The sequence below is a fragment of the Mus caroli genome, unplaced genomic scaffold (genome assembly GCF_978045245.1).
Source record: "Mus caroli unplaced genomic scaffold, Mus_caroli_1 scaffold_6, whole genome shotgun sequence".
Classification (NCBI taxonomy): domain Eukaryota; kingdom Metazoa; phylum Chordata; class Mammalia; order Rodentia; family Muridae; genus Mus; species Mus caroli.
In genome coordinates, this window is record NW_028227261.1 from 70,020,447 (window position 1) to 70,164,625 (window position 144,179).

The window sequence follows — 144,179 nt, forward strand, 5'->3', positions numbered from 1 at the left end:
ACAGCCACTTGCCCTCCTAGTCTTATAATCTGCAGTTAGCTTCCTTGCTCTAAATTGTTTAGCATATTCGTAATTCCTTAAAGATGAATACTAAGAGAAATGATACTACTGATTTCTGCTAAGCTAGTATCATACAACAGGCACACTGTTACACAATTCTTCACCCAGTCCTTAGAGTGAAACACACAATGAGGCTGCATAGTTTACCAGGCATAGGTGAGCAGGCCAAGAGTGGGTTGCACACCCTGACTGTTGGCAGATTTGATAGACTTTTCAATGCCCCAGTGTGAATAAACAGGGGAGACAAACCTTAGGCAAAAATAAAAGAAAAAAAATGCCTAGCATTTTTTATTAAAAAATATCAAAAGTACATACATTTATAAATGAGTTACCTTAACAACCAAAACAGTGCTTCAGAAAATTAGATGGCACCCTGGGTAAGTTACCAAAAAAATTTCTATGACTTATGAACAGAAATTATTTTAAATGCTGAAATTAAAAATCAAAATCAAACGGGAAGGCAAGGAAAGGAGAAACAGGCCATAGATGATAAACTGTTCTCGAAGTACTCAGCCTCCAAGCCTCCTTCTGCAATCCAAAGCACGACTGTTGTGGGGGCTGTGGGTGAAGGGCTGTGTAGCATGCCTGCATTCTGGCACTGACTCAATAGAAGTTAGTGTTACCCTCTCCACAGTTGCTCACCTTTAAGAAACTACACCTATGCTAAGCAATCTAGATCGGAATCTAAATCAAAATATAAGAACAGGAAAAGTAGGGTAAATTTGACTAGGAAAAAGATTAAAATAAGTAATTTGAATTTGGGGGCTTCTATAACTCAATAAGTAAACAAAACAAATCCTGAGAGCACTGTGGAAAATACCCATCACTGCTACTAACTCTTCTTTTGTCCATCTTATAGCTTTGCTAAAGTGCTGATGGTGCCCTGTGCTGCTCACTTGTTAAGATTCTGAAGGTTTGCAGGACCAAATTGCTCTGGATCTATCCTAGGTGTTGATAGATTTCAGCATTACTACAATTTAATCTAGATTTTCAACAGTGTAACAAATGGCTTTTATTGTTATATATTGATTGTTAGTAGTAAGGAAATTTTTTTCACTAGTCCAAAGTTTGGCTACAGAGCAAATCAAGGAGGGCAATGACTGGTAGGCAGTAAACTCTGCTTGGGAGGTAGAGTCATCAGAGAAGGCGGGCATGGCTTAATTTCTGTTCATAGATTCTGATCACTAGTGAATCAAGACATCTGTGGATTCTGAGCAGACCAAACTTATCTAGCATACCTTAGGCTGACCACACAGTCAACCACATGTCTGTAAGTAGGAACTTGCATACTCATGGGGACTATAACTCCTACAGAATAAATTATTCAAGCGTTTTTAGATCGCAATTCTGAAAATAGCTTCCTGTTGGTTGTAGAAATTTTTAAACCACTGAATACCACAGTTTATCATAAAATGGGGTTTTAAGGACACCACAGCAGTATTTAGTAGGATTCAGTTGGTTTGGAATGTCTCTGATGATGAGATGAACTTAAGATAAAAAGCGATGTGATTGTTTTTATTTCTTCCTAATTCATGATTTGTACATGACATCAGTTTGTAATCAACATTGGTGGCATACTTTTTATTTCAAAATTCCAAATTGGTGAGCAATCAATGAGAAATCAATACGCATGCCTTTTGTCCATGGTACCTCATCAGTATTTCATGTAAATATGTTCTCAGGATTTCATGTAAATATATTCTCTGGAGATTTAAAGGACAGCATATGCTAAGCTTAGATTATATCATATTTCCTTTTTTTAAAATAAAAGTAAATGGTTTGCTTTAATTGTAGAACAAAAAATGTTTCCTTCGGAAAAATGTCCACAGGGAAGATTGAGATCATTCTACTAAAATATATGTCAGGAAATAGGTAGGAAAGACATAAAATTTACAAGTTTGAAAGAAGTTGTTTTATTCAACATTTTGGTACCATTTGCTTTTAAGTTGTGCCATACATTACATTAACATTAACATTACAAAAGTGCTCAACTAAAAATATGCCACAAAGTAACTATTTTGAAATGAAAATTATTTTTCCCAAGAAAAGTCAAAAAGGAAATAAGTATACATTGATCATTACGGGTTCACTTGGAGTTATAGGGAGAAATGCAGAAGCATCCCTTGTACTCTATCAGTTTGCACTGATGACGGTACTTCCTTCTGAGATTGTTATTTTATTTATATGAATGTTTTGCTTGTATGTTTTGTAAGTTCTGTGTATGTCTGACACCCATGGGGTCAGAAGAAGGTACTAGATCCCTTGGAACTGGAAGTTACAAATGTCTTTGACCTATCCTGTGGGTGCTGGGAAGTGAATCCAGGTCCTTTTTAAGAATAGCAGGTGCTCTTAACTGCTAAGTAATCTCTCCAGTCCTTGATGGCAATTCTTTATTATAGGATGATATTCTTGATAAAAACCTATCTATTACTTTTCTCCTCCAGCTTTTCATATGATGATTTGGGTATATGTGTTCTGGTTTAGATCCCAGTTTGCATCAATTTCCCATGTGCTTCTCAAATGATATTACTGGGAGGTGGCAGAGCCTTTCAGAGGTGTATCCTTCGGGTTATTGATACCATGTCCTACCCCTCCTTTTTCTGTTCCTTCTGTTGCTCTACAGCTATGAGGTAAGCAGTTTAGTTCTGCCACAGGCTAGGAGCAATTGGGACCAACTAAACAAAGATGAGAACCTCCAAAAGCTTAAGCCAAAATCGATTATTTCCTTTGTAAGTAGATTTGTCCCAGGTATTTGTTATAGTGGTTTGTTACAGTGTATCCCCTTATGTGGTATGTAGTTCAGTAAAGTTTGGTCACTGCCATACTCAAGACTTAGAAGCATTTTATAACTAAGCAGAGCATACTTGGCTTGCCCTATTCTAGCCATGCCCACTCCTCTCTGCCTGCTCCTCTCTGGACACTAGCAACCACTACCTGTTCTCCATCACCTTAATAGTATCATCTTTAAAATATCATATAAAACTAGGAAACAGTGATGATGCAGAATCATAGCTAATAGATCATATAGTAACCAGTTTTAAATGCAACATTTTTATAATTTATTTTATTTGTGTGTGAGACAGAGAGAGACAGAGACAGAAACAGAGAGACAAACAGAGAGAGAGAGAGAGAGAGAGAGAGAGAGAGAGAGAGAGAGAGAGAGAGAGAGAGAGAATGCATGCATGTCACATGGATACACGCATCTGGAGTGCTTATCCTTTTGTATGCAGAAGCCAGAAGAGGAAGTCTGCCTTCTAAATTAATGCCTATGCTTCAGTCAGCAGCACGGTGCCACTGTGCCTTCCTGACAATGCATTATTTGCTCATATCCTGCTGTTTATCACATGAGTTACTCTTCCACCTTCACTTATAATTGAACCAACCACTGCTGTCAAAGGGTACTTGAATGATCAGTTGTCTATCGCTGTTTCTCTAAGAAAGTCCCTTATTAAATGATCACTCATCATGGTCTCATTTTCTTTTCAAAGCTTCTAAACACTCCTGACATAACAGCTAATCTTCTTTACTTTCCAATTATTTTAAAAAAGACATTTACTTTAGAGGATAGACAAATAGGTGATAAGCAAACACAGAAAAAATGTTATTCATAGAATGCATGCAGGCTTTTTCAGGGAGTCACAGTACAGTTCCTTTGATTCTTCTCTTTGTTCAAGGTAAAAATAAAAAGGGGGAAAACTTCACCCTCTGAAAGGAAACCAGAGACAATTGAGACAATCAACATAAATTAAAAATAGAAGAGAGCTTTATTAAAATTGCTCAAATAGGCCGCGAAATCTAACTGGCTTATCTCAAAGGCATTCTGCCAAATGGTAGTGACTTGTACTTTCAGTGCCTTGATGGTCAGAGGGAATTCTACCTCCTTCAGGCCAGCCCTGACACAGGGTGACTTCATGAGAAATACTTTCAAACGATGTGGCTCCGTGAATACCCACCGACAATGACTTCACCAGGAAACTTGGCAAAAAGAGTGTGTACTTTGAGTATGATGTCACTGCTCAGCCCAGGAAATAACTGCATGCTCTGCAAAGTTGTCTTCAAAGGAAAAGAAGCTGACCGTGTTAAGGAAAAATAGATGAAAACACACTTTAAGCTCACTATAGCCGGGAACCATCATTTAAAACTGTACCCTTTGGGGCAGCGGTGTAATGAGACTGACCCAAGTAGTATCTATAGAGATTGTAAGCAGGTTAAGAGCTCAGAATCTCCAAATCTGGAGCAAGCTTGTACCAGAAATGGAGGTGAGTGACAGCCTTTAACCAGAACTTGTTTTCATAGACAAAGATCGTAAGTAAAAATTGAAAAACCCTATAGGTGATGGGGAAGCTTATTTCTGGAGGTCTTAAATTAACGGGACTTTAAATTGTTTTTTTTTCCCTTTCTTTAAAAAAAATGAGCACTTTTTATACAATAAAATACAGTGCAAAGACAAAAAAAATTTATATTGAAAAACCAATATCCCCAAACATGAAAACTGAAAAAGATGTACGTAGGTGATGCAAAAGCTACCCTGATTTGCAGAATGAGGCTAAGCTTCCGCCCTCGTGTGTGACCTCAGCTCTACAGGTGTTCAGTCCCTGCAAGCTAGGGGAAAAATCCCAACACTGGAAATGGAAATGAGAGCTTGGAAATCTGGGACTAATCTCTGACTCTACTGTTAGTTGTGGGATGTTGAACACTAGGCCTTACAAAACTTCCTTTTCGGTTATTTGGTTTTTATCTGTACAGTAAAGTTAACCAAGCTTGAAAGCTGTGAGGGAATGCTCTCTTATGTCATAAAGCTGTGTATGAGAGTGAGCTTCTAAGACAAGTGTGAATAACTTGTGATCTATTTTTCCCCATGGAGGAAACTGTCTCAGAAGGGTCCACAACTGAGGCTGCCTGCTCCACCTTCAACTAAAAGTGAAAACCTCTAGAGGAAAGAACTGTAGAGGAACAGTGTGTGTGTGTGTGTGTGTGTGTGTGCCTGGAAAGTGTTCTTCATCTTAGAGTGCCACATCACTTCCAGGGGTGCTCCAAGCCAAATCCTGCTGAATCTGAGAGCAATCTATCCATCCCCAATTGGAGAGGCCATAAAACAACAGCAACATGGCACGTATCTGCCTTCATGATCTCCTTACAAATATTCACAACTCTACCAAAGTTACTGTTCCCATTAGAAATGAGCAAGCAGAGCGCTGAAGAACACAAAATCACATCCAAGATCCCATTGTGAAGCCCTGCTGAAGCCTGGGTCCACACCCAGGACCAAATGATACCAAATTCTCTTGAATGCATTTTACTGTACCGCCTCATAAACCTCCAAACCACGGGCAGAAAAGACGCACGTGGGAAACGGAACCAGTTTCGTGTCCACGTTGAAACTGTCTTTGAGTCTGAACGATTGTTTCCAGAAAGATATAAACTTAGCAAATATTTCTTAAAACAAAAGCAGGATCACACTAATTTAGGATGAGGGGAGAAACGGGTGATGATGATACAGAAGCTTCACACAGCCCCTGTTCACTGAGCGCTTCCTCCAGGCCTGTTCTAAGTGAGCCGGGCTGCTGTGGAGTGAGCAACACTAAGAGAATGAAAATGAAAGAATGAAATCGATTAAAAGTGAAGGTAGCGCTGAGATAAAATATTGAAAAGGCACAGGGGCTGAAGGAAGAGAACATCTTTCTCGTGCATGAGATTATTAGATCACACTGGAGAGAGCAATATTGCGTATTTCCGATCCGTGTTCTACCGAGGACAGTGCTGCACGGGAAGTTGGGATGAATTGGTGTATAGATGGTAACAGAGGAACACATCCCGAGTCTCAGAGCAGGTGTCTTACAGAAGGCCACCCGCACTCTCAACAAGGACTTGGTATTCTCTGTAGTCCTCTGACTTTGCTTTCTACAACAGTGACTAAGACATTCACTTCTGTCTCCTTCCACAGGGACCGGAAATCAAATCCTGCCTAGGCAACAGTTATATGGAACAGACCTGCATCCCTTAGTCTCCCTCGGGAACCGATGGATCAATCCTACCAAATTACGATCATTTAGAAGAAGTAAGCCAAGCAGGTATAGGCTTCCCACAATTGTTCTTCAGTGCAGGGCCAGGTTCTACTTTATTCCTTTATCCTGTTGTCTTTTTCCTTCTTCTTTATTTTTTTTAAATTACTTCTCATCCAGATTGCAGCTTCCCCTTCCTCCTTTCCTCCTAGTCCTTCCCTCTTGCCTCACCCCCCACCTCGTCTCCTCAGAAAAGGGGAGGCCTCCCGTGGAAATCAGCCATGAAGTGGTGGGGCTAGGGTGAGAAAGGAGAAAAAAATACAGAAAATAAAATTGGCTTCCAGTTAAAAAAAATTTAACCATGGTTATCATACACTACAAACACCCTGTAAGAAATTGTTCTAAATTGGAATATCAAGTTCCAATAACAGTAGGCACATCTTCCCCTATTGAGGCTAGACAAGACAGGCCAGCTAGGGGGAAGGGATCCAAGGCAGGCAGTGTAGTCATGTCCTGTTAGGAGTCACTCCATGTTAGGAGTACTCAAATGTTAAGTAAGTGCAGAGGGCCTAGGCCCATCCCATGCAGTTCTCTCATTGGCAGTTCAGTGTCTATGATTGCCTATGGGATCAGGTTAGTGGATTCTGTAGGTTTTCCTGTGGTGTACTTGACCCCTCTGCCTCCTTCAATCCTTCCTCCCCCTCCTCCATAGGGTGCTCCAAGCTCCCCTTAACATTTGGCTGCTGCGGTGCTCTGTATCTGTTTCATCAGTTGCTGGCTGAAGCCTGATGTAAGTTATGGTATTAGGCTCCTGTCTGCAAGTATAGGAGAATAGAGTGTCGGAATGGAGTTTCTCGCTGTATGAAATGTATTACGATATAAACCTGAAAATTGTTAAGGATAGCATCATAGAGGGACAACAAAGGAGGTAGCCAGAAAGCTGCTTGAGTTACCAAGGTTTAGAAATATATTTTTGTATCTTTTAATTAAAACTTTATTATAAAAAGAATGTGCAAATGCAAAGCATCATACTCTGGAATCGGCCAGACCTAAGGTTTGTCCATGTCCATGAACACAGTTAGAACAGCCATGCCGAAGCTATGGAGAGTCATATTGAACTTTCCAATTTACTTCCAAATACACTTTTGTGCACTTATCCACCACAAAAAAACAAAAATCCATGACAGATTTAGAACTATAAAAACATCTTTCCTTATAGAAGACAGACTAAATGCAGATGTGGACAGAACTCTCAACAGAAGATTTGAAGTTCTTTGTTCACTCTATCGCCTGGTTCAGTTTTGGATTTTCTGCCAATCTGAAAGAATTCATAACTGATACACTACTGCTTCCTATAGTAACTCACAGACTTAAAAGGTATGTAACCCACAGAAGAGCATATAAAATTCTCTCATGGAGAAGGCACACTGAGAATGGTATGGTGTGAGATGAAGTGGTGGGGCTAGGGTGAGAAAGGAGAAAAAAATACAGAAAATAAAATTGGCTTCCAGTTAAAAAAATTTAACCATGGTTATCATACACTACAAACACCCTGTAAGAAATTGTTCTAAATAATTACCTCTTTATATAACACCAGCAAAGCTTTCGTCCTTACATAAAAGCACAATGTTACAGTTCTCTAAGGTGAGGAGCATGTGTGACCTTAAGTCATATCCTACATGAAAAATGACATTAATCAAGTCACCACAAGTCTAAACACTTTTGCAGACCTTCAGGTATGAGCTTAACTTTTAGTTTATCTTATGTGTGAATGTAAGTCAAACATTCAATATATTTATAAATTCTTTCACATTTCCTCTTGCCACATTTTAAACGATGCACAGAATCTGCTGGAAAGCAAAAGCACTGGAGCACATGACAGCCGTGGCCATCCGACGTGGCTCTTCCTTAGGCAGGAAATTCAGAGATAGAAAGGAACATTGGTTCAACAAGGACTGAATTCTGGAAGTGATTGGTCTCAATAGTTTTATGGTCCTAATTTAATGAATTGGAGCTAAGTCAAGACTAGATAGAAATGTCAAGTATGACAATGTTAATACCTAACTGATATGATTGTCTCTTCTTAACTGTGACCAAAATGCATGAGCTGAGATTTCTTATGGAATTTCTTCCGGCTATCCTTATGTAATGGCACCTACTATCTATTCCAGGCACATCTCACGTGGTCTCAAACAGCTTTCCAGGCTTCTGTCCCTTCACATGGGAAGAAATATGGGTTTTACTTTGATGTAAATCCACATTTTTAAGCCACCTTACTTGAACTTCCCTGGAATGTTTTATACATAAAGCATACAATGACACAGAAATTGCAGCTAATTAATGTAATTAGAGACAAATAAAGGAAAGAACATTTTGTCCGATGCCCAATTAATGAGCTATTTTTCATCTTGGGAAAGGCAAGTTATTTTGGCTTGGGATCTAGCCTAAAACATTGCTAACACCATGTGAATTTTTCTTGGAAGGGAAAAAGTCAACGAAAACAATCTTCCTGTAATAAAAATTAATGTAATAATGTTGCTCAGAAAACTTGTGCCTTCAATAAACAAGACTGCTAAGTATTTCCCAAGATGGAGGAGATGTTTCTACATGTTGCATCTTCCTCACATTATCTCATCTGAGCATCTAGTGGAAAAACAGATCATAAAATCATTTACTGGGCTTGTCTGTCCTGCATTGTGAAATGCTGAACTGCTGTTAGTAGTAACCCAGGAGGTGAATTTGTATGAAAGGAGGATTATGCGCTCCTGCCAAACACATCCAACTAGGGGTGGGGGGTTGAATGGAAAGAGGAGAAACGACAGAAGATACCAAAAGGAATAATGAGGCACATTGGCAAGCAAGACAAGCAAGCAAGTGGCTGGCAAAGAGCATAACAAATGAGGAGATGTGCTTTGGTGGGTGGGCACATTCATTTCCTAACATAGTCCTGTGTACTACAAACTGGGTAGTTCAAAATGAAAGAGACTAGAAGTCTTAAATCAAGGTGGGCATGGTTATCCTTCTTCTGACAAGTCTAGGAAATAGCCCTTCCTTGCCTCTTTCTGATTTCTAGAGACTCCAAAGAACGATGAGACTTGATTTGTAGCTGCCTCACATTGCTCCTTGCCTCCTGAAAGTGGCCATGGTGTCTTGCCTCTGTTGCTCTGTGCCTATTGCAGCAGAATCCATCTGGCTGAAGTACACAGAAAGCATGCTCTCCTCAAGGCAGCTGGGCAGCACAAAGCTAGACAGGGAGGGGCGAGGCTTCAAATAGTTCCTACAAGGACCGACAGACCTTCCCCTAATGAACTAATTCCATTCCACTAAGTCCCATCTCCTAACAGTTTCCTCTCAGTGTAACCACAAGCTAGAGGTCAAGTCTTTAACACAAAAGACTGAGACACATTCAATGTCTAAACAAAAGTAATACAGGTCTTAGACAAAAAAATGCTGAACATTTTTTCAGGTCGTTCTCAGCCCTTTGGTATTCCTCAGTTGAGAATTCTTTGTTTAGCTCTGTACCCCATTTTTAATGGGGTTATTTGAATTTCTGGAATCCAGCTTCTTGAGCTCTTTGTATATATTGGATTTTAGTTCCCTATAAGATTTAGGATTTGGAAAAATCGTTTCCCAATCTGTTGGTGGCCTTTTTGTCTTATTGACAGTATCTTTTGCCTTACAGAAGCTTTGCAATTTTATGAGGTCCCATTTGTCAATTCTTGATCTTACAGCACAAGCCATTGCTGTTCTCTTTAGGAATTTTCCTCCTATGCCCATATCTTCGAGGCTTTTCCCCACTTTCTCCTCTATAATATTCAGTGTCTCTGGTTTTATGTGGAGTTCTTTGATCCACTTAGACTTGAGCTTTGTATGAGGAGATAAGAATGGATCAGTTTGCATTCTTCTACATGATAACCATCAGTTGTGCCAGCACCATTTGTTGGAAATGCTGTCTTTTTTTCCACGGGATAATTTTAGCTCCCTTGTCAAAGATCAAGTGACCATAGGTGTGTGGATTCATTTCTGGGTCATCAATTCTATTCCATTGATCTACCTCTCTGTTGCTGTACCAGTACCATGCAGTTTTTATCACAATTGCTCTGTAGTACAGCTTGAGGTCAGGCATGGTGATTCCACGAGAGGTTCTTTTATTGTTGAGAATAGTTTTTGCTATCCTATGTTTTTTTTATTTTTCCAGATGAATTTGCAAATTGCCCTTTCTAACTCAGTGAAGAATTGAGTTGGAATTTTGATGGAGATTGCATTGAATCTGTAGATTGCTTTTGGCAGGATAGACATTTTGACTATATTAATCCTGCCAATCCATGAGCATGGGAGATCTTTCCATCTTCTGAGATCTTCTTCAATTTCTTTCTTCAGAGACTTGAAGTTCTTATCATGTAGATCTTTCACTTCCTTAGTTAGAGTCACACCAAGATATTTTATATTATTTGTGACTATTGTGAAGGGTGTTCTTTCCCTAATTTCTTTCTCAGCTCATTTGTCCTTTGTGTAGAGAAAGGCCATTGATTTGTTTGAGTTAATTTTATATCCAGATACTGCACTGAAGCTGTTTATCAAGTTTAGGAGTTCTCTGGTGGAATTTTTAGGATCACTTATATATACTACCATATCATCTGCAAATAGTGATATTTTGACTTCTTCTTTTCCAATTTGTATCCCCTTGATCTCCTTTTGTTGTCAATTGCTCTGGCTAGGACTTCAAGTACTATATGAATAGGTAGGGAGAAAGTGGGCAGCCTTGTCTAGTCTCTGATTTTAGTGAGATTGCTTCCAGTTTTTCTCCATTTAGTTTGACGTTGACTACTGGTTTGCTGTATATTGCTTTTATTATGTTTAGGTATGGGCCTTGAATTCCTCATCTTTCCATGACTTTTATCATGAAGGGGTGTTGGATTTTGTCAAATGCTTTCTCAGCATCTAACAAGATGATCATGTGTTTTGTCAACAGGACCTCCCATGGGGAAGGAAATTCACTACAGACTTGGCTTTGCTCTTCTTTTTAGGTCTTTTACTTGATTCAGAGAAATGCAATAAAATCTCAGGAATTTCTATGGTTTTAAGAAGAACAGTGCCAACTCTATCAGTACCATGAACATGTTCAATATCATAGGCATTGCTATTTGTGGCAAGCAGCATAACTAAACAAACAAAACCTAGTTCACATTATTCTATAAATGTGGGGAATTGAGTGAGAAGTCTGTATCATGTTCCTGCAAAGCACTGAAGTCATGTTTCCTGATGGTTCTTTGAATCACACCAAGAAGCAGGACAGGGTAAAATTTATTCAGGAAAAATTTAACTTCCTGTGGAAGGAAGCATTTGATTGTAACATAGTGGTCACATAGATGGCTGTGAATACTTGAACTTCAAATGAGTGATTTAGGTTTTTCCATGGAGCTTAGTTGTCATTTCTGAAAAACGTCAGTAAACATTTTTTAATTTTTTTCATTAAAGACTTTCAGATATAAAAGTTCCAAAATGAGAAAATAATGACGTTAGAGAGAGATTCCAACAAGCACTGTGTCTACAATCCTAAATTTGTAAATTTTCAAGATTTGGGCTTTAGCCCAAAGTAGAAAATTAGTAAGAAACAAAAATTCCCCTTTCATACTGTTAGCAGTTTTGCCCAAAGGGTCTTCTATTCTGGCTCCTATGAAGGAGCCTTCCAGAGCTTTTTAAGTCCCCTCCAACTGTGTTACTTTCTCTCTATCTGTGTTAGTATGGGCTTTGCATCTTATGAGCCTTAAGGATTGTATTTTTCTTTTCTTCTTCTTCTTCTTCTTCTTATTATTATTATTATTTATTAATTATTATTATATTAGATATTTTCATTATTTACATTTCAAATGTTATCCCCTTTCCTCATTTCCCCTCTGAAAATCCCCCTATCCCATCACCCCTCTGCCTGCTCCCTAATCCACCTACTCCCATGTCCTGGCATTCCCCTACATTGGGGTATAGAAACTTCACAAGACCAAGGGCCTCTCCTCTTCTTGATGTCCCATAAGTCCATCCTTTGCAGATGGAGCCTTGAGTCCCTCCATGTGTACTCATTGATTGATAGTTTAATCCCAGGGAGCTCAGAGGGTACTGGCTAGTTCATATTGTTGTTCCTCCTATGGAACAACCCCCTTCATCTCCTTGGGTCCTTTCTCTAGCTCCTCCATTGGGGAGCCTATGCTCAGTCCAATGGTTGGCTGTAAGCACTCACTTTTGTAATTGTCAGGCACTGGCAGAGCCTCTCAAGAGACAGCTATATCAGGTTCCTGTCAGCAAGCACTTGTTGGCATCCACAATAGTGTCTGGATTTGGAAACTGTATATGGGATGGATCCCCAGGTAGGACAGTCACTGGATGGCTTTTCCTTCAGTCTCTGCTCCAAACTTTGTCTCTGTATCTCCTCCCATGGGTATTTTGTTCCCCCTTCTAAGAAGGATTGAAGCATCCACACTTTGGTCTTCCTTCTTCTTGAGTATTCCAAACTTCTGGGCTGATATCCACTTATCAGTGAGTGCATAGCATGTGTGTTCTTTTGTGATTGGGTTACCTCACTCAGGATGATGTTTTCTAGTTCCATCCATTTGCCAAAGAACTTCATTAATTCATTTGTTTTTAATAGCTCAATAGCCCTCCATTGTGTAAATGTAACACATTTTCTGTATCCATTCCTCTGTTGAAGAACATCTGGGTTCTTTCCAGCTTCTGGAGTTTATAAATAATGCTGCTATGAACATAGTGGAGCGTGTGTCCTTATTATATGTTGGAGCATATTCTGGGTATATTCCCAGGACCTCATAAGATTGCAAAGCTTCTGTAAGGCAAAGGACAATGTCAAAAGGACAAAATGGCAACCAACAGATTGGGAAAAGATCTTTACCAACTCTACATCCAATAGAGGGCTAGTATCCAATATATACAAAGAAGTCAAGAAGTTAGACTCCAGAGAAACAAATAACCCTATTAAAAATGGGGTACAGAGCTAAACAAAGAATTCTCAACTGAGGAAACTCAAATGGTCAAGAAGCACCTAAATAAATGCTCAACATCTTTAGTAATCAGAGAAATTCAAATCAAAACAACCCTGAGATTCCACCTCACACCAGTCAGAATGGCTAAGACTCAGGTGACAGCAGATGCTGGTGAGAATATGGAGAAAGAGGAACACTCCTTCATTGCTGGTGGGATTGCAAGTTGGTACAAGCACTCTGGAAATCAGTTTGGGGGTTCCTCAGAAAATTGGATATAGTACTACCTGAGGTTGTATTTTTCTTAATCAGGGCTCACAGCTGTGTGTACTTGTTGGTGTTTGCAACAGGAGCAGTGGATAATGAACACTGCTTTCATTATTCTTGTACAAGCAATGCTTACTGATCAGCTGCATACCTATGATTCAGATATGTGTACAGCTATGTGATTATTTGTCAGAAATGGATTTGTTTGTTAGAGATGCTAAAGCTAGTTTTTTAATCTCCCATAGTACATTGTCTTTTAACAACTAAGGCCAGGCTCCATTTGTTTGTTTTTTTTTTTTCAGTAGAATTTGTGAGTGCTATTGCAAACAGGGTATAAAATCCACACAGGTAAAATCTGGCCTCAAGCATTTCTTTATTTCCCGAAAAGGGGGTATAGAATGAACAATTAGACAACTGCACTTGAGGGTTAACAGCAGTGGGTAGAGCACATGGAATTTACAGCGACAGTGTGGCTTGTGATGTAGCTTTCTGCACAGGGCAGCTGTTGGTTTGCAATATTATAAAAGTGCAATTCTATCCCCCCCCCCCCAGGTAATGGAGACAGGCATTACAATGCCAATCAAAAGTTCTTTGGAGGGGCTTGGAATGTAGCTCAGCTGGTAGAGTGCTAACCTAGCAAATAGAAACCCCTGGGTTTGATTTCCAGGGTCTCATAGGCCAGGAGTGGTGGCACACACCCCAAATCTCAGCATTTTAGAATGGCAGCAGGATGATCAGAATCAAGGTTATCCCCATCTATATAAGGAGATCCAGTCCAGTGTGGACTAGAGAAGCTCTGTAGAAGCTGACAAATGTATCATCATTTCACTTCATGTGAAAGAGTCAAGGTCTGAACAGAAGTAGACAGAGGTAGATGAGAATGATTATAAGGAAGGGAGAAAAAGGATGTACCTGTCTTTGAAGATGGTGTTTATTGTATCAGATTTGTGCTGTATAAAGATGTAGCTGTCTATTCAGGAAGATTCTAGAAGACCAGTTTGGCAGAAAGGAGAGGCAGACAATCATATACTTGTGTGAGAATTGAGATGTGAGAACTGAGATTATAACTCAGGAGGCGCATAATCGATTAGCCAGTACTTTTTGTTGGAGCAACAGTCATCCATAACCAATTAGCAGTCTACCTCACAGAAAGAAAAACAAAAATCCAAATAGATTAACTGCTTACAGATACAGAGTAAAACTTCCAAAAGATATTTTGTAGGAATAGTTTATCACTTCAGATTTAGGAAATTATTCAGAAACAAGACCTAAAATGTTTGCCAGAGGAAACACATAACTATGATGACACAAGATGTAAAATATCACAACAATATTATAATGACAGTTAAAAGGCAATAGTCATACTAGAAGGGAGTCCAGCAGGCCCAAGTGCCCGAGTTGAGTCCCTAGCACTGTAAATTTTAAGAAAAGAAACAGGAAAGGATTAGAATCCACACAACATGAAGATTGCCTATACATCACCAAGAAAGTAGGAGAGTGAACAAAGACAGTGAATATAAAGCATGGGAGAGTATCTATAACCACACAGAAAGGGTGTCTTCCCAATCAAGAAGAGTTGGGGAGTGATCCTGTTGTGATAAAACAACAAAGTCATCATTTTGGCAGCAACAACACATCATTCACTGGTGAGGATGTGAGAAAAAGGAGCTACTATGTGGAACTGGCAGGACTAGAAGGACTGGGAAGGACAACTACACACACACACACACACACACACACACACACACACACATACAAAGAAACCTGCCTCCCAAGATGACGCAACTCCACAGCTCTGTGTACACTGTGGAAAACTCACACAGGTGGGCATGAAGGATGTCAAAGATGCCTCTTAGCATGACATAAGGCAGCAAATACAGGGAACAATGGTGTACTGCAAATGTCTTCTTATTCTTCTCTCTTTGGAGAAATGTCACCTTGAGCCAGGGCTGGTACAGCAATGGACACACAACTGCTTACATGAGGTGTTGCACCCTCTTCAGTTTTACCCTAAAATATATCATATAGTTGTAAAGAGTCCTTTCATTAAAATCTTTCCAGTTACCCAATACCATCTGCTTTCAATTGTGACCACCAGTGGATATAAACTTACATGTTTATTGGTGGATAAATGCCTAACCTGTGATGTACTCATGTAATGGAAATATATCATTAAAACTCAGAAATTATATCTCTTTTGTATCAATATAAATAGATCACAAAATGATAGCATACAATAAATATAGAAGTTAATGAAAATATAGGTTGTTTCATGCTGTTATAAACTGTATGTAAATGTATAGAACATAGATATATGAGAGATACATGTTTAAAGGACAAATGGAAAGAAACCCAAGGGTCCCACTTTGAAAAGTAATTTGAAAAGGTAGCTTTTCAATTAAAAATAGATTTATTTCATTTAAAATTTTAAAATTAATTATTTTATAAATGTATAAAAAGCATTAGATATTCTCCTCATTCATCTTCTTGACTTCTCTGAGATCTACTTTTACCTTGCCCCACCCTGCCCAGTTTCATGTTCTTTCTCTTTTCTTCTTCTCTTTTTAATTTTATTTTTACCTTGTGGGGGCAACCACAGATGTTGTGGGTTCACATGCACAGCAATCCTTTTTTTTTTTTTTTGGCATTCTTTTTTTTTTTTGTTTTTTTTTTTTGTTTTGTTTTTTTTCGAGACAGGGTTTCTCTGTATAGCTCTGGCTGTCCTGGAACTCACTTTGTAGACCAGGCTGGCCTCGAACTCAGAAATCCGCCTGCCTCTGCCTCCCAAGTGCTGGGATTAAAGGCGTGCGCCACCACGCCCGGCTCACAGCAATCCTTTATGCCAGAAGACACTATATCACTCTGGTTCCTTCAGAGTCTTTGGCTCTGAAAATCTTTCTTCCTTCTCTTCTGTGGCAACCCCTAAGCCATGCAAGGTGGATAAGATAGATGGATAATCTGCAGGTAACCACTCTAATGTTCCCATAATCACTTCACTTTGATCAGCTACCACCATCCAGTGCACAAAGAAACTTCTCTAAGGAGGACTGAGCACTACAGTAATTTATACAGATGTGGATTCAGAAGAGAGTCCGATACTATGTTTATTTAGGAAAATAATAGTAGTATGTTCATCCTTGGAATCTTGTGGCTGTCACCACAACTCTTGGTTGTGCACAAGAACTAGATGGCAAGACCCTATTGATGAAGTCACCACACACTTTAGTTTCAGGACATAAAGAAATCAAGTTCATACTGATAGGGAAACTTCCTATCCACTGGATGGTTTTCCCAGTACTAGAAAGTGCCATGTGAGCTTCTGACAGAGAATAGTCAACAGCAGCAGGCAGATCCTGTGAACTGCAATAATGCCTGCATGGTATCGTGTGTACATGGGTATAATAGTGACACAGATACTATGGGGTAGCCACTTTCTGATTGAATTTAAGGCCTGCTCCCTAGGAGGAAACACATGGCTGGTACTATAAATCTAGTTAAATTCTCTCTTAATTTTTTAAAGCCACAATTACTATAGTAACTGGATTTAATAAAGTTTTGGAGGAGTGTGGAAGTTAATATTGTCAACTTGATAGGCTCTAGAATCACCCATGAGCCAAGTCTCTAGGCACACCTATGAGGGATTTTCTTAATTAGGTTAACTGAAATGGAAACACCCTAAATATAGTATTGTATGTACACCCAAAATATAGTGTTGTCTGTATAGCCTGGCTCTAAGGAAGTTACAGGGGGAAGCTTTTCATCTTCCTACTTGCTTCCGTGTCCGCTGATGACCTGTTTTAGTCACAGTTGCCATTGCTGTTATCATCCTTTGCTAATATCAAATCCAGATCTTCAGTTTTATAGTAAAGGCTGGAGAACTGAGGCTCTTTGGGAATCTTCCAAGCCTTTGAGCCCACAGTAGGATTAATTCATCCAGTGTCATGAACTGAGCAATGATCATGTTCACAGACTCTCCAGAATGAAGATAACTTCTGTTGGACTTCCAAACTGAACTGTATAAGCCAATTGGATATATTCCCTTTTAATATATACCCATTCTATCAGTTCTATTCCTATGGAGAACTGACTAGTAGAAGACTGTGATACCAGGAATGGTACTAGGGAAACAGAAATGTAAGGACAAATTTGTGAACTTGGACTTGCTCTCCAGCTCAACAAAACCTGAAGTTGCTAAAGCTTTCCCTGATCACATGGAAAGAACTGAAAATCCATGAAGTGAACTATTTAACAAACTATGCAGGATAATTACATCTGGTGTGCTTCATTCACCTATTATGGAGAGCAAGAAATTTGGTGGCTCTATATATAAGATACAATTTGCTAAACGCATGAAACTCAAGAAGAATGAAGACCAAAATGTGGACACTGTGCCCCTTCTTAGAATTGGGAACAAAACACCCAGGGAAGGAGTTACAGAGACAAAGTTCGGAGCTGTGATGAAAGGATGGACCATCTAGAGACTGCCGTATCCAGGGATCCATCCCATAATCAGCTTCTAAACGCTGACACCATTGCATACACTAGCAAGATTTTGCTGAAAGGACCCAAAGATAGCTGTCTCTTCTGAGACTATGCAGGGGCCTAGCAAACACAGGAGTGGATGCTCACAGTCAGCTATTGGATGTATCACAGGGCTCCCAATGGAGAAGCTAGAGAAAGTACCCAAGGAGCTAAAGGGATCTGCAACCTTATAGTTGGAACAACATGATGAACTAACCAGTACCCCGGAGCTCTTGTCTCTAGCTGCATATGTATCGAAAGATGGCCTAGTCGGCCATCACTGGAAAGAGAGGCCCATTGGACTTGCAAACTTTATATGCCCCAATATAGGGGAATGCCAGGGCCAAAAGAATGGGAATGGGAGGGTAGGGAAGTGGGGGGCGGTATGGGGGACTTTTGGGATAGCATTGGAAATGTAATTGAGGAAAATATGTAATAAAAAAAAAACAGTGAAAACAAAAAAAAAAAGACTTCTGAGAATTTGTGGGCAAGTAAGGAGTAAAATGCTGGCTGGTAATTTCTAGCATTTCTGGATAATGTAACCCCACACAAAAAAGAATGCACACAGAGATAAAATTCCCCAGCTTGATATACACAAAAAACAATGTAAAGATTTCTAAGAAGATTTCTAAAAGAATCTTCTCTCCAGCAGCCACAGGACACAAGTTTCTGAAACCTCTATTGTGTCACTGGCTGGTATAAATGATGTATGAAAAAGACCCAGCCTTGAAGCATCCTAGAAGTTAAAAGCAAGAACTGATACACAGTCAGGTCCTATAACTCGGAATAAAGATGCAAAGAGGTAGGGAGCATAAACTCTTACTTGCTTCATTGGGTTCACTTTGCCAAGGAGGTAGTCTCCTCGTTCTCATTAAAAAAAAAAATGCATCCCTATCTATCAGGAATATGGGAAGTCCTGAGTGAATTGTGCTGTTGATATACGCTGGCCATGTCAGGGAACCCAATGCCTCAGAGGAAAGTGAGTGTCAAAGCCTTCACTGTGGAAACATTTCCATGGGTCTGAATAAAAATGTTGACAACATATACAGAAAATGTCCATCATAGCTTTCCCCATCACATGTTTACAGCCTGAAGACTGCTCCTCTATAGGGACTGCTGCTACTGAGACTGGCTAAGCCTGCCCCCTTGTTCAGTAGTATACCACAAAGCCCATCTCCTTGTTCTCAAGTGTGCAATAATGCTGCCTTCCTGTTCAACTGTATATGATAAGCATACTGCGCTCCAGGGAGCTATGGCTTCTCTACCAGAGAGCCCAGTCCACCCAATTTGTTTTTCTGTGTCCATTTGATTGCCCTTTCTTCACTTTTCACTGGAGTTAGTGGCAGAACAACCACTAAAGTGTTGCCAGGAGAAATTAGCCTTACATTGCCTGCAGAACTGGCAGTTATCTCCCCTGAAAGAAATGTCCAGCAAGATGATGACAATGCCTCTCATGACCTACCCATTTTTGCCTCTAGAAATAGAACTAGACTCAAGGCTAATCAGAGTTCTCAAGGTGAGGTAGAAAATGTGATCTATGAGGAAGTGCACTATATCCTCAAAGATCTTAATGGGTTTTCTAACTAATTTAGGCAGAAATATGGGGAATATGTGTGCAAATAAATTAAAAGGATACTGGTTAATTATGAAAGAACACAAAATTAGATCACTTGAGTTAATCAACATGAACCTATTAGGTAGTGATACTGGGTTCAATTTTTCAGTTCTCACAGTATAAAAGAGAAGTCTGCCAAAAGTTTATTTGATAGGACAGCTGAAGTATAGGTAAAAACATAATATATAGTAAATATCACGTGGCTTAGTATTAGGAAAGACTTAGGAATTTGCAATGTTTAAGTGGATTTGCCATTTACAATATGATCTTCCTGATTCTCTGGGTCTTACAATCTTTCTGTCCTCTTTCTACAATGTTCCCTGAGCCTTAGGTTCAGTAGCGTTTTTGAAGATGTATCCACTGGGCAGAGCTTAAGCATAGGAACTCAAAGCCCACCCCCACAGTGACACATTTCCTCCAACAAAGCCACAGCTGTTCTAACAAGGACACACCTCCTAATAGTGTCATTCCGCGGGCAAAGCATTCAAACATGAGTTTATGGGGGCCAAATATATTAAAACCACTACAACTTCTAAGCATTTACTAATAACTTAGTAGTAATTTGATAAGTAACTTAAGAAGTAGGCAATTGATTGATATATATAAGCACGTATTTACTGCATACTTCCACTTTATATACCACCAGGAACTACATTAATTGTACAATTCATTGGTGTGAAGTGTACTGAAAAATTATAAAATTACCGTGTCACTCTTTCCCAAATTTTTCATTATTACAGATATTCTGCACCCATAGAATAATAATTCTCCTTGAATCTGTCTATTGTAAGCCTCATATAGTGGTGACGACTCATACAATATTTGCAAAGACAAAGGACAGTTCTATATGTGGAATAAATTTCAACTCCTGAAACTCAGATGTTGAAATGCTAACCTCCAGTGTGAGGGCTTAAGATGATGAAACCTAGGAAGGAGATCAGTGCCCTCTCCAAAGAGATCGGAGGAGACTCCCTCACCCTACCCCTGCCATCCTGTGAAGACAGAGCCACTCACCTAAGCATTAGGTGGCAGGCCCTCACCTGGGGTCAAGTCAGCCAGTGTCTGATTTGCAAACTTCTAGAATCACTCGAAATACATTTCGGCTGTTCATAAGGCACTCTATGGCAGCTCATCTGGGTTTCCTGAACACATTAAGACAGCAACATATTTTGAATTAATACATAATTTCCTGTACATATTACTAGGCAAGTATTTAGTCTTAACTCTGATACTATATGTGGTGCCGTTTGCAAAAATGGACCTGAGATACATTTGAGAGTAAACTAAAAGATTACTCTCCCCATTTATAGGATAAATGTTGAGGATTGTCTTGGACATTTTATGGACTCTTTAAGGAAACATTATAAGATAGAGTATCTTCAAGTAGGGAATAAGCCACAGGTTTTCTAAAGCAGATCAAAGCTTCCAGGCTTTTTAAGCAACACTGGCTAGCTGCAGCAGTCTGGCAACAGAACTATGAGTTTTATAGCCACAGGTTGAAAACAGTAGAATGTAGAAGTGTCACTTTTGCCCAGTTAAATTAACATGAAGCAGATGAGAATAAGATAGTGTCCAAGAGCCCACAGCTTGGTGATCACCTGCCCAAATAGCTTAAACCAAACCATGAGTGGCTTCTCACTCTTATGACATGTAGCAAGAAAACGACAATTTCAAAATGGTGCAGAGAAATGAAGTCATGTGTGTAAACAGATGGCTCAGTGGCTAAGAGCATTAGTTGTTCTTGTAATAGACCCAAGTTTGGTTCTCAGAATATCAGCTGGCTCACAACCACCTGTAACACCCTCTTTTGCTTTGACAGCCACACACAAGTAACATACATTAGGTAGCATATACACATGTAAATAAAAATTTAAGATAAATCTTTTAAAAATGAAAATATTTTTTACCTTCAAATAGATTACCAAAAAATTAAAACAATAATCAGCAACAAAATACATAGTCCTGGCAGAAGTATTTATAATATTATGTGTCAACAAATGTTAGAAATAATTGAAAGAAGAGTGATTTGGCCTGAAAACACCCCTGTCATTTCAACTTTAGGTATATGTCTCAGCCATGACCATCAAGGGATGAAACAGCTTACTGAAGCAAATACACAGCCAATTCTAACTCAGCATATGAAGAGTTAAACTCCGTTCTCCAGATTGATTTTTTTCTCCCATATTACTTCTGTTTCAGTAAACTATATGATAATTCAGGCACGCTCTATCTCTTAGAATCACTTGTCTGCTTCCAAATTCCGATGCAAAGAGACATCTGCTCATCTTCCCGACTCCGCTGTCAGCCTTGTTTTCTTCTCAGATCTTTAGAATGCCTTCCTGTCTCACCTGTCCAGCTGTGGTCTTTTCTAATATCCATCACCCCCAGAATGACAGAAACAAAATACTTTAGTTCTCTCCATTTCTACACTCAGTCAAGAAGCATCAAGGGTGAGGTCACTCCTCAATGACACCTTTCTGGCTTAGGCTGACTATATCAGTGCCACAACACAACTCCAGAACAGGGGTAAAGCATTCACTATGGCAGATGAACATTACTAATATGTATGCATCTCTGGCTTCCTCGGATCATGCATTTTCAAAAGACAAAAATAATACATGATTTTTACTTTTAATAATGTGTATTCAAAATATATCCTCCAACATAAAGGAATGAATAATGAAGACCTTCAAAAACTACCGGAGGGCTGTCGAGATGGCTCAGTGGTTAAGAGCACCGACTGCTCTTCCGAAGGTCCAGAGTTCAAATCCCAGCAACCACATGGTGGCTCACAACCATCTGTAACGAAATCTGATGCCCTCTTCTGGAGTGTCTGAAGACAGCTACAGTGTACTTACATATAATAAATAAATAAATCTTTAAAAACAAACAAACAAACAAAAACTACCGGAATGCTAGCAGAGGCAGAAGCAGATTGATCCCTGAGTTTGAAGCCACCCTGACCTACAAAGCTACACAGTGAGATCCTGTCTCCAAAGAGAAAAAAAAACTATCTGAAAAATATAATAGTAACCTTCATTATAATCTATTTTTTATTAAATACAATAAAGCTTTCTTTGAGATGAAATTTTATATAGTCTTATCCCATCATTTTTTAACACTCTTTTCTGTGTTAACATTCTGATAATCTTCCTGTCTCAGCCTCCAGTGTAGCTGAGATTACAAGTGTACACTACTACACTGGGTTATACTTTTTTTTTTTAAAGAATCTCCAAGATGCTTGAATTCAATGAGAGGACACTGGTAAAAAAAAAAAAATTGAACACACATGATATGCACTCACTGATAAGTGGATATTAGCCCAGAAACTTAGAATACCCAAGATACAATTTGCAAAATACGTGAAACTCAAGAGAAGGAAGACCAAAGTGTGGATACTTCTTCCTTCTTAGAATGGGAAGAAAATACCCATGAAAGGAGTTACAGAGACAAAGTTTGGAGCTGAAATGGAAGGAAGGACCATCCAGCGACTGCTCCACCCAGGGATCCATCCCCTATACAACTACCAAACCCAGACACTATTGTATATGCCAGAAAGATTTTGCTGACAGGGCCCTGATATAGCTGTCTCTTGTGAGGCTATGCCAGTGCCTGGAAAATACAGAAGTGGATGCTTACAGTCATCTATTGGATGGAACACAGAGCCCCTAATGAAGGAGCTAGAGAAAGTACCCAAGGAGCTGAAGGGGTCTGCAACCCTATAGCAGGAACAACAATATGAACTAACCAGTACCCACCAGAGCTGTGTCTCTAGTTGCATATGTAGCAGAAGATGGCCTAGATGGCCATCAATGGGAGGAGAGGCCCTTGGTCTTGCAAAGATCATATGCCCCAGTACAGGGGAATGCCAGGGCCAGGAAGCAGGAGTGGGTGGGTAGGGGAGCAGGGCAGGGGGGTATAGGGGACTTTGGGGATAGCATTTGAAATACAAATGAAGAAAATATCTAATAAAATAATAAAAAAAGAAATTTTCAGGTTTTTATAAGAATTTTAGATATTATAGTTGCATAGAATGTAATTCCTAACTAAGAAACAGCAAATGAAGACAAATTTGATTAGAACAGAAGAAATCAGTTGGAAATTAGACACTGGCTATTGGTTTCTTTCTTTTTAATGAGACAACTGAGGGAGTGGTGCTTAGAAAGGTTAAGTAACACCTCCTTTATACTAAAAGAAACAATTGTTCCCCAGAGGAAAGAAAACCATCAGTGTGTAGATGAAAAATAATTTCCAGAAGTAATTTTCTCAAGGCTGAAAGAAGGAGAGCTGGTAACGCTGTCTTGTACTGTGTGTAGTCCTCTAATAAATCAATGTATAGAATTTACAAAAATATACCACACTTAACAATGAAAAAATCAGACCGTGTGTGTGTGTGTGTACATATATATTAAAGAGAAGAAATGGGGGTATTTGATAGGAAATCAGTGTAAAGAGATAATTAAGGGGAGAGATATTTTTCTCCCAATTTGGGAAAGAACAATAGACAGAAAAGCATTGTAATGATTTGTAAGGAAGAAAGGAAAGAAAGAAAGATAGAGGGGGGAGGGGAAGGAAGGAAGAAAGGAAGGAAGGAAAGAAAGGAGAAGGAAAGAGAGAAAGAAAGAAAGAAGGAAAGAGAGAGAAAGAAAGAAGAAAGAAAGAAAGAAAGAAAGAAAGAAAGAAAGAAAGAAAGAAAGAAAGAAAGAAAGAAAAGAAAGAAATCTTTTTCCATGTGTACTTAGGTGGTAGTCTGTCACGAGAAAGCAATTCAAAGTTAGGGAACATACTATGGTATTTACTTATAATAATTTCATTCATAAAACGAATAGAAACTGTGCCTCAAAATATCACTGTGCCCATAGTTTTTTGAAGAGCCAAGGATAAGATACACCAAACAAAACACAAATGATGTTGTCAGAGAGGATTCCTGGGATGGTCCTATATTAGCTGTGGATTGGTTAGGTTTTTCTGCAGCTCTTACAGCTTCTAGGAACACCTGGTCAGCGATTGGGGATATGGACTGTGATCAAACCTGGAACATTGAAGGACAGCAAGTAGAGCATCCAGTCGTAGAGATGACATCCTGCCCTTAGCAGAAGGACAGAGTAAGGATGTCCCACAAGCACCTGGAGGCATCGCTTTAAAACTGTTTCCACTTTCACACACAGAGACTGAGGCAAAGACCTTACAAATTTTCCGAGAGTCGAATTACACAAAACTCATGTTACTCAATACTCAAGAACCCATGTGAAACGAGTTTGCACATAAGGCCCAAGTGCCTTATGTCATTTTACAGGACTGTTCCGCCTCCCTGACTGCAGCACCACAGCATAGTTTAAATGCTCAGCTCCGGCACACACCCTATCTAAATTAGAGAGGAGTGCACAAAACTACTTACTGGAACCTCTGAAATTCTTGAATTATAAATTCAAACATTCGACGTTAACAAAGAACACTTTTCCCAGGCCTAGTTTCCCTTGGTTTTTAAGGCCATGAGTATTTTGAGTGTGTGTGTGGGGGGGTGGGGGGGAGATGAGAGGAACCCATCTGTTTCCGATCATTTTTGCTTAACTCATCAGGATATCACTAGAGAAGTCACCAGTGTCTGCATCACTTTCTCCTCTCCTTAGATTTCTATGACTTCTAGTCTTCAAAGCAAGCAGGTGTATCAAGTCACAATGAAATGCCCGTGAATGTCACAGCACTATCGTTTGAATCCAAGCCTCAAGATTCTCACAGATTTAACAAAGGTCTTAGAACCTTTTTCACCCTAAGGTCTAGTTGTGTTATTATATTAGTGGGATACTATGTTTGACTATATTATAAGTGAAAGAAAAAATAATGTATATGATACATATTTTAATATATACTGTAGAATAATTCTCAACTTATGTCAGCTTTCTTCAACATTTATTATATAATTGGTGCCTAAGAGAGGATAAGAGATGGGTTTTAAATCAAGTCCTCCAAACCCCATTCCTCATGCACAGGGTTAATATTAACCAAGTTTATAAGAGTCTTTAAAAGCAAAAATCTACTTTTTTTCTCCCTAGAAACAATGAAACAGAATTGAGAAGTGAGGTCTTCCCTAAACAATATTAACTCAAGGGACCTCTGCATGAGCGCAGCAGCAACAAAATATGTCCAGTGATACTAAAGGCATGAGTTCAAATTCAGCCTAGCTCCTGGCTGTTTGCAGATTAACCATTGGTGAGAAAAAGAGGCCATGAAGGTGAAAGAGAACAGGGTGAGGTATTTGGAAGAATATGGAGGGAGAAAGGGGTAGAAATATGATATCAAAAGTTTTGAAAATAAATAAATGTGAGAGGATCAAGCCAGCTCTTGCCACATCCAAATGCCCTCCTAGGTTTGTTCCTGCTTCCTACCTTCAACATCATTCCAGGAATATGCTTTCAAGACTTGACTCAGGATGTGTGACCAGAGGGCTCTGAGGACCTCAGCTGTAGCCTTAGATAAAACCGATAGGCTGCTGATAGTTAAACCCGTAGAAAGCACAGCAGCCAGTATATACTGTAGGTAGACATCTCCCTTGAGGGCAAATCATTCACTTCAAATGCCAGCAAGTTAGAAGGGAAACCCATGGGAATTGTCTCACACAACCTACTCTAACCTGCTGCCCTTGTACCAAAAGTCACATGGAACACATCAAAAGCAGTAAAACTCACTGCCAATACCACTAGCAGCTTCTCACTCTTCAAGAGTGTACCTTAAGTTTTATTTGAGGAAGGGGAATGAAGTTCGCCAAATTTTGACAAAAAAAAACCGCATCTTTGCAGGCTCTGGCTAGGGTGAAGAGATATCTGGCAGAGGGCAAAGGTGGTAATGCTTTTGTTGGATGGAAACAAAGGATTATGAAAGCTGGCTAAGAGGAATTAAGAAAAGAGATGTCACAACATACCAAACAGGCATTTGCCACCTGAGATGTGGCCCTGTTCACCTTGATAGCTTGTCTGGGCTAACAGGGCCAAAGAAATCAACTTTCAGTACTCTTCTCTTTAACGATGTCAAGCACAAACCTCCCAAAGTTCAAAGCTTGCTTGAAGCTGCCCTGCCCATCATAGGTTGCTCTGCTAGGCCTCTGTTCCCGTTCCTAACTGAGAGAAGGCTTGGTCAATGCCATGTCGCAACATCTAGGTATTCTAATGGTGTTATGTCTAAATTCAATCTGCTTTGAGCTCAAGAGTCACTGAATACAGAGTATACCTCAATAGGTAGAGCCAGAAGAACCATAATCAACAAATAGGATACCATGGCTTTTTAACAAAGCTAAGAAAATGTGGATTCCATGTATTGTGTATAATTGCAAAGAGAAGTGATAACAAATCCATAGAGGGAGATAAAGCATACTGGTTTATATGTAGACTCATTTCAAACAGGAATATAATTACATAGCAAAGAGCAAGAAATTATTCTTTGAAAAGATGTCTTATGCTTATTTATCACCAAATAGAAAGAGTGGATTGAGTAAATAGATTTGGTTTGGTTTTGTTTCAAGGCATAAATACCAAATGCAGAGCTTTGAGGTGTTTGGGAAATAGCAGAAAGACCAATGAATGGGGAACAATTAGTAAAAGAGGGCACAGAAGTGTAGATCACAGAGGTGGCCAGACTGATAGGGTGTCACAAACCACTGGGGAGCTTGGAAATCCTAGAATGGTATATAACATGGAGACATGACCTGGCTCATGTTAACTGAATCACCCAGATTGCAAAATGAGAAGAGTATGTGAGAAGGACGAAGAGGGTTCAGTGTCCCTGGGACAAGGCCCCCATGTGAGCCTTCACGAGTGTCAATGACTGCTGTGGGTATAAGGTTTGTTTGGATAATAATGTACATATTTTCACATTCCTCAGAGCAATGTTCTCTCTGAGAGAACAGGAGACATGTCACTGTGTCCCTACCTGGGCCACACACCAGGCTCAGCACACTTTGATTCCAAGAATTAATTGGATTTGGTCCTGTCCTCAGAAAGTACGAATCCTTTGTGATTAAACTGACAGAAATGATGTCTAAATTCCAGAAAATAAGAACTAAAACCACTTGCCATGTAATGGTGGGAAAATATCAATTTCAGCTTCCAGTATAGGAAGTTTCCTGGATTCTAAGCCTTAAGGAATTCCACCAAGCTCATAGACTCCTTACATATGTCTTAATACAAAGAAAACCCACAATTTGGATAACAATTATCTGACTACTTAGATCACTATAGTCAAAATAAAAACCATTCCCATATTTAAGGGAAATGTATTTCTCCTCACTGAACCCTCAGAATAGACTTGAGAATGGAGGGTTAAGTTTAGTGTCTTGCAGTCCCTTAGCAGTGGATTTTATGTGGCTTTTTGGGGTGGGGGGTCTGAAAATGAGGCACTGGAATTCTGAGGTAAGTAAATTGTGTCAGGTGGCCTTGCTGGAGGAAGTGTGTCACTGAGGATGGTCATTGGGGTTTTAAAAGCTCATGCCAGGCCATTTCTCTAACTCTGCCTCTCTGCTTGCTGACCAACACGAAGCTCTCATCTATTTCTCCAGTAGCACACTTGCCTGCTATAAGAATTCTTTGGCCATGGCATTTCTTCACAGCAATAGAGCAGGGACTAAGGCAGCTCCTGTTCCAGCAGCTGATGGAAGAGTGGCCAATGGCCCTGGAAGTATCAGCTTAGCTCTCAGAGGCTACAGAAACCACCATGTAGTAGGAAAACTTCAAGGAAGAGACATGGAACTCTGAGTGACCAACAGACTCCCCAAATCTCACCCAGCTAGCATTTGGCCATGCGAAGTAATCTGCTTAGGGGAAAAACTTTAAAAAAAAAATGTCCAGCAGGAAGGGTATGCTGCCAGAGATGGACAAAGAGGCTCACAAGTGGACCAGAGTCAAATGTCATTCAAATACTCCAGTCTGCAGGGATGCTGATAAGCCCTCTCCACGAATCGTTTCTTATAATGCACAGGAAAAGATGATGATCTACCAACTTGTTTCATATCATCAAAGCTTCAGGATTCTTCCAACCTATCGATCCTTGGGTTTGGGAATTTGTCTTTGTCTAGCTCTGATCCTCAGTGGAGCTTGACACAAATATCCTGACTTGTCATAAGACAACACATTCAAGAAAGTGTGATAACTTTCTGATAAATGTCAATCACGATGCCTAAGACTTCATCAGAAGCAGAAAAACAGGATAGTGGTGGCCTGAAGTACCATCTTCTGCCAGAGGTTAAAGAAAAAAAAAACAGCTCAAATAAGTACAGTAGTTATGCCTCTGGAAAAATATCCAATTTGCAAATTATCTATTTTGAAAATTTTGATTTGAAAATGCACAAAGTTTGGGTTCTGTGGTTTGTCTCAAAATGGGCTTCTCTAAGATCATTCAGAAAAGACAGCAAGGTAAGAGTAAAAAAGATGATACAAGGGCATTTCTCAAGAACTCCTCAGTACAGCTGACAATGCCTCCTTAAACACACAAGCTCAGAATAGGTTTCTTTTTTTTCCTGCTAAAGAAAAGTTTTATAAAAGAGTTCAGGGGGAAGCTCAAAAGCTACAGAAGAAACACTGGGCTCAAATTTCTGCTCCTATTTCCTGGCATAGAAAAGGATGGCCAGGTTACCCTTGGCTCACACAGAACTACAGCAATGTCATTTCACAGATCAGTTACAACTATATTACAAAGCAGACATGCAACGGGCCTCTTTTTTTTTTCTTCTTTAAACAAACAGACACTATTTTATGAACAGTCCCATGAGATGGAGCACTGGCCCTTATGTGTAGTTCATCAAAAGACTAAGACTTATCAGGTGATTTGAGATCTGAAAATAGCCCATTGGTAAAAATGCTCTCTTTATTAAGGACAATGGTGCCAGAAGCCCAGCCAGAACCCTCTCCAGGCTTGCATTCAGCTAGCAAGATGCTAATCTGTGCCTATTGTAAACACAGTTATACAAGAAGAGACTGGCAAGGAGTTCTTTTGCTCAGGCTCATACATGGTGTATTTTTAACGAAGTTCCCTCTACCCCATACTGTTATGTTTTACTTTGCAACTTTAAATGATGATGTAGGTGAAAAAAAAAAAGTCTAAACTAGAACTCTCCTGTTAAGATTTTCAAAAGTCTCCATTTCTCCGAGTCTTGGATTACTCAACTACTCTTATAGTCTTGAGAGTGATTTGTCAAACCATTTGTATCCAGGCATCAACTGCATTCTTGTACATGTATGTATGTAATGTATGTATGTAGTAAGAATGTATGCATGTATGTATGTATTATGACTTTACAAGTATACTGTGGTTCGAGTTACCTTCTGAACTTGTGGATGTCCTCATGAGCTCTGTGGCTCAGAACTACGCTGATGGAATAGAGCTCTTGTGGGGGTATTAGGACCGAGGACCTGTTGGAATTTGTCGGAGAATAAAAATACCAAATGTAGGCAGAAGTTACACATTCCACTCCCTGATTACCATAACACCCCTTCAACATTCTCTTCCTCCACCAGGCACCAGGGTAACACTGGGAACTAACAACCCGATCCCTGAATGACCTCTCCTCCAGCTTTGTACATGGAATTTCATATGTTCCCAAGAAAACTATGGAAAAATATCGATTTAGGTTTTGCCATTGCTGGGTAAGACTATGACTTCTTGCACTAACACATTAACTTAGACACGGCTGTGATTAATGGGCTTTGCATTTGTTTAATAAACAAAACTAATAGTTTTGGCACCACAAAGTTTTGACACTTCTTTATCCACCAGTCTATTCGTGAAGCTAGATATGGTGCACGTCTTAGTCACTTTTCTATTGCTGTGAGGAAACCTGATGACCAAGGCAACTCTTATAAAAGAAAGTCTGTAAATAGGGAATTGATTCGAGTTTTGGATGTTTAGTCCATTCTTATTATAGCTGGGAGTATGTAGCATGTGTGGACCACTTTTATTTAAATTAACACAGCATATATGGGGTAGACAGCAAGCCAGTCCTCCAGCTCAGTTTCAAAATATTGGAGATAGCAGATATGCACCAAAATCCTCAAACAAGGATCGTTATAAATTACAAATATCACAGTTGGATATGATGAAGCAATAGAAGAGAGTCAACGCCAACTGAGATAAAACTCCGAAGGTTAAGATTTGGAAGGGAAGTGATATTTAATCTCTGGGCCATAGAGATGAACACACAGTAATAAGCAATAAGTAAAACAGCCTCTAAATAGAGAAAAGGTGGTGTTAAAGCCATGGATTAAGAACAAAAACTTGACTCTCTTAAGGCCATGATGGAGCATCCATGAGAAGCGGCAGGAAATGCCACAGAGTATCGATTCAAAAAATCATTCCAGAAAATTTGCCATATGTTGAGAAAGATGTGCACATATAGGTCCAGGAATTTCAAAAGTTCAAAAGATGCTTAATAGGTCTATGCAGGTAAAAACCTCTCCAAATTGCAGTACACTTAAACAACCAGAAGGACAGTGAGCTGAGCATGATGGTACAGATCTGAAACGTCAGCGTGCAGAGGCTGTGGCTGGACAAATTTAAATGTCAGACTAGCTTGGGCTACATTGCAGGACATTTTCTCAAACAATACACAAAAACAAAGAAACAAAATGGTACCGCTAAAATGAAAAAGACGACTACAAAAGCTACTGCCCAACTTATCAGTAAGGCAAACACATAAATGTGCTGGAGAGTTTTATGTTAACTGGCACAACCTAAAGTCATCTGAGGGAAGGGAGCCTCGATTAAGAAAATGCCTCCATAAAACTAGCCTGTAGGCTAGCCTGACAGCATCTTCTTAATTACTGATTGATACAGAAGGGTCCATAAAACTAGCCTGTAGGCTAGCCTGTCAGCATCTTCTTAATTACTGATTGATACAGAAGGGCTCGGCCCACTGTAGGTGGTACCATCCCTGGAATGGTAGTCTTGGGTTCTATAAGAAATATAGCAGATATGAGCAAGCCATTAAACAGCACTCCACCACAGCCTCTGAATCAGCTCCTGCATCTCGGTTCCTGCCCTTCTTGAGTTCCTGCCCTCATTACTTTTAAAGATGAACTGCTATCTGAAAATTATGAATGGAATAAATCCTCTCTTTCCCAAGTTGTTTTGGTCACGGTGCTTTATCACACCCTAATAACAGCAACCCTAACTAAGACAACCAAGGAAAAGTAAAGCAAGCAAGACCAACACAGAAACATCTAACCCACAAAAGTAAACAAGAGAGGATGGAAGAACTTAGAAAGAGAAAACAAGCAGATAAAAACTCACAGAGTGAATTAACAATCCAAGATGCTTAAGTGGTATCAGTCCACTACAACATATAATACAAGTTTTCGTTCTATGGATTTTAAAGAAGTGTGATCAACGAGTAGTGAACAGGGTTTGGATCCTAATCGACTATCTTCCCTTTCAGTGTGCTTCCCAACCAATACCTCAATCCGCACCCACCAGGCCATGCAGTAACCAAGTGGTGTGTCTGTATTAAACATATTCATTCAGGGTTCACGTCCCCACATGCCGTGAGACTAAGATACACACAAAAATGTGTTGTTTCTTTCTTTAATAATTCTGTATCATACAAGAAGAAAGGAGTATCATCAGCATACACTGTCCTCTATCTGGCAGACTGCAAATAATGTAAAACACAAGAATTATTGGTTCTGTAGATTCGGTTGAATTTACAAGAAGTAGGTAGAATGTCACAGACTTCATTTCAACAATTATATTTCCAAAAGAGCCTATTAGTTCCATATTTTAAAGAAAAAATATTATTTCCTAGGATACCAAGAAATTGAAAACTAATTGTCTTCAAAGCCATCTCTTCTTATACATAAAAAAATTAATTTGCATATAAGATGAAATGGAATGCTGATGTATATAACAGTCTTACATGAAAGTAACCTACTGTCCACCAACAAATGAAAACGTGAATAAAATCTGATGTGTAGTAGAGTAATAGCCTCCAAAGGAAAGAAATCCTGGTACATGCTTCCAAAGAAAACAAACGTTGGTATAAGCTATACCATGCATTATATGGACATAATGTTAAACAAATAAGCCAGTTCCATGATATCAAATACTGAATTATACTCCTTATAGAATGAACCTCAGATGGCAAATTCAGAGATAGAGAAAATAGAATGGCAGTTTTCAGGAGGTAGTATTGTTCAGTGAATATAATTTCAACTTTGCAAGTTAATGAATGCTCTGCAGATGGGTGGTTAATCAATATATTTAACATCCCTGGATAGGGCATTTAGGAATGGTTAAGAAATGGGGGTGCTGACCAATATGACCTCTTCAGTGCAGAAGGTGGAACCGTGTGTGGAAGTTGGGGTACTCTAACACTGACCCAATTGAAAAGATCCCACAGTGCATCTGTGATTTTACTTGTGCAACTTCCTGGTATAGGATTAAAAAGGAAGTCCTTAACTGGTGCAGAGAGGGGACAGAGCTATGAGAGAGAAGAAAAAGAAGAACTGTTAGCATTTTAAGTCCTAAGCAGGGACGAGGAGTGGTTAGAACAAAGACTATGGCTTAAGTCTTCAATTTAATGTCCATTTAAATCTCTTGATGTGCTCACAAGGGCATCAGTTGATTGGGCTTCTCTTACTTTGTTTTCTTTGGTATCCAAAAGGGTCTCCAGGGAGATGAGACCAAGATCTATCTTCAGTCATTTGTTTTAGCTGTTGGAAGATTTAGAATCACAGTATGAGGTCCCTCCCAGCCAGCTTCTAGAGTTAGAAGAAATTTAACCATCATTTAATTTTTTTAGGTCAAAGCAACAGCAGGTTTGCCTCTCTTGGCTCCAGATAAGCACTTGAATGTTGAATTGAGCCAAGGCTGTGATGTCCTATATCTGAGTAACATTTTCCTTATCAAGAAGAAATCACTCATGAGAAATGGCTTTCTAAACAACATCTCATGCAGACTAGTGCCTAGTTTCTGGAAGTGATTCCTTGGGATGTTGAAGAAACTTATAAAGGCAGCTAGAGTTACCACCTCAGAGAGCAGAATAAGAAGAATAAGAGGTAGAAACTAGCCAGACAGTTTAGGGGGGAAAAAGACCAAGTAACCAGTTTCTTTATTGGCTAAGAGTCTATCTAAACAGTTTAGAGCAAAAAATAAAATAAAATAAAATAAAATAAAATAAAATAAAATAAAATAAAACCCAAGTAACCAGTCTCTTTATTGGCTAAGAGTCAGAAATGTTCTTAGCCCTTTGACATTCTCATCCTTGCCAATGGCCAGAGATACCTGAAATATCTGGGGCCTCTGATCCCTGATCTGGTTCCTAAATTATTTTAGGGTAATGTCTCCAGAGGGGAGGATGTTAGGGCAGTAATAAAGGTATGTTAAGGGAAAACAAGGGATCAAGAGACTAGCCTGATCTGGCCTGAGTGGAGACCTAACATTCTAGTTGGACAGAATCCAACAGGACAGGCTGGCTAGGGGACCACCCCTTCGAAAGGCAGGACCACCTATAGAAAGGAAAGGTTGGTTTAGTCCATGCTAAAGAGATAGGCAAAAGAATTGCTTTCTTTAATGAGATACTGTACCTTCTTTTCCCAGAGTTCCCAACCTCTCCACTAACAGGTCCCACAAGCTAAGCTGCCAGTAAGTTCTTCTGGGTCTACTCACTTTTCTGCGTCAAAGACACAACTTTTCCTTTCATTTATTAATTACCTTATTTACTTATTTATCAATCTATTTATTTACTCTATCTAGCTATCATCTATCTATCTATCTATCTATCTATCTATCTATCTATCTATCTATTTTTCCTGTCTCTTTCTTTTGGGTGCTAGCCAGAGGCACAACATACTTTTTCTGATACGTCGTAGAGCTACCTTTTCTTTAAAGCACCGCCTTCTGCCCCACCCACCCAGCATGGCTGTTTCCTGCCAACTGGTGGACCTCCATTGCTAGTAACTTTTATGTCATGACTTTTCTGTCTTTATTTCATCCCTCTCTCCAAGGACGCTACAAAGATTTACAATGTGCATGCCCTAGGATTGCAGGTGACGGTCTTTCAAACTCTAATAATAAAATTGTCCTTGAGCTTCCAAAATGAATAGTTAAAACAGAAAACAATGGTTGTGACATAAATTTTAAATTGTATACATTTTTGGTTTATGAGTGTCAAAGTTCATTTTAAATGTTTGTACAGTAGCGTTAGGTCATTTATTCTAAAGTATACACAAGGGGAAATAAAAACCTCAGAAACATCTAGAGGACACCCCGGAAGATGTGAAAAGCTAATGCAAATGAAGCCAAAGCATGAAATGCAGTGTTCTTGGAATAACATGATTACCCTCTTGAACTTGATTTGGGCAATGAGCTCTGAGCAGAGCGGGATCCCTGACCTCTCAATGGAATGTCTACCTAGAGCAGCACACTCCTCTCCCTCCACAGCCTGTGGGATAGATAGAGCTTCCATCAGCAAGGAGTATTGTCCCAACCCTATCTACCCACAAGTGGCCACATGGAAGCTACACTGTGTTTGTGGTGGTGAGCCCCCATGCCTGCTTGCTACATATCCCAGCCTCTCATGGCACATGCAGGCTTCAGAGGGAAATTTATAAATATGAGTATTTGGTTTCAGGTGACATCAACCAAAGTACCAAATATCAAACAACCTTAACTCCTAAAAGAATATTCCCATTGATCATTTTTCATAAAATGTACAAGATTGTATCAGGTTCTTAAGATGTCTTCCCAGGTTAATCACAAGCCATGTGATACCAGGAGGACTGCATATGTTGTTTTTTTTGTTTTTTGTTTTTTGTTTTTGTTTTTTTTTGGCTGATTTGTGCTAGAGCTGACTACATCCTAAATAATGGCTCACAAAACATTTCCTTCCTCGCCTCCAAGAAGCCCGCAACCATTGCTGAGCTGCACATGTGGAGGGAAGGTGCTCAGAGGCACGTACCCCGTTTCATCAAGTGTCAGGTTCCTGGAGGCTTGGGATGCTTTTCTAAATCAGTATCTGTTAATCTTCCAGGGCATGATGCCTCCAGGGGAAAATACACAGAAGCCTGTTTCCAACAGGTCACGTGAAGGTGGATCAGGGCGGAGGCTTCCCTCGCCCTTTCCCAGCACGGTCCCCTGCTACAGAGTGACTGAGCTGAAGCAATTCCCAAACATCTGAAAACCATTTGTGAAAAACAGAGGTTACTACAAATAAAGAAACTTTAAGCTGGTGGTTCGTATCTTTAGTTCATGATGTAACTAGACACTAAAATAATAGTGTATGCTCTAGTGGGGAAATTTGCTGCACAGTTATGAGATGTGCTGGTCCACTCTCACTCCGCACACCCCATCCCTCATACACGCTCATGTGTGTGTGTGCACATGACCACACACACACATACACACACACACACACACACACACACACACACTAGCAAACTGAGAACAAGTCACTCAACTTTCTCTGTACTCTGTAGAGAAGACAAATTAGATTGGTGTTTCTCCAAATGTGGCCTTTGGCCCAACCAGGTGTGATTGCTCTCTGGGAATGTGGGTAAGTGGGGTAGGCACCAGTAACAAACATAAACTCCTGGACCTGCCCTACTTCCATTGAATCAGAATCAATGAAAATCAGTCCTCTGAATCTGTAATGAAATGGTAAGATCACTCAGTGGATAAAGGTGCTTGCCACCAAGCTTCATTACTTCTGTCCCCAGAATATACATATGAAAGGTACAGTCTCGCTGGCCTCCACAAATGCCAGGTAAATGCGCACGTGCACATGCATACACACCCATGCGTGCTCGCGCGCGCGCACACACACACACACACACACACACACTTAGCACACAATAAATACAAAAGGAAATGTTTTCCAGCTTTTCTTTACCCAGCACCAATCATTAGTGACTTCTGAATTGTGCAGTGTAGCAGAAACGACTTAAGAGCACTGACGTTTGTGACCATATTAAATAAGTCACTAGAGCAGTGGTTCTCAATCTATCAGTTGCCCATTCCTTTTGGGGTCGCAAAACCCATTCACAGGGGTCTCCTAAGACCATCCAAAAACACAGATATTTGTATTATGATTCATAACAGTAGCAAAACTACAGTTATGAAGTAGCCAACAACAATAATTTTATGGTTGGGGTCAGCACAGCATTAGGAAGGTTGAGAAGCACTGCTCTTATGCATCTTTGAGCCATATAGATCCAAGGTCATGAGCAGAGTATAAAAGAAATATGTAGACCCCATGCCACATTCACTACCACAAAAATGCAGTCTCTAGTCTGATATTATCCCAGTGCAAAGCGAAGGGGTAAAACTGACATGGAATCAATGACTATACCAAACCACTTCCCTATTCCTTTCACTTCATCTCCATCATCCATCAAATATACTGACGAGCCCTAAATAAATGTCAATGATACCTTGGAGACTAGATTTTAGTACATATATGATATTTCAAGGCCAGAATTTTACATCATGTTAATTCCATGTTCTCTCATAAAACTGTGTCCAAAGATGAACAGCAAAATTGGTGAAGCAATAAAAAAATGTCTATATTCCATCTCTCATCACATAGGTTAGGCTGTGTTTACTTAAGCAGAAAATGGAAAGTAAACAGTTACTAAAAAATGTGAAAACTATTTTAAAGATGGATATAGGAATGGAGAAAAGATCTATTATTGTATTTGGCCACCAGAAAGCCATCTGTAAGCAAGATTCCATGCTCTGAAAAGCATCTGACTCTCTCTGCTGCACAGAGGGTCTCAAATCCAGAAATAGATCTGAGACCTCTACTCAGCCTCCATCCAAGGTTTGAGTTTGATTTCTTTCTCTTTCTTTCTTTCTTTCTTTCTTTCTTTCTTTCTTTCTTTCTTTCTTTCTTTCTTTCTTTCTTCCTTCCTTCCTTCCTTCCTTCCTTCCTTTCTCTCTCTCTCTCTCTTTCACTCTCTCTTTCTCTTTCTTTCTTTCTTTCTTTCTTTCTCTCTTTCTTTCTTCTGTTCTTAGTCTTGGTGTTTGTTTTGTTTTATAACATTGATAATGCTCAGCTGTGACTAAAGACCTTCAGTGTCTGAAAGCATACCTCATACCAGAATAAGTATTGGGATTTGGAGATGACTCAGGATAAGACGGTAGAAATAATGGGAGAAAATAAATAGCACTGACTTCCCATTAAACATGGCAGGTTGAACACTACATTCTCCTTCTCTCCCAGATGTCTGCTAAAATAACAGTAAATAAATAAAGATGAGAAGAGAACTGGCAAGAAGACAATGTCAGACAAAAGATGCCAATAAATTTTTGGAGTAGGAAAACATAGTGATGCTTGTTATTGACTAGTGGAACTGTGCCTCTGGTGAGACAGAACGATAGGGAGTTAGGCCTTCTTGGCCGAGGGGACTGCAGAAGAGCTTGTGCTGAGGGGGGGGGGTGCTTATATGGAAAGAGTGCTGAATATGCCTACAGCTTGGCATAGTGGCAGATGACTGTCATAAAATAAAGTCAAGAAAACATTTCAGAAAGAGTAGCCCTACACACAGAACATGAGAGAAAGACAAGAGCTGCAAGAGCTGTAATGGACTGATGTGCAGTCCAGGAAGGCAGTGGCTAATAGGCATCTCAGAAAAGACAGGCACATAAGACTTAGGAAGGAATTATGAAAAGTCTGTAAGAGTCACCATTCTCCAAGTAAAATGACACAGATTCACTGAAGGCCACAAATAACACAACATAAAGAATTTAAATATCCCACACCAAAGTCCAGCATCGTAAAACATTACCATAATAGTCAAAACACTAAGGATGCAGGACCAATTACAGCCCATCACCACCATCTGCAAATAATTTATTGAAGCATGGATATGCTCATTCATTCGCCTGCTCACTGTGCCTGCTATCCTGCTACAGTGTCACATTCAGTATACAGGGTCACAGACAGCATGGCCCATAAACCTCAATCATTTACTGTATCACCCTCTGCAGAACAATTTTGGTAACTTCTGAGCATGAGGCATGGAATAAAATTCTAGAAGTTCCCAGAGACAACAACAGCAGCAACACCAAAATTCAGGCGAAAGACACAGGAAATAGATGAAAGGAAAGTTTACAAGTCACCTCAACAACATTACGAAACCCCAGAAAAGCACTACAATGTAAGGGAATGTTAGTAACCGTAGGGGCAGGAAAGAAATTGTTTTCAGCTTAGGCCTGAATGGCATGGAAAAGAAATCTCAAGTGAGAAAACAGAATAGTCTTCCAAATACAAAAACAATTCAAAATTTTACCTTTAAAGCCATTTCTTTACTGGAGATTATATAAGGATTGACAGAAAAAGAAAAAGAAAACACAGGAAGAAGTCTCCCTTCCTCCCTCTGTGCTTGGCTGTGCAGGGAACAGCCAGGTGGGGAGACAACAAGATCTTGAAAAGAGAAATTCGGGCAGGGTAGGGCAGGGCAGGGCAGAGTGTTACCGTGAATGCAACTATACCTCAGCATCATTAAATATATACAACAAATCTATAATTATTGGAAGAGATACCAATAATTGAAAGTCAAAGAAGCAGGAATGGAAACCATTGTGCAATATTAATTCAACTCTTTTAGAATGGCTAGGACAGCAACCAGATAATGTCAAGTGTTGGTAAGGACATACAGAAACTAGCATTGCCATGCTTAGTTGGTGGGAATATGTAAGGGTATAGCAACCCTGGCAATCCTTCAGAGATTAAACATGGTGCTAGGTATGCACATGGATGGATGGATCTATGCCCACAGAATAATGGGTAAATGCTTATAGCAGCATTATTGGTAACTCCTAAAAAGCAAAACAAAACAAGATATCTATCAATAACTGAACCAAACACTCTGTGTTTGTTGAATTAGGGAAGGCTGAAAGAAGCTGAGGAGAAGGGTGATCCTGTAGGAGGACCAGCAGTCGCAATTAACCTGGACCACTGAGATCTCTCAAACACTGGACCACCAAACAGATAGCATACACCAACTGATATGAAGCCCCCAACACACATACAGTACAGGACTTCCAGGTCTGTGTTCATTCAGTGATGATGAACCTAACCGTCAAGAGACTGGAGGCCCCAGGGAGTTTAGGAGTCAGGTGGGATTGGGGGTGGGGATATGCACATGGAGACAGGGGTGTGGGGAGGGGATATGGGATGAGGAGCAGTCAGAGGGTGGATGGGGGGAATAAACCATGGAGTATAAATTAATTTTTAAAAAAAGATGGGCTGAGCCGGGTGTGGTGGCACACACCTTTAATCTCAGCACTTGGGAGGCAGAGGCAGGCAGATTTCTGAGTTCAAGGCCAGCCTGGCCTACAAAGTGAGTTTCAGGACAGCCAGGGCTACACAGAGAAACCCTGTCTCGAAAAACCAAAAAACCAAAAAACAAAAACAAAAAAAAAAACAATAAAAACAAAAAAAGATGGGCTGTTACTCAGTCATGAGAAGGAACCACCAACTTAAACATGCCACATGTTAAATGATCCTTGGAAGCATTCTACTAAGCAGAAGCCAATTACAAAAGTCCATATACTAGAAGATGCCACTCATCTGAAAATACACCATCAATAAATAATATGGATTCATGGTATTTAGGACTACTTTGAAAGGGGAGTTTTAGGGTGTGGTGGTTTGAATGAAAATGAGCCCAATAGGCTCGTATACTTACATGCTTACTGCCTAGCTGATGGACTGTTTTGGAAGGACTAAGAGGTGTGGCCTTATTGGAGGAGCTGTGTCACTGAGGATGGGTTCGGAGGCCTGGTCTCACTGCTCTCTTCCTGTTCCTCCTGAATGTAGAACTCTCAATCACCTCTCAGGAACTGTGCCTGCCCACATGCCATCACGCTCCCCACCATGAAGATAATGGACTAACTTCCTCTAACTGTAAGCAAGTCTCAGTTAAATACTTTTTTTCATAAGAGTTGCCTTGGTCACGGCATCTCTTCACAGCAACAGAATAGTAACTGAGATACAGGGATACAGAGTCCCTTAATTTTTTTTTTTAATTTTCTTTTAACTTTTTGCCTATCATACATAGAAATGGGTTTTACCTTTGTGTGCCCCATGGGTATGTATGCGCATGCTTTGCAGGGGTGTTGAGGCAGCAAAAGGTGTGAAGGGGAACTTGGCAATGACTGCACTTATCTGTAAATCTAACAGTATTATGCATTTGAAGTGGGTGAATTATGTGGTGAGTCGTAAGTCAATAGTTTAAAAGATTCAAAATGTACTAGAAAACAGAATTATCAACTACTTAGAGACTGCCATGATTATAACATATGTATTCTACCATTGACTTTAATGTGCTAGAAGACAATGAGAGGATGAAGAAAATGACTTGTGAAGTTGTATCATCCTGGAATTTAATACGATGCAGGAATAAATCATGTTCATATCAGACTATAATAATTATGAGATATCTAACATCAAAAATCCTAAAGGCTTAAAAATGGTAATCTAATATTAAAAAGGATGAAGTGTACTTTAAAGATCACATTATTTATTACCCAGGATAGCAAATGTCATTTAAGATGAAGATGAAGTTAGAAGATGAAGTCTTCTCTATCTCTTCTCTCAACAGTGTTTCATCCAGGCTAACTTCATTGATATTTATAGGCAATCTAAACAAGACAAACCAACCACGGAAAGGTGTATGGTTGTAAAATATTTAATTCTTTCTAAATACACATAAATACTTGCTAATAGTGACTATTTCAAACCCTTAATACAAGTGTCAAGAAATTATGATTCAAGTTATATAGTTTCTCTTCTGACCCAAAAAGAACTACATTAGAAACTGATAACACAGCGTATTTAGAAAATCTGCAACTATTTAGTAGCTAAACAATACATTTCTAAATACCAATGTGTCAAAGAAGAAATAAAAGTCAAATAAGAGAATATTGCAAACTGAAGAAAACTAAAACCATCAATAGACATGACTGTGCCACTAGAGTCGTGTGGAGGAAAATGTGCATTATTAAACACCTGTGTCTGAAAAAAATCCCATATCAATGACTTCATTGAAAATCTAGGGGCTGGTGAGATGGCTCAGTGGGTAAGAGCACCCGACTGCTCTTCCGAAGGTCCAGAGTTCAAATCCCAGCAACCACATGGTGGCTCACAACCATCCATAACGAGATCTGGCGCCCTCTTCTGGAGTGTCTGAAGACAGCTACAGTGTACTTACATATAATAAATAAATAAATCTTTAAAAAAAAAAAAAGAAAATCTAGAAAAATAAAGAGATAAAGCACACATTAGAGTAAGAAATGTTAACCAAGATAAAACAAATCAGTGCAACAAAGGGAAACAAATCCACAATGGACAAAATTCTCAACACAAAAGGCTAACTTGGGACCTTACAGATGGATCAGGGACTGACTGCAGCTCTAGCCAAGGAGAGGACCCAGGTTCAGTACCTACACAGTGGTCAACAGTTGTCTGTTAACTTCAGCTCCTGGGAATCCAACAATCTCTTCTGGTCTCTGTGGGCACCAGGCTTGAATGTGATACACATATATTTGTGCAGTCAAACATCCATACATACTTTAAAAGATAATATGTCTTAATAAAATAAAAAAATCTACTGAGAATATTGATTAGAAAAAAATCAATATCAATATCAGGTATGATACTATGATCTAACATTCTTAGTAGTACTAAGAGGATAATTGATAGAGATTGGTAGAACTATTTCTGCCAATACATTAAACAACTTAGATGGCATTAGAAACTATAAAAGACAAACCATTAATTCTTGTCTGGATGGCCTATCTTCTCAAGAAGCTAAATTATAGTAATGAATCTTCTCAAAAAATAAACTCTAGATCCATATGGTCTCAAGGCTGAATTTCTAAACATAAGAGGAAATACTCATACGCAAACTTTTCCAGAACATTGAAAAGCAAAAATCACTTCCTTGCTTAGTTAATGAGACCAGCATTACTTTGATACAAAAACCCAAAAAAAATTTTTTAAAGATTTTATGAATTAAAATTTTAAATTTAAAAATTAAAAAAATAAAACAGAAAAAACCACCCAGGGACCTGGATGCAAAATAATCAAAACACAGTTAATAAATTTAATCCAATAATATCTTAAAGATTTTCTTAAACTGTCTTACTGTGTGAGTGTTTTAACTGCATGTATTTATCTGTACCATACTCGCACAATGCTCAAGGATGCCAGAAGAAAGCGTCAGGTCCCCTGAGACTGGAGGGATGTGGGTGTTGGGAACTTAACTAGGGTCCTCAGAGATGGCAGCCAGTGCTCTTAACAGCTAAGGCCTCTCTCCAAACCTAGAATAAATTAAGGGATAATACTAATATTACAGTGTTGGCCTTTGAGAGTATGATGTTGTTTTCCCAGAGGGAAGTGTCCAGAGGAGATTACCATTGGAACAATAACTGAAGAGGAAAAACCCACAGTAATTAAAGTAGCACCATCTAGTATGGTGGGGACCACATGAAACGAAAGTGGAAAGGAGAAATTGAGCCATCATGTGCAAACCCTATGTTTACTGAATTAGTGTGTCTGTTGCTACTATATGAGATCCAGCCTATTCAGCCCTTCCATGAAGACCCACCAGGAGCTATGCTGGGAGCTCGAGGGCCACTGGATTTACTGTGTCTCCACCATGTAGACAGCAACCGTTGAACTATCTAGTCTCCCAACCGTGTAAGCCAGTAGTCCAGTTACACACACACACACACACACACACACACACACACACATACACACACGTACATGAAAGGTCTGTTCTCTAGAAAACTCTAATACCATGATCCAGAGGGAGAAAGGGAAGGGAGGATGGAAAGAGGGGTAGAAAATTTCAATCAAAACTTGTGTAACATCTGTACACTGAAAATCATCAACTATTACTTAGAATAACTAACCAATGCAGACATATACCATATTCGTGGATCATAAAACTTGATATTGCTAATGACAAGTCTCCTCAAAGAAGATCTAGAAATTAAAACACTCCCAACTCAGCTCTCTGCCTGCATTTAAAAAAAAAACTGTTGAACACATATAAAATATGCACAACATAGCTAGATCAAAATCCTTGGAAATAAAATTTAAAAAGTGAGCTTCTGAGTTCAGGACTTCTTATCAAAGAGGTACAGATTAACAGCACTTGCCTGGCATGTGTGAAGGCCCTGAGTTCAATTCCCAGGACTACTTAAAAATAAAATTCAATTAAAGAAAGAAGCTATAGCAATATAGCACCTAGAAGCATGGCAGGAGATCTGTGCACAGGCCACAATCAGGAATCTGAAACCAGACCCGTGCACCTCTCAACAGTGATCTGATGAAGGCACACAGACAATTTGATAGAGACAGGGTGATATGTTTTTGAGCTGCTCTATAACTGTATATCCACAGATGAAACACAAACATAAAGCTATATTCTGCATCATATATGAAATATAACTGCAAATGGAACACACACTAAATAAAAAAATCTAAAGCTACTATATGTCTATAAGTAAGGCCCTGTGCCTTTGACCTAGACAAATGTGTCTTAGAAAGGATCAAAATCAAAAATCTCCTTTAAATCAATTCAGAAATTGCAGTTGCATCAAAATTAAAACACCCCTGAGATCTTGTCAACTTGGTATGATTCCGAACTGAGTAGGAGACATTCCCATAGGAATATCCAAAGGTGCGCTTTCTGATTGGTGTAACAGGTAGGAAGACCCTGGGTGTGGACAGCATCATCCCATGTGCTAGGGTCATGACCGAAAAAAGATGGAAGGAAGCTGAGCACCAGGGTTCATGTCACCTCTCTGCTTTGTTTCCTCACTGTGGACACAGCATAGTCAGTCACTTCTTACTCCTGTCACCATGCCTTTCTGCTATGATAGACTTTACTCCAACAGTGAGCCAAGGTAAACCTTTTTTTCCTTAGGCTTCTTTTGACAGTTTTGTCACAAAAGGGTGGGGGGATTACTAAACACTATCAAAAGACAGTATTTTGAAAAACAAAGAGACACATCAAAGACTTGTAAGAAAATAAATTTAAAATATAAATTGGATAAAGACTCATGGCCAGAATATATAAAGAGTCCTGCACAGTCAACAATGAGAAAACTAACAACCTAATAATGAAAAAAAGATTTGAATAGAAACTTGGTTAAAGAAGAACACAGTCATGCACCATATACTTCAGGAACTACCAGCATGACAGTGGTTCTGAAAAATTAGCCACAACACATACTCATTGTTTCTGTGAGTACTCTGAAAAAATTGATAAGTATCTAGTGTTGCAGTTTTTAAAATGTTTCTCCTTGTCAAGGGATGCCTGATTACATACAATTTTTTAAATAAGCCAATGGGGAAATACTCAACATGCTTAATCACTCGGAAGTTGCAAATTTAAACCAAGATCAAGTTATCATTGTCTGCTCTGCTAAAAAGGCCACCAGGTGTTGGCAAGCATGCAGTAACATGCACCTCTCATGCATTGCTCCAAAGGAAAAAACATTCTACAGTAGTTAGTTCCTTTTACCCACAGGGAACACACTCTGGACCCACTTGGATGCATAAAACCAGAGATGGTACCAATGTGACATGTTGGACATACTTGGGATGTACGAGGTGTAAGATAGTAGATAATAATAATATCAAACCATAATAGCATGTTTTAAGTTTTGAGAAATTATGGCTTGTTTCTCTCTAGAAATTTTCATCTAATTTTTTCACACCACAAATAACAAAATTACAGAATTCAAACTTGTGGATTAGGAAGGACCAGCTGCTCTAGAACACTGTGAAGCCTGAGTTCTTAGAAAGGTGGACATCACCTATGGTCTAAGCCAACCATTAAGCTACTAACAAGTATGAGGAAAACAGATGAAACTGGATGCCTATGTTAAGTTGAGTGCACAAGAGTTCAGAGGAACTTGTATTTATAACTGCCATGGAGAGAAGATACACAGACTCTCCATATGTGTGAGCCAATACACAACAAACTGCTTGACAAACACCCAGGAACAAAAGGGCACAACATCACTGCTTCCTGCTACAGCAAGAATGATCTCAATTATGTTGAGTTAAAAAAAACAAACAAACAAACACCCTAAGTGATAATAGTGTATCATGCCACTGACAGAAAACACTAGGAAGTGTCATTCATACTAACAAACATTGTTGTTTTCCTGATGATGTTGGCTTCAAAAGGATGAGAGGGAGATATTTTCAAAGGTCATGACAAAATATTGTAAATATTGTGTCATCGGGGTATGCCTGTGTTAACACTTGCCAAGTTTTACATTTTAAACATGAACAGCTTACTGTGTGCCAACTATATCTCAAAATAACACCAATCAAACAAAAAGGCTGCCTCTAAGTACAGCATCTGAGCTCAGGAGACTCCTTGCTTGGGGCAAGTAGTTGAAGCATTAAATTTCTTCCAAAGCCCAGAGTTTGTTTTCAACCATGCAGAGTTGTCATTATTCTGGCAAAGTGAAAGACAATAAAAACAATGGCAGTGGCCTGGAGAGATGGCTCAGCAGTGAAGAGCACTGACTGCTCTTCCAGAGGTCCTGAGTTCAATTCTCAGCAACCACATGGTGGCTCACAACCATCTTTCGTGAGATCTGATGCCTTCTTCTGGTGTGTCACAAGTCAGTGACAGTGTACTCACATACATTAAATAAATAATAAATCTTTTAAAAAAATAGCAATTACATCCCACAAAAAAAGACACAGGCGTGTCTTCTTCAAGGAACTTAGTTGAAAATGAGTCCAAGAAACCACCAACTCTTCCTGACACTCATGGGACTGCATCACTACTGAATTGCTAAAGATAACATTGGAAATACTGCCCGGAAGGAAAATACCCCTGTGTTTGAATGAACCACCACAGATTACTGTTTGAACGCAGTAGTAACGAATTGTGTTTATTTCCAACACACCAGTTAACCATCCTTATCAGTGCACATCCTTATGTAGGAACAACTCGAATAATGTATAGGGTTGGGTTCAGCTTGTACAATGAGGATAACCAGTAAAATAACCAGCTTTTCGGGGCCCTAAGGTGCAAGCTGAGAGAGCTTACAAAATAAGAGTGTAACAATCAGAAGCAAAAAAGAAATAACTGCTGGAAGCAGAAAAAAAAGATGAGAAAAGAGAAGTGTTGGCTTTCCTACAGTTCTCACATACAATGGAATTGTTTTTTGAAGTACTGGTGCAATTGGGTTGGGAATCGGGGCCTTCATGACCTCACTCCTACTGCGGGTTCAATATACTCAATATATGTCTGATAACCCTAGCACATTCATGTAGTGAGAGGTTTAATTTTAAAAGCCTAAGAACTATGCAAACTCCTAACCATGTCCAAATCATATGATACTGGCTGTTGGCTGTGAACTGATTTCTTTGCTTAATATTAAATATCCTCAAAGTTCTGACCTGTTCTACTTAGTGATTGGGAAAATATCCATGTGTGGGTTTTGCTAAAGGAAGACAATAAACTATAAAATATCTACCGTAGTACCTACCCCAAGCCAACCCTCAAAGGAATCTAGATTCTACTAGGATGTATCAGACCCCATTTACCACCTTGAACTCTTCTCTACCTGCTTCTGATCTGTCAGCTTGGGTGAAGAGCAGCTGAGGTGTGGAAAAGGAAAGGCCTGCTTACACGCACAAGGCCTAAATTTGCATTTACAAGCTTCCTCCTGGAGTGGTTGTGATGCAGGGCAAGGAGAACAGGTGTGCAGGGCTTGGAAGATCACTTTGCTCTGCATGCCAAGAGAGCCCAGAAGGACTTGAAACAGGTTTGAGTAAGCAAAGCATTTGAAACAAAAACCAAATCAAAGCAAAACAAAATCCCCAGGAGTCTAAGAATACTCATGGTGGGTTACTCAACCCCTTTGTTGGTTTCAATATTAGCAAACAGTTTATCCAAACCTCAAGGATGAGGTAGAATTTCTATCCATGTGAACATTTTAAAGGAGATGGTGAGAGGTTAACCTTGATGTGCCTGAAGGACCTGTCTGGTACTGTTGGTGCTTGGTGGGACTATGTCGAAAGTAGGCCAAGATCCTCATAGCACCCAAGACGAAATGAAAAGGTAATAGCCTCAATCAATGGCCGGTCAGACTCGGTGCTGGAGGAAGTGTCATATCAAGGCTCCCATACTTATACTTAAGCCCCCCTCATGTTCTTAAGAATAGATTGGGAGTCGTGGTTCTATAGCAAGTGCTCACCCCAGGCCAGGGCGTTTTGGGGTGCAGGTTTTATTCTAGCAACAAAGTGCAGTCACCTGGGAGCGATTTGTCCGTTACCACAAGAACTCCCATAGATAGGTCTTTCTACCACGGCTGAAAAATCTGCCATGGACCAAGACTGGCAGGAACCAAAGCTGCTTGTAACTACACCATTGTTTCTAGTATGATCCACCCCAATCTAGGTGGATGTCTGAAAAGTTCCATTACTGACCAACGCAGCCTGTGGCCCTCTGTCCCAGCCTACCCGAGGACTCTCAGGAACATTCATGCCCAATCCTCTCTGTCTCCAAAGCACCGCTGCTGAGAAAATGACCACTACTAACCCAGAGATATGCAAACGAATTTCAAAGTCTAAGCAAAAACAGAGGAAGGAAATCCCCCAATCTGAACAAGTCTCCATAAGCAAAGCAGAGGAAAGGAGGCTATTGGCGATAATTCCATTTTCCCCAAATTACCAAGATAATCCTGGAAAAATTGCATCTATGTAGGCTAAATTATGAACAAACTGACCAAGTCGTGGATGCTAATTAAAAGTTACCTGTTTCTTAAAAGCCAGGCAAAGGTGCCTCACACATTAACAGGACTCTCCCTTGTAGCTTTGATACTCTCAGGGCCCTTCTAGGTGGGATTCAGAATAGGGGTGGCCAGAACCAATCCTCAGGCAAACTCACTGGCCACTCCCCCCACACACACCTGAGCAGGCTTCTGGGAAGCCCACCTGTTGTGCAGTTTTAACATCTTATCACAGCCCTCCCTGGACACAAAGGGGCGCTGGGTGACAGTGTCAGTTGTTCACAGGTCGTTGGAAAATTTGAAACCAGGACGAGTGTGCCAATACCCAAGCCTTTCCCAGGAAAGCAAGAAAGCTAGACTCAGCGAAGGGTTGAGTTCAGAAGGGGTGCGGACTGCAGGCAATGAGAAATAACAGCTCCCGGGCTCAGCCTCTGCCTTTTCCCTTGACTTTGCTCAAATGAAAGGGAGACCTGGGCGCAGGGGAGAAGCCCGGATAGGGTCCTGGTAAGTTCTGCCCAGAGCTTGACTCCGCTGACCTGGAGCTAGATGCTAGCACCCACTTCAGATTCAACTCTCCACCACCTGTCCCAAGCTCCCGAGAAGGCTCAACCTCGGGACAGAGCTTCACGAAAAAGTGTGCTTCCCCAAGTGACCAGAAGGGGTAGGGAGTGGAGTGGGGAGCCCAGGAGGATAGGAGATGCGCCGGCTGTCCTACCTGTCCTGCTACACAGAGGAGGCACCAGATGCCACCGATGAGGCGAGCCAGGAACCCCGGGCGGCTACGCGTCACCAGCCGAGCCATGGTCCTGGAGGAGTTGTGGAGCAGTGACTGCGGACCCCAGGCTGGCAGGCGCAGCACAGGGCCGGGTGGGCGCGTCACTGCAGTGGCCGTGCAGCCCGGCTGCTTTGAATGGGAGCGCGTGCGCCTGGCTGGGGGCGTTCCGCGTGAGTGGGGCAGTCCCCGCCCGGTGGCTGGGCGACCCCGCCCCAGCACCCTCCTGCTCCTCCCTCTAGGGTCAGCCAAGCTCTGTCCAAGCAGCACGGTGTGTCCGGGGGTGGGGGTGGGTGGGGGGTAAAAAACGAGCAGGGCTGCGTTCTTCCTCTTTCTTCATTTTTAAAGGAAGCTCACAGCTGTTCGCTTTGCTCCAGTTTGGAATGCCACCCTGGCCATCCTGAGAGGGAAAGGTCCTTCGGTGCCCAGAGCCGGACCCTAGCAAGCTCATTCTTTTGGCTGGTGCTCTGGGGACCCCAGCTGCCTTTTAGGCTGCGCCAGAGTCTCCCGGGACACGGGACCATTAAGAAACGTGTGACCTCACAGACTGGGACAATGCAATGTCTGTAGGTAGACAGTTGTCCTCAGATCGCTCACGGTGATTCTATCATGAAACTGGTTTGCTTTGCTGTTTGAGTCTGGTAAAGGAGAAGTAACCTGGGACCCACAACAGTTGGGTTCCGAGGAACTGGAGCTGGAGCTAGTGCCACGCACAGCAGGGGACCCAAGAGGTGGGATCAATTATGTTAGCTTGGTTGGTAGTTTTTCATCTCCCTTTCTCTGGTCCACGTTTTTATTCCACTTCAAGCTTATTCTGAAACAAAATAGGCTCTGCGCTCTGTTGCAGTCTTTTGCCACTCAGCCCCAGCTCTTTTCTCCCTGAAAGCCTGGAGCCCTGGAGTTGCTTGCCCAAAGCATCTTTATAAGAAAGCAAGTCCCCACCCTCCCAACAGTCTTCCAGGCCACTCCACCCCTCTCCAACCTTGGCAGCAAAGCTGGAAGAGGCGGGGAACTGGCCCCACTTCAGTAAACTCGATGATAAGGGGAGTCAGCCCTGCCCTCCTGAAATCACTTCTATAAAGTTCCCATGTGCGGGCTCGCTGGGATGAACCCAGCAACAAATTATGACGACGCTGCCATACTCCCTAGCAACCAACCATTCACTCAGTCTTCAGATTCCTGGATATCTTCCTATTCGCTGGGCACTATGCTTAAATGTCATAGCCTATCAGGAACTGAGATCAACAGGGAATGAGAGGCGAAGCTATGGGCAAATTGCTTTAAGGAAATAAATGCTAGATGTCTCAACCTCAATCTTTGTGTGTGGACGTGCGGCTTTGCTATTTGTTTGTTTTGTTTTGTGTGTGTGTCGGGGGGAGTTAAAAGGGAATTTTCTCAGAATCTATTTTCTCATAATGTGCATTTTTTGAGTTGCTGAAGTATGAAAAAAAGTACTTTTGTGATTTTACGTTCTGGGATGCTAAAGGTCAGAGATCAAATTTGTTTGTCATAAATTGATAAGGAGCTTTACATGGCTTTTAAAATTAAAAAGGGGAAAGACCAATACCCCCCACCCCACCACCCACCCCTCCACACACACCCCACTCCCCCCACCCAGCACAGACCCTGCCATGGCAAAGATTTTCTATGGAAGATGGAAAATGTGGTACTAGGATAGGTGAATCACAAGGTTAGCAGCAAATGCAAGGGCTAGGGGTGGGGGGTAGGAGGTGCTCATATTTTGTGGGGTAAGGTACCTAAAACACACATGGCTAAAATCAAAAGAGACAGGGCAGACTATGCAACAGTGTTGGGTAGCAACGCTGAATGCATTCCATAAACAGCCTGCAGGGTGGGCAGAGATCATCCCACCCTGACATAAGTACACTGATGCTGACTCTTGATGGTTGGGAAGGTGCCGGGGACAGAACCAGGTCCAGGAGGTGACACAGCCAGAGAACTTCGGCACTCAGAGGGAGTTTCTACCTTAGGTGAACACTCCAAACCCTCAAATTTTCCAATCTAATCCAATAGACACCACACTGAGCAAAGAAACTGAAAGCCAGGAACATAAAGTGACTTCTATCTCTCCAACAATGAGACAGTAGAAGTACACAGACATTTAAAGTTAACTAACATGGGAATCAGGTGTAGGATTTTTTTTTAAAGTTAGAAAGTCCATGGGAATCAGGTATAGTAATTTTTTTTTAAGTTAGAAAGTCCAAAAGGAAAGAGACCACCTAGGAAGATGCTTATAGCGACTGTTCATGAGCGCTCCAGACCTTCCCATGTGGATATTAGTCTGACTGCTGGAGAACAGAATGGTGCTGTACCTCTTGAAAGGTGCAGCAGAGGAAAGCATTCTCTCCTTGTGTATTGTGAGGAGATGGCCCTTCCTAGGAGCACCGCCCAGGCTACACATCCAGATCCACTCTCAGGCACCAGATTCCAAGTCTGTTGGGATTTTGTTTATTTGTGGTCCTATAGGTTGTAAAACTCCTTTGAAGTCCTACACCTCATTTGGCAGTTTGAAGAATGACTGAGAAAAGTATTTTTTCTCCATTAAGAATCAAGTAGCCTAGGTGATATACAGGGTGGAGGCTAAGAAGCAAAAGCCTTAACAGGCTTAAAAGGCTTAACACTTCCAAGCCCAAGGAAGTCCTGAGGTCTAGGAGACCCCAGCCACCAGCAACGGCTCTTCATCTCACCCCAGTGGCAACCCTGCCATAAGCTCTGAGACCTCATGCCTGAGATTTGCAGTAGGAGAGTATTTGGCTAGCACCAACCCTACCCTTGGAGGAGCCATGCCATCACTGGGCTGACTCAAGGTCTCCCTGTTCACTGGGTTTTGATCTTTCCTCCACCTTTGTGGGGCCAGAGAGTCCTGGGACCAGGCAGAACACTCCTGGAGCAAAAGTGGAGTCCAAAGTCCAGAAATCTCCTCCTGAGATGGATAGGAATAGGATTGCTCCTCCAGTGCTCCAGACCTGCCTGTCCTGTATGTGTGTGTGTGTGTGTGTGTGTGTGTGTGTGTGTGTGTGTAGCGGGGAACCGGGGAATTAAAGGGGCATTTTCTCAGAGTTTATCTATTTTCTAATACTGTGCCCCCACCTTTGCCTCACCAGAGGTGACATATCCTATAGCCAGGTTAAATGTCCATTCTCCTTATAAGGTCATGTCCAACAGCACCTGTAATTCCTCTTGCAAATGAGGCATCCCCAGGCCCCTAGCCCCTGCCAATGAAGTACACTCACCCTGGTAACCTCTCCTCACCCCCACAAGGCTTAAATAGCCTTTGTTCCCCCCACTGAAAGGAACAAGTTCTTCGAAGCTGTTCCCAGGTGTGCATGCTTGGCCTGCTCACTCACTGCTGACCAAGATCCTGCCTGCACCCACTCACCTGGCTAAGCTTCCCTCCCTCCAGTCCAACCTGTGCACAACAGGCCTGACGCTGCAGGAGATCGGGCACAGGCTGATCGCTTTTCTTCCTGTTCCTTTTAATCTGTCATCTTCAGCCAGTCCCCATCATTTCAATGACACTCTGCCAATATACTGTTACCCTCACTTTTTCATCTCTCTTTAGACTTCTATACAAAATACCCTGTTATCTGCTTTGGCCTGCCTTCTAGAAGCAAGCACTGTGGGAGAAAACCACAGAAAAGGACACATCTGGGTACCACGTTACATCACCTGCACCAGCCTCAGCCCGACCTTCTCTACTCCCCCTTAACCTGCATTCCACGGACCTTCGGTTCACTCATATCATCTGATAACTGTGTCAATCTTTCCCAGACCTAGAAATCCCAGACTTAGCCTCCTTACCCTGCCCTCTTTTAGACAGGGAAGTGTATATATACAAATGTGTGTGTGTGTATGTATATATATATATATATATATATATATATATATATATATATATATATACATGAGAAAAACTAATAGAATTATTTCTATAAAATCTATTCCATCCACTACCCTGTGGCCTTTCTGTTTTCTTTGTAAAGGTGTTCCACTTTTGTGCTCCTGTCTAAACCTCAGTTGCTTTCAAATTGCAAAGGAATGTGAGCCAATCTCCCTTCATTCAAGCCTCTTCCTTCTGTGAGAGGAACCTGGGAGGTTGGCCCTCCTCCAGTGAGTGCACCTCTCTCACATCTACAACTTTCAAAGGAAGGTTATGCTTATACTTCCTTTTGCCTGCCTTCCTTCCTTCCATTCTTCCTTCCTTCCTTCCTTCCTTCCTTCCTTCCTTCCTTCCTTCCTTCCTTCCATTCTTCATTCCTTCCTTCCTTTCTTCCTATCAATCCACTCCAGTCAGAACTGGGCCCCAATATCGCTATACAAATAGAAACTGCTCTACTCGCCAGTGATTTGCATGGCGATACCCTCACCTTTGTCCTCACAGAACCATGGGACATGGCCTGGAATCTTCACTTCACTCTGTCATGTATCTGTTATTCCTGGAAGTTGACAGTCAAGCAGGTCCCTTCTCCTCCATATCCCCTGAGCTAACTAGCTCCTTATTGAGTGCTTTCGCTATCTAAGTTGACTATTCTTACTTATATAATTCTTTCATTATTTATTTATATACTGATATATCCATATTCCTTTCCTCTAGAAATCGTCTGAATTTTTGGCCATGCTTTCATTAATGAGATTCATTAAGCACAGTTCTCTCTCCTCCTCTAATTCACTGAGGTATAGAAAATAGTAAGACCACTTCCCAATCCTATTCCCAATGACTAATTAGCCCAGTTCCTATTATATTTGGTAAGTTGGCATTTGTTTAATTAATAAATGGATCAATTAATACTTCGCATCATTCAGAATGCTGGTGTGAAACCCAGAAGACAGGGACAGTAAGTCCTTGAAGATAAGCATTTTATTCAATTGCCTTTTAACCCAGTACCTAATAAGATCGCCGTAGGAACATACTAAGTACTCAGAAGCAAATCAGTAAATTAGAGGGCGGAATTCAGAATTCACTAATCATGCAAATTTATAGGAAAGTTTCCAGTAAAAAATCCTTAGACTTGCTTATAATTCCTGACTAGATAAAATGTTGCCGGGTATGGTGGTGCACGCCTTTAATCCCAGCACTCGGGAGGCAGAGGCAGGCAGATTTCTGAGTTCGAGGCCAGCCTGGTCTCCAAAGTGAGTTCCAGGACAGCCAGGGCTGCACAGAGAAACCCTGTCTCGAAAAATTAAAAAAAAAAAAGTCAACAAATAATAGCATCTGATGTAAAACCAATCATGTTCCTCATCATAGTGATAGCTCCAGTAAGAAATTATATATATATATATATATATATATACACATACACATGCATACACACACACACACACACACACACACACACACACATATATATATATAAGTTATATATCCAGAAAGCTTACCACACTAAGTGATCATTTCCCCGCTTAATATGTAGAAGCTGAGAAGAGTGAAACCCACATTCTGTTACTCAGAGCTAAGACTTATGTAAATTGTTTCTCATGAGTACATAGGAGACAACATACATGTTAAACAAGAAAGGAATTTTCTGGCTCAAAAATCTCATTTTATTCCCCTCTTGGTTTTTAACTAGCTGGAAATGCCCTCCTTGTCAGCCTTTATTTGCCTCAGCAGACAAGCAAAACACAGAACAAAGCTGTTCAGCGAAGCAAACGGTTCCTTTTTGACGAGTTGAATGTCATATGCATTGTTCAAAGAAATATACATACCTGCAGCACACAGTTCAAAGTGTCTTCCTCTGAGCAAGGCTGTTTCAACAATAAAGCAGGCTACAGAGACATGTGGCTTCAACTATCACCAACTGTTAAATTATGTGCGCAATAAAAATGATAGGAAACATAAAGTAGAATCTGTATAGCTCACAGAAATGACTCAAAGCCATATTTCAAGAAAGTAAACACTGAAAACCAACAGTTTTATATACTTTCCACCCAACATAATCGATGCTCTAATTCTCTCTTTTCTAAGGCTTTTTCTTTAGTCTTCGTTACTGTATCTCTGGGCTTTTACACAGTAAGCATAAATATTAACGGATGCTACACAAGCATGCTTATTTGAATTAACATTCAGATCAAAATACATAAAATTACACTGCTTCCTTCAAAGGGAAACACAGGGTCTCCTGGGGCTGTAACTTATCAAGAGGCTTATCTTTCTGCTCTGACACACTTGTTGTGAGCAGTGTTTGAGCTCACAGCCCTTTTCTGGCATGCATCTCACTACACTGATGCTCTCCTCTTAGTAATGTACATACTTAATCTCTCGGTGCTGGCTTGCAGGAGGCTCAAGTCTAAAATGTGACAGCATTTGTTTTTCTTACCACATAAAAATGACATCACAAACTGTTAAGAAGTTAAACCATATATTATGGCTTCATTTAAGAGTCACTGTTTACGTCACATGACTGCCCAGCAGGGACTGAATCTAACACACTTAACATTCCTGAGCCTAATAACATACATAAGCTCCGCTGGGTGCGGCCCTTTGGGTGTGGTTTCATCCACACAGAAAATCTTATATAATAACCTCTCCAAAACTTTTCATTCTTTCTCCATGTGTTGAAGGATTTGTGCAAATAATACAGTAAAGGACAACAGAGACTATGTAAAAAAAAAATAAAAAATGTTACATTTGGAACTGACACACTGACTCTTCTCATCTTCTCCTGGGGCCTCAAAAACCTTTACCTGAAATTAGCAACAGGCTTTTCAGAATTCGGTCAATCTGTCAACAATAGTCAGCCTCCACTTTGCTCTTAGCCACTCAGAGAATATGGGAAAGAAGGCAAAAATACAATCCCTGTTCTTTTGAAATGCATGAGTAAGTTTCAGAAAGGGAGAGAAACCTGTGTCTTCCCAACTGTTCTAACACACATCAGCCTTTCGAGAGCAGAGTTCTTCCACAGTTCCTTTTGCATCCTCATATCTGGAACACAGTGGGCACTCAATGAGCATGTGCTGAACCACACTGAGTACTTGTTGTTATGCAAACCTCGCTGATGAGCTCTGTGAAAAAGACATACTGGTTCTATATATACACCAGGATTCCTAAGGCCAGTATTTCCACAGTCAGAATGTGAATTCTCTAAAGTACTTAAGTACTAGCTCTAATGTGAAGCCCAAACTATTTCAAGTGGCTTAGAGGGTACATTTCAATCAGCTAATTTAAAGTTTATTGTGCAGGTTTGTTCTCATAAAGCACAGTGCCATTTGGGAACGCAAACATCATTTAGTTTTGGTACACTCTCCTCCATTACATCACAGGCCCAAGAGCAGCTTCTGCCCCAGGCTCCCAGGCACTCCTAGGAGCTGGTGCATAAGTGGAGAGCTTCTTCTAAGTGCAGACCTCAGGTTCTGAGTCCAAAGATTTCTAAATAACTCCTGGGTACTGGATCTCCGTGCATGACAATGCTAATTACTTCCATTTGCATACAAAATAACACTCCATTTTTCAGTCACCCATGCCTGGAAATTACAGTTAAATCAACTTTTGTTTTGTTTTGTTTTGAATCAGTGTCCAAAGTAAAGGGGATCAGGCATCTTTTGAACAGATATTGGCCTCAGTTTACCTAAGGACAATGCCATATACTACTCTTGATTGGTTTTGAAAGAAATATAGGTTTGTATATATGGACACAGTTTCCTAGAAAAGCCAAATTTGACACTCCAACTTGGATTGCACTAGGAAAATCACACAACGAGAATAAACACATGGGTACAGAGGGGTATGTTTATTTGATTTCCTTCTCATGAACAGCTTAATAAAACAATTGCTGACACATCAGAATAAAAAATATTTCGGTGTGAAATATCATTTGAAAGCAGTTCTTACTTTTGGCTCCCAATTAACGGCAGTGTATCACACACGTTGCCCTTATTTGACGATGTAGCTACTAATGATCTCACATGATGCAGAAAAACAGGGACAGAGACTATGAAACACAACTTAGAGTTACTTCTCAAATGCATTCGCCAGAGCTTGGGAATAAATAAGCAAGGAAATTAGAACACTGTCATGAAAATCAAAGGAAGCCAAATTGAAAACAACAACAAAAAATTGGCAACAATAAAAATGACCATGCTTCAGAAGAAATTGTCCATCTCTGTTTATAAGACTAAATAAGCTAAAATGTGAAAATTGCTTTATAGATTTTAAAGCACCATTAAAGAGTTATTCACCATTTAGTGTTCCCCTACTCTGTTGCAGAATTCAAGGCGGCTCACAAGACTTAAGGCGAGGGTGAGAGAAATGACTCAGCTGCTAAGCACACGAGCCTGCAAAGACCTCGCATTGGGAGGCACACTGCCCAGGATAACTGGAGCTCTGGGGGAATCTGACAATCTTTTCTAGCCTTCACCACCATTGTACTCTCATGCATATCCACAAACATATACACATTCTCATTAAATGTTTGACTAAAATACTCTTAATACTTTCAATGTGTCAAAAGATGCACACCAGTTGAATATACAATACTAAATAGTCACCTTGGAAAATATACAGACTAGTGACAATATACATACTAAGCATGGTGTATTTCTGTGTTTAGAAATATACACATGTATGTGTGTATATAACATATTAAAGAAAAAGGGGGCCGTGAAAATTTAAGTGAGAATATTAACATTCTTTGGTCAGCTGTACGATTATGGTGACATTTCAGGTTCTTTGCTTTTTGATATTGTTTTAATGTTTTTACTTTGGATGGAAATTGATTTTTTAGTTAAATGAAGTCAGGAAGATCTTCCCATTTTGAAAATCAAATGGTGGATAAGAAAGAAAAGCAATGATTTGCCTTGAGTTTGAGTCAGGTGTGAACTGACTTAAAATACAAATTGCATATATGTAGAACCCACCAAACACTAGTGCTCACAGAGCCAGACTAGAGGCATATAGATCATTCTGAGCCTTGAGGGAGCGCAGAAAACTTCCTATCTCTTTCTCTATGGTGCTTCATATACATTCTGTCAGAGGTGGGTTAGTTATTAGTATATAATAGTTATTAGTGAAAATGAGATTAAAATATAAGCTAGAATTGTTTGTTATTCATAATGTCTGCAGTTTAGGACAACAATTTTAACAATTATTTTCCTCTCTGAATTTTACTTCTAAACATTTCAAAGGAAAGGCAAGACCTGAACTGGAACTCAGGTGAAAACTCAGGACTGACACAGAGAGAGTTGTGCATGTATAGTGAAACACATCACCCTTTTTTAAAAAAGGCACAGGATAGAAGGAAGAAAGGAGAATCTGCTGAAATTAACCTGGGATTTCCACCAGTCTCAGCCACTGAGACAAGGGCTGGGAGTCTACAGCTGGCTGGTTAGCAAGGGATTGGGGAAGGGGAAGAAGTCATGGCCAAAAACAGAAACGTCCCCATACCCCAGTAGCTGTTTGAGGTAAGTAAGTAGACTTTGACCACTAACATGTGTATGAAAGTATGTGAATGGTCCTTTCAGATAGTTGAGGGGATGGCAGAAAACTAAGCATCTCGGTAAAGAGCAATCTTTCATAAAACTATGAAATGGTCATTAAGTAGTGAGAAAAAAATCCCCCCAGAAACACCATTTGATTTCTTCTTCCTCAGGACCTTGGAAGGCGTCTTCCCACGTGCATGTTTGTAAATACTTTTATGCTGAGGAGAAAGAAAAAAATACTGTCTAGATTTAAGCTTGAACATTTGTGTACCTGTAGAGAATAAATGTAAATCAGTGGGAAAGAATATAGATCAATATACCAAACTCATCTGTTTAACTATACTATCCAGAGACTTTATTCTGGGTGTAAATGCGAGTTTGGTGACTTCACCTTCTTTCTAAGGGGTTAAACTGCCCCCTCTCCCACAAAACACACACACACAAATCTGTAAGCAAACATTAGGAGCAGGCAGAGGTCTCCGAGGCTGCTGCTTAGAGCAGGGACATATTTATCAACCTAAATGCCCACCACGTGGGACTGGCCTTGCAGAAAGTTATTCTCAGTCACTGACAAAGCCACACTGAGGAGCTCCACAGAAACGGAGTCTCCTGTCAGAAACTATAAAGCTCTGTCCTAACCATCATCTTAAGCAAATTTTAGACACAGAAATAAGGCATGGGGCTTATAGGAATACTTTATAAAAGGGTAAAAGCTGTGAATTATTTCAGGAATTTGCTCTTTTATGCAACATTTACACTTTCCTAAATATTTTCACATACTTTCTAACAGATGTCACTTCGTTTTAACCTTGATTCATGAGACTAGAGGAAAATCAATATACAAGCTGAGCAAATCTCCAAAGGTAGGCTTATTAATTATAACTCACACATATTAATAACCAATATTGCCTATAGTCAAAGTTACATTCCCCATTTGCTTTGCAAATTTGACAACTACATTTTTGCATTTCTGTGAAGAATCTCCCGTGTTACCTTGCCCCCTGTCTCATTCCCAGTAGCAGCTATTGTTTTTGTTCCTCTGTAACAAAGAAGCTGATGTCCATACTTCTGTGTAGCCTTTCCCCACTGAAGACACCCTGAATCAAGTCACACTCGTTTTTGTCTTATGACCTTTTGTTGAACTTTCACACATGATGAAGAGATCTAATGTAATATCAACTATGAACATATGGTCCTCTTGACTAACAATGACACTCACTTCTCTTGGGCTCTGGCCTTCTGTGTGGAGTTATAGACACTTGGAGAAGTATTGGGACAATAAATAGCTGAGGTAAGAGTTCTGAATTAATAGAGTTACTAAGTATATCACAAATCAGAATATATGAAATTTCACAACAGCTTGCAGATATATTTCAGGTATAATATTTCAGAGTCTTTGTGCTTATCACAGTGAAGGCCTTAGTACATTGGCTTTTTAATTGCTTGGATGCTTGTTAAAGATCTTACATAATACCTAAAAACAAATCACACTCTTTATTGTTTTTAATATTTAAGCAATTCTTCCCATGTTTTTATATTATCAAACAGAAGAAATAAACAATTTGGTTTACAATGTATTGTGTGAACAATATTAACAGCAAATTCTTCCACATGGTTCCAAATACTATAATCTCACATAAATTTCCATTTTAGAAAATTGCTCTATCAGTGTTGGCTGTGTTTGATTCCAACAGCTGATGGCAGTAGGAGTGGTGAGATCCTCCCTACTGTCATTCACACACACACACACACACACACACACACACACACGCACGTGTGTGTGCTAGACTGTCAGAAAAGATACTGAAGTAGACTTTCCAGGAAGAGGATGTGTAATCTGGAGTCATTTCTCTCAGCATCAAGGTGGCTTACTCGAGCAAGTCTCTCGCTTTGGGGGATTACAGCCCAGTTTTGGGAAGACTGGGAGCCATCAGATCTGACTAGCAACATGGAGAGTTAGCCAAGGCAAGTGAAGAGGCGAAAGAATCATGAAGGATTCCACTAGTGCATCTGGGCTCGGTGCCGGGCTTAAAAGGTGGATGTTTTATTACTTGGCAAGATTCCCACCACATGTCACTCCTGATGTCTTGGACATTCTAATCCTTTCATACATCAATCCTGTAAGGTCTTACATTCCTTCTCAGTCAAGAACTGAAGGGAGATTTCACAGGCCCAGGAGAAGTTCCACCCTGTGTGAAGGAATGAGTAGGGAATAGGAGGGCGCACAGAGATCCTCCATGAATTGGCTGTTGGAGATGTTAATACACCTCGTGACAGTAAAATACCAGATGATACTTTCCCTGCTCCTGTTATGTATATCAAACAGGGATGATAAATATCAACAGTCTCCATGGCTAGGCAGATAAATATGTGAATAAGTCACGTATGAAGTAGTACAACAATGTAGAGAATTGATGTCTAGTCAAAGGAGATATATATATATATATATATATATATATATATATATATATATATAAATTAACAAGCCAAACAAAATAGTGAGGTTTTAATACTACCAAGGTGGGTCCCTAAACAAAGCATTCCCTAACTTCCCTCTATATGGGACATGTGGAAGTCAACCTTGTGAAGGAAAAAGTGGGATAGAGAGCGAGGTGTCACAGGCTCCCGCAACTCCTTGAAGAGTCCTGATCTACCATATACTCACTAGATCTAAGATGAGTCCAGGAACACTGATGAGACCACAAAAAGGAACCAAGGCCAGGGCAGTGACTGCTTCCCTGTCTTTACAGAAGTTCTAATAGGTGATGGTGGTCCTCCCTACTCCAACTCCTTCTAAACTCCTCCTCAGGCAGGGCTTTCATTAGAGCACAGTGAAGGTGTGGTGAGATACAATTAGTCTAAGATTTAGGGGCTCAGGATTGGCTCAAATACTCTAATATAAGCTTATGCGAGGGGCAATAAACTCAGATGTGCACCATGATGCTGGTCTCTGACATCTGATTTCCCAGGATTCTTCACATGACTCCATTGTCTCTCACCCCCATCCTCGGTCCTCTTCCCACACCTCTAAAATATCTGCAATGACTCAGAAGGGAAGACAAGTGAAAAGTGATGTCCCAGTTTGTCTTCCTGCTGCTGTGGTATAATATCCTGACATAGGCAACTTTGGGAAGAAAGGATCTATTTGGCTCACCATTACAGGTGAGATAGGTCTATCATGACAGAAAAGCAGAAGTGGCAGGAATCTGGGGCAGCAAATCCCACACCATCCACAGTCAAGATAGGAGAACAGTGGGGGTATGCAGGCCAGTACTCAGCTTGCTCTCTTCATCTTAATAGGAATTGCCTGCCTAGGGAATGGCCTTGCCTGTAATTAAAATGGTCTTTCCACATTAATCAAGGCAAACCTTCCCAGACATCTTGGATGGTAATCTTCAGCTAGATGGTCTCTTACAGGTATATCTAGAGGCCTGCCTTTTAGGCGTCAACTTGACTGCTAATACTAACTACCATAACTAATGAGTATGGTAAAAATCAGTGCTACCAGTCAGGATTTTGTGACAGCTCAAAACTGCAGATTCTGCCTCCAAGACTGATGGCACCAGATGGAAGAGCAGACGTACTGTGTTACACCATGCTTATCCAGAGTCCAGGAATCCATTAGACTCATCCTCTCTAAGTCTCTGGAGAGGCTTCGAAACTCCACCTCAGATACAAAATTCAGGAAATTTCAAGTATGTTTTCTTTGTGTGGGAGAAAAAACAGTGTTTGCTTGATTCCCCATACCTAATTCTCTACAAATCATCACAACAACTCTCAGAAAGCAGTGAGCAGAAAGTAGGAAGGGACATTGTGAAGATCTCTACCACACAGGAATGGCTCCCATAGAAACCATCTCTAAACACAGGGTTGTATCCGGCAAAAAAGCTAGGTAGGGGGCAGAGATCCTGTCCCATTCTCGGGGATGCTGTAGAATGGTTAAGTGCAATATCCTCTAAATGTTTTAGTATTTCAATCTGGGAATGCACCATAGCTACTTAACCTATTCCCTATTCTAGAATACCTATTTTCAGTACTTGAGTTTTGTGATAGGCACATGATAAACAACTCTACAGTTGTAAATACATTTGTTCTTCAAATATTATAAAATGCTTTCAAAATTACTCATTTATTCCCCACACTGCTCTCATTACATCTCTCAACTCATTATCTCTTTTTTTTAAATACATACCTCTATTTGCTAAATTCAGGGATTTGTTTGTTTCCTTGAGGGAATTTACAAGGAGGGTTTTGAGTGACAGTAGGATAACAGAAGGCCTGGTGGGCACTAGCAAAACTAAACATCCATGGGAGGAATAGAGGAGAGTGAAGTATGAGAGTTAGTGAAGACCTCTAAATGCCAACCTTTTAATAACCCTTGGCATGACTGAGCATCTCACAACACAACACACGCAAAGTATATTAAAGGAATGATTGGAGCTGCTCAGGCTCTGTGGGCAAAGGCTTGGTAAACGGCTCTCTGGGTATAAGGATAAAAGTCTGGACAACCACAAGGATTTTACAAAATGGCAGAATAACAACTGAAACCACTTACTGACACACTCCAATGTGCACACTTTAATTCTAAAATAAACATTTTTATATAATTAGACAGGAATATTTATTTTTTCACAAGTAACCTAAACAAGAGGCATAAGACATACTAAAAAAAAATAAATAAATAAAACAGCTCACAGTGAGAACTCACTCTTTATGAATGGTCTGTGGGAGGCAGTGAGGAAAATCTGGTAATCGATTGGCCTACAAACCCTTCTCTGTACCTCCTGCTATCATCTCTCACAGACTAACTGCTAATGTATAGTGTGAGTGCATTCTAGAAAATCCTGGTGGAATCCTCATCTTTAAGTTAAATATAATTTATTTACTCACTTTATATCCCAATACCAGGTCCCCCTCTCCTCCTAATACTCCCTAATGCAGATCCTCCCCAATGCTCCCTCACTTCCTCACACGCTATACCCTCCTTACTCCCATCCCTGGCACATTAAGTAATTGCAGTGTTAGGCAAATCCTCTCCAACTGAAGCCAGACAAGGTAGCCCAGTTAGAGGAACAAGACCCACAGGCAGGCATGCAGGCAGGCAGGCAGGCAGGCAGGCAGGCAGGCAGGCAGGCAGGCAGGCAACAGTTTATGAGACAGCCACACTCAAATTGTTGGGTGATCCACATGATGACCAAGCTATACATCTTTTAGATACGTGCAGAGTACCTAGATCCAGTCGGTGTTCACTCTTCGGTTGGTATCTCACTCTTTGGTGGCCCTAAGGGTCCTGGTTAGTTAACTCTGATGGTCTTCCTGTGACGGCTCTGTCCTCTTTGGTTCCCTCAATCCTTCTTTCAACTCTTCCATCAGACTCCCCAGCTTCTAACTAATATTTGGCTGTAGGTCTTTGCATCTCTTTCCATTGGCTACTAGTGGAGCCTCTCAGAGGACAGTTATGCTAGATCCCTATCTGCAAGTATAACAGAATATTGTTATAGTGTCAGGAGTTGGGTATTGTTTTTTGTTTGTCTGTCTGTCTGTCTATCTGTCTGTTTGTTTGTTTGTTGGTTTGTTTGTTTTTGCCTCTGGGTATGGGTTTCAGTTTGGGCTAATCATTGGTTAGCCATTCCCTTGGTCTATTCTCTATCTTTGTCCCTGAATATCTTGCAGGCAGGACACATTTTGGGTTGAAGGTTTTTTGGGTGGATTACTGTCCTTATCCCTCCACTGGAAGTCATTCTTGGCTATAGGAATTGGCCACTTCAGGATCCATATCCCCTAATTCTAGAGGTCTCTGCTAGTGTCAACTCCACAGGCCCTAAGGGCCTCCCTCCATCCCAGGTCTCTGGCACATCCTAGAGATGACCACTCATTTACCATTGATTTCCATTTTTTTTCTCCTCTGCTTTCCCTATACCTTATCCCCCACTCCACCTCATTCTGCTCTCTTCCTTATCCTGTTTCCCACCCAGTTCCCCTCTTCTATCTATCTCAGAAAACTATTTCGTTTCACCTCGTGAGGAAGAGTCAACCATCCTCCCTTAAGCCTCCTTGTTATTTTGCTTCATTGGAACTGTTGGTTATAGTGTGGTTAACCTTTACCTTATGACTAATATCCACTTAAAAGTGAAAACCTACCATGCATGTTCTTTTTGGGTCTGGGTTACCTCACTCAAGATGGTGTTTTCTAGTCCCATCTATTTACCTTCAAAATTCATGGTATCTTTGTTTTTAATAGCTGAGTAATATTCTGTGGTGTATATGAACCACATTTTTAAAAATCCATTCTTCAGTTGAGGGACATCTAGGTTGTTTCCAGTTTCTGGCCATTAGTGAATAAGGCTGCTATGAACATAGTTGAGCAAGTATCCTTGTGGTGTGGTGGAATATCTTTTAGGTTTATGCCCAGGAGTTACCGGTATAGCTGGATCTTCAGATAGAACTATTTCCACTTTTCTGAGAAACCATCAAATTGATTCCCAAAGTGGTTATACAAGTTTGCACTCTCACCAGAAATGGAAGAGTGTTTCCCTTACCTTATCTACATCCTTGCTAGCATGACCTGTGATTTTGATTTTAACCGTTTTGATGGGTACAAAATGGAATCTCAGAGTCATCTTTGAATTGCATTTCTCTGATGACTAAGGATATTGAACATTTCTTTAAGTGCTTCTCCATGATTACAGATGTGGATCAAAGATCTCAATATAAAACAAGATGCACTAAACCTGACAGAAGAGAAAGTGGGGAATAGCCTTGAATGCATTGGCACAGAAGACAGCTTCATGAACAAAACACCAAAAATCCAGGCACTAGGATCAGCAATTAACAAATGGGACCTTATGAAATCGAAAATCTTCTGCAAAGCAAAGAACATTAGGACAAAATGGATGCCTACAGAATGGGAAAAGATCTTCACCAACCTGACAGAGGGCTGATATCCACAATATATAAAGAACTCAAGAAACCAGACATCAGCAAACCAAATACAAAATGAGGTATATAAACATAGAATTTTCAACAGAGGAAACTTTAATGGCAAGAGTTTGTAATAGCCAGATGGTTGGCCTCTGAAGCAGCTAAGCAGGAGAGCAGTGTTGTATTAAGGGAAGATTTACAGCTATCTCTTGAGCATTTGAAACAAATTTCTATTAAAACATTTATGTGTTATTTTATGAGATCAGATTTTTAATTTACACCATACCCCCATATTTGACTAAAGCTCAAAATAGAATTCTTTGAGTAAATATTAAGTATATTAATGTTTAAATTTAAAGAAATTATTAAGGCATATTTTTCTTTTGAGAATAATCTAGAAGGAGATGATCTTGATTTATTTCATTAAAATGTCCAAATTAAAAATCTTTCAGAAATTGATTGATACTAACATTATTTTTAGCCTCCAAAGATGACAAAAGTTGACCTGAGTTTATGTGGTAGTTTTAAAAATTTGGAAACCTAAGATGCCAGGTGTAAAAGGGCTCACGTTCTATAGTGCAGAGATGCTGGTCACTAGGGGCCTAGTTGAAGCTACTTAGTTCGTTTACAAGCATTATGTTTTATGAAAAGTGTGTGTGTGTGTCTGTGTGTGTCTTTTCAAAGGAGCTTGTCACTTTAAACCTAAAAATTTGGTCCTAAATATAATGTATGTTGAATCACTGATGTCCCTTTAAATCAGGGAAAATTGTTCAATGCATCAACTTCCTGCTAATGACATCTGGTTGTGCTGAAAGTTTGAACTTGTCATCCATACATCTAAACCATGGGGTGAACAGGATGAATGCTACACAACTCCACTTGCCACATCACATTAATTTTTGGATGTTTTCTAGCTCTGCTTGCTATTATTTATTAAGACTGCCTTTGACTAAACGCATGGACTACTGAAGCCCTGTGCGTAAGTCTGTGCTGCTCAGAGCTAGAATTTACAATTTATCATCAGAATTATGGAAACTGGCTCTTCTTCCCTGAAAACAAAGAAAAGAAAGACATGATGAGCACAACATCCCACCATGGAGCTCAACTCCCATCGCCTCCCTTTATCGAGACTTGCATCAGCACCACTACTCATGTCGCTTCAACAGCACTACTCTAAGTACCATGAAATTTAACAAACATTTCTCAGTTAAGAGTAGTACAGCATGATCTCCCAGTCCCTGGTCTTAACATGAGCCATGATCCGGACCTTAAGATAACAGAGATTATAAATCTGCCTTTAGTGCAAACATATCAAATTACTTTTCTAAGCCCTTAATACAATGCAGGCTATATGAATGCGTGCTTGCATATGCCAGAGACCAGCTGAGAACTCAGTGATGATCCAGTCAACGTCCTTGCTCCAAAGTCACTTACATTCTAATACTAGAGACAGACAACAAACAGAGCATGACACATAATACCAAAACCTCTAACTGCAATGGAGACAAAGCAAGTGTATGAGGTCCATTAGTTTATGCAGGGAAATCAGAGAGGACTCCATGAAGTGAGAGAAAAAAAAATCATGGAAGATATGGAATGGAATGATACTTGACTTGACATCATAATGAGAAAAGCTCAAAAGTCTGTGCTATTGAAACACAGTGAAACAAAATGTCAGAAGTGAGGCTGGGGAGGTGTTGTCGGGGTCTCAACGTCAGTCTCCTCCATTTGTTTTGAAATGCAGTTCCCAACATTAACAGAATTAGCAGGTGGGACCCTTGAGCAGTCATTAGACCTTAAGGGTTCTGCCATTATCAAGGGAGCAGATTTTTTTTTTTTTTTTTTTTTTTTTTTTGGTTTTTCAAGACAGGGTTTGTCTGTGTAGCCCTGGCTGTCCTGGAACTCACTTTGTAGACCAGGCTGGCCTCAAACTCAGAAATCTGTCTGCCTCTGCCTCCCGAGCGCTGGGATTAAAGGCATGCACCACCACGCCTGGCAACAGATTCTTTTAAGAAAGGGAATTTGATTCATTTAAATTCTTCTTCTCCTCTCATTTTCTCTTTCCCATGGGCTCCCTCACCTCACTTTCTCCCTTCTCTTTCTCCTCCACCTTTCATACCTGCCTTTTCCAATTCCTTCCTAATCCCCCACCCATCTTCTCTCTATGCTGTCTGTCTTTTTTTTCCCCTCTCTCTTCTCTCTTTTTCCAGGTTGTTCAGAACAGAACTCCAAAAGACATTCAAGACATCTTGGAACTGGATGCTGGACTCTGGCAGAAATCAAACCTGTCATTTCCTTGATCATGGTCATTCTAGGTTTTAGAACTATGAGAAATTAACTCTCTTTTTATTTAGAAACTACCTAGTAGTTCTATTATAGTAACACAGAAAGCACTAAAGATTGTAGATTTTACTAAATACCATGAAAAAAATCTTTATTGAAGCTCACATAGAGTTGGTATGGCCCAATTTACATAAAATTTCCTGACAACAGGAAGGAAGGTTACCTGAATGGGATGGTCTAGGGTACTCAGAAGTCTATTATTATTAAAGGGCCAACCAAATAATGAGTTGAGGAAGCAGTAGGGGTGTTGGTAATAAGCTACCATATGTAGACTCCATCTTCATGTTAGAGCTGTGTGATTCAGTGATTTGGAAAACTACCAAAGATGATTCTAATTATTAGGTGTAACTTACAAAAAAGGAGAAAAACAAAATAGAGAAAGAATTAAAGAATTGGGAGTGTATTTTGGTTGTATAAAATAAGCACTTACTATTGTAGACACTGGCATAGAGAAGTAAACTTGGCAATGGTTGTGTGTCTTCTATTGCTGCATAACTAATTACCGCAAATGGGAAGGTCTCAAACAACACCTACTTATTATTTCAGCCCTTGGGTGAGTTAGAATTCTAAGGTCAAGAGAGCTATACCATTTGCTCAGGGTCTCACCAGGCAGAAATCATGATGTTGGCCAGGGCTTTCTTTCTCCTCTGAGGCTTGGGATACACTTCCAAACTCCCTGGCTGTTGGCAGAATTCATTTCCTTGCAGCTGGATGACCGAGGTCCCAGTGTTTCTGCTGGCTCTCATACGGAGATCACTTTCAATATGAGGGCCTCTTCCCAGTTTCTTGCCATGGACTTCGTTGCACAAGTAGCTTCGGAGCTGTTTGCTTTCTTCCAGGCCAGCAGGAGCACATCACTCTGATGTTTCATGTGTGTTTAAATATTTAGCTAACTGCCAGGCTCACTGAGGTAATATCCTTTTATTATCTCACAATCCAGGAAAGTGATTTGTATCCAACTAATAAGGTGATAACATACCATAGTCACATGCCCTGACCACAATTATCAGGACGAGATTATATAGGGCATGCACACCAGAGACAGGATCCCAGGAGATCATATTAATGTGCCTCCTACTCTTGTAGGTTATAGAATGCTTAGAGAAGTCTGGAGTCCACAGGCAAGTCAGGACTGCTGAACTCAAAAAAAAAAAAAAAACACTTGAGGGATTATAGATAGAAAGCATGAGATTAATATAACAGACAGTAATGTCTAATGCTTCTAAGTTCACCTGTGCCAGGAACTGTAGCTTGACCCTTGGCAACTTTATGGGTTACCTTTTCTCCTACTCTCTCTGTCCCTATTCTACCCTTCTAACCTCACAACACTGGGTAGGAGAGAAAGAAGTTTAGAGGGGGAAGGGGGTGTCAATATCACTAGACTACTTCCTGCTGATTAGGAGTATTTGAGTACCTTGGGGCAAGATTGGTCTTCACTGCCATCAGGATATTCAATATCTTATCTTGTTGGGTACACCCACTTGACAAACCACAACAACAGCCACCAACCATCAGCAAAACAGCAACCAGCAAAACAACAGCCAACAGCAGGAGGAGCAGCAACAGTCACAGCCCCTGTAGGAACTCTAACATTTATAGACCTTCTCAAGAGTCTCCAGAATTTCAAATGCCATACACTTGCAGATATTATCTGCAGCTCACAAAGCCATACCCCTGCAAGAGCACAAGGAAAATCAGAGTCAGGTGCTGTGGACAATCTGAAGCAGCCCATATCCCACACCTGGAGTTAAAACAAAAACATTATAATAATTCTTACTACACGGCACCCTTCCAGGTGTTCTACATATACTGCTCATTCAACTTCCAGAACAATGCTTTGAGGTCCTTACAACAAGTTTCACAGACTAGAGCCTAATTCACCCATTCAAATTTTATCTGTGTTTTAGGGATGAGTCTCAAGATTTAAACTCAGGCAATCTGGTTCCCTGATTGAATACTGTACATTAGACAAGTGATATAAGGATAACATTTATGACAGTTCTTCAATATTTTCATGTAAGAATGAAAATGATCAAACAAAGAGGATACTGGAGAAACAACCTTTAAGACAAGAGATTATAGGAAAACAACACTCTTTACAATAATAGCCATGATATAAAATATCTTGTTGTAACTCTAACCAAGCAAGTAAAAGATCATATGGCAATAACTTCAAGTCTCTCAAGAAAGAAATTGAAGAAGATATCAGAAGATGGACAGAGCTCCCATACTAATGGATAGGTAGAATTAACATGGTGAAAATGGCCATCCTACCAAAAGCAACCTATGGATCAATGTAATCCACATCAAAATTCCAACACAATTCTTCACAGACATGGAAAGAGCAATTCTCAAATTCATGTGGAAAAACAAAAACCCCAGAGTAGCCTGAACAATAAATGAACTCTAGGAGAAATGTCCTTTCACCATCCCTGACCTCAAGCTGTGGTACAATAGTATATTGCTGTACAGTAGTGTACAGCAATAGTTATAAAAATGCATGCTATTGTTACAGAAACAGAAATAGTGATCAATGGAATCAAATTGATGACTCAGAAATAAACCCACATACCGATGGATATTTGATTTTTGATAAAGACAAAACTATACAATGCAAAAAGAAAAAAAAAAGAAAGCATCTTCAACAAACAGTGCTGCTATAACTGGATGTCTACACGTAGAAGAATGAAAATAGATATATATTTAACACCCTGCACAAACTCAAATCCAAATAGATCAAGAACCTCAACATAAAACCATACTCACTAAATCTCATAGAGGTGAAAGTGGAAAATACACTTCAATGAATTGGTACAGGAGACAAGTTCCTGAACAGAACACCAATGTCCCAGGCTCTAAGATCAATAGTTGATAAATGGGACCTCATAAAACTGTAAAGCTTTTATAAGGCAAAGGACACTGTCAATAGGGTAAATTGGCAACCTACAGATTGGGAAAGGATCTTCATCAACCCTACTTCTGACAAAGGGCTAATATCCAATATTTACAAATAACTCAAACATTTAACACAAACACCCCAAATAACCAAATTTAAAAATGGAGTACAGAGATAAACAGAGAATTCTCAATAGAGGAATCTTAAAAGGCCAAGAATCACTTAAAGAAATATTCAAAATCCAGAGTCATCAGGGAAATGTTAATCAAAATAACTCTGAGATTCCATCGTACACCCATCACAATGACAAATAGATGGATCTTGAGAATATAATCTTGAGTGAGGTAACCCAGTCCAAATGGATATGCATGGTATGTACTCACTTATGAGTAGATACCACCCATAAAATATAGGTACCATGCTACACTCCACAGACCCAAAGAAGCTAAGCAAGAGGGAACTTGAATCTCACTTGGAAGGGGGGATAAAACAGTCATAAGAACCAAGTGAAGGGAAGTAACTGGGAGGGAGGGAAATAGGAGGACTCAGGATATGGTGTGGGGAAGGACAGGAGAGATGGCTAGTTAGCCATGAAAATGAATGGAAGAATACAACTGGGGGTGGTGGTGAGGAGGTGAGGCTCATCCCCAGGAAGAGACAGAGCCCTGGGATAAGGAAAGCATCCAAGAATCAATGGGAGTGACTTTAGCTGTGACTCACAACATTGTGTATATGGAACCTGAAGGGGTCACCTCCTATAGCCAGGCAGAAACCCCAGTAGAGCTATAGAGACACCAACCCACCCACAAAGCTTTCAACCCCAAATGTATCATGTCTACAAGAAATACAGGCACAGGGAATGAAGCAGAGACTAAGGGAATGGCCAACTAATAACCGGCCCAACTTGAGACCCATCCCATGGGCAAGCACCAATTCTTAACACTACTAATGATACTCTGTTATGCTTACAGACAAGAGCATGTTCTCTTGTGAGAGGATCAATCAAGCAGCTGGCTCAAACAGATTCAGACACCCACAGCCAAACAGTGCATGGAGCTTGGGGATGTTTATGGAAGAAGAGAAGGAAGAATTACAGACTTCTAAGGAGACACAAACCCCACAGGAAGACCAACAGAGTCAACTAACCTGGACTCTGAACCACCAACCAAAGAACATGCATTGGCTGGACGTAGGCCTCCCTGCACATATGTAGCAGATGTGCAGCTTGGTCTTCATGTGAGCCCAGAGCAACTAGAACCTGGGCTATCCCAAAAGCTATTGCCTGTATGTGGGATATGTTCTTTTAGCTGGGATGCCTTGTCTGGTCTTAGTGCGAGAGGAAGCACCGAGCCTCTCAGAGACTTGCAGTGCCAGGGTAGGGCGATACCTAGAGGTGTCCCACCCACTCAGAGAAGAAAAGGAAGAGAATATGGGGCAAGGGTTGTGGGAGGGGTTGACCAGGAGGGGGCAGAGAGTAGTATGTAAAGTTAATAAGTAAAAAGTAAAATTAATATGCAACCTCTGGGGGTGGGTTGTGGGAGGACCCTCTAAAAAGTACCAGAGACTTGGGAGGTGAGAAACTCTCAGGACTCAAAGGGAGGGACCTTAGATGAAAGGCCCTACAGTGGGGAGAGGGAACTTGTGGAGTCCACCTCCAGTAGAAAGACAGGGCATCAAATGGAGGGATGGAGTTGCCATCCCACAGTCAAAAACTCTGACCCAGAATTGTTCCTGTCTAAAGAACTGCAGGGACAAAAGTAGAAAAAAGACTGAGGGAAAGGAGATCCAGTGACTGACCCAACTTAGAATTGATCTCAAGGGGAGGATCCAAGGGCTGACACTATTACTGATGCTATGCTATGGTTTGCTTACAGACAGGAGCCTAGCATTGTTGCTGTCTGAGAGGCCCAACAAGCAGCTGACTGAGACAGAAGCAGATACTTACACCCAACCAATAGACTGAAATTGGGGACCCCTATGGGAAAGGCTGGAAGAAGTTGTAGAGGAGGGCTACCCAATAGGAAGACCACCAGTCTCAACCTGGACCCCTGAGATATCTCAGACACTGAGCAACCAACTAGGCAGCATACACTAGCTGGTCTAGCTGACACATATACAGCAGAAGACTGCCTGCTCTGGCCTTAGTGAGATAAGATGTCCTCAACCTTTGAGAGACTTGAGGCCCCAGTGAGTGGGGAGGCCTGGTGGGTAACAGAGAAGTAGAGGGGTAAAGGGGTAGAGGGGTAGAGGGAGAGAGGAGTGGGGGTGGGGGGCAGGGGTAGAGATATCCTTTTGTAAACAAGGGGAAGGAGAAAAAGGATAAGGAACTGTAGGAGGGTGGACCAGGAGGCAGATAAGGACTAGACTGTAAAAAAAAAAATAGAAGTAATAAGAAATAATAAAATTAAATTAAATTAAAATTTTTAAAAAAGGACAAGAGATTAAAATTTGAGCCTCTGGTTTCCAAATAGCCTAATGTAGAAATTTCCATAAGATAAAGCAGTGGGTAGCTGGATCAAATACTAATATTTAGACATAAATGTCTCATGTTCTTCTTCATCAAAATATAGCATAATGACCCCATCACTAGCACAGGCACTCAGTGAATACATATTTTTTTGACTACATGTCTAGTTATATCAGTGAGCAAAATCAGTAAGCCATACTTATCCTTAAGGAGTTTGCATAAAAATGAAAAGTAGATGATTGGTTGTAATATGCAATTAAAGGCATTACAACCTCATTCTAGTTGGTGCTGGAAAGAATTATTAATCTGGATTATGGCAGATAATCAGGACTGAGTTTATTCAGCTTTTGATTCATTGTTTGATACTGTTCCAGGGTTACTACAGCAGAATACCCCATACTATGTGGCCTGGAAAATGGAAATGTGTTTTCTCACAGTTCTGAAGGATGTCTATCCAAGAATATGATGGACTCACTGTTGATTTCTAGTGCAGTGTAGTGCATTTGGGCTACTCTGAGGAAAGACTTTAGATCTGGTAGTTTGCAAACAATGGAAATTTATTACCCACAGTTCTAGATGGTGGAAGTTCCAAGATCAAGATACCAGTAATTAAACGTCTGGCAAGTGTCTCACGCTATCTATCCCATAGACTACATCTTCCATGTTGCTCTGATAGCAGTATGGATGAACAGTCTCCCTCACCTGAGAGTAAGTGTGTACATCTCAAACTATTAGAAACACAACATGTGATGTTGCAAACACAAAAATTGGAAAATAAAACAGTAAATAGGTGTTAATGGGGATGTAGAAAAATGTAAACCCTTTTTGTTTGTGGAATTTTTAAAAATGGCACAACTACTTTAGAAAACATCTTGGCACTGCCTCAAATTTTTTTGCAGTTATTTGGGTTGATTGTGTCAGAAAGGAACCCACCCACACACTAGGATTTGCTTTCAGCACACTCACCTCCCTGACTCCGACACTCTGACACTAATGCACTTTGTCCCTACAGATTTGTCTGTTCTGGACATTTTCTACTCTTAGACTCACACAACATATGGTCTTTGTGCCAATATAAACTCATGGATTTACAGCCAAGGGAATTGAGAACATATGTCCATATAAAGATGTATGTGTATCAGTGTTTATAGTAGCATTATTCCCAACAGCCACAAAGTAGAAACTTCTGAAGTGTCCATGTACCCACTGGAATGGACAATCCAATGTGGTCTATCTATTCGGTGACTTATTACTCAACCATAAAAAGCATGGAGTGGTGGCATGGGGGTGCATACCTGTGACCACAATACTTGAGAGATGAACAGAGGAAGATTACAGGATTCAAGCCAACTGGGGTTATATTTGGGGAGAGAGAAAAAAAAAAAAAAGAAAAAAGTTGAAGTATTGGTGCAAGACACAATAACTCTTGAAGACATTATGTAAAGTGAAAGAAACTAGACACAAAGGTCACACAGTGGTCAAAGATGCCAGTGAAATAAGCTCTACTGAAGAGGCTAATTCATAGAAAACAGCAGGTTGGTTTTTGGATTTGGTCCTTGGAACAGGAGTAAATGAAAATGAAAGCTGATGGGTAGCATTTCTTTCTGAGGTGGCAAAAAAAAGCTCAAAATTAGATCATGGTTATACTCATATAGCCCCCTAACACATTAAAACTGCTAAATTGCACTCTTTGAAAAAGAAAACATTATAATATGCAAATTATATCTCTGTGAAATACTCTGCTACAATAATAGTTTGGCCTAATTACCCAACTATATTTTAATTTTATACTTAATATTATTATTTATTTAGTTGTTCAATAAGCACCAATTAAGAGGCTTTTTCCATAGGGAAAAAATTTCTACTTCCTGAGTGTATAAAGTTCAATATGAATTAGCAGCTCTTAAGAATTAATGGACCAAAGAGACTCATAGAAATGGTAGCATATAGTTTGAATAATATATCATGTGTCATAAACCAGGATAATGACACATACAGAGTACCAGCCAAAATCTGCCGTACACTGGAAGTTATTGACATAATTCCCTTGCATTTCCTTTCCTGTCCTTTGAAGATGGTCAAATAAAGAGATTATGGGAAATCAACAGCATCAGGGGCTTTGTTTATCTGTTCCTACACCACCAGGGACAGATGGTCACAAAGATCTCAGGCAAACCATCATCTTTCAGCCGAATAAGTATGCTGCTGACTTCTGCCTCCAAGAGCACAGGTCTTCAAGCATACTTTCCAGCGAGATTCTCTTTTTTTCTGACCTGATTTTAATCAGATCTTATTGTTAAAACCATGATTCCCTCCCATCTGTCATATCCGAAGTTTCTGAATCATTGGGAAAAGAGGTGTAACATTAACACTGAAATGGTAGTCTTGTCTGTTTCATGAAGGCAGTAGTGATAGATACTATTTTAAGCCTTCCTCTTGCATCTAGGTACACCTCAGACCAGTCACCCAAGTCAGTGATCAATAGTTCAAGGAAGCTGATGATATTGGAGTTGAATTATTAAAAGGAAAATGATAACCATCTCTATCTCTCTTTTTCAAGACAGATTGTAACCCAGGCTACCCTTCATCTTTCTATGCATCTTAGAATAACCTTGAACTATTGATGTTCCTGTTTCCACTTCCCAAGTACTGGGATTAGAGCTGTACCATCATATCCAGTGACTACAACCAATGGAGAAGGCTGTCCCAGAAGAGTTCAGTTGTGTATGTTTTTAAAGGAACACTGACAATGAGAAAATCTGCCAGTAAAAATTACTCTGAAGTGGTTGGCAACCTTAACTATAGTCGTTTCCCCATTTATTTAACCTTAAAAACATTTCCAATGATTTAAGCTATTTCCTGTGCTTCATGGTATGGCTTCCCACAGCCGAACAACTTTACATCATTGCATGAGAATGCACAATGGGGAATGTTCAGACTAATGAAGAACGGTTTCATCTCAGCACAGTTGTACCAGTAGCTATTGTTCTCCTTTCTCTTTCTATTTCACATGCTTGAAGCCCCGGTCCTAGATGACAATGTTCCAGGCAGATGGACTCTAGGAAGACCAGCATTTGCAGGTGCCTTCATGGCTTTCCTTGGCATACATCTGCCCCTACTCTCCTTGCTATATGTTGATTGCATTCCAGCAACAACATTTGAGCTGAAAGCACTGGGAATACTGAGGGGGTGGAGCAGCTTCATCATTCATAAAGGATTTTGCTAGTATTTTATGATCCGTATGCCTCATCCATACGGATGAACATTACTTACTGGAACAACATTACTGGATATGGTGACGTTTTGGCTCATTATGCCTTTAAGTTTTCCATCTTCAATTCTTATGGAGAGGAGAGGAAAGCATCAGCTAACAGTCCTTGTCACCACCCAGAACAAGGATTCTCTTAAGGAAGAAAATAGAACTGTCACCCGTTTCTAAAATCGCCATTCAAAGACAAACTGCTTGGCCCACGGGGAGTGCCTGCAGTGTCTCCTCCCGCACAAAAGGCATATTAAAGTCATTTCACGCACAGAAGGACAAAGAAAGAAGGCTTCCCACATTGCTGCCAGAGCACCTGTAAGCCAGCTGCCTTGTGCCAAGTCACTGCAGCACATGTGGTCTTACAAGAGCTCTGCACACATTCCCATAGTCCTTCTGTCCTCCGGGGAAAACAGAAAGAGTTCTGCTGCCAAGTCTCCATCCCCAAATGCTAATCTTCATTACAGAATTGCGGGTACCATCTGTGTTGTATGGACACTTGGGGACTTTTTAATTTTGCTTGTTGTTTTAATGCTTTGAGGATATGTTCATGTTCAAACACAAAATCACTGAATAAAAGTTTTAAGAATTAGACTATGAACTATCTTCATTCTTTGGGTGAATCTGCAGATTCCATGGGTCAGGGAGTATGGAGAGGGGGGTAGATTACAAATTTCATTAGGTGTAAGATTTTTATCTTATAAATTGCTTCCTCATCTGATATATGACAATATATTTAGATCGCTGCCAATAATTAATAAAGCAACCCCACTCCTCTTTGTGCTGCTGCAAGATCAAGTCCTTTTCCTGGTTTAAATTCCAGTTAGAAACCAGGTCTTCCCACTTCGTAGATATTCATTCATGCCACTTCCACTTTTAATTTAGGTTCTATATCAGTTTGAAGCTTCAGTTTTAGTCTCAGTGCTTGGCAGTGAGGTCAAGTCTTGTACACCAGTTCACTTCTTCCCTCTCTTGGAATAAACCACAGAACCCCCCAGAGTAGTCACTGAAGCTTTACAGTTGGATCCTAAGATAGGAAAAATATTTCAGACTCTTGAAGCTACTAACCCAGACCAAAGAATGGCTTTAGAGTCCAAATTATGGTATGACTTAAGGCGGTCAAAGCTAAAGCAAATGAAGAAGGCACAAAAGTACTTTGAAAAATGTCACCTCTGGGGACAAAACAACTAATTCTTTATTATTTTCTACATAAACTGGATGTGTATAAGAGAGGGTGGCCATGATATTCTTTGGTTTAGACATCCTTCTCTCAAACAGAAAACATGGAAAAGAACCTTGTGACTCATTTGGGGAAGCATGTGTGTCATATTTACCTGTTCTGCACTTTGTTGGTAAAGCATACAAAGACACTTAATAGTTCACATTTTAAATAGTTTGCCTCTGTTGGACACACAGTGTTCACATTTATATAACCAGTGGCTAAGTGCTAGGAGACAGTGGACTACAGCTTTGGCCACTGTGGTCACAGCAGGCATCTGATGGAAGGGGTTGTGAGCTGCTCTCCTAGAAGCAAAAGGAATTTCTTAGAGGACAGAAGAAAAAGGTTGCCACATAATGCACTAAGGTGTCAGTGGCATTCTGTACATGAACAGACAGGTATGTTGACTGAATGATCAGGGGACTAGATGCCAGTGACATCTTGGAGGTGTCTACACAAGTTGCAGGAGACCCACCTCTGCTGCCATGTCTTTGGCCTCTGACCTTAACTTACTGAATGAGTGGTAAGAAAAAAAAATTATGCAAGCTGAGACGAATAGATTGATCTCTAGTTTACAAAAAAAGAAACTCTCAGATTCAATGAAACATAATTGACAGGAACAAAACAAAATTGTCTGGTAGTGGGCAAGTTTATTAATAGCAGAGCTCTAAAGATGAGTGACGGCATATTCCAAAGACAGAAAGGGATAGAGAGCTCGAGGGAGGTGGGGAAGACACCACCCAGCCAACCACCCGGAAGAGCGAGAGAGGGGCTCATGGTTTTCTGGCAGGGTTTCTAATGCCCTCGAGGTCTCCAGTTGGCCAGGCTGCTGCTCTGCTTCAGGCGGCTGCCTTCTCGTGAGCTCACTAATGGCAATTTCTGTTGCTTCCTTCAGAAACAGCCCTGCATTAGGCAGCATGATTTTGTCTTCAGAATAGACAAGGATACAAGTGACAGTCTAAAGCTCACCCATTATTTTTAAAAGTCCATGATGGTTTCTAGGGGCGGCTAGCCCTTACATGGGAAGTGGGCTCAGGCGCCCTCTCCTTTGAGGTCCTTGATTGACACTTGATAGACAAAAGCAAAGATTTGGGCCGCAGCCAGGTGTTTTGCACTTCGAGCTGTATATATTCATAAGGTGTTGTGATGTAACTATTTGCACGAAGACAATCAAACCCAAAGTGAATTCTTTATTGTGTATTCATTAGTGCATTCGGTTTTCTTCAAATTTTTAGAAACCCAAATCAAAACATTGTGAGATTCTGGATGAATATCGGGTCCTAGGCTCTGTGCTTCCTGTACCTAAGCTAAGTCAGCAAGAGAATGATACACTGTATTTATGATATGATTCATAGCCACACCTCTCGGTAGCAGCTGGACAGCAACCCTGCAGCACACCTAAATGCGTTTGTCAGAGGAAGTTCTTGATATATGCTATTAAAATTATGTACAATATACTATTATATAAACAAAACACAGCATTTCTTGGTACTTTCTATGGGTATGTGTGAATGTATATAATAGATCCAGGAGGGTCAGTCCTTAAAAGTGGTGTAACAGTTATGGACAAACAGTTTGGGTTATAATGGTCAAAGGGGACTTTTCCTTTATTTTATTGAATTAATGGCTTCTGGGGACACTTTATTTCATGTGCTCCTTATGCAAAAAGAAATAATAAGCATTTAATTAAAGGCTGTGTATACCATCTGGTCTAGGAAAAGCTGTTCACAAACCCAGAAGATCTTCTTTGAAGAAGTGTGATGTTTATAGTTGAAGAGCTAAGCACAGTATGCCTAAGCCAGATTTTCCCAGGCTTGTGTCCCAGCTCTCTCACTGACAAGTTACTCAGCCCCCCATTTTTCCTCAGCTATAAAATAGAAGAAATAATTATAACCCATTTAGCAGGCTATTGTAAGAATTAAATAGGTTAACAATATATGTAAAATTGAGATATGCGTAGACAATGTTGGACAAGCTGTTTAGTGCACATTATAATGGTCATTGCTGACTATGTGTATTTATATTAAGATCACCTAACTGTCTGCTTCAGTAAGTAGTATAGACCGTAGGAACCCCCTACTGTTTATACAGACAAAGAATTTGGTACAAACCAGCAAAATGGCAAGGAAACTGGAAGAAGAATGGAGTGTGAAATGTGAAATTATTAATGCAATCAGGCCAATGTGAGGGACCTGCTCTCTCAAACCAAGATATAGCCATGTTGTTCCTGGGTAGTCCTTAAAGAAAATGGACATTTTTCTGGCTGGCTGTGTGAACTTCCAAGATGCAAAGTCTGACTTCTTCACCCACACATCTTGCAGGTAAAGAAAGAAAAATTTGCAAAGTGTTAAAAATCTTACTCGTGTTTCTATAGTGTATGGAGAAGGTAAGGATATAATTTGTCTGATGGCTCATCATCTTTCTGCTAAAATATACCAAGAGGAATAGGAGAGGAACAGATGATATGCCCCTCTCTAGAGTCCATTAGATAAGGCAGAAGAGAGGTGTGAGGCCCACTATGTAGAACTGTAAGAGTGGCATATGCAACTCAAAAGATGGCAAAGATGAATACCTTCCTCCTGTGTTTTATGAAAAAGCACAAGGTATAGGCCTCAAGTCCAGGCCACATGCTGTCAGTCCTGGCTGACCAGCTATGTAACTGCTGAAGCTGCAGTCTAGCTTCCATGTGTTGTTCCAGCTTATACTGAAGATGTTTGAATGACCATTATAATGTGCATGTTTGAAGAAGTCTGATCATGTGCTCAAATGGGCTGAGTCTTTCCCAGTCTCTAGTGGATTGTTTCATTTATGATAAGCCAAAATTTAGCAAGTTTATCTAAATCAACACCAAATTCCAGGAGTTTAAATGTTGATATAAAATCATATATTTTTAAAAAGTGAATTGTCCATCCCTAGTTCAATTTTTCATTCAACAGAGTATTAGCATGGATTGACTGAGAAATGTTGTTGGAAGGATGGAGTATTTAAAAGAGTTCAAAGCACTGTCCTCATCTTGCAGATTACATATGCCTCTAAGCTCTTGGGAGAACTGATTAAATACTGATGCTTAATAGGACCATGGGCTAGCGAGGGTCCAAGTTCCTGCCATCTTCCCTTAGTGCTCTCATGCTGGTTAGAAGTCCCAACAGTTAACCCATACTTCACTGAAGTGAGCCGAAGTCTCCATCACAATGTACCATGCCATAAAATCCCTGCTAATGATGAGCAGAGTAGGGCTAGGTACACTCCTTATAGCCCCACACACAAATAAAATATGAGCATCCCCAATAATTTGTAAAGTAATAGGAGAGAGTCATTTTAGTGAATATAGACATATTTTAATGTACACTCAGGAGGATTATAATTAATTTCCCAACCATGTGAGTTGTGCGTGTGCATGGACATGTGTGTGTGTGTGTGTGTGTGTGTGTGTATTTCCTGAGGGATAGATTGATGTTAATAGCCCTGTAGCGGTCTTATTGACACTGACTCCAAAGCTGCAAGTATGTCCATAGCAGGTGACCTGGCTACAGTGAAGGAAAAGCAGTCACAATGGACATCAAAGGAAGTGGAAGTGGAAGGAGGTGGCACCTGGCAATTGAGAACACCAAAGGATCACAAAGAACACTGAATTGAAGATAGTCAACATAGGAGCTATGTTCTCTTAAAATTTGTATTAATTTTCTATTGCTACAGTAACAATAACCTCCCACATCTAATAGCTTAAAGAAATGCAAATTGATTTGCTTACAGATATTGAGGTTAAACCCTCCAATGTGCTTGACAGGGGAAATTTGTAGTGTTGACAAGCTGTGTCTCTCTGGAGACTTTAGCCAAGAACTGTCCTGTGCCTCTTCCAGCTTCCAGAGTTTGCAGAAAATCCTTTCCTCAGAAAGGTGCACACTGATGTCAGCCTCTGTCAGCACATCTGCCTCTCTGAGTGGCTTCACACTCTCCTGTTTGCACTTGTACAGGATATGTGTCATTGGATTGGGCCCACCTGAATAAGCTGCCTGTCAAACCTGGACTTCATTGTAAAGCCATATAGTAGAAGGCAAGATTTCATTTCCTGGCCACAAACAGAGATAACTAAAAAACTGGGGAGGAAAATAAGCAGCTTTTCATCCATTAGCCAAAGGGCACATCAGACAGATAACTGCTTAGAGAGGGAAAGAAATAAGAGGTAAGTCCCTAGAGTTCCTTGTCGGCCTGAAGGCTGCACTGAGACAGGATGCCTAGGGAGGCAGAAAACCGTATCTGCTCACCCTAGACAGGGATGAGATGACAACAAAGGAAGGGATCAATCCACATCTGAAGCCTGCATAAGGGTTTTCCTGAGTCATGACTAAGAGGTTTACTCTACTGGACAGGGGAGGCTCAGAGTCATGAGCACTTCTGAAGTTTAATAGAAGCTTCACAAAGGATACTGAACTATCACTCAAGTGTAGGGTACTGGAGCTTCGTCTAAATAAATGCTTCTGAAGGTCTCAGGAGGACCAGCATGAACAACTAAGCTGAACTCAGAACCCAAGGAAAGAGACCAGGATCTTTAAAGAGTGACAGTAAAATCCAGAGCTGATGAAATAACATTCATGTCGAGCATGTAACAAAAAAATATTATAAATACCATGTAAGGGCTGGAGAGATGGCTCAGCCATTAAAGGCTAGGCTCACAACCAAAATTATAATAAATACCATGTAAGAAAGTCCTACCCACAACCAAGATAAAAAATTTTAAAAGAAAGGCTAGAAAATAATAAAGATGATGATATTATAATAGAAGACCTAAATTAACTACATTAAACTTCTAACAAAGGGTAAACAATAAGCCAAAAGTTGTACCTACAAAATAGAAATTAAGAGATCCATCCATAATGTCTAAAATGGGAAAAATAGACAATTAAAAGAAATTAATTTATGAAATTGAATGCATAGTAATAAAATTTGTCCAAATGAAACAGGAATTTGGGAAATGATTTAAAATGAATACACTTTAATAATCTTTAACAACATGGCATATTATATAATATACAATATATTCAATAGAATATGTTATAATATATGTGTCCCAGAAAAAACAGAGTGAACCAATAAAAGAATTAGAAGTAGTGACCAATATTTTTCCAAGTTTGATTGTATATATGCAAAACTCAATGAACCTACGTAATAAAAATATAACAAAATATCTATAAGGCAAGGCACAAACTAGTCAAAAGAAAACAAAGCCAAAAAGTATTAAACTATATCCAGTAAATTTTTAAAAAATCTTTTAACGAGAAAAAAAAGACATTTTCAGAATTTTCAGACAGAAATTGGAACTTATTTCTTACCAATCTGTACTATATTACTTGTTAAAGGGATGGGTGTTTAAAATGGTTTAACTATTATCTTCCTTAAAAGAGAGTGAAAACCTGGTAACAGTGCATTCTGTCATTTTAACACAACTATATTTAAAGAGCCACTTGGTATCCACCTTATGTCACACATGGCCACAATGGCCAAAATACAAATAATAAGATGAAAACTTCTTTCATTGTAAAAAATTGATGTTCCTTTAAAGTAGAAAGCAAAAAATTTAAAAGGAAAGTTGTACATCTAGAAAAAAATACTGAAAACTAAATCCACAAAATCAAGCTAAGAAGCTTTGTAGCCAATGGTAGCCATAAAATAACCCATGAAAAATTTAAGGTTAATCTGAAAAGAGGAAAAAAATATGGAAGAGGAAGGAAGGGTGGTTTTGATAAATTATAAAGGAGCAAGAAGCTAGTTGACATGAATTTAATCAATCAGATCAATAATCATCTTCAGTGTCATTGATATAAAGTACAACCAGACAGAGATCTCCATAATAAAATAAAATAAGATTGACTGCATGTATTGAAGAAAAGGAAAATCTTAAAGAAAGAAGGATGGGAAGTAAAATAATAGGGGAAATTTGTCGTAGAAATGTTCATTGTAGCAACATGCTATTTCATTGTTGTTTTGGGTCTTTGTATTGGTGAGGCCCAATTACACAATAAGCCTGAATCAAAATGTTCTAATGAATGTGCATGGGACACCTTTCCCAGTGAAGAACCCAGACAGCCCGTATCTGGCTGAGCGTACATGGGAAAGACAAAGATTTGCATTATATTGAGTATGGCTATTTGATCCTTTTCTTGGTGCTGTGACAAAATGCCTCACACAGCATTAACAGCTTAGAGGAAGAAAGGTTTCTTTTAGGTCATGGTTTTAAAAAGTGTCACTATATTATGGTGGCAAGAGTGTGGTGAAACAGAGCAATTCAAGCCATAGCAACAGGAAGAATAGAGCAAGAAAGGAAGCAGGGGTCCAGAAGTAACACTGTTCTCCCCCCACCCCAAAAAAAACCATACCCACTGGTCTACTTTTTCTAACTGCACCCTACCTCCTAATTTTTCTAAAATTTCCCAAAATGTCACCATCAGTTGGTGACCGAGCTCTTGATAATGAGACTACAGGGGACATTTCATATTCAAACATAATAATGTGGAATTAAAGATACCTGGGTCAGTTTGACGAAGTTCTAACCTTCATCAAACTATATTAAACTATATTTAATTAACTATATTAATATTAAACTATTAAACTTCATCAAACTATATAAAGGGTCACAGCATTAGGAAGGTTCTCAACCTTCCTAATGCTGTGACCCTTTAATATAGTTCCTCATGTTGTGGTGAACCCCCAACCATAAAATTACTACCATTACTGTAATTTTGCTACTGTTATGAACCATAATGTAGATATCTATGTTTTCCAATGGTTTCAGGAGATCACTGTGAAAGGGTCATTTGACCCCAAGTAGGTTGTAACCCACAGGCTGAGAATCACTATTCTAAGCACAGATAACTAAATTGAGACTCTTTGAAACAGTTTGACTTTCTATCTTTTCATGAAAGCCATGAAGTTTTAGGCCTCCTCCTCAGTGACAGAGAGCCTGTCCAAAAAAACAGTATTAGTGGAGAAATAGAAAGAGCAGGCCAGGGACATTCTAAACAATGATTTCATGTTTTGGGTTTATCCTGGGTTTCCCCATGTTTCCAAGGTAACCATTTATTGTAAAGACTTAGCATCTTTGGGGTTAAGTTAGAGGGCAAAGTCTAACAAAATTAGTAGAATTTTGTTAGTATTTTCTTTTGTAGTCCATGAGCGCAGCAAAGAGCCTAAGCCAAGGACTGACCACGTGCCAGGCCCCTCTGCTCCTACTCTGTGAATGCCCCAGGATGGAAGGACACTGGAAGGTTTCACTGAGTTGTGCATTCTATTTTACCGTGGGGACTGAATGATCTAAAGAGAAAAGGAAAGGAAACTTTTTGAGTAATAAGGTAATTCTTATCATTCAGACAAGGTTCATGACCGGGAATTTAGTGTGGAATTCTTGTTTTGGAATGATGGCCAGCAAGAAAATAACATTCACAAGGGCACCTAGGTCTTCAGAATTGGAGCAAAAGGAAACATTAGCAGAAATGTTGATGCAATGCACTCCATCTTTTCTCCCCTTCTCCACTGAGGCACACTCACAGGCCAAAAGATGCTAGAATCAAGAGAGGCTGAGCAAAATTGTTACCAGCAATTGAGATGCCTTGGAAAGAAACTGGCTGCCCTCACACATAGGATTACACATGAGTACACATTACACATGAATTCATCTTGGAATGGAGAGTCAATTAGGAGTGCTAATGATGGATCACAGGCTGGCATAGCACCATGAATCAGCCTGCAGTGAGCCTCACACGAGCTCCTCACTCTCATGATGAAGACAGACATCTGCATACAAACTTATAGCATACATGTTTTCACAATCATGAGCTAAGTGGCATCCCCAAAGCAAGATACTGTTAACTTCTTCCAACAGAGGGTGTTGTCGTAGATGTCTTAGACTCAACCATCCTCAATTTGTTGTCTACAAGATGATGTTTCTGTTTATGAGCAGTGCTTAATGTTTTGATCAGTATAGAGCAAGATCCTTGAAAAGACTTTTTAGAAGGCTGCAAAGGCAATAAAAAATTCATATATGAAAGAGAAAAGAGCTTGAAAAGAAAAGCAGTTCTATACACTTCTACAGTCTATTCACCACAGAGGTGCAGCCAAGCCTAGAGCTGTGCATTTATAGCACTAAAGCTAATGTGGCTCAGAAGAAGTTGGCCTCTGCCCCCATGTGCTCACTGAGAGAAGCTTTAGAAGGCTACAAGAGCTTGGCTTAAACAGGTGCTCAAAAATACTGATTAAGATATAGGTGTTTGGTATGGCTGAAAGAAAATGGAATTCACTGAAAACAAACAATTCTTGTTCAGTAGGACTCCTTGGCAGAGAGTTAGCGAGCCATCTTTGTATATCTTAGTGGGCTTATTTGTGAATGCACCTAAGTGCTCATGCCGGTATACACACACAAACACACACACACACACACACACACACACACACTCCTGTAACACTGAGGATAAACATTAGGGCCTTATGCATGCCAGGAAAATGCTCCTGAAGTGAACCATAAGTCCAGCCTCATTTGGATTTGAATTGAGAAACAGAGTTAACTAAATTGGTCTTTACAGAAAATAAATAAGAATTTGAGGAGACAAGATGCAAAGGTAGGAAAGACAAGAAGGAGAGGATCAATGACCAGGTTAGACCCAGAAAGATGAAGGGAACAATTCCTGATTTCTGGAATTACCCAAATGTTTTACAAAGAGGAATATCAGAGTTTCCATTCATACAATCTTAGTTTCCATGTTTCAGAAGTACAGTCAAGCTACTAAAAAAGATACAACCACCATCTTCCTTCATACACATATATACATACACACATGCACTGATACATACACATAGACACACATGTACACACACACAAACACACATGTGTACATATATGTACATATGCATTCGCGCACACATAACACATACATACACACACACATGAAGCACACACATACACACAATCATCTATTTTTCACGCTGCAAACAATAACCTCTAGGAATGTGAGAAAATACACAATATGCATCTGTGTATTATTCATGTGTTTCTTATGAATACTTCTTAAGCTTTAAAGGGCCAAGAAATCCAAGCAAATAGAGGTTTCAGGCCACCCATGAGCTAAAACATGGGACTCCTCCCTAAATAGCACTCTGAGTCCCCACTGTCACTCTAACTACAGCACAGCTCCAAATCCTAGAATTTCTTCCAATCTCCAGATCTGCAGGGCATTTCTCAGAGACGTAATAAACCCATCAGAATAAAAAGCCAGGTAGCTTGAAGGTCTGCTAGCTACCCACCTCCCTCTCTTGAAGAGATCCCTGGGCATCTCCCAGTGCTCCATGAAGAAGGGCTCAGTGTTGCCTATTCTTCTGTCAGACATCATGTTTTTCCTCAGCCTGAGATCAGGCATTGAAGTCTTCAACTAAAACAGCTGGTACTTAGACCTTCGGAAAAGTCAACTTAAAATACTTAAAAGTGAAGGTGATGGAGAAAGGGGCATATTAGAGACATCAAACTGCAAAGAACATGATCAAAACAAGGTCTTTGTCCAGAAGGTTCTGATACTCCTCAGAATTTGTGATTAGCTGTTTGGTTGGTTTCTTTGTTGCTTTGACTGTTATGGAATATAAAAACTAAAAGCCTGGCTAAACCCTGAAGCTTTGGCATCTTCAGCATTTTCTATCCAAGAAGAGTGGAAAGTTACTTCCATTCTCAAGACACAGGTATATTTCCTGTACATGCCAGACCCCACACCAGTGACTCGGATGCCTGGGTCTGCTTTTCTTACCTGTTTCAAGACAACCTGTAATTCCTATCTCATCCATAATCTGTGGCCAAGAACTTCCTGTGTTTGTTTTAACTGTAACTCAACATAGCATGTTTCTCTTCCAATAATTGTTTTGTGTAATGGTGACTTGTTTTCCCAGTAACTCCATTCCTGAGGAGCTGACCCATTGGATATTGGCAACCCAAATCTATATTAAATTAACAAGAAGCCTCATCTTTTATGAAAAGGCTAAAGACAACAACAGGAAAGCCTGTTACACAAGTAGTATTCTCTGACTCATTTCTGTTACAACGTGCTGTGTGAGCAGGCTCTCAGAAAGTCAGTGATATCTAACTGCTTTTAAAATGTGATTATTTTTTGTCACTAAATAACTATTTAACCACAATATCCTTTTATTTCCCTGACCCTACAATGCTATAGCATATTAAATCTATACTAACGTCCTATTGGCAATTCCTTTCTTCATGGAATGACTTTCTAATTGGCTTAAACATAGAACAATTGTGTCACGGAAGAAAAATGCCCATCACCCTTAAACTCAGCACTCTGCACTATTAACATTTACAAAGAGGGAGGAAAGGCCTGGGGAAGACCTGGGACTCTAAAGCCCTGGTCTAGGATTAAATGTGTGCTAATCTATCATTGTATCATACTATAAAAGCACTCCACTCCCGCCTCAGCATTCACACTGCATGGAATCAGTTCGTATATATTTCCCATTTGGGGTTTTGGGCAATGTTCCACTGAGATCTCGTCCAGGAAAACTCCCTTAAGACTTTAAGGGTCATAAGTCCTGCAGGTTTATGATGGTTTGATTTTAACTTCTGACTACATTGGGCAGGATTTTACATACCTGATGATAGCAGGCCTCACGGCAAGCCAAGGAGTGCTGCAATCCAATTGGTGGTAAGTCCCGCTGATTCCCTAAAGCCTAGCAAGGAAGTTGAGGCTAAGGATAAAACACACAAAAAATAGAATTGTTGCTAGGCACACAGAGTCTGGCCCTCCAAAGTGTTAGGGGATTGACTTGAGAATATGTGCGCTCATGAATTTTTATATAGAAATTGTGTCCTGAATTCTATGGCCTTGCTACATCTGATGATAATGTCCCTACAATCACTTGAAAATCCTGAGGGAAGTTAAGAGATGACTCTTGAAAGCCAAAGCAATAAGAACCACAGATTGAACCAGGACCACTTTGCTTTTGAGAACATGCTGACATCTTCCACCTATGGCTACCTGATCACTCTTTCCCCTCCAAATCTACCCAATACATTTAATAAGGTGGAAATACTTTACTGTTTCAAGATCTGGTTTTCAAAAAAAATCCTTAGATAAAGTTTATCATTCTGGTTCATAGTATATATTTGTTTTCTTTCCAAGCAAGCAAAAACAGGCACAAATAATTTTTACTCATGTTCATTTTTTTCTTTTAATCCCTCTTTTCCTGTATTTTTACATGTGGACATATGTGTATGGTCTAGAAAATGTGTTCTTCTTATGGCAAAATAGTTGTACTGGTGACTGTGTATGTGTGTGTGTGTGTGTGTGTGTGTGTGTGTGTGTGTGTGTGTTTGAACTCAAGCTAAGATAAAGTCATTTAGAAAGAGGGAGAACCTTAACTGAAAGACTGCTTCCATCATATTGCCTTAGAGGCATTGTCTATGGGGCCATTTTCCATAGTTAGTGAATGATGTGTAACAGCCCAGTCCACTATTGGCAGTGCTCCCCCTGGGCAGTGCTCCCCCTGGACAAGTAGTTCTGGTTGGTATTAAAAAAAAAAAAACAAAACAAAAAAAAAACAAGCTGAGCTAATCAAGGGGAGCTAACCAAGATCAGGTTCAACCAGTCAGATCTTGCTTCCAAGTTTTTGCTTTTAGCTCCTATCCTGGCTTACCTTGATATTGAACTGAGATCAGAATCTATAATCCAAATAAAACCTTCCTTCCTCAGTTGCTTCTGGTCAGGACATTTATCAAAACGTTAGAAATCAAACAAATAAAATGGGGTAATCTCATGAACAACATTGAACACATAATAAGGCAAGTGACAGGGATATAGCTCTCCAGCTGTACATGATCTAACATATCACAATATATGATAGTTTACTGGGTCCTACAGCACTTTGAAATTCAGAAAAGGCTGTGTAGTCTCTTCCAGAAGGATACTTGTAGTTTATAAAATATTTACATTTATTGAAAAGCAGATTTTTAAGATTGGTTGTTACCATACAATACCCTAATCTGTGATAGTTTGTTGAGAATCGTCCGAAGATTACTATACCAACTAAGACCTCTCATGAGAGAAAGACAGATAACACCAGGAAACATTCTTGATGAAACATAAAGGAAGCTGATAACTTCAAGGAATGTTTTTGGCCCGATTGTTTGGCATCCTGTCATGATAGGATCAGCCTCTGCGGAGTCATGGGGTGGTTAACTGCCATTTGAAAATTATGCTTTTGCTGAAATGGTACTTGCAAAAATAAATTCATTTGAGTGACAGCTGATTCACATGTTTTGCAGATTTTGGCTTTTTTGTTTTGCTTTGTTTTCTGCTGCTTTTCCTTTCTCCTCTCTGCCCACTCTTCATGGAGAGGGGAAGAATAAGATGGATACAATACAGGAAAATCAAAACACACAGCTCACAAAGTTGATAACCAACCTGAGGACCCAAGAACGTGTTGTATTTTTTGGAATCCACTCACACATACAGGAGCAAACATTCACATTTTCTTGCAATTAAAAATGATTTTTTTGTTGTAGTCTTCTTTCAGTTGTCAGCCACAAGATCAGTGCCACCTCTGACAAGGGCTAATTACCATTGCCTCATAAGAGAGACCTGCAATGCGATGGTATCACAGTAAACAGATAGACTCCCCAGGTCCTTGCCATACAACCACCATACCTAAATGACACCTAATTACTTTAATGAAATAACAGTCACCTTGTGGCCATAGGGAAACAGGAAGAGGGCATGGAATAGAAAAGAAAAAGAAATTAAAAACCAAGATTTTTCAAAAATTTTTATTTGGCCCTTTTTATATATTGTACTGCTCTACTGAAACTGCAGAGAACCAGGGTCTCTGAGTTCTATTGAAATGTAACAGAATAATGGGAGCAAGTGCAGGTGCTTGTGCGCACACACACACACATACACATACACACAGGTGCACACACACACATACACACAGGTGTACACACACACACACATAGACAGCCATATATGCACACATTTGCCCATATATACACATGCATATACATATGCACACAGGTACACACACACATGCACACACACAAATTCATCCACAGAGGTGCACATACACCCACATGTGTAGACACACACACACACACACACAGGTGGACCTACATACACACTCCCACCATTTAAACTACACCTAGCCACACTCCTTGTGAGCCCCATCAGGGAATCACCAGCATGCATGGCAGTTCAGGAGATGAGCATAGACTGATGCTTTGTTAAAATTGGGCTTGTAAAGCAGGCTTTGAGGACCCTCTGTGGTTTTGGCTCAATGACTTCCCTGAGCTTCAGCAGCTCAACTGTTGGAGCTCTAGCCCTGTTCCAGTGCCAAGGATTTGTCCACACGCCTTTCCCTTGCAGTGAAGACTCAGCTCTGTCAACATCCTTGTGACTAGAGAAAGGTACTCCTCCTCCCATCACACATGTGAGGAGTGTCCCCTGGTAATGAAGTCATAGTGGGCTGAATGCACAGGCTTGAAATGATCTGCTGCACCAGTCCTCAGGAGGGACGGGAGAGCCCGTGAGCTTCCCGCAGTACCTGACCCCTTGGCCCAGAAATCACAATTGGCTTTCAGGGTTGTATGGCTTTTCCATTCAGGTGTTTCCAAGCTCTGCTATTAGATCATTACAATTTACAGGACCTCTCTGCATAAGGTGGATGGGTGAAAAGATCAGATGGCTTCATCAATGTAGTCTTTCTGTCAATGCAGGCTTGCCAGACAATGAAGGACTTTGTTGCCTGAAACCTAGTCCTCATTAGACGCCTCTCTGCTTTGGAAAACCAGTCCCAGCTGAATAGGCCTTTCTTCCCCATCATGTACATGATGTGCTATCTACAAGGATATCAAAATAACCATATTTTGAAATAATGGGCCCTCTACATTTAAAAAATGAGGACTGGGGTAATGATGGATTTAAAATATCTTGTGGTTCAAAGTCCCCTTTTCAGCTTCTCCCAGCAACTCAACAAAATACATATAAACACACATACACACACTTGGACACATGCACACATGTACACATGCACACAAATAAAAATTTACACTAGCAGCAAAAGTGTAAGTAAATGGCTTATTTTAAGAATGACGGTACTCAACCACTTTCCATGTCCCACTCTCTCCACCTCAGAGGGCTTCTACCCAGTACAACGGCCACTCATAAGCCCACAGTACCTCACTTTCGGATTTATACTCTACTCACTTAAATAGCTTCCATCAATTAGCTGTGTGATAATTTTGTGTATTAGTTTCCAACAAAGTGGCTTTATTTTTTTAAAGAAAAAAATGATCAATTAATTTTATCTGCAAAATTAGGGGAGAAGACTGAATATATAGTGCCTGATTCTTTTACCAAAACCACTCTTTTACACATAGCACTCCCAAAGTGGATAGTAGACGGGTAGAAGTCTCTCACTAGCCTCCCTGAGGGTGATGTCATTCAAGAATGCAGCTGCCATACCTTGTCCTCTTCCCCTCTGTGCCCTTGTTTCTTTTCTCTATATCCAGCCAGAGACAGGAGACAGAAAGTTCCAACAAGTAAATGAAATGTACCGTCTTCCGGGGTAAGTCACAATAGTCAGAACCACTCTTTGGGGACTGGCACAGACTAAGTTTCTGACCTGCCAGCATTCCCAACAGCACCCAAATGTTAAAGGTGGGAATGAGTTTGTCACTCTAAAATTTTTTAAGCCTAGAATTTAAAAAGTCCTCTTTTTTTTTTTTCAATTAAATGGGATTATGATGGTATCTTTTTTCATAATTTCTACTGATTCTTTGTGAATTTCAGATCACGCACCCAGTTGTTCCTTTTATAGCACCTTGCCACAGCTGGAGTAATTTGAAAAGAATGAACTTTCAATTAAGAAAATGCCTCCATCCCATTGCCCTGAGGATAAGCCTGTGGTGAATTTTCTTGATTGAATATTGATATGGGAGGTATCAGCCTCACTGTGAGTGGTGCCACCCCTGAGCTGGTGGTTCTAGGTGCTATAAGAAAGTAGAGCAAGCAACAGGCTGCAAGCCATTACGCAGGGATGCTCCATGGCCTCTGCATCAGTTCCTGCCTCCAAGTTCCTGCCCTGTTTGAGTTCCTGCCCATACCGCCCTCAGTGATGAACTATAATGTGGAACTTTAAGCTGAAATAAATTCTTCCCACCACAAGTTGCTTTTGCTCTGTTGTTTTATGTGCCAAAGAAAGATCAGAAAGGAATGTATTTGAATAGAACAGTCAGTGTGTTTTTCAAATTAAGAAATGTTTGAAGGAGGCTATTATCAGACCAATAAAAATTTGTTTTATAACAAAACAACAAAAACAAAGCCAAGGTGCAATGGGGTGTGTGGGGGGGGAATCCTAATACCAAAATTAAAAAAAAAAAAAGGAAAATTTACAAAGCAGTGTCTCATTCTTACTGGGAAGAGAGACTAAACTAATAAACAAATCTGAGAGGAAATGCATGAGTAGCTATGACAGAAAAAGGCAAACTATGAGAAATTAGACAGCAGAATATTAATCTATAATAGAAACAAAGTTGACCTTGACAACATATAAATGCTTTAGTGGCATATCATTGCACTGAACAGTCAAAGGGGAGCTCTAAAAGGATACTGGCAGAGCCAGGTTTGGGGGCACAGGCCTATAAGTTACATGGGAGGTGAAGGCAGAGGGGTCTCTCATTTATGCCATCTGTGAACTTCAGAGTGAGCTGAGCCCAAGGTGAGAGTGAGCAAGTTGATGCGATTCCATCTCAAAGTAAAACTGTTTAGAGAGAGAACAGAGGATAAAGTTAAGGGTGGGGTGTTTCCTACCATCCACCTGAGATCCTAGGTCAATTTTTAGTGCTATAACACTGGAAGAAAAGGTAAAAGGATTGTCAATGGTGTCAGGTCTTTGAATCTGCCCATTTGCTTCTTCTCGCTGCTTAGAAGGAAAAAGAGGATAAAGAAATGACTTAGCGTACAAGCAAGATGTTGAGAATTGACACGTACTTCTCTTAATGATAAAACTGACTCCATGGCTGTGAGCCTGTCTCTGGGCTCAGATGGGAAAGGGGGTAGGTTGTGATTAGAGTTTATTTCATTTTGCATAGAAGCAGTACTCCCTTACCGAGGAATAGATAGCAGACCTCCTTACAACTCTTTCAGCGCATAAGCAAAGAGGAGCCCAAATTGTGGAACCCACTTTCACTCTGGAATAGGATAGAATCTGTGGGATATGGATGAAAATAGGGAGAACATGCCTGCGACTGCAGCCTGGAAAACCATACATACATACAATGCTATGAACAACCTAAATGTTGTCCCTAGTTTCCTGTTAGATGTCATTTCTTCTGAATTCTTTATTATACCAGATGCCTAAATCAAATCGTACTATAGTACCCAGTTGAGACTGGAATCCTTACTAACATATTTGGTGTTTGCTAGTTTCCTTCCTATTTATTTGAGGTTAATCAAAAGACAATGATGAAATTTTCACCATTGGCCATCTAAAAGGAAACAGATGAAGTGCTAAAACAATAATACCCAGTATTAGAACATCATCAATCAGGCCCTACTGGCAGGCTGGCCACTTCTCCAGCTGTGAGCCTGTCAGCTTAATAATCTTCCTAAGCTGAGCTGGAACAGACAGCCTGAAGTAGGTGTCCCTAGAGACCCACATCACTGACTTAACTCACTAGTTAATCCTCTTCCTCTTTAACTAGACTCCAGAACATGTGTGATCAGGAAGCTGGTGGGGTAGGCTCAGTCTGCATGGCTTCCTACAAATGATGGAAATGACAGATTTCCAAGTTGGTAGGTACAGTAGTTGGGACCGTATAACTATGTACAAGTGGGAATATGGTCAGCTCAACTTCTGTGATTCAGTGTCCCTAAGCCTTGGTTTCCCAATCCTAAGATGGGGATACCAGTAGTTAGTTTCCTTTTAGAATTGCTAAGAATAAATATGATGAAGGCAACCCTTGGGGTAAGAGTCAATGTCAAAACTAAAGGGATGGGGAGCCTATAAATGGCAGCCCGGAGAATCCCCCAGCAAATAAGTAGTTAACAAAAGAATGACGCAGAGAATATTGTAACACTAGTATTAGACTCCTACATTCTTGAGTGCAAAGATTGACTTTTCATATTGAAGCTCTGTGAACATAGGGAAGACCCTTTAAGAACCCTCCCGCAAACACTCTGTTAAGAAGCTTAATCAACACTGAGACACAAGGCCTGATATAAACAACTTAAGGAAGAAAAGATTTCTTTTGGCTCACAGTTCAGAGACCAGAGTCTTTGACTCTGCTGATTCTGATCTCCTGATGAAGTAGAACATCAACGCAGCAGAGCAATGTGGAAGAGAAACCATGTTCCCTCACAGCATCAGAAATCAGAGCAAGGAGGGGACTAGAAACCAGGAGCTGCCTTTAAAGGCACATGGTTAGTAACTCATATTCTCCAGCTGGTCCTAATACCCAAACTTTCTACCTACTACCAAAATAATGATGCCCATTGGGGAACATGCATTTAAAACATATGCTACAGAGAGAAACTGTTCATATTCAAAGCATAACAGACACACACACACACACACACACACACACACACACACATACACAGACAGACAGACAGAGAGAGAGAGAGAGAAACACAGAGAGACACAGAGACAGAAAGAGGAGAGAAAGAGACACAGAGACAGAGAAAGACAGAGACAGATATGTGGTTAAAGTATTCATTACCTGTATAGATACATTTATCTATTATAATAACTTCCCAAACTTCCAAATCTTTGCTTATTTATTCCACACTATATGCAGGAACTATGCTGTGTGTAGGACAGCTCCAAATTTCAGGCCTTATCCCACCAATATCACCCCAAATAAAATATATTTACCTAAGACATTATCTATTGTAGGTACTTGCTAACTGACAATACTAAGAAGAAATGAATATCTTTTAGGAACCATAAACTCAGAGTTATGATTGTGTTAATGTTACCTGCTTAGTAGAAAATTACACATTAAAAGAAATAAATGTTAGATGTATAAGTATGTGTGTACTGGACAGAACAACAACAAAAAACCTTTACCCAGTCCCCAGAGCTACCTATGATTACTCTCAAGCAGCAACAGGTAGGGGAGTAGCTAAATATCCACAGCCCTTCCTCCTGGCCTGAACTCATCCTGGTCTTGGTCTCCCTTGCAGGGAGGTGAGACAGAATGAAACTGGAGTTCTTGGGACAATAAGTAACTAAAGGAGAGCTGACAGATATCACCTGTGTGGATCCAAGTCACCCAGGAGAGACTTGCTGCAAGCTGAGGTCCAGCAAAGCTGTGAAAAGGAATCCTGAAAGCCACTCGGAAGGCTGGATCTGATGGGCACCAATCTGACCAGCTCTGGCCAAGGCCAGTAAGGAAGGACATGGGAGACCTATGATTATTCACTTTCCCACAGTTATCTATGAATGTCAAGGACACTGGGATGTTTTCCAGCATGCCCATAGTCTAGCTATTTATTTATGACACAAAGAGATGTCAATAACTCAGGTGGCAGATACAGTGAAACTAAACCCTGGCTCAACACTCAGCCAGGTAGACTATGATTATATTTTTCACATTTCAGAAAAGATTTGCAACATTTATTCCTGGATGACTTGAAATTTCAGATCCCATTTGTATTAGTAATGTTTTAGTTTTATTAAATGGGTTCTGATTGAACAGCATGTGAGTCTAAAATATTCCTTATTTTCTTACTTATTTATAAGTCACCCATAACTAGTCATCTCAAATCATGTAGGACATGAAGAGAAGGCCTGCCACATGGTCGAAATAACTGATAAAAGGTAAAGGTGGGTGGCTTAGAATGTAAAGGCACTTGCTGTGTCAGCCTGACAGTGTGAGTTTGATCCTTGGAACCCATGGAAGGTGGATGAAGAGAACCAACTCCACGATGTTGTCCTCTGATCTCCAAAAGTGGCATATGTCCCCACAATGATCATTTAAAATTAAAATGTAATAGAAGTGCGTACATTATGACTTAGATGTAATACAATGCAATGATGTCGAAGGGCTCTATTTCCTCATTGCCTACTACAGGGTGCAAAGTTCTGAAGAGATGGACCTGGAGTGAGGCAGAATTAGACAAGCAGAGGGACAGTGGAACAAAGAAAGATGTGAGAAGATGAGAAATCAGGTGGGTGGTAAGTAGAGGAAACACCAGCAGACCATGTGACTTTACCACACTTCATCCTTCATGAAACAGAACCCACAGCCAGAAGCCCCTGAAGCCTCTCTCTATCTGCATCTTCTTGAGGGTAGATTCTGCACTTTTCAACTAGTAGATATACTTGTGCCAAATTTTCCCTTGTTCCAACTTCTCCTCAGTTCATCCCTAAATAGAATTGTAGATCTCAGGAAAGCAGTCATCTTCAAATGCAAAGCAAACCAGGGAGGTCAGCACTCAAAGAAAAGTATGGACCCCTTGTAATCTGTTGGAGCTGTTGTAAGTCATCTGAACTTCACAGTAAGTGGGAATGTAAGGTTGGCTTAGCTTCCAGATCTAACTATTCCCTTGCAACAGAGATGCACACACCTTGTCTCTCCTGGGAGGTCAAGTGAGAAGGTCAGGCTTCCCCATGGGTCAATAATTCAAATGATAAATCTCACTTCAGGATACAATTCCATCAGACTATACAAAAAAAGAGACCAACATCTAAATGTATCCCTCAAACATCATCTGAGAGAGGAAGAAAAGCAAGCTTAGACAAGGCTAGCAGCAAAGCTCTTCTCTTGTGAAAATGTTAGTGCTGAAAATGTTAGCACATGTTCGTGCTGCCTAGATTGTACACTCAATATAAGCAAAAACTAACATTTAGAGAAAGATTTACAAAAGCAGAGAAGGAGGAGGAGGACGACGATGATGACAAGACGACGACGACGACGAGGAGGTAGCCAAAAGGTATTGGATCTAGTCTCAGAGGAAATCCCTCCCATGAAAAAGAATAACTCTCCTCAAAAATATTTTGAGATGTAACATTTTGAAATATCTAATATGAAAAGGGATTCAAGGTTTCCAAAAACCAAACCAGGCCCAATGTCTGTTTCTTCCTGATGCTTCTGAATATGGATATAGAACTCCAGCCACTTCTCCAGCACCATGTTGGATCTGCCATGCTCCCTGCCATGATGATAATGGACTAAACCACTGAAAGTATAAGAAACCCCAAACTAAATCTTTTTTTTATAAGAAAAAAGAAAATAATAAAACTACAGAGGGAGTCGAATAAATTCACAGTTAAAAGTAAAAAAAAAAAATTACCAAGAAGATACACACACACACACACACGTGTGTGTGTGTGTATGGATTCATTTATCTGAAAGATGAAAGAAAGCCGTGTGTCTTTTGCAGTAAATGTTAGCGAGAAGGAAGGATAGTGTCCATAGCATCCAGACAAAAGTGTATATAGAGACTAGATCAAAATATAGTTCACTTGGAACATTTAGGGTCACTATTATTAAAAAGAGCAGAAAACAAGGATTGGTAAGGATATGAAGAAATATAATTTCTGTGAACTCCTGGTAGAAATACAAAGCTGGAAGGAAAAATATGACTGCTGCTCCTCAAAAAGTTTAAATACAGGCCAGGTGTGGTGGCATATATTTTCAGTCTTAGCGCTCTGAGTTCTAGGATAGCCAGGACGACATATACAGACTTTGTCTCAAACAACAACAAAAAAAGAACAAAATTAAACACAGAATTACTATTTTATTGAGTGTGTGTGTGTGTGTGTGTGTGTGAAAGAATTAGAAGATGAGTCTCAGATATTTTTCCACAATCACATTTATAGCAGAGCTCTTGAGGAAGCAAAAAGGTAGAAAGAGACTAGGTGCTGAATGACAGAGGACTTTATAAACAAAATGTACATACATAATATTGAATATCATTTAACCTTAGGAGAAAAAACTCTTACAAGTTATGATATGCATGAATATTGAAAGCATATGTTAACTGAAATTAATTGTAAAACATGAAGTTTACCTGTAAATCCCACCTGACCAAGGACCAAGCAGATTCCTGGAATTCTGGGAGTTGTGGTTCTTGAAAAATAGAGGAGCCTCATGGGAAACTATGGTAGCCTATGGGTTTATCCTTATATGTACATGCAAAATGTGTCTCAAGGTTCTTCATTTGGCAGTTCCAGGAAGTGGTCCTACCCAAAGCTCATCCTGGTCAGGACTTAATTAGAACTTTGTTGCAAACTGACTCAAATGATGAAGCTGTTTTCTCTCTGCTGAATCTCAGGATTAACAAAGACAGTCACCACATGACAAATACTATATAATCTTACAGATACGCAATACCTAGCACAGTCAAATTCAAAGACATGAAACAGAATATTGTTTTAGGTGTAGGTGGTAGGATGACTAAGGAATTGCTTCAACAGTACAAAATGACCTGCAGATAGATAGTGGTCAGGGATGCACAGTATTAATACATTTAACACTGCTTAACTGTATAATTTTCCATAAATAAAGTGGTCATTTTGCCATATTTACTTTCCTATAACTTTCTATTTTTAAAAAATAAGCCACTATATTGATAATTTGATATTCTTTTTTATGATTTTCCTTTTGTATACTTCTTTTTTAATAATTCACCTAATTTATTCACTTTACATCACAGTCTGCCTACCACCTCTCCTCCCAGTCCCACCCTTACATACCCTCTCTTCTCTTCAGAGAAGAAGAATACCCCCCATGGGTACCCACCCACCCTGACACATAAGCGGCAGCAGGACTAAGCAAATCATCTCCCACTGAAGCTGGACAAGGCATTACAGTCAAGGGAAGGGTATCCAAAGACAAGCAACAGAGTCCGAGACTGCCTCTGCTCCAATTGTTAGGGAACCCACACAAAGACCAAACTGCATATCTGCTACAAGTGTGTAGGGGTCTAAGTCCAGCCCATTTATGGTCTATGGTTGCTGGTTCAATCTCTGTGAGCCCCCATGGGTCCAGGTTAGTTGACTTTGTAGGTCTTGTTCTGCCTTTTCCTTAATGCTTCCCCCAACTCTTCCACAAAACTTACTCCAGTTTCTGGCTATTACAAATGAAACTGCTATGAACATGGTTGAGCAAATGTTCTTGTGGTGTGGTGGAACATCTTTTGTGCACAACTCCAGGAGTGATATAGCTAGGTCTTGAGGGAAAGCTATTCCCAATTTGTGGAGAAACCGTCAGCTTGATTTCCATAGTGGTTGTACAAGTTAGTTTGCACTCCCGCAAGCAATGGAGGAGTGTTCCCCTTGATCCACATCCTCACCAGCTGTGCTGTCACTTCAGGTTTATTTGTTTGTTTATTTGTTTTGTTTGTTTTGATCCTAACATTTCTGACAGGTACAAGATGGAATCTCAGAGTCACTTTTATTTGCATTTACCTGGTAACTAAGAAAATTGAATATTTGTTGAAGTGTTTCTTGGCCATCAGAGATTCCTCTGCTGCAAATTCGGCTTAGCTATGTACTCCGCTTTTTAAGTTGGGTTATTTGGTTTGTCGGTATCTAATTTCTTGAATTCTTCATATATTTTGGATTTAGTTCTCTATCATATGTAAGGTTAGTGAAGATGGTTCTCATTCTGTAGGCTGGTGTTGTGTCCAGTTGATTGTGTCCTTTGCCTTTACAGAAGCTTTTTCAGGTCCCATTTGTTAACCATTGATCTTAGTGCCTGAGCCATTGGTGTCCTGATCAGGAAGCTGTATTCTGTGCCAATATGTTCGAGGCAGTTCCCCCGTGTTCTCTTCTATCAGATTTAGTGTGTCTCATTTTCTGTTGAGGTTTTGGAACCATTTGGACTTGAGTTTTGTTCAGGATGATAAGTATAGATCTACTTGCATTCTTCTACATGCAGAAGTTAGACGAGCACCATTTGTTGAACATGGTTTCTTTTTTCCATTGTATGATTTGGCTTCTTTCTCAAAACTCAAGTGTCAATAGATGTTTGAGTTTATTTCTAGGTCTTTAATTCCAATCCATTCATCAACCTGTCTGTTTTCATGCAAATACCATGCAGTTTTTAATCGCTTTTTATCACTATTGCTCTGTAATACAGCCTGAAATCAGGGATGGTGATACCTCCAGAAGTTCTTATAGTGTACAGAATTGCCTTCACTATAATGGGTTTTGTTTGTTTGTTTGATTGTTTTACCATATGAAGTTGAGAATTGGTCTTTCAAGGTCTGTAAAAAATGGATTTTCATATATTGAACCATCCCTGCACCTAGCTTAAACTTGATCATGGTGGACGATATTTTTGATATGTTCTTGGGTTCTGGCTCCAAGTATTTGAGTATTTTTGCATCAATGTTAGCAAGGAAATATTGGTCTAAAATTCTCCTTCTTTGTTGAGTCTTTGTGTGGTTTAGCTTTCAGGGTAACTGTGGCATCGTAGAATGAGTGTGCCAATGTTGCTTCTGTTTCTAATTTATGGAATAGCTTGAGAAGTATTGGTATTAACTCTTCTTTGAAAATCGGGTAGAATTCTATACTAAAACCATCTGGCCCTGGGCTTTTTCAGTTGGGAGACAATTGAAGACTACTTCTATTTTCTTAGAGGTTGTAGTCCTATATAAGTTGTTTCCCTGATCTTGATTTAACTTTGTTAAGCGGAATCTATAAAAAAAAAGTCCATTTCATTTTAATTTTACAATTTAGTATAGCACAGGCTTTTGAAGTAAGACCTAATGACTCTTTGGATTTCCATAGTGTCTGTTGTTATGTCATTCTTTCTTGTTTCTGATTTTGTTAATTTGGATGCTGTCTGTCTGGCCAAGGGTTTGTCTATCATGTTGATTCTTTTCCCAAAGGATCAGCTATTGGTTTCATTGATCCTTGTATTGTTCTCTTTGTTTCTAATGTATTGATTTCAGTCCTGAATTTGATTATTTATTTCCATCTATTCTTCTTGGAAGTGTTTGTACCATTCATCCTAGAGATTCAGGTGTGCTTTAAAGTTACTAGTATGAGATCTCTCCAATTTCTTTATGAAGGCACTTAATGCTATGAACTTTCCTCTTAGCACTCCTTTGGTTGTGTATCACAAGTTTGGGTGTGTTGTGCCTTCATTTACACTGAATTCTAGAAAGTCTTTAATTTCTTTACTTATTTCTTCCCTGACCCAGTGGTCATTAAGTAGAGTTGTTCGGTTTCCATCAGTTTATAGGCTTTATGTTGTCTCTGTTGTTGTTGAAGTTCAGTTTTAATCTATTGTAGTCTGATAAAATACAAGGGATTATTTCTATTTTATTGTATCTGTTGAGGCTTGCTTTGTGACCGACTGTATGGTCAATTTTGGAGAAGGATCCATGAGATGCTAAGAAGGATGTACATTCTTTTGTTTTAGGATGAAATATTATGCAGATATCTGTTAAATCCATTTGGTTTATAACTTCTGTTAGTTTCACTGGGTTTCTGTTTAGTTTCTCTTGTAATGGCCTGTCCATTGGTGAGAGTGGGATGTTGAAGTTTCCCACTATTATTGTGTGAGTGTCAATGTTTGCTTTGGGCTTAAGTAAAGTTTCTTTTATGAATGTGGTACCTTGCATTTTGGACATGGATGTTCAGAATTGAGACTTCATTCTTGATAGATTTTTTTTCCTTGTTGAGTATAAAGTATTCTTGTCCATTTCTTTTGATTAATTTTAGTTGAAAGTCTATGTTTTGGATCTGTTTTACTTGATAAAACTTTCTTCAGTCCTTTACTCTGATGTAATGTCTATATTTGTTGCTGAAATGTGTTTCTTTTATACAGCAGAATGATGGATCCTGTTTATACATTCATTCTGTTAGCCTGTGTCTTTTTATTGGGGAATTGAGTTCACTGATGTTGAGAGATATTTCATGGTGTGTGAGTGTGTGTGTGTGTCTGTGTGTGTGTGTGTCTGTGTGTGTGTGTCTGTGTGTATAAGCTGTGAGCATGCATACATGTGTATATGTTTCCCTCCCTTAGGTTTGCTTATGTGAGTTTATTTATTTCCTGTGTTTTCTTGAGTTTCTCCTTAGATTGAAGTTTCCTTCTAGAATCTTCTATATGACTGGATTTGTGGGTAGATATTGTTTAAATTTCATTTTGTCATGGAATACCTTGCTTTCTCCATCTAAAGTGATTCAAAGTTTTACTGCATATAGTAGTCTGAGCTGACATCTATGGTCTCTTAGAGTCTGCAAGACATCTTCCCAGGCCCTTCTGGCTTTTAGAGTCTCTATTGAGAAGTTAAATGTAATTCTGATAGCTCTGCCTTTATATGTACTTGGCTTTTTTCCTTTGCAGCTTTTAATATTCTTTCTTTGTTCTACACATTTAATGTTTTGATTATTATGTGGTGTGAGGTTTTCTTTTCTGATCCAATCAATTTGGAGTTTTGTAATATTCTTTTAGTTTTATAGACATATCTTTCTTGAGGTTTGGAAAGTCTCTTCTATGATATTGTTGAAAATATTTTCTAGGCTTTTTCTTTGGCAATCGTCTCCTTCTTCTCTTCCTGTTATTCTTACATTTGTTCTTTTTATAGTGTTCCAGATTTGTTGGACATTCTGTATCCAGAACTTTTTAGATTAAGCATGTTCTTTGACCAATGTATTGATGATTTATTCAATCTCCTCAATTCTATTTTCCATGCCTGAGAATCTGTCTTCCATCTCTTGCTTTATGTTGGTGATGCTTACATCTGTAAGTCCTGTTCTCTTTCCTAGGCTTTCCATTTCCAAGATTCCCTCAGTTTGTGTCTTCTTTACTGTTTTTATTTCTATTTTTCAGTCTTAAACAGTTTTATCCATTTCCTTCACTTGTTTGATTGTATTTTTCTGTGTTTGTTTGAGGGATTGATTCATCTCCTCTTCAAAGATCTCTACCATCTTTACAGAATTGAATTTAAGGTTATCTTGTGCTTTGGCTGTATTAGGACATCCACAGATTGCTGTAGTAAGATAACTGGGCTCTGGCAGTGTGTTATTGCCCTGGCTTTTGTTGACTGTTTTTATACTGACCTTTAGCCATCTTTGTGTCTGTGGTGATGTCTGGATGTTCCTGATCACAATCGCACTGTTCAGGGAGGAAGGCAGAGCTTCCAGGGAACAGCATGCTGCTCATCACTGCTATGTCCAAAATGGACATGAATATTCCTGGGGCTCCACATATTACCTCAGGAAGACAGGCAGACCGGTGGACCAGATGATGGAGGGCAAGGGAGAGTGTGCAGCTCACTTGCTGGCTGTGGCCCAAGTGAACATGTCAGGCAGGGGATTAGTGGCGGAAGGGTCTAACCTAGATGTTCCTGGGGCCCACCATACTTCATCAGGAAGGAAGGCAGAAACCTGAGAGAATGATAGAAGTTAGTGAATATTGACTATTTTAATATTCTTTAAGTGAAGAATTCAATAAATAAATCAGAATAAAAGAGATGAAAAATTAAAAATAAAACTTAATAAACGGATTTGTAGTTATCCCTGTTGAGATATAGCCTCATTTCTTCTCTAAATTTCAAGCAGCCAAAAAAATTTAAAATATATACATTAACTATTCAGGAAAAAACAAACATCACTTGTATAAGAAACTGTCAGTCTTAACTTTTGGTTTTTCTGTAGCATCATGGATCAGATTCTACTTTATTTCAGTCTTTCTCTCTTTTTCTTGCAGTGGCAGTAGCAGTGGTGGTGGTGGTAGTGATGGTGGTGATGATGGTGGTGATGGTGACTGAGGGGCAAGTGGAACTGTGTCACCAGACAGAAAAACTGGTAAAGCCAAGTGAATTAAGGATCCCTGACAATTCTAATAATTGAGAAGGGTAGGCATGTTAATCTGCTCCCAACCAGATTCCTGACCTGGAGCACGTGATGGCAATACCCCAACAAGAAGACCATGACCACTGGTCATGTAACATAGAGCCCAGAGTTCCCATGTTAATGAGGTATCTAGATGGGCACCCTGGGGGTTTAGCCAATAAGCTTCCCTTCCTGGACATTCCTTCCTGCAAAAGGTATTTAAATACCTGGTCTACCCTGAGGAAGGTGTATGCACCCTTTCCCCTGAGAATAAACACTTTGGACAAGCAAGGATTGTCTCTCTCATCAAGAACCACCATGGGAGAAAGCCTTCATGTCCAAGGCTCCTCTGAGCTCCTGACACTTACCCTAAGCTAAGCCAGATTCCTTCCTCCCAGACCTGAGCTCATGTTGTGCCAAGGCCTCTTAGTTCTCAACACCTCATGGTTTCCAGTAGTGTCCGCATGTCCAGGAGTTTAGAAATCACAGCCTTGACCCCAGCTTGTGCTGTTTCTGACCAGGAGGAGCACTAGCTGGGGCCCCTGATCTTAGGCTGCATTCTTGCTCCCCTGAGTAGGTGTTGGCATGCTATGAGCCAACACTTAATGGCAGCAAGGAAGGAACATAGCTTAGCATCCCTGTATTTTGTTTCCCTATGGCACATTCACACAGCTCAGAGTGATGTAAAACACAGACCCACTACCGGTGGTGATGGTGATGGTGATGGTGATGGTGATGGTGATGGTGATGGTGTGTGTGTGTGTGTGTGTGTGTGTGTGTGTGTGTGTAGGGGGATGGTGGTGGTGGCAGCAGTGGTGGTGGTAGGGATCATACCCAGGATCTTGTAACTGTTAGGTTAAGTTGTTACACACTGAGTTACATCTCTATCCCTCTTTTAATGTTATTTTATATTTAAATTTAAGGTCAATAAATTATAATCCAAGTATCTTATACCGAGTCAAGTCTGTGTTAAAGTCAATTTGGACCACATAACCATATTCAGAAATTAGAACATTCTTAAAAGAAAATAATTTCAGAAAAACCTACTTGAAGATGAAATGTCACTCAGACCTAGATAGGCCAATAAAAATCATTGGTACTAGGAACTAAATCCACTTAAATTAAAATTCAGACTAAAAACTGGAAAAATTATTTATCAAACTGAATATAAATATAAGACACTAATTGTACTGTATTTTGACTTCTATAATGAATAAACCCAATCCTACTAAATTATAATAACAAACATTTTTATCTTGTAAGATTCATACCTGAATCTCCATAAGGAGGAGATTCAACCGTGGTTATGTCAGGCTCAACTCCACAAGTTTATTCCTTGTCACATCCAGACTTAAAGAACAGCCCCTCCTAAGGGAATGCTATGTTCATTGTTGAAAGCTAAACCTCTTAGCCCCAAGCCACAAGTGCTTTGGCATGTGCAAACACACACACACACACACACACACACACACACAGAGAGAGAGAGAGAGAGAGAGAGAGAGAGAGAGAGAGAGAGAGAGAGAGAGAGAGAAAGAGACTTTTTGCTCACAAGAGGCAAACATCATGCCTAGTCATAATTCACTGTCTAAATTAGGTAATACAAACAAGTCTACAACCATTGAGAAGGGTCTTTAAGAATTTCCAGAGCTTGGAAAAAATTGAAGAAAGTCCAAAAATATTTCTCCCATATCTTCCTTAAAGGGTCAGTTTATTCCTTATAAAGTAGAGGCATTATGAGTGAGATGTAATGGTAGTAACTTCAATCTCTTAATATTTCTCTCCCTTAACTTTCTAGGGATATTAAATAATCTACTACTTTGGGAGGTAAAGAGACAATTATGAGTTGCCCATTATGGCTCACATCTGTAATCCAGCAGTCCAGAGGCTAAGGCAGGAGGAGTCACAAGAAGGCAAGGTCACCCAGAGCAGCATCTAAGGTCACCTTGGGCTACGGAGTGAAACTCAGTGTCAAAAAACAGAAAGCAAGCATACAATGACTTATAGACTTATAACAATCCCATTGCTTTGATCCACGATTGTTCTCTCATAGTACTTAAGTCAAGTAAAATTAAATATAATCCTTTTTACTTAAATATAGAATTTATTATTGATTCCATTTTAATAAAACTATCACTTTCCCTTCTTTGATTTTGCACAATATATGTCTATAATGAGATTCACCAGTATTAGATGGTTTTTTTCAGTCTTTCCTATGAAAGTATGAAAGATACCCAAAATATTTTACTTAAAATGGAAAAAAAAAAGGTTTTGGATATGGTTTCCATACTCAGCCCCCTTGCATTGTTAATTTGGGCCTGTGGTGAGATAATACATGACAGAGGCACTCAGTGAATGAAGCCTAGGCACTTCAAGGTCTCTGGGAAGTAGAGTCAAATGGAAAGGATCCAGGGTCCCAGTGTCAGCTTCAAGAGTGTGTCTACAATTAACCAGTTTCTTCTAACTAAGATTTGCTTTCTAATGGCTCTATCCTTTCCCAATAATGGTTTGCTAAGGACATGTCAACATAAAAGCCTTTGGAGGATATTCAAGATCCAAACTACCGTAACAGCTTTAAAGTGATGGTATTGACATGGTGTGAAACGTCACTTGCTACTATCAGATTATTGTTGTTGTTATTATTATTGTTATCCTTTTTGCTAATGAAACCTCTGCTGTAATATTGTTATGAAAATGCCAGTCATGAGTGGGTTTATATCTCATTACAAGAGGTCTCATGCACCTGTTACCTTTTTCCCTATTATTCTGCCATGTGAGAACACAGCAACAAGGTATAATTTGGAAGTAGAGTCTGAACTTGAAACTATACCCTGGCACCTTGGTTTTCGCTTTCCCAGCTTCCATAACTGTGAGAAATAAATACCTCTTCATTATAAATTACATAAACTCGAACGTCATTATCCATAAGTAGAGGGCATAAACTTTATTTAACCCAATTGGATCTCTTTGGCCTGGTGGACGTTTTTCCCATTAATTCTTTGAGGCCCACAGTTTCCAGAGAGTCTGGCTATTGCCTCCTTTAACTAAATCCAGCAGGAAGCACTTCTCTCAGGTACCTTCATAGTTCTGTCAAACTCTTCTCCAGGCCAGATCACCTCATGGGCAAGTCCCACAATGCTAGTGGCAATGGATAGCTACTTACAAGGCAACAATAATGTAAGGCCTTAGTCCTCAATTGCTTCTAGGTTTGAACACCCATTAGGAAATGTCACACCTGGTATAATATCCTGTCTCCAGTACCATCTCAACTCTTAGGGATATTTTCCAATGTACGGACACTGAAAGAAAGGAAGCCACTTTGCCTTAAAGAAAACATCAGGGAAATTACCAACCAATGCTCTCAAGGGATGCCTTTTCTTTCATGAAGTTTTCCTAAGAGCACATAAAATAATCTTATTAGTATTACTTACAGGAGTATACATATATCTGGGTTAGTTTTCCCCCATTGTTGTGACAATTCATACAAAAGAAGGGACAGTTGTCCTGCTCATATTTCAGAAGTTTCAGCCCATGGGCACCCAGCTCCATTACTTTGGGCCTAACATAAAGCCGATGCATCATGGAAGAGTATATAGCATATGGGGCTCACCACATGACAACATGAAAGCAGAGAATGAACAGGTGGGGTCAAGAACAAAGTTCCCTTCCCAGGTACACATAGTTCCAGTGGCATACTTCTAACTAGACCCTACCTCTCAATTTTCATCTACTCACAATAATGCCATCAGATGACTCTATCACTGTCTAAATCTAAGCCTCCAATGAGCTCTTCACTCTCCAGAACACTATCCTTTAGCAAGCATGCTCCTACCCATGAGCCTTTGGGAAACAGTGCAGTTGCGCCATTACACAGAGCCAGAAGGTTCTGCTGATGAATGAAAAAGAGGGAAAGGAATACACACACACACACACACACACACACACACACACACACACAGTGCCTAAAAAGAGACTGAAAGAAAGCCACTGGTTGACAACCACATCAACACTGAGTTAAATAGCTGAGAGCCCCATTTAGAAGATCGTATACCTGTGGGTTTTACTCAATCATTTTTGTTTTTGGAAAAGTCCTCAGCAGACTGAAAAGTCTGAGAGTGAGTTATTTGCTGGAAGACTGCTCTCAGTTTACCTCCAACATCGAACAACAGCTCCTCTAATATGCCAAGTTTGCAGAACAAGAGAATGATGAGAGAGGGTCTGAAATATGGGAGAAGGGGCTCAGCAGGATATACAAACAAGTCAACTAGAGGATTTATTAGCAGTGGGATTCTACAACCAGACAGATTCACATTTAGACAGAAGCTGAAGAGGGTAACGGAAGCAAGAGGAACATGGAGGGAAGAAAGAAAGAAAATATGTTTATAAAGAGATAGAAATGTTAAAAGTCAGTTACAGATCTGAACTTGAGTAAGTCTTTCTGACCAACCAGAATACCCAGGCACAGTATAAAGTCTAACTTCTAGATCTTTCTAGAAAAGTAAAGGCATAAGAAGTGATGCATACAAAATGGCTAGTTCAATGTGCATAAAAATCCAAAAGTACTTTTGTTTTTTGTTTTGTTTTGTTTCGTTTTTACCATGCATCAGACAGAGACATTCAAAGACAGAATCTCATAAATGAAATCTAAAATTGTCCACAGCAAGCTTATGTTCTGATAAATGCATCTTCTAGCTTGAATTCTGTATTCCTACACTGCAGTATTTCACAATTCCCAAACAAGTGCTAGTGTTAATTCACTGCAAATATGAGGAGCTTTTTACCAATCTTACAAGTAAACAAAGTTTTAAAAGTAAGCAGAAATTACAAACACTATCCAAGAAGACTCTGTCACTAGAGTTAATTTTACATGCTCTAAACAAACGACCAAAAATCTCTGCTCACTTATGCCTGGATAATTTTTTAGGCTATATGTCTGTTCCATGTCATTCCAAAATAATCTAATATGTGTGCTATATACCCTATGTGTGTAGCTGTGACATAAGCATTGGTAACCACCCAAAATGCAGATCTCACTATTATTCACAAAAAGGTCAAGTTGTCAAAGTCTATAGTTCTTAAGAACTTAACAATGGTTGTCAGAGGTGGCCATGTTAAATTGTATCTTTCCACTGATGTTAAGCCTTGTCTGAGCATCATTATCGAAGTAGCTCAGGTATGTGTCAAGAATCAAGAGTTAGTTCCGAAGTCCTTGAAAATACTCTTGCACGGTGGCTTCTTCCATTCCTCCCTGATGATTTCCTTCTCCTGGCTCAGCGCTACACATCCGTGTGCTCCTTGTCTTCACTGTGTGTCCTCAGCATGTCAGTAGCTTTCAGTAAATGGGTCTTATTCTGTCACTTACATTTAGTATCCATTAAAGGAAGTGAATAAGTTGCCAAATGCTAAGATTAAAAATAGTTGATCTTGAAGTAGGAGCTTATATATTGCAGCTAATAAATTATCATCTCCTGACTTCCAGGTCTGTGTACTCACCACCTCTACTAAAGCAAACTGGCAGACACATCAATGGAAACAAATAGCTTTGTTCAAATGACATTAGCTCTATCTGTCTTTTTTTATTTTATTGAGAATAGATTTTTCTCATACAATGTATTCTTTCATTTTCTCCACTCCTGCCAGCTCCTCCAAGCTCCTCCCTTCCCATTTGGATCCACCCCCTTTTTGTCTACTAATAGAAAACAAACAGACATCTAAGGAATAATAATAAAATATAATATAATAAGATAAAAAAGTAAACAAATTAGAATAGACAAGAGACAGAGGGAAACAAGCCACAGAGACGCACACGTTTGCACACTTGACAATCTCATAATATACCAGCAAGATTTTGCTGAAAGGACCCTGATATAGCTGTCTTGTGTGAGGCTATGCCAGTGCATGGCAAATACAGAAATGGATGCTCACAGTCATCTATTGGTTGGAACACAGGGGCCCCAATGGAGGAGCTAGAGAAAGTACACAAGGAGCTGAAGGGGTCTGCAACCCTATAGGTGGAACAACAATATGAACTAATCAGTACCCCCAGAGCTCATGTCTCTAGCTGCATATGGAGCAGAAGATGGCCTAGTCGGCCATCATTGGGAAGAGAGGCCCTTTGGTCTTGCAAACTTTATATGCCCCAGTACAGGGGAACGCCAGGGCCAAGAAGTGGGAGTGGGTGAGTAGGGGAGCAAGGCAAGGGGAGAGTATAGGGGACTTTTGGGATAGCATTTGAAATGTAAATAAAGAAAAGGTCTAATACAAATACAAAATTGGAAACCATAATACATATATTAAAATTTAAAAGGTGAAAAAATTAAATAAAATAAAAGTAAGAGTAAAAAGTGAAATTAAGATTTTTCTTTAAAATGGAAAAGTCCTGGATGGCATTATGACACAAGGAACCTCCAAAGACACTGATGAGTTGGCTTTCTGCTGCTGACCGTCTACTGCTGGGCATGTGGCCTCTCCTTGAATAGTTTTTTTCCCCAGTGGGATTCCTTAGGCTAATGGTTTTCAACCTTCCTAATGCTGCAATACTTTAACATAGTTCTTCATATTGTGGTTGTCCACAACCATAAAATTATTTCGTTGCTACTTCATAGCTGCAATTTTGCTCCTGTTAAGAATTCTAATATAAACACCTGATGTAGAGGATGTCTGTTATGCAATCCCTGAACGGGCTGTGACCCACAAGTTGAGAACCTCTGTTCTAGGAGAAAACTAATTTTTTACTTGCAAATGTTTTTCAGTTGGAGATATCTTCTGGGTTAGGGATGGGGAATATGCTCGCTTCTCCTTTTAGCTCGAGGGCCCCATCTTGTACAGACCTATGCAGGCCCTATGCATGCTGCCTGAATCTCTGAGTTTATATGTGCATCTGTCCTGTTGTATTTAGAAGATCTTCCTTGGTGCCCCTCTTCTGAAGGCTTCCCTGAGCTCTGAAGGGAGAAATCTGATGGGGACCCATTTTTAGGGATTAAGGTTTCAAAGCTTGCCACTCTCCATTTATCATTTGCCTACGGGTCTGTGCTGCAGGAGATAGCTTCTCTGGTGAAGACTGAGCCAGGTACCTATGAGTGTAGCAGAATTTCATTAGGAGTCATTTTATTCCTATGCTCCTGTATAGGACAGTAGTATTTTACCCCTAGGTTCCTGTAGTCCACAAAAGAAGCATCAAATATGGGTTTTCATACAAGGGAGTGGACCTTAAATAAAATCAGATATTGGTTGGTTACTCCCACAAGCTGTGTCCCCCCAGTTGCACTAGAATATCTTGCTGGAAAGATACCATTGTAAACTAAAGTTTTGTGCTGGGTTGGTGTGCACATTTCTCGTTTGGTAACATGCAGGGTATCTCCCTGTACCAAAGATGCTAGCACATATGAGTGAAGGTTCTATGTAGGCACCATGAGTTGTATAGGTGTTGTCATCAGCAATAGGGCTTTGCTATCAGTTTGTGGAGAGTATCGCATGCTCTACAACAGCCTAGGTTGTTTGGGAATTTTCATGGGACCTTTTTGGCCAACAATTCCATTGCCACTACTGAAGCTTCATTGATGGTGAGAGATGTCTAGCTGAAATTTCATTTAGACTGCCTTCACACATGTATTTGGGAAGATTCTACTATATTGATTTTCATACTTCCTCTCAGTATGCCCTTACATCTAGCTGTTTCTTGCCTCACATTCCCTTCCTAGAACCCCTCTTCCCTCTCCATCCCCACTTTATTATTGCGTCCCACCCTCCCCCTAGCCATCCATAATTATTTTTCTATTTCTCCATCCTAAGGAGATCTCTACTTCCATCCAAGTCCCTTACTCTAAAGTTAACCTCTGTGATTCTGTAGATTGTAGAGTCCTTATCTGTGATTTAACAGAACATACAAAGGAACACATACCATATTTATCTTTCTGGTTTCGTGTCACCTCACTCAGGATTTTTTTGAGAGGGGAGAAGTTGTTTGCTTGTGTTTTCTAGTTTCATTTATTTATCTGTGAATTTCATGATTTCATTTTTTTAGATTTTTTTATTAGACATCTTCTTTATTTACATTTCAATGTTATCCCCTTTCCTGGTTTCCCTCTCCCAAAACCCCCAATCCTCTCCCCACTTCCCTTTCTCATCAACCCACTCACTCCTACTTCCTGCCCTGGCATTCCTCTTTACCGGGGCATAGAGACTTCACAGGACCAAGGGCCTCCCCTCCCACTGATGACCAACTAGGACATCCTCTGCTACATATGCAACTGGAGCTATGAGTCCCACCATGTGTATTCTTTGGTTGGTGGTTTAGTCCCTGGGAACTCTGGGGGTACTGGTTAGTTCATATTGTTGTTCCTCCTACGGGGCTGCAAACCCCCTCAGCTCCATGGATTCTTTCTCTAGCACCTTCATTGGGGATCCTATGCTCAGTCCAAAGGATGGTTGTGAGCATCCACCTCTGTATTTGTCAGACACTGGTGGAGACTCTCAGGAGACAGCTATATCAGGCTTCTGTCAAGCACTTGTTGGCATCCACAAAAGTGTCTGGGTTTGGTGATTTTATATGGAATGGATCCCCAGGTGGGGCAGTCTCTGGGTGGTCTTTCCTTCAGTCTCTGCTCTGAACGTTGTCTCTGTAGCTCCTTCCATGGGTATTTGTTCCCCCTTCTAAGAAGGATCCACACGTTGGTCTTCCCTCTTCTTGAGTTTCATGTGGTTTGTGAATTGTATCTTGGGTAATATCCACTTATCAGTGAATGCATACCATCTTTTGTGATTGGGTTACCTCTCTCAGGATGATATTTTCTAGTTCCATTCATTTGCCTGAGAATTTTATAAATTCATTGTTTTTAATAGCTGAGTACTACTCCACATTTGCTGCATGTATTCCTCTGTTGAGGGACATCTGGGTTCTTTGCAGCTTCTAGCTATTATAAATAAAGCTGCTATGAACATAGTGGAACATGTGTCCTTATTACATGCTGGAGCATATTCTGGGTATATGCCCAGGAATGGTATACCTGGGTCCTCAGGTAGTACTATGTCCAATTTTCTGAGGAACTGCAAAACTGATTTCCAGAGTAGTTGTACCACTTGCAATCCCACCAGCAATGGAGGAGTGTTCCTCTTTCTCCACATCCTCACCAGCATCTGCTGTCACCTGAATTTTTGATCTTAGCCATTCTGACTGGTCTGAGGTGGAATCTCAGGGTTGTTTTGATTTGCACTTCCCTGATGACTAAGGATGTTGAACATTTCTTTAGGTGCTTCTCAGACATTCAGTATTCCTCAGTTGAAATTCATGTTTAGCTCTGTACCCAACCCATTTTTTAATAGAGTTATTTGGTTCTCTGGAGTCTAACTTCTTGAGATTTTTTTTATTAGATATTTTCTTTATTTACATTTCAAATATTAACCCCTTTCCTAGTTTCCCCTCCAAAAATCCTCTTACCCTTCCCCTGTCCCCCTTCTCCCCAACCCACTCACTTCTGCTTCCTGGCCCTGGCATTCCCCTATACTGGGACATAGAATCTTAACAGAACCAAGGGCCTCTCCTCCCATTGATGACTAGGCCATCCTCTGCTACATATGCAGCTAGAGCCATGAGGCCCACCATGTGTACACTTTGGTTGGTGGTTTAGTCCCAGGGAGCTCTGGGGGTACTGGTTAGTTCATATTGTTGTTCCTCCTGTGGGGCTGCAAACCCCTTCAGCTCCTTGGGTACTTTCTCTAGCTCCTTTATTGGGGATCCTGTGTTCCATCCAATGGATGACTGTGAGCATCCACTTCTGTATTTGTCAGGCTCTAGCAGAGCCTCTCAGGAGACAGCTTTATCATGCTCTTGTCAGCTAGCTAATGATGTTCTGTTCAGAAAGTTGTCTCCTGTATCAATGAGTTCAAGGACACTCTCCCACTTTTTCTTCAGTTAGATGCATTGTATCTGGCTTATGTTCAAGTCCTTTAGCCATTTGAAGGTGAAGTTTTGTACAGGGTGAGAAGTATGCATCTATTTAAACTCTTCTACATCCAGGTATCCAGGTCAACCAATACCATTCAGTGAAGATACTATCTTTTTTTTTTTTCCTAGTAACACTACCTGTTAAAGAAAGCCTTCCTAGGTTTCAAAAGGAGAAAGAAAGGTATGATATGCTGGGTAGCTGAGTTCTCTGTCCTCAGATATAATCATTAGCTGGTAAGTCTTTAGGGAGGAGACTTGCTTCAGGCTCCACCTTTTGTGTCCATTTACCACACTAATTTTGCAAGTGAAAAGCAGTGAGCAGTAAAGTAAACATTTCCAGGCAGCTCTAGAATTTAGAATAGAAGTGAGGGGTGGTGAGTTAGACAGAAGGGGGGAGCTATAGGGAGTAGACTTTGCTACTTACATACAGAATCCCTTGGGAGGAGGAAGGCTGTTCCTCCAGGAAAGCACCTTCCATTTGTATCCTCTTTCTTCCTTGTTATCAGAATTGACTTCATTTTCTTTTTGTTTGTGTTTTGTTTTGCTTTGCTTTTGCTTTTGCCCTGCCATTGTTTAGGTTTCTCCAAAATTGATGCTGCAATCTAATTCCCTAATGACAGTACTAAAAAGTGACTGGCTGTAAGGGAGCAGCCAGTGAGGCTAGGTGAGTCCCTTTATGAAGAGTAGGGGAGTCTTGCTAGGTAGGCTCTTCGCTCTCTTCTGGGAGGAAACAGCCCCTCTTGTCCAAAGGATGCAGCAGCTTGGACTCACCTGGAAAGCACAGATTGAGCCTTTGTCTGGCATGGAACTGCTAACTTAGTAATCATAGATATCCCAGCTTCTGGAACTATGAGAAACAAGCTGCCATTGCCCATACATTGCTCTGGGTACTTCGTTATAGCTGGAAGAATGGACTAAGTCAGGCCATATCTCTAAAAGGAAAGATCCTTTCGTATAAGCATGGCCATGCTCCTTTACACATCCTATTCCTCCATTCTCCAGTCCCAGAGTTTCTTTCTTGGAAATGTACAATGCTCTTAGAGAATTTTAGAAAATTTGATACCCAATCTAAGAACAATTAAAAGAATATAAGAATGTGATTTATATTGCTCTTTGATAGTAATATGGAAAATATTCTTTCTCTCTCCTTTAAGCTTCAATGTGGATATGGCCTTTAAAGTTATCTCAACATTTATTAAAGATCAGTGCCTGGTTATTGTGATCTTTTAAACACATCGATTTTTAAGTTAGACCTGGGCTACAATTAAAGCACTTTCTCTGTTTCCATTTGAAAAGAATTCATATCCCATGTTGCAGAATTCCATATTTCTTAATCAACCCTAAATTGCTCACTGGCTTTACACTGTATAGGAATGAGAATACGTCTCTGGGTACATAGCCGTCCAAACTCTTGAACACATTTTCTAATCAAATCCGCATGTTCTCCTCATAGATTTCCTTTATATCTGGGTGGGGACCATCTCCCCAAAGTTCAAGCCTGAGGTCATAGGCCTCTGTTTAAACCACAGGGACTGAGGGTCTGGCAAGAGAAGGGGGCGAAACGAAGTGAGCCACAGGCACTTAGAGAGTTGGGGTTGCCTTCTTGCCCCCACAAATTTTGTATTACATCTGGTACTTCAGGGAGCTTTAGAAAGAATGAAAGATGTTAGTCCCCCCATATATACATCAGCTGCTGAGAATTTGCCATGATTCTTGGTTGAGAATGAAAACACGGATCCACAAGTCTGTATAACTAATAGTAAAATTGGTTTTCCCAGGGGTTGGCAAAAGGAACTCTGTAATTGGGAACATTTCAAGGGTGTATAAGATGAGCATTCAATGCTGGAAAGCATTAAACAGAGGGTTTTACAGTACATGAAACTCAGCACGGGCTTGCTTTATGCTCCTTCTTTGGGAAAGAAACTGTTACATCATTCTCCTTGGGGACAAATCACCCATTTGGGCAAAAAGAACCCCATCATGAGTAAGGGGCAAGTTCAGCTTCAGTGACAGAGATGTCTCTTTTGAACTAGAGAGAGGGGAGAAAAAACCTTTTTACAATAAAAGTAAGCTTTGTGATCTAACCGCTCGAAGGGTCATTTCTCAACATGTTCCTTGCACGTTCTGATCAGTGCTGACTCTTTTCACGGTGGAAGAAACATTGCTGAACACATGCTTGATTCTCAAGATGTGGGACAGGGAAATAAAACAAGTGAGTGGAAGGTCCTTCCCAGATTCCAGGCAGGTGATGCTATTGGAGCCATTTGCAGGCAGGTGCGAGCCAACCTCCCAACAGGAAAGTTCCACATCAGAGACCTCCGCATCACACCTGGAATTAATTGCCCTTTTTTTTTTTTTTTTTTTTTTTTTTTTGGCAAATTCAGTAACTAGGACAAAGATTAAATAGGCCTTGGAGCCTGCACAACCACTTCCGTTTCTAAGTGCCATCAACTTCAACCCAGTAAGCAGGGATTCTGGGAAGGTATCCTGGAGAGAGGGCTGCCCCACAGGCCCCACACCTGCACCAGGAACACACTCCAACTTTCACCAGCCCCCTAATGAAATGCCTGAGCGTGATAGGATGATCTTTCAAGTTATAACATCCTGCTTGTTGTCTTGTTAAAGACAAATTAGCACACAAATACAAAAGAATACTTTTAAAACCATGTACGTAAAGAAAGCTATACATTTTTAAATGCTTTATTAGAAAGGAAGGTTATTTTAAAGTTACTCAGGTTTTTTTCTCCCGTTTATAAAATTTCTGAAGTTTTCTTTTGATTCCTGGGAATGGAATGAATATGTTTGTGAAAATGATGTGTCCTTGTGTTTTAAAGCAGCGTTTCCTCTCTTCCCACCATGTGCTAGTCTCCCAGTGCATAAGGTCCCATCAATTATCCACAGGAGCTCCCAGTCTAATGAGTGAGAGAAACTAATAAACAGATAATTACAATGAAGAGCTATAATTACATATTGGCAACAGGAGAGATGGGCCCTGGGTGAATGCCGAAGGAGCCAGAGGATAAGAAGCAAGACTTGTTTGTTTTGCTTCCCAGTATGCCCTGCCAGTCCACAATTTTCTGCATGTCTGTGATACCCTGGTTTTTGAAGCATCCGAGGGGAGTTTCACGGTTGGATCTGAGTTCAAGGAAAAAGCTGCTAGTGTCAAGGAAACAAATTTATGTGGGCACCAGCTAGTTCTCCAGAGCTGGCCACACAAAAGAGACTGTTCTGATTCTGGGGTAGTGGGATGGCTTTGAGTGCAACCGTCAGAAGGATAGGTGAAGGTGAGGAAGTGGTTAAAGAAAGTTCATGTGAAGGTAAGGCTGCATCTTATGAAATATGATGTGGATCTGAACTGTGGGCAAGGCAGAGAAGGACTGAGTTTAGATATTTAATAAGTAGAAGGAGTGGCACTGGGTGGTGGGAAGAGAAAGGAGTCTAAGATGAATCCCAGACATGTGCCTTGGCCTAGCTAGGGCTGTTTAAAGTCCATTGCCCTATATGGCCAATTCTCAAGTGAAGGTGGAGCACTCATTTCTTTATTCAGCCATTCATTCATTCTCCAAATGCATGTTAAGGAAGACAGGCCCTGCATGAGACAGTGGGGGAAGTGATTAGCAAAGCAGCATCAATTTTCACCTTCCTGTGCTTAATTCCAATGAAGAATCACAAATCCATTAAAATATCACCTGATGGCATAACCAGAATTGTTAAGAGGGGCTCAAGATTCATTAAGAGCAACTTAATGAATCGTCCATAGGACAAATGGCCATAAGTGCTAGGAGGGATAGGGATGAGGGATGGAGAGGGAAGCTAGAGTGCTGGGTGATTAAAAAATGAAAGAAAAAGGCATCAGATAAGAAGAGAATTGAGCAAAACCATGCAGAAAGTGAGGAGGGAGGCTGAAGTGTGCCAGAAAGCAGCCGCAAAGTCATGTCCTACACAGAGGTGGCCACCATCCAGATGCAGTCTATCCCCAGTTGTGTTTCCTGAAAGGTCTAACCAAGGTGGTGCCCCATCCTTCCCCATTCCCAGCAAAACACTACAAAGAAATTCCCTTTTTAAAAATATTGGGAATTGAAATTGATTTTTCTCTCAAACATACAATATATTCCAACTACAGTTCCCCAGTGAGAACCACCCCCACCCCATGCTCTTCTGATGGCACCCTGACCTACTGCCATTTGTGAGTTGTCCCTATTCATGAATCCCTGCCTGCTCAAATAAACTCCCAAATTATAGTGTGCCCAGGTTTATCCTTCAACATCCCTTCACAAAGCATCTTCAGCTTGTTAGATAGCAAAACCCTCAGTTGATGTAGAGAGCAGGATTTCTACCACTAAGGACCTAAGGACAGGAAAACCAGGGACTCTCCTGCAGGAATTACAATGGGTTAGAAAGGATGGTTTTAGGACAAGGGAAGTGCCCTCCCCAGCTAAAGTATAGGTAATACCCATGCCTGCTGTCACAGCTAGTGTTTACAAGCAAGACGGTACAACACTGCCCAACAAGGAATTCTTGTGCCTGCCACACTCACCAGCAAGCTTACCCATGATCTGAAAGCAAAGAACAGGTTGCAAGAGAGAAGAAGTTCTAGAGGGCTAGGGGAGGGACAACAAAGGGAACTCTAGAGGTATCTAAGTCATGGAGGTGGTAAGGTCACTTGAAGGTAAAAGCAAGCAGGGAAGATAGCCCTAGGAATGCCCAATCAAAGACAGCAGGGGGAGGCTGAGGTATTCCCTGGGGAGGCTGAGGTAGGCCCTGAGGATGCTGAGAACTGACCAGAGGAGTCAGAGGATGCAAGGGAAGGGAGAACTCACAAATCCCTGCCTCCAGGTCAAGTGAGATGACCAGAAACCTCAATCAAGGAGAATGGCATAAGGAGTGGACGATACGTTCTCCCATGAAACTCACTGAGGAGAGACAGAGAGGAAGCATCTAATCAGGCAGGGAGTGTGATGAGTGTTTATTTGCTTTTATAGGGAAAGCAAGAGATGATTAAATGTTGAGACCACAGAAGCAGATTTTTCTTCCATTTCGTGTCACCTAAACTCACTGCACTCAGGGGGAAGACCCAGCTTTCAGCTGCACACTGTAATTCTCCACGTGCCTGGCCAAGGCAAGTCTGAAGAGCAGGTGTTTAGGGTTTGTGTTGTTTTAAGCACTGAGCATCAAGACTAGGCCACTAAGGCTACAGTACAGGCCACAGTCAGCAATTGTGTGGCAAGGAGAAATCCACAGCAAAGAAGACAAATATGCCATTCAGGTAATCTTCCATTCGGGTAATCTTCCTATCACACTGGAAATGGTAATGCCTCTCTTCACTGAAAAGAAAACCTGGAAAGACATTAGAAGATGGTGCAACCACAAAGGGAGGCAGCAAAGGCCTTCTTCATATCTCGTCAGCACCATAGTGATGCCACATTGATCCATTGTGTGTGATTCTAATGAGTGAGAGAACAGGGGTTGGAACCAGTCTGGGGTTCGAACACACATTCTGGCTTTTCAGAGTCTTCCTAATCTATAATCTGTATCAGTTTTCCTGCCTTTAGAAAGGAGATGAGTTAGAGTTCACAGGTGTTTGAATAAGGATCCAGTTAGCTCAAGGTCATGTCAGGGTTTGAAACCTGCCTTTAAATTTTGTCACACAGTCACAGTATTTCTGCATTGGTTTCCTATTACGAAGGAATGTTGAATCAAATAGAACAGTAGTCTTTATAAAGTAGTCTACTCTCAGCCAAAACAGCACTCTATTATTCTCTACTTTAAAGGTACTCTCTCTGATTGTGTATTATAGTACAACAAACTTTTCGGCACCTGAGACAAAAACTCATTTTATTTTGCATGACTCTGGTTTATGGACTTAGGTGGTCTGTGATTGCAGGTTGTCTCTTAGGTGACTACAGTCAGATGGTGAGCTGGGACTGGGATAATATAAAGGTTAGGTAGGCTGCTAAGGTCAAGACACATGACCAGATAGCAACTGATGACTGTCTCCTGACAAAGTCTTTCACTTCTCAGGGAAAGTGTTAGGACTATGTGTAAAACTCAGGAATCTATTTCATTCGTGGTGACACTGAAGCTTTGGGATGGGCCTGGTGGGTCAAGGTAGGAGGCAGAGACCATCTAATGGAATCCATAGAGCACCAAAGCACAGGGTACAAGTTTTACAAATGGACACCCAGGACTCCACTGGCCTCTGAGCCACTTTCTATGTTCTGTTCCCTTGCTGTGAACAGGGCAGACATCCCTGGTCCTGTTTACCTTCATTTCCCCATCTCTCAAAGAAAACTAATGATGCTTATGTTATAGGGTATTTGGGTTTATTTTCATTAGTTTACTTATTTATTCACTTTATATCCATATCACACTGCCTCCCTCCCTCCTCTCCTCCCAGTCCCACCCTTATAATCCCCTCCCCCACTACCCCATCCTCTTCTCCAGAGAAGGAGAAGCCCCCTTATAGTGGACTTCTGTACTTGTTTCTTATTAAGAATTTGGAGATAACAAAAGGCTTCCCATTAAACGCTGAATCCAGATACAGCCCAACAAATGAGATAACCAGTATTAAGAAATGTAAATTCTTGGATCACTGAGGTAGCTGGAGTCAAAATCCTTCCCACTATTTCAATCTCAAACAGCAAAATGTTTTTGGTGACCAAATCATTTCATAGATGCTTGTTTTTACCTGCGCAGGGACCTTTGTAGGGTGTCCCCCAAAAACAACCCCAGCCACAGCTTAAGCTGATGACTTGTTGGGTTTTTATTACAGTGGTTAAAACACCTTTTCATTCTTCAAGTCTGGCTCTGGGGAAAGCAGAGCTCACATCACAACATGCTTTAAGTGGGTGTGTGCCGGAAATGCCCACCGCTTGTCTTTTGTACATAGCACCTCTCCCATAAACTGTCAGATCTTCTGGTGACAGCTAAATATGTGCTTTAGATGTGTGTTAAAATTCATGCCAGGCAGGCTCGGATTTCATCTTGCTGAATCACCTTTTGCGTGGGTCCTGGAGAAGAGGGCAATAACCCCCAGCTCAGATTAAGTTGCTATCGGGTAGAATTACAGAAGAGTCAGCTAGGGGAAATGGCCTTAGGATTTAGGGACATCACAGAGTCCTTGCTGCTTGAGTGCTTTACAAAGATTACAGGAGGGCATTTTTCTGCCTTAAAACATTTTGTGGAGCTTTAAAAGCCAACTTTACAAGCTAGCTAGACCAGCAGGAGCAATTTATACTTCCGTCTATAGAGATGCTCGGACAAGCCTTCTGCTCAAGGGGCAGCAGAGCATCCAGAGCTAAGAAGTCCCCTAGAAGATTTTAAGTTCATGATGCCTCAATGTCAGGTGGGCACAGAGCCAAATCTATCTGCTTTGGGCTTCCTTTGGAAGATGATCTCTTTCTGCCACAAGAAAGCAATTGGTGAGTATAAAGGACCAGAGGTGGAGAGAACCTGACTAGGAAATTTTAGTCATTAATGGTTAAATATGGAGTGGTCAAGTTCCTCACCATCTTCCTTCATCAAACGTGAAGCTCAGTGATCAGAAGACAGTTGAGTATAGCCATGGCGCCTCCAGCACGCAAGGCCAATCCATGCTCTCTTGTGGAAAGTCCTTTTGTTTTGGTTTCAGTTTGTTTGTTTGCTTGCTTTTGTTTTTCATCTCGAAGGGAAATAATTTTTTGCAAGGGTCAGCAAAAATCTTTTACCAATTTTGGCCTTTTAGGTCAAGGAATAAAATCACTATCAAATGTAAGTGAAAATAGATACTGAGGCAATCAGTATCTGGAATTAGATAAATTGAATAAGGATCATACAGTGAATATTTCTTGAAGCTCTCAGTACATGCATAGCTATGATTTCAAAGTCAACTTTATTTAACCCTAGAGATTAAAAAAACTGATAGTCCAAGGGATATAACCAAATAACATAGCCAAATGTGAGCTATAGAAAATTTAGATGACATTAAAGAGAACAGTGGAGGTGATACTACATTTAAATGTTCCCCCGAGTTCCAAATGCCACTTTTGAAGAGGGAGCAGTGATAATGTGGACATTTACAAAGCAGAGAGAGCAGAGTAAGTGGGCTGTGTAAACATGGAACAGATAATTTTCAAGATCAGGCACTGCCTAGATGAGAAAGAGGGACCCCATGAAACAAAGGAATATGATGCCTTTTTTACTTAAGCAGTCATGTGATTTTTAAAAACCTGTTTCCATGACCCTGCCAGGTAGGTATAAGGTGTATGAGCCACTCAGATATGGATGGGCACCTCAGTGAAATGAGTTTCTTGCCATAGTAGAGCTGTAAGCTCTTTAACTGGTGGTATAGTAGAGAGAAGGACCTGAGGACGAAATAGATGTCGAGGTAGATTGGTATGATGGTTACACTAAAAATTGAGCTATATGAGAGAATCCATTTTGGTTCCTATAAGACCCTGAACTTTTTACCATCTGAGCTCCAGTTGCTTCATTAGGAAACAGAGATGACAATGTCTTTCTGATAATGTCTTGATAGCTATAATCACTAATGATTAGACATCTAGTTTTGTTTAACTTGTAGCACATGTTCTTGTCATTAATCGGTGTTAAGGCTTTATTGCCTTGGTTGTCAAACATAAGCTTTCCAAATTATCTTGTTTTGGGGAACTCGGGCTATAGCACTTCATTACTAACCACAGCATGATCGTTCTGGTGTCTCTGCTGGGAGCCAGTTTGGAGAGGAGCATCAGGAAGAAAGGAGTGAGCTGGGAAGAGAGGCAAAGAATGGATCCTAGCTTCATGTATTCATGGCCAGAAATACAGGCCAGGGATTAGCAAGGAAGTCACTGTGTTTTGACTTTTATATGCATACTATTTTTGTTTGGCTTTCATAGAATAAAATATCCATTGGATTCATGGCAGCCTTCCTGAAAGTTGATGCCGATGTTGACATTACTCCATGACAGACAACTGAGAAATGTGGTGTTTGTTAAGTGTGTTTATAGGAATGCCAGCTACATCCTAGACATGCATACGGCAACACCCTTCTCACCCAAGCACAGTTGCCTCCAGCTCAAGCTTGTATCTATGTCCACGAAGACATAACCCACACATATGGACATCTAAAAGCCCTTTCTTGCCTACATGTCCTCCAACTTTATCATCCCCATGGCCCTACTGAAGTATACACAAAAGTACAACTTTTCCCCCAGAAAAAGAACATTAACTTAGTGACCAAAGGAGCAGATAGACTTATCTCTGCTACTTTAGTACTATATAGTTCAGATTTAGATCAGGCCAGGACCAGGACCCAAGCTTTCACAAATTCTCACCACTAACACATGCACACACATATGTGTGCATTCACACACACAAATATACACACACAATACCTACATGTAAGCACACATCACTCTGTGTATTATGAGTTTTACAGAGCTTTTTTCATGAAATTTAATGCCATACAAACCCATATTAGTTACGGATATCAATATTTTCTACTAAATATCTAGAAATGTGTTTGAAATCATCACCACCATGTGACCTCAGAGCCTCTGATGTGCCTGCCTGCTGCCGTCCTATTCCTTAGTCCCACAACTCCACAGATGTGAGTGCACACTCTGCTTTCGTAGTACACTTCCCAGAGGCATGGTTTGTACATGACAGCATACAATATATAATATCCCTTCTAATTTTAAAGAAGAAAGCAGTCCTTTGCCTTAAAAATATGATGCCACCTGAGGATTTTTCATAGGGTCCCTTTATTAAGTTGAGGTAATTCATTCTCTTTCTTTCTTTCTTTCTTTCTTTCTTTCTTTCTTTCTTTCTTTCTTCCTTCCTTCCTTTCTTTTTCTTTCTTTCTTTCTTTCTTTCTTTCTTTCTTTCTTTCTTTCTTTCTTTCTTTCTTTCTCCCAGTTTTTCAAGACAGGGTTTCTCTGTATAGCCCTGGCTATCCTGGAACTCACTCTGTAGACCAGGCTGACCTAGAACTCAGAAATCTGCCTGCCTCTGCCTCCCAAGTGCTGGGATTAAAGGCATGCACCACCACTGCCCAGCAAAGAGGAAATTATTTTCTATTTTAGTTTATTGGGATATTGTTTCCATCATGAATATTATATATATTGTAAAATGAGTTTTATGCATGCATTAATATGGCCATGTTTATTTGTTTTCATTTATAACATCATATTAATATGGCATTCATTAGGTGATTAATTTGTAGATACTTATTACTGGGGGAAATCTTATTTTGATGGGGTGCATAACTCTTTTTATTAACTGTTGTACTAATATCTTTGAGAGTCTGAACCTAAATAAGGAACATTGCTTTGCAGTTTTCTTGTGGTACCCTTGTCTGTTTTAGGTTTTGGGATTACTACAGGCTTCATGGAAGTTAGCATGTCATTTCCATGCTGTGTGGAAGACTATGGTACCTTTCCTTACCCTGAATGAACAAACCAAGAGGAAGGATTTCTTTGGCTTGGCATTTCTGAGGTTTTGGTCCAAGCTTGGCTGGATCCATTGCTCTGGGACTCAGATGAGGTGGAACAGCACAGCATCAGGAGCAAGGGATAGAAGTCACCTATCTCATGGAGGCTGGGAAACAGTGAATGGAAGAGGTCAGGGCTCAGATGTACTCTTCACAAGTACACACCCAGTCACCTTCCTTCATCATTCGGGCCCTACGGTCTCCAAAAAGAGAACTACCAGATGGAGACCAAAGTGTCAACACAGTGGCTTGTGGGAAACATTTCATAATGAAAGCCCAGTGGGTGTGTTCTGAAAACTGTTTGTCCATGGGGGGGGGGGGGGAGACTTCCCAGTAGTAAGCAAAGCAAAATGCTTTGCTTTTTGTCCCACTCAGATTTTTTATCTCTTTTTCAGATAGTTTCATTCTGTGATTTTTTCTCTATGTCATCTAAATTGTCAAACTAGTTAATAATCACACACACTCTCTCTCTCAAAAAAATATATATATACATTCATAATCTTCTTATTGTATGAAGGGCTGTTGCCAATGTTTGTCTTACACTCCTGATTTTGTGCTGACTTAGTATATAGTAATGGTTGTAGGTTATCCTCCAAAACTTCACTAGGCCTGGGGAGTTGACTAGGTTTTTAGTAGTAAGCATGATTTCCCTCTTGTTGCATGGAACTTAGATCCAATTAGAGAGCTTTTGGTTACTGCTTGGTGTGTGTTCCACTACTGTATCCTTAGGGTTATGCTGCCATGTCCTTGTTGTAGTTCATAAGCATCACAGAATGAATGGTAGGACTTGCTTTCAAGTCAACTCCATCTCAGAGGCCTCTAGGCACTGCATCTGAAATGCATGGCATTGTCACCAACAAGGTCGTACCGTACCTTCTACCCACAAGAGGTAACCAAGAGCAGTAATAAATATCCTATAAAGTTTAGGAAGTCTCTTGGACAACTGTGATCACTTTGGTTTTTGAACTCTAATCACTTTTACATAGGTTTTTATTCCAGGGATCAAATTCAGGTCAGCAGGCCTGCATAGCAGTCACTTTTACACACCAAACCATTTCATTGCTCTCTTAAATGTCTTTAACTTGTGTGGTATTATCTTAGTCAGGGTTGCTATTGCTGTGATGAAACACTATGACCAAAGCAAGTTGGGGAGAAAAGAAAAGGATTTATTTGATTTACTCTTCTACATCATTGTTCACCATCAAATGATGTCAGGACAAGAACTCAAACAGGACAGGAACCTGGAGACAGGAACTGATGAAGAGGCCATGCAGGAATGTTGCTTGCTGGCTTGCATCCCATAGCTTGTTCAGCCTGATTTCTTCAAGGACTAGCACCCACAGTGGGCAGGTCACTCCCACATCAAGCACCAATTATGAGAATGTCCAACAGGAATGTAAGTATGACCAGTGCCTTACTCAGCTGACATCAGAGAAGCTTCCTCCTCAGGAGATGGAAAAATATAGAAACCTAATGGTAGACATTATGAAGAGAGCAAGAAACCTTGGAACACTAAGTCCTAAACAGACTATGTTTAAATTGGTATGAAAATATACTATGCAGTTATCATTTAGATAAAGAAAAGTAGAATAGCTATACAAAAATAGAAAATCGCCCCTCAACTACAATATTGGAAAAAAAGAGGGACATGGAAAATTCCTAGTTCATGAGGAAACATCAAAATCTAAACATGAGTTTGCTGAGTAGCATGAATTAAGCAACTTTTCAGAGAACTAGGTTGCTTCCTCTGAGCCTTTAAAACCATAAAGCCATTTCTTTCCTCTCTCACTAGTGGTGGAAAGCAGGCCTTACAGCCAAGTAGGGCCATGGTTTTCCTATCCCTGAGCTAAAAGAGTACATATATGATATTTTTTAAAAAAGAGTGCATCTCTGTTCTCTCATTTCTTGTGTAATGGGGTGAAGTCATCACATATCAACAACAGAAATGTGTAAAAACAAGGGGAAATTCTATTAGAATCTTAGAATTATGATAGAGCAGTGGTCAAAACTTTATTGATGAGTAGAGCTACAGGAAACAGGTTCTCAGAGCATGGTCCAGCTGCCACCAAGTTTGAAGAAGTTATCCACTGCAGTAAGGTCAAAATGAACTTACAGTGATTCTGATGGAGGCCATTTCTACTCTGGGACCATGTTGGAAGAGAGCATCACAGAATATCTTCACAATCAGGCCTATTTCAAGTACTAAACCCAAGAGCAAAAGTGTATAAATTTCACCCCATCCAAAATGTAAAAGTTTCTGTTTGCCTCATGACACTGTTTACTAGTGAAAAGCCAAGTGACAGGCTGAAGGAAAATCTCCACAGGAAATAAACTCCACCAGGACCTCACAAGCTGGTAGCAGATGTAGCTAACATCTGCTGGTTTGAGACAGGGGTTCCTCAGCTAAGATTGGCCCTGACCTTCTGGTCTACATGTTTCTATCTCCCAAATGCAGAGATTTAATCTCTGCTTGAACACACTGAGAACTAACAAAATTTTTTTAATGAACTAAACACTTGAAGGAGACCTATAAATGTCTAACTCATATACAAAAGGGACTCATCATCATTGGTTATCAGAAAAAAAATCAGTTTTAAGCTCTGATAAAATATTCAGTCTCTCATGATAACATCAAATATTGAGTAGCTATGAAGCAGCTTGAGCTTTGCTGTACCACTGCCCAACAGTTGAAAATGTTTCAAACGCATTGGAAAAAGACTTGGCTGTTCCTTGGAAGTCAAGCATATATGAGCTCACACATTCCACATAGGCCACGTGAACAAAACAAAGCAGGATTGTGGCGATGGCTTAGTCAATCACATGCTGATCTTATAAATGTGAGGACCTAAGTTTGATATCCCCAAACCACATACAAAGCCAGGTGTGTCAGAGCATACCTATAATCCCGGCACTGAGGGGACAGAGGCAGGTGGACTGTACTGACTGGTCAAACAGCCTCTCCTCACCAGAGAGCTCCTAGCTAATGAAAACAATGATACCCAATATCCTCTGGCCTCCAAAGGCACATGTGTATGTGTGAATGTACACAAGGGCATTCCCATGAGAACATATACATATATAAAACCCACAAAAGATTATATTATCTTATTCCATTAATATAAAGTTTAGAGGAAATTGTATAGAAGATGAAATTAATCAATATTTATTTTGAATTTATAGGTCACACTTTTCTTTTAAAAAGTAAAAGAAAGGACAGGAAGATAGTATCCATAAAAGTTGTTTCATTGCCTCTATGTATGCCTTGGCATGCACTCCCCCCAAATAAATGAGTATATTGCAATATTTTCGTGTAAAGGAAAAATTATCTCAGTATATCCTCACCAATTTCTTTCCCCTCAAATGTCTAAAAAGCACCGAGAATGTTTTAGACGTTCACCTACAGAGACACCCTTGAACTGCACTGTTAATTCTCTCAGGATCCTGCTTGCAGGTGAGTGAATTGCCCTCCTGTGGTGTGAGGGCTGAGTGGGCCATGAGGAGATAACTATATTAAGTACAATTGCATTACATTTCATGTGACTAATTAAATATTAGTAAAAATTCCTTTCTTCACTTAGTAAGTTCTAATCTTTTCCTCTTGGGCATGCTCTAGCTGTGAGTCTTCCAGTTTGGAGGTTGTTGGTTTCAGACCACCTAAGGTATAAAATATCTTCATGGATAAAGCCTGGAGTGGAGGGAGGGGCCAGATCATGAAGATAATTCTAAATTACTTGAAGACAATAAGATTTTTATCCCATCTAAACTGAGAAGCCTGTGACATCCTTCAGGCAAATAAGAAAAATTTCAAACATCTTTGTGTAGAGACTAGGGGCATACAGCTAGTGAATACAGCCTAGGAGAAGAGATGGCCTGAATTCAGATGGGGGTACTACAATGGAGAGAAATATATTTCATTTCAGAGGCATGCAAGCAGCAGAATCCAAATATGCTCAGGCAAAAGACTCAGTCAGTCTTGGTGGTGGATGTGATATGGGAAGGGATGTAGAGGCATTGTAATGACCCCAGGTTTCTGCCCATGCCTCTGGATCTGTGGCTGTATAAGGAGGAAGTCTGGAGGCAGAGAGGGCAATGGTGAATTAAGCTTTGGGGCATTCCTGGCTGGAGATGCTCAAAAGGTATCTGGTAGGCAGGTGAGAATACAATGTTGGTGCAGGGCCCTGAATCTTAGCGTTCCTGGGTGCTGCAGCCCATTCTTGGAAAAAGCCATCCTCATCTTCCTCCTGATAACTGACGCTTTCCTCCTGATCATCACGCTTGAGGAAGACTGAGAAGGACGGCCAGTCCTCTCCTTTTCGTGACTCTACATCAAGGTCTGCAGTTTCCCTTCTTCTAGGAAGAGGATCGTACTCACCCTTCAGGCTAATAATCTGGTGGTTTACGCTGCAGTCGCTCAGTCACAAATATGAAACTGTATTCAACACTTGGTACTTTTTTATCTTACATCACATTCTGAGCTAGAAACAGATACACATCGACACTTAAAAATGACTTGTGCCTTCCACTCATGGTGAAAACATGTATAAACACAGTTGTAACATGATGCAGTCACTAAAGTTACAAGGGTATAGCTGAAATTTGGGGAGTTTGGAGGGTCAGACTGAAAGAGGGGGGAAGTGCAAGGGAAAAGGTAGATTTAGGTATGATAGTGGTTAAGGTCTAAGAAGCAGCTAGTCAAAGCAAGGCATAGACTGTGGGACAGGTCTAAAGAAAAGACAATGCAATGACCTGTGGTGCGAAAGAGCATGTTGATAATAAGTGGGTGCAGACCACTTGGTGTAGAAGGTTGGGCGTCTGTGAGGTAAGTCTGGAGGGAGAGTAAGTGGTTTGTTTATAGAGAGAATGCTAAGTCTTGCATGGAGTACAATATTCCACAGGCAAGAAAAGCCCTTCTCTCATCTGTTCTTCTTCTACTAGAAGTACATTAACCACTTGGAAATTGAGAGGCAGTGATCCCAGCAGCATCATGAGGATTCAGGAAAGGACTCTGCTGGCTAGTGATGATGTTTGCAACTGGAGTAAACGAAGCTGTGTTGTCAAGGGCTGGGATTTCAAGGACAGCCTAACCAACTCTAGCTGACATGGGGCTCGAGTTCCAGCCCCATTGGGATGTAACGGCCAGGGGGCCTGACACAGAAAAGTTCCATGGCTCACGATGAGATGAAAGTTGATAGGGTCTGGATCCTGGGCATTGGCCTAACTTCAGTTCCTGCTTAAAATAGATAATTAACTCTCCTGGGTGGAGCAAGCTAGTTCTACAGGACATGGACATGACCAGGTTCCTGGGAAAGCAGCCACCATGGCAGGAGCCATGGAGACCACCAGGATACAGAAACTTGGGGCACAGATGAATACAGATGAAAGAGAGAGGGTGTGACAGCAAAGACACCCATAGCTCCTCCAACACACACACACACATACACACACACACACACACACACACGGTGGGGGGCAGGGGTCATAAATTCCTGTAAGGATACACTGGGTTTCCAGGGACATTGATAAAAGTGACAGTTGACTTGGATATTCATTCACCACTTCATGAAGAAAGGAACCCAGACACAATTCTGAAAGTTCCCATAAAAACTGCCAGATTTCATAGCATCTAAAAGGCTATGTAGGGTAAGAATTATTACCTCACATACCACTAATATGATAAAATTATGATATGATATGACTGATGCTAAGAGTCAGGCAACTCTAAGACACTGAATGGCCATCAGTCATGTTGACAAGTGGCAATGCTCTCTCCATACTGGGCACTTGCTAAAGTCACTTTCTAACCACTTTGTGGTATCCTACGGTCACGTGACTAATTCTGATTAATGAATTGTGAACGAAAATGACCAACTAATTACTTACAAGTTTGAGGCCATCTAGGCACCCATTCATGCATACAGGCTGTCGGCAGAGTAGAAACAAATGCATGACACGGGACTTGCTAGCATGGCAGGACCATCAAGACCGTGTCAGCTCTGGTAAACATTCTTTGTGCTCCTGCAAGTGGTTGAGACTCTAGGGAATGAGCTGTGAATACACATGAAAACCTGGAGACAGTGGACTCTACTTACATCTGTTATTCTTGTCTTTCCCTTGCTGCACCCATAGTTTAAAGAAGTTAGTACTTATTCTTATTAGGATGGACACTTCTTAGGAGTACCCTGATTCCTTTTACCTTATTCCAAACTACACCTCAGCACAGTCAAGGAAATACCATGCTTAGTCTGCACTGTGGCCTCGGCTGGATTTGTAATCAACATGGAAATAAATTTCTGGGTAGAAGGCAGGATATAGAGGCTGGGAAAACTGGGGGTGGGGGGGACAAAGAATGGAGAGGAGACCTTTACTAGGCGTGCAGTTGAAGCCTCTTGCCAGCAGAGACACAAAAGTTCCAGCATCCTGCTATACTGGGCTCAAATCTGTATCAGAAAATACTTAAAGCACATGAGTGTGACAATTGACAAAATCTGAATTGGTCTGTAGCCTAGAACAGGATAACAAATGTATCAATGCTAATTTCTGATAACAGCGTAATCTTTATATAAAACTCTGCCCTCATTTCATGAAATGCATGTTGAAGGGCTTAGATGAAAAGAGGCCTTATACCAAATGTAACTGTAACTTTGCAGTAGCGAAGAGACTCAGAAGAATGCTAACATCTTGGGAATCTCAAGCATATGGGGATTCTTAAATATTTCTGAAACCTTATATTTCAAAATATATTTTTAAAAATAAAAAATGGAAAATTCTCAGGAAATATATATGTTTATATATTTGAATATATTTGAAAAAATATATATTTGAATATGTATACATATGAAAAAATATATTCAAATGCACACACACTATATATATATATCTGTCAGATATATATATATAGTCAAAAACTCCATGGAATCCTATACAGGGTGGACTGAAGGAAGGTTGCAGGTAGGAGGTTTCATTTGTTTCTACTTATACTCAGCATGGGCCCAGGACATCTTTCCCAAAGTACATCTCCTGTAATGTAATCTTTTCTAATATAATTCCATAAAGCCTATAGCCAGTAAATGCTGGTTCTCTGCATATGCCCACACACACATTCAGATGCTGAATTCCTGTGATCCTCAGGATGACCTCTGAGCATCTCCTCAGGTCACACCACCCAAGGCACAGAGAGTCCAACCCATGCCTCCAACAAAGACTCTGACTTTTCATTGGATGGTGCCCCTCTCCAGCTTTCCCAACAGCTAAGCAACCAACAATTTCACAAGGCCTCAGCTGGGTCATTGCACGCTCTGGCTTTTAACCGTGTTTGCCTTCATGTTTGGTCAGTATCTAATAGAGATGGAAACCTAGAGTGATTGAATCCACACACCCCAGTGGGAAGAGGCTCTACAACAGGCATCAACTAACTGTGTGAGTTCACACAACTCATTTATGTTGTTCTCAGTCATAAAACCAGGAATTGGAGCCAAGTCTTCTTGAGAATGGTAATAATGGTTCCGTTTACCTTCACAAATCACTGTTATTAAAGAGAGTATCCTTCTTACCCCAAAGTTGTCTGTCCATGAACATGCACCTTGTTCTGCTAAATAAAATCATCAGCTATTTCTCTTCATTCGCAAAGTTGACCTTGGTTTGAGTTCATGGCATTGACAATGCTTTAGCCAAGGGAAGGATTACAGCTAAGAGGCAGCATTCCCACACCCAAGTTCTATTTTATAGCAACGCCTGCCAGCTTGGCTATGTTTAGCTTAAACTATTTCTGGATGTGTAACAGTTAATCACCTCTTCCAGTGAAAAGTTAAAATAGGAGAAAATACTAGAAAAGAAAAATAACAAAATGTAAAAGGCCTGTGATCACTTCTTGGTGCCCCTGAATCCTCCCAGACTCTTCTCCATTCCCCCAGGATCTCTCTGCTATCACTGTGACAGTGATTATACATCTCTGTGTCTGGAGGCTCAAGAGTCCATCACTCTCAGCACTGGCAAAGCGTCAGCAGTTCCAAGTTGTCAAGTTGTTGAGATAGCTGTGCCCAGTTTTGCATGAAAGGCAGGATTTGGGCATATCCATCTTAGAGTTATTTTCTAGGCTCTGCCTTTCCCCTTGGGCCATTCATCTATGCTAGTCTTTGGCTCTTTTCCCCCTATATCCAAATATCCAACACATCATCCCTTTCCTTCATGACTATTAAGCAAAACTCTATTTACTTTTTACAGATTTTACCTTGATATCATTGTTACTTTTCTCAAAGGAAAAAAAATCTAAGTAAGAAAGTTACGTGCTTGGTTTCCCTTGCGAGGAGGGCATACAATGGGAGTCTCACATCCAGAGGAATGCAAGGAATCCCAAAGATGGGCATGGGTGCCTAAGAATTCTTTCTGGAACAGAAAACAAGCACAGTGAAAATAGGCCATGTCCATTGGGACAAGCAAGATAAATGGAACCTGCATCCTTGCAGACCCCTAAACTCTTAAGCTTTCCAAATAATACAAATATTCCAATACCTTTAATCATTAAATATTAGAAATGCACGCTATCCATACTGTGTTAGATTTTAACACATTATTTTTTATATTATAGCACTAACAATATGAAAATGAGAAACAGAAAAAAAAATGAGAGTATAGTGAAAACCCAGAGTTCTGTCTTATTTGCTTTCTTGTATTTTCTCATCTCTTCCCAATCTGGTGCTTGCATGCCTGCGTGCATGCATGTGTGGTGTGTGTGTGTGTGTGTGTGTGTGTGTGTGTGTGTACACATGTGTGTATGAAAGTATATGCATGTGTGTGTTATGTGTTTGTGTGTGTGCACACATGTATGTATGCAAGTATGTGCATACGTGTGTGTGTGTGTTTGCACCTCCTTGTGGCTACAGCACTGATCTGTTTCCTGATGATTCCTTTATTTCACTGTTTCTCTTTAACCTGAGTGTTGGCTCTCAAGGCCTAAGATCCATATTTATGATCCTTGGAAAGACGCTTCATATGTAGTTCTGTGTGGTTTATGCTGCAACCCATGAGAGGCACATGATACCTGGTTATACTGCCAGGAACACAAATTTCTTGTTGAAAGTATTTTTTTCATACAATATATTCTGATCATGCTTTGCCCCTCCTCCCAGATCTTCTCCATGCCAGTTCTTTCTCTTTCTTTCTGTAGAAAACAAACAGGCAAACAAAAGAAAAAGCCAAGAAACTCTCTCCTCTCTGTCTCTCTCTGTCTCTGTCCCTGTCTATCTCTATCTGTCTCTGTCTCTCTCTCACACATACACACAAACACACACCACATAAAATTGGAAAACACCATCTAAAAGCAAAAGATCATTAAAACAAACAGCCAAACAATTAAAATGCTCACACAAAACAATAGAAAGAGAAAATGTAAGAGAAAAAGTATACAAACACCATTGAGGTTGGTGTTGGCCATCTACAGCTGGGCCTGGGACCTATCTTCACGTGAGACTCCTTTGAAAAAACCTATTTTTTTCCTTTGCAAGTTTATGTCAATTGAAGATAGTTTTTTGGTTAGGGGTGGAGCCCATGCTCATTTCCCTTCTCAGCACATGGGCCCTGTGTGCCTTGAACCTGCAGACCTTGTGCATGCTGCCAGTCTCTGTAACTCACATGTGTGCCCTTCCTGTTGTGTCTGTGTCTTTGTTACTACACACTGCAGGAGGAAACTTCTCTTATGGTGGCTGAGGGAGATGCTGATCTGTGAGTACAACAGAATGTCACCAGGAGTCATTTTTCTGGCTTCCCCTAGGCCTATGGCCTAACCAGCCTCAGGTTCTTGGCCACCCAAACAGTGTCAGGCATGGGAGAACCCAAATTTGACTACTTAGAAAAGTATAGTCAGTGTTCCTTTCTGTTATACTACATATACATTCTTTACAATCACCATCTCTGTAAAATTGAATAAAAGGCACAATGCTTAGAGAGAAAATGGAGTTAGGGGTACAGATTAAATGGTTTTGTGAGTTATATATACTAAAAATAAATAAGTATATTAAATGACTAAGAGATAATAAAAACAACAACTGCAATACTAACCCTGAAAAAGTCCCATAGAGCCAGCACTTGTGCATCCCAAGGAGGCTACTAAAACAGGCTCATTTGAAACAGAACGGAGAAGTTTAACACCAGATATAGATGGGGAGATCTTGTAGTACAGTCAGTGGCATGGGGTAGCAGAGAGACTGGAGGCGTGAGCATTTGAGCATCTTCTGCACCTTCCATAGGACTAGCCCACTAGGGCACAATGCTTTCTATTTGTTCTGTACACAGTTATGCATAAGCTTGTATGCTAATACATAATGCTTAAGGTGTGCCCTCTTACAGCAATTGCATTGAAAGCACATTCATTCAAAACAAATACTTTGTCAACCTTATCACAATTAAACAATTTGGTACTTTGCTTCATTTTTCTTTGTGTTTTGTTTTTGTATTACTTGTTTGTGTATATGCATGTGTGCATATGTGCATTGGGAGGCCAGCTGTTGATCCTGTGCCTTTCCCTATCACTCTCTACCATAGTGGAGACAGGTCTCTCACTTGGTCTGGAACTCACTGCATAAGTAAGCAACCCCAGCGTCCCCCATGTCTGTTCCCTAGAGCACTTGTAAGTATGCACTTTCTTACCTAGTTTCCTATGTGGGTAACAGGGCTCTGAACTTGGGTCCTCAAGCTTATGAGGCAAGCATTTTACTGACCAAGCAACCTCTTCAGGCCTTATCTACCTTCCTGGATCAGTCTGGTCTAATATGAGTCACTTTTGTTCTTGCCAAAGGACAAGCTGCTGCTTTCATTGAGGTTTTCTACTGCTTGCTCTCTGGTCTCTTATTGTGCTTGGGTTCTATTGGTCCTGTCTCTCCACTTCATTTGCATGTAATTCATTCACAGTTTTCTAGATTCCTGTGGTAGAACTTTACTTCTTGTCAACACTCTTTCCTAAGTTTTTACCTACATTTTCTCTACTGTTTTAGCTATATTTCAAAAGACTTTACAAGATAAGGGTTTTTTTTTCTTTTCTTTTCTTTTCTTTTCTTTTCTTTTCTTTTCTTTTCTTTTCTTTTCTTTTCTATATATATTTTTTGCCAACATTGTATTCAACATGGTGTTTGATATTTCTAAATCTATAATAATAAATATACTTTCCCCTCCTTTTCTGTTAATCATAGCAAAAATCTTGGGGGGGTGTGTGTGCATGCGAGTGAGTGAGAGAGAGAGAGAGAGAGAGAGAGAGAGAGAGAGAGCTCAGAGTGCACTGCAAAAAAATCACAAATGATTAACAAAAAAATATTATGTTGAGAAGGAAAGAGAAGAGAAAGAAAATTAGGATGAAAAATTATTTGGAAAAATAACAGCAAATATTCTGCCAGATTTGGCAGAGGCACACAACTGCAGATCCAAGAAACTGAGTGCAATTCAAATCCAGTAATCCCACTGAATCCCGTGCCGGCATGCATCCACAGTCAGAGCTGTATAAGCTACGGACAAAGACAACGTCCTGAAAGCAGGGCAAGGAGAGCTCCGTCTACCTGCTGCACAAAATCAATTCAAATGATCTTAGGTTTCCAGTCAAAACTGTGGAAACCAGTCGGAAGTGATCCATGCTCTCCCAGTGCTGAAAGGAAGTAGTTGTCAGCCAGGAGTACTGTAGCCAGAAAGAAAATGTCTTCCACACATGAAGAAAAAAGTACAGACACTGTCAATTGAAGGAAAAAATAAGAGACTTGCCTCTAGAATACCTACCCTAAAAGAATGGCCTGAAGAATTTCTCTCAAGAGAAAAGATAGTAAAGGAAGAACTGTTGAGGCAAGAAGGGACACTCAGTGGGGTACAGGCTGCCTTACTTCCTCCTCGTCAGGGTTCCAAGTCATGTTGGATGGTTGAAGCAGAGTTATCGTATCCTCTGACACGGCTATCAGTGTATGTAGATTGTTTAAATTCTAATATTTGTTTATGACAACTGAAGTTGGAGAAGGGTAAACGGCCGTGGCCTGAGATGATGTTACCAGTGACTGAGAACCATTGCATCGTTAAATAGACAATCTTTTCAGCAACAGAGAAGCTTCTGCGTGGGACCCATGTTAACAACTTCACATAGAACAACCTGTGTGTATGTGTGTGTGTGTGTTCTCTCTCCCACTCTCTGTGTGAGTGTGCATGTGTGTGTATCTCTCTCTGTATGAGAGTGTGTGGTACATACCCATGTATCCAGGTGGAATTCAGTAATCAATGTTGGATGTATTCCCCCAATAGCTCTCTCTGTCTTATTCTTGAGTCAAAGTTTCTTGTTGAACCCAGAGCTCAACAGCAAGCCTCAGCAATCTTCCCATCCCTCTTTTCCCAGCACAGGGGTTCCAGGTGTGTTCCACCTTGGCTGGCTTTTTAGATGGATGCAGGGAATCAAAATGCAGGTCCCTGTGCTTTACTAAGTCATCTCCTTAAAGCTTTGGAAAGACGGGACTTGTTTTAGCTGGTGTTCAGAGGCTTCATCAGATGTGAGGACATGAATTAGACCCAGTGCCTAGTGAGACCTAAGGCAGCACGAGACACATGAACACAGCACCTGCTTGGTAAATAGGTCAGCCTGGCACAGAGCTGCTCTGAAAGCAGCTGTGAAGAGATCCTGGCCTCTGAGGAAGGCTCTCCAGTTATCTCCACTGATTATCCAGGTTCATGTAGCCACAGAATAAGCCATACTTAACACATGGTTACTGCTTCAGTCACTGTGGAAGATCATTTGGCAATCTCCATATTTTATGTCCTTAGTCTTAGGCTGAACATGTCCTTGGCCTTGTCCTGGCTTTAAGCCAGAAATGCCAGGGGTGTTTGTGTACTCTGATATCTGGCCAGGATTCTAGAGGATTTTAAGCTTATTCATTTGGAGGTAAGGGGTAACCCAGAAGCTCTGAAGGCCCCTAAGGGAAAGCGGGTGCCTCCTGGTCAGAAGAGTAGGATCTATGTCTAAGTGGAGACGTAGCATTGCCTCTTACCTAAGCGTTAACCCAGTCTGGTTCCTCAAACACCTAGCCAAAGAACCAGGAAAAGCCTATTCCTACCTCCCCCAACCTTCCACACCTCCACCTGGGGTTTACCCGAAGCCCAGGCTAAAGAGATCAGAGGCATAGGTAACCCTTTAATGAGATAAAGTACTTTTCCTGCCACAATTCCGATCTCTAGCACAATCCCCTTGAGCCACCATAAGGTTTGGATGGGGTCAAGACTCAGGACAGTTTAGTGATTTCCTTTTTTGTTTTTTCTTCCTTCTTTTTCCTTCAGTTGCTGGCCAGAATCTGGTTTGTTTGTTTGTTTGTTTGTTTGTTTGTTTGTTTTCTCTCACTCTGGCCTTTCTTATTCTTATCCTTGCCCACCATGTGGCTGTTTGCCCACCCTGTGGATGAGCATGTTGGTTTGACTCAAATGGCCTGGCTCCCCACCCCACCCCATCCCCTTTTTCTCACTAGCTCCCTCTTCTAGGCAGCTGCTGAGATTTGCAGCTTGTCTGCTTTGGATTTTTTTCTTTAATAAAAAATAATAAAATTGTCCTTGAACTTCAAAAGAAAGATTATTACTATTATTAATTTATTATTATAAATGCATATTCACTCAAAAACTAAAGAAAGTAATGTTGAACAGCAGCACTTACTATGGAAATAATTGATTAAAAGATATAAATTATTTCTCCCAATTACATAAAAATCAGTCCAAGGATATTACCATGTTTGTTAAAAGTCTCACCTGAGGAATACCGAATGGCTGAGAGGCACCTGAAAAAAATGTTCAGCATCCTTAATCATCAGGGAAATGCAAATCAAAACAACCCTGAGATTCCATCTCACACCAGTCAGAATGGCTAAGATCAAAAATTCAGGTGACAGCAGATGCTGGCGAGGATGTGGAGAAAGAGGAACACTCCTCCATTGCTGGTGGGATTGCAAGCTGGTACAACCACTCTGGAAATCAGTCTGGCAGTTCCTCAGAAAACTGGATATAGTACTACCGGAGGATCCCACAATACCTCTCCTGGGTATATATCCAGAAGATGTTCCAACTGGTAAGAAAGACACATGCTCCATTATGTTCATAGCAGCCTTATTTATAATAGCCAGAAACTGGAAAGAACCCAGATGCCCCTCAACAGAGGAATGGATACAGAAAATGTGGTACATTTACACAATGGAGTACTACTCAGCTATTAACAAGAATGAATTTATGAAATTCCTAGGCAAATGGATGGACCTGGAGAGCATCATCTTGAGTGAGGTAACACAATCACAAAGGAACTCAAATGATATTTTCTTACTGATAAGTGGATATTAGCCCAGATACTTACCAAGATATAAGATACTTACCAAATTGTATCTTATACCCAAGATATAAGATACAATTTGCGAAACACATGAAACTCAAGAAGTACAAAGACCAAAGTGTGGACACTTTGCCCCTTCTTAGAATTGGGAACAAAACACCCATGGAAGGAGTTACAGAGACAAAGTTTGGAGCTGAGACAAAAGGATGGACCATCTAGAGACTGCCATATCCAGGGATCCATCCCATAATCAGCCTCCAAACGCTGACACCACTGCATACACTAGCAAGATTTTGCTGAAAGGACCCTAATATAGCTGTCTCTTGTGAGACTATGCCAGGGCCTAGCAAACACAGAACTGGATGCTCACAGTCAGCTATTGGATGGATCACAGGGCCCCCAATGGAGGAGCTAGAGAAAGTACCCAAGGAGCTAAAGGGGTCTGCAACCCTATGGGTGGAACAACAATATGAACTAACCAGTACCCCGGAGCTCTTGACTCTAGTTGCATATGTATCTAAAGATGGCCTAGTCGGCCATCACTGGAAAGAGAGGCCCATTGGTCCTGCAAACTTTATATGCCCCAGTACAGGGGAATGCCAGTGCCAAGAAGTGGGAGTGGGTGGGTAGGGGAGTGGGGGAGGGGGATATGGGGATTTTTGGGATAGCATTGGAAATGTAAATGAGGAAAATACCTAATTAAAAAAAAAGAAGTCACAAGGGGCGCTGGTTTTGGTGACAGCTTCTTCCTGCTCTGCCTCTGCTGGTTTGGAAGCCCTGGTCTGCAGCCTGACTCAGTGAGCTTTTTCACATGAAGTCGGACCTTGTGCTTGAAAGCTTCCTCCATGGTATTTGGGACGTGTTTTCTCAGAATACTTGTCTTAGACATGCTCCTTCCATTAAAGATAAGCGTCCAATGCCTGAGATTCGGGGCACACCTAAGAACAGAGTCCCAGAAAGTCTCCACGTATTAGGAGCAGGACCTGAGGCCCAGTCGATAGGCTAAACTTTTGAGACCAGGACAAACTTGAAAGCAGCACAGCACAGCGTGGTACCTGTCTTCTTCCATTCTTCCAAGGACAGACCAAGATGCAACTACAACATGAGAGTCATGTGAACATCTAGAAACGTCCCTCTGTTGACCCAAGGTCTACGCTGTCTTATAGAAGTTTGGACGTTGAAGACTTGCAGACCTCACAAAAACATCATAAATGACCACAATTAAATCATTTGAATCTAGTTATTTTTAAAGCAGTTTAGCGCACTAGGGCAATCGAAAAGTGCTAAGAAGCAGCTATGGACCAAAACAATGCCACCCTAATCCACGTTAAAATGGCCGCAGCACATTAATATGCTCTTATCTATCATTTGTGAATCAGGAAAGGTGGCCAACTAATTTCCAATTATCCTAGAAATAAAAGTGGGTTGTTGCTTTGTTTCTCTCGCTCTTTGTAATCAGAGGTTCTATGCAGGAATTGGTTGGGGACTGGTTCTCATGCTTTGTCTTAAGTCAGCTTCCAAAATCACACAGGAATCTACCTGTCCAGATGCTAAGGGTCCCTGTCTACAATTGGTTTTTGATAGATCAATAAAGAGCCAGCAGCCAATGTCTGGGCAGGGAGACAGAGGCAGGATTTTTAGGATTCCCAGCAAAGAGACACAGAGGAGAGAAGGAACAGAATCGCTATGATGGGGAAGCAGAGATGTCAGACTTAAGACCCCACCGATATGGAAGAATCCGGAAAAGTGGGCCCAGGGGCCATTCCTCCAATTGGGTCTGGGAGAGCAGAGATGAAATACAGACTTTAAGAGGTGTTAACTCAGGAACCTCGGAGGGTAAAGTGAGTTAGTCATGTGGAGTTAGAGAGGTGCCCAGCCGTTGAGCTAGTAAGGCATATTAAAAATGATGCACTCTCTCTCTCTGTCTCTGTCTCTCTCTCTCTCTGTCTCTCTCTCTGTCTCTCTGTCTCTCTCTGTCTCTCTGTCTGTCTGTCTGTCTCTCTCTCTCTCTCTCTCTCTCTGTGTGTGTGTGTGTGTTTCATTCATGAATCCAGAGCTCTTGAGCACGTGCAGAGTCACTTATACACCCACTGGAAGTGCAGAGCAGCTTAATAATTTACTGCTTCAAGAATTCTCCACAGCTGCCCAGTAAGGATAAATTACCTCCAAGACACCCAGGAGAATCAACCCTTTAGTCTTCATCTACATGAGTGAACACTAAGGCTGAATGTGCGACCTACCTCCAACTTTCCATTTCTGAGTACACATGTTTCTGTACCTGTGCCTAACTGGTGTATATCACCATCTCATGGATGATGATGTGAGAAGTGTGACTGCCAGGGCCTAGCAAACACAGAAATGGATGCTCACAGTCAGCTATTGGATGGATCACAGGGCCCCCAATGGAGGAGCTAGAGAAAGTACCCAAGGAGCTAAAGGGATCTGCAATCCTATAGGTGGAACAACAATATGAACTAACCAGTACCCCCCTGGAGCTCGTGTCTCTAGCTGCATATGAATCAGAAAATGGCCTAGTTGGCCATCAGTGGAAAGAGAGGCCCATTGGTCGTGCAAACTTTATATGCCTCAGTACAGGGGAACGACAGGGCCAAGAAGTGGGAGTGGGTGGGTGGGGGAGTTGGTGGGGGAGCATGTGGGGGACTTTCGGGATAGCATTGGAAATGTAAATGAAATAAATACCCAATTAAAAAATAAAATAAAATAAAATAAAATAGAAGTGAAGAGTCAGAAAGAAGCATGGAAGCGCTGAGAAGTGACTTGGTAGAAGGTAGAGACATGGGCTTTTTCATGATGAATCCCTCTGCAAATATCCTCCCCAAGCTGTTGGGTACAATTCTTAAAAGAGGCTCATGTCAGTAGACTGGAAGAAGCCACTGGGTGCTGTCTTGAGCTTTTATTTTTGTCAGGGCTGAGGCTGAGAAAACCTGACCTCAGATTCAGATGTGCGGGCGCCGCTTAGCGGTCACTTTCGGAATTACATGTATGGGACAGCATTATTATAGGCATGATCAGGGACTGGGTGTTGATAACTTGTCTGAAAGTGACAAACACCACCCTGGAGTTTTGTTGCCTTTTTCAGAGGAACAAAAAAAAGTGTTTTGTTGTTGCTGTTGTTGTTGTTGTTTTTAGGTTAAACTGGGTTTTTGCTCTTTGTTTGTTTTTGTTTTTAAAGCGACTTGTCTCTGATAAGATAAGAAAATTGTCATTCCATTTGAAACAGTCTGGGGTGAGGCCAGCAGGTCCTTACCCCTGGTGTTTGTGTAGGGCCTTGTAGATGACTCAACCCGAACAGTGCTGTCCACCACAGGCTGACAGAGGGAGCCTCATTGTGTAGTCGTCCACTGCTAGTTGGCGTTGGGTGCTAAAAGGGTGTTACGGTGATGAGCAGTTCAGCGTCTGCTCAGACTACATCTTCAAATACAAAGGCTGGTCCACTGCGGCCGCACACCTCTGTGACTCCAGCACTAAAGAGATGGAGGGGAGCGGGTTGAGAGTGGGGGATGAGACGTTCAAGGCCATCCACCTAAGTTAGGCAGTGAGTTCCCTGCCAGCCTTCCCTATCTAAGATTGTCTCAGAAGACAAAAGATAGAAAGGAGGATAGAGAGTATGAGGAAGAGAAAAGGAAGAGGAGGGAAATAGAAAAAGAAAAAGAACTCTGGCTTTAGCAACTCTTTTTCTCTTATGTCCTTAGAATAGCCATTCTTCAAAAAATCTCCTCACTTGCCCTTTAAAATTCCCAACAACAGCCTGTGCGCCACCTCCAGCTGCCTCTGTGACTCCATCAAAGATAGCACTCATGGGGTATCAGAAATAGTCTTCTGTCAGCCTGGGCGGACCCTACTACCCTACCCCTCCAGTTAGTTTTTGGAAAAGCAAATCAGATGTAGAGGCTCCCTCTGTTCCTCAGCTTCCTTCACTCTGAGGCAAAATTCCCATTGCTTGACCGACCTGGCAGCCCCTTCCCTACTGCCGGTTTTGGCTTCTGTTGCTTTCTTCAAGTCCTGTGAATATGCCTGCACTCGCCCAGGTCAGGATCTCTTTGAATCTGCAAGTCTAGACTGTTTTATACTTTATGGGATATAGTATAGACCCCAAACAGTAAAATTTACTATGCCTTATTTTGCTTTTCCATAAGATTTTATCTCTGATATTATGTGGTTATATATCTACTGTTTTGCATATCTCAGAACCTGGAAAAAATACATACATGTGTGTGTGTGTGTGTGTGTGTGTTCCCATGAAAACGACTGGATGTTCTCTGCTTAACTGTTAATCTCAGCACCTAGAATAATGTCAGGCACATACTAGGTGGGCAAATACTGATTAAAGAATGACTATACTAGTTCCTAACCCAGACCTATTGACACATCTCCCTTCACAACATCCCTGATTGACCCGTGCTATCCCTCTGAATGAGGAAGTGGAGTGAACTTTGGAGCACTTAATGAGTTAGTGCATTTTCAGTCCACCACCTCATCCTCCTTAGACACATGAGCTGTTCTCAGGAACTCAGCATCTGCACCTTTCTGCCCAAGGTGGGGGATTTGGTGTCAGTCATTTAGCAGTAAATTTCAGAAGGCAAGTGCAGGACTGTCTTCACTCCGAGTGACCTCTATTTACAGCCCATCATGCACTCACCTGGAAAAATCTAGCTTCAAATAAACAACTCATGATTCCAGATGGCTGGTTAAAAATCTCAAAATCAAAGTCAAGTAACTTTGGCGCTACAGAAATCAAAATAGTCACAGCGGGACACTCTAGCCAAAGACCACAGTGCCCTCTGCTGGCCATGAGTGGACAATGAAGGGAGGATCGCAAAGAAACCACCATTTCATTGAACTCATGAAATTGCTATAACACATTTCTAGTTGTATACCAACGGCTGACTCCTACCAGAGAGGCCGAGGGTGCCATAGGCACTATCTTTGAGGCTCATCCCTCAGTAACTGGAGTAGTCCCACAATGTCTGTCTCTCACAGGATGACAGCTGAGAGAGATGCCGAGTCCAGGAGGCTGGGTGCCCTCACATTCCAATCTGGCACCAAAAATCTCTAGCAAGTTCCTGCAGAGCTGTTC